The 114,606-nt window shown below is 39.3% G+C and overlaps 8 protein-coding genes, 2 long non-coding RNA genes and 2 other non-coding genes across 24 annotated transcripts; 5 read left to right on the top strand and 7 right to left on the bottom strand.

The window, feature by feature from the left end:
- Positions 1 to 479: 479 nt before the first annotated feature.
- LOC143465653 (eukaryotic translation initiation factor 5A-2-like) lies at positions 480 to 5,753 on the bottom strand. Its single transcript, XM_076964055.1, has 4 exons — positions 5,515 to 5,753; positions 2,955 to 3,059; positions 1,408 to 1,536; positions 480 to 1,111 (listed from the first exon to the last, which is right to left on the bottom strand). The coding sequence occupies exons 1-4, from the start codon at positions 5,674 to 5,676 to the stop codon at positions 1,049 to 1,051; spliced, it is 459 nt and encodes a 152-aa protein (XP_076820170.1). The 5' UTR covers positions 5,677 to 5,753; the 3' UTR covers positions 480 to 1,048.
- A 3,857-nt stretch (positions 5,754 to 9,610) lies between these two features.
- Positions 9,611 to 26,659, bottom strand: LOC143464813 (uncharacterized). 6 transcript variants are annotated; one of them, XM_076962813.1, is made up of 38 exons: positions 26,505 to 26,659; positions 24,993 to 25,123; positions 24,319 to 24,420; positions 24,059 to 24,113; positions 21,523 to 21,684; positions 21,290 to 21,446; positions 21,098 to 21,230; positions 20,841 to 21,016; positions 20,692 to 20,766; positions 20,447 to 20,573; positions 20,088 to 20,252; positions 19,950 to 20,028; positions 19,679 to 19,848; positions 19,471 to 19,544; positions 19,126 to 19,342; positions 18,936 to 19,063; positions 18,644 to 18,864; positions 18,387 to 18,559; positions 18,250 to 18,329; positions 18,032 to 18,146; positions 16,343 to 16,420; positions 16,008 to 16,080; positions 15,848 to 15,943; positions 15,628 to 15,759; positions 15,120 to 15,250; positions 14,865 to 14,946; positions 14,022 to 14,109; positions 13,117 to 13,264; positions 12,429 to 12,962; positions 11,989 to 12,104; positions 11,834 to 11,925; positions 11,610 to 11,721; positions 11,449 to 11,553; positions 11,190 to 11,377; positions 10,618 to 10,805; positions 10,395 to 10,533; positions 10,188 to 10,324; positions 9,611 to 10,128 (listed from the first exon to the last, which is right to left on the bottom strand). In XM_076962813.1, exons 2-38 carry the CDS (start codon positions 25,083 to 25,085, stop codon positions 10,108 to 10,110), a joined length of 4,962 nt encoding a protein of 1,653 aa, XP_076818928.1. In that variant the 5' UTR covers positions 25,086 to 25,123; positions 26,505 to 26,659; the 3' UTR covers positions 9,611 to 10,107. The 6 variants fall into 6 exon arrangements, with proteins under 6 accessions (XP_076818928.1, XP_076818929.1, XP_076818932.1 ...); XM_076962814.1 differs by having other exon boundaries at positions 14,022 to 14,103; XM_076962817.1 differs by lacking the exon at positions 15,628 to 15,759.
- A 1,014-nt stretch (positions 26,660 to 27,673) lies between these two features.
- LOC143465143 (chordin-like) lies at positions 27,674 to 32,689 on the bottom strand. The gene is made up of 24 exons (XM_076963315.1): positions 32,579 to 32,689; positions 32,432 to 32,507; positions 32,221 to 32,324; positions 31,997 to 32,141; positions 31,749 to 31,871; positions 31,560 to 31,653; positions 31,385 to 31,496; positions 31,164 to 31,314; positions 30,965 to 31,085; positions 30,782 to 30,890; positions 30,577 to 30,721; positions 30,395 to 30,501; positions 30,168 to 30,317; positions 29,997 to 30,108; positions 29,829 to 29,939; positions 29,650 to 29,756; positions 29,504 to 29,575; positions 29,342 to 29,426; positions 29,069 to 29,277; positions 28,846 to 28,987; positions 28,691 to 28,771; positions 28,413 to 28,616; positions 28,093 to 28,256; positions 27,674 to 28,013 (listed from the first exon to the last, which is right to left on the bottom strand). Exons 1-24 carry the CDS (start codon positions 32,585 to 32,587, stop codon positions 27,900 to 27,902), a joined length of 2,847 nt encoding a protein of 948 aa, XP_076819430.1. The 5' UTR covers positions 32,588 to 32,689; the 3' UTR covers positions 27,674 to 27,899.
- Positions 32,690 to 34,814: 2,125 nt separating this feature from the next.
- On the bottom strand, positions 34,815 to 44,058 carry LOC143465414 (trafficking protein particle complex subunit 10-like). Of its 2 annotated transcripts, XM_076963669.1 has the most exons (27): positions 43,847 to 44,058; positions 43,182 to 43,298; positions 42,882 to 43,102; positions 42,473 to 42,675; positions 42,000 to 42,195; positions 41,797 to 41,908; positions 41,432 to 41,679; positions 41,170 to 41,361; positions 40,902 to 41,039; positions 40,685 to 40,827; positions 40,480 to 40,620; positions 40,274 to 40,420; positions 39,983 to 40,184; positions 39,471 to 39,543; positions 39,290 to 39,390; positions 39,120 to 39,215; positions 38,864 to 39,058; positions 38,398 to 38,540; positions 38,159 to 38,313; positions 37,943 to 38,089; positions 37,334 to 37,887; positions 37,160 to 37,276; positions 36,857 to 37,081; positions 36,629 to 36,799; positions 36,056 to 36,203; positions 35,786 to 35,989; positions 34,815 to 35,270 (listed from the first exon to the last, which is right to left on the bottom strand). In XM_076963669.1, exons 3-27 carry the CDS (start codon positions 43,059 to 43,061, stop codon positions 35,116 to 35,118), a joined length of 4,386 nt encoding a protein of 1,461 aa, XP_076819784.1. In that variant the 5' UTR covers positions 43,062 to 43,102; positions 43,182 to 43,298; positions 43,847 to 44,058; the 3' UTR covers positions 34,815 to 35,115. The 2 variants fall into 2 exon arrangements, with proteins under 2 accessions (XP_076819784.1, XP_076819783.1); XM_076963668.1 differs by lacking the exon at positions 43,182 to 43,298.
- Positions 44,059 to 46,603: 2,545 nt separating this feature from the next.
- Positions 46,604 to 52,060, bottom strand: LOC143465571 (alkylglycerol monooxygenase-like). Its single transcript, XM_076963941.1, has 10 exons — positions 51,833 to 52,060; positions 50,990 to 51,117; positions 50,579 to 50,733; positions 49,946 to 50,049; positions 49,705 to 49,816; positions 49,268 to 49,384; positions 48,697 to 48,782; positions 48,156 to 48,290; positions 47,633 to 47,832; positions 46,604 to 47,005 (listed from the first exon to the last, which is right to left on the bottom strand). The coding sequence occupies exons 1-10, from the start codon at positions 52,028 to 52,030 to the stop codon at positions 46,807 to 46,809; spliced, it is 1,434 nt and encodes a 477-aa protein (XP_076820056.1). The 5' UTR covers positions 52,031 to 52,060; the 3' UTR covers positions 46,604 to 46,806.
- Positions 52,061 to 54,638: 2,578 nt separating this feature from the next.
- On the bottom strand, positions 54,639 to 57,227 carry LOC143465932 (carbohydrate sulfotransferase 1-like). 2 transcript variants are annotated; one of them, XM_076964465.1, is made up of 6 exons: positions 56,869 to 57,227; positions 56,453 to 56,726; positions 56,185 to 56,383; positions 55,761 to 55,936; positions 55,497 to 55,605; positions 54,639 to 55,361 (listed from the first exon to the last, which is right to left on the bottom strand). In XM_076964465.1, exons 1-6 carry the CDS (start codon positions 57,146 to 57,148, stop codon positions 55,002 to 55,004), a joined length of 1,398 nt encoding a protein of 465 aa, XP_076820580.1. In that variant the 5' UTR covers positions 57,149 to 57,227; the 3' UTR covers positions 54,639 to 55,001. The 2 variants fall into 2 exon arrangements, with proteins under 2 accessions (XP_076820580.1, XP_076820581.1); XM_076964466.1 differs by having other exon boundaries at positions 55,213 to 55,356.
- A 9,799-nt stretch (positions 57,228 to 67,026) lies between these two features.
- LOC143466124 (uncharacterized) lies at positions 67,027 to 69,458 on the top strand. Of its 2 annotated transcripts, none has more exons than XM_076964739.1 (6): positions 67,027 to 67,362; positions 67,498 to 67,622; positions 68,084 to 68,172; positions 68,406 to 68,534; positions 68,715 to 68,816; positions 68,910 to 69,458. In XM_076964739.1, the coding sequence occupies exons 4-6, from the start codon at positions 68,472 to 68,474 to the stop codon at positions 69,087 to 69,089; spliced, it is 345 nt and encodes a 114-aa protein (XP_076820854.1). In that variant the 5' UTR covers positions 67,027 to 67,362; positions 67,498 to 67,622; positions 68,084 to 68,172; positions 68,406 to 68,471; the 3' UTR covers positions 69,090 to 69,458. The 2 variants fall into 2 exon arrangements, with proteins under 2 accessions (XP_076820854.1, XP_076820855.1); XM_076964740.1 differs by having other exon boundaries at positions 68,365 to 68,534.
- Positions 69,459 to 75,735: 6,277 nt separating this feature from the next.
- Trnas-gga (transfer RNA serine (anticodon GGA)) lies at positions 75,736 to 75,817 on the top strand. Its single transcript has one exon. It is a non-coding gene; the product is annotated as a tRNA-Ser (tRNA).
- A 390-nt stretch (positions 75,818 to 76,207) lies between these two features.
- Positions 76,208 to 76,289, top strand: Trnac-aca (transfer RNA cysteine (anticodon ACA)). The gene has a single exon. It is a non-coding gene; the product is annotated as a tRNA-Cys (tRNA).
- A 1,344-nt stretch (positions 76,290 to 77,633) lies between these two features.
- On the top strand, positions 77,634 to 78,013 carry LOC143466025 (uncharacterized). The gene is made up of 2 exons (XR_013118690.1): positions 77,634 to 77,826; positions 77,889 to 78,013. It is a non-coding gene; the product is annotated as an uncharacterized LOC143466025 (long non-coding RNA).
- Positions 78,014 to 78,731: 718 nt separating this feature from the next.
- Positions 78,732 to 79,296, top strand: LOC143466013 (uncharacterized). 2 transcript variants are annotated; one of them, XR_013118683.1, is made up of 3 exons: positions 78,732 to 78,798; positions 78,894 to 79,091; positions 79,204 to 79,296. It is a non-coding gene; the product is annotated as an uncharacterized LOC143466013 (long non-coding RNA). The 2 variants fall into 2 exon arrangements; XR_013118682.1 differs by having other exon boundaries at positions 79,162 to 79,290.
- An 890-nt stretch (positions 79,297 to 80,186) lies between these two features.
- Positions 80,187 to 83,022, bottom strand: LOC143465569 (uncharacterized). 4 transcript variants are annotated; one of them, XM_076963939.1, is made up of 6 exons: positions 82,199 to 83,022; positions 81,942 to 82,070; positions 81,410 to 81,499; positions 81,047 to 81,175; positions 80,773 to 80,874; positions 80,196 to 80,692 (listed from the first exon to the last, which is right to left on the bottom strand). In XM_076963939.1, the coding sequence occupies exons 4-6, from the start codon at positions 81,107 to 81,109 to the stop codon at positions 80,441 to 80,443; spliced, it is 417 nt and encodes a 138-aa protein (XP_076820054.1). In that variant the 5' UTR covers positions 81,110 to 81,175; positions 81,410 to 81,499; positions 81,942 to 82,070; positions 82,199 to 83,022; the 3' UTR covers positions 80,196 to 80,440. The 4 variants fall into 4 exon arrangements, 3 of the variants coding, with proteins under 3 accessions (XP_076820053.1, XP_076820054.1, XP_076820055.1); XM_076963940.1 differs by having other exon boundaries at positions 81,942 to 82,057; XM_076963938.1 differs by lacking the exons at positions 81,047 to 81,175; positions 81,410 to 81,499 and having other exon boundaries at positions 80,187 to 80,692; positions 81,942 to 82,057.
- Positions 83,023 to 114,606: the final 31,584 nt, after the last annotated feature.

Raw genomic sequence — 114,606 nt, 5'->3', positions numbered from 1 at the left:
GACTATAGAATATATATATCAATTAATTATCTGAAATCATTGTCCCATTGGCGAAGTGCTTCATCAATTGACCCGCGTCACATCTACCAAAGTACTCGAGTTTTATGACTTGGTGACGACTTTTAGACCTTTTTGTCCATTCTAGACGTTGTGGCATTTATCCGGCTTCCGATGACGAAATTAAACGGTCAACTAAGTCGCGTTCTACACCTGGCGCTTGGGATTTAGTGGTGCAGCAATCATATATAAGTTGCTTTGATGTCTATGTGCGCTTCGTGGGTATTCCCAGAGAGGCAGCGACCTGTGATCACAGCCAAGACGTAAAATCCAACCCGAAACTCGCCAGCGTGGTATTTGTGACGTTCATCACTAGTCACTACTTGTTTCATGAGTTAACCTTGGATTTGATTTTCTCCCAACCGCAAATCGCACGAGATATCACGTGATCAGGTACAGCCTCCATGAAAGCGAGTCATCACTAAACCTTTAACACTATCCTTTATTAAACCACCAACACGAGTCATTCCCATTTGACCTAAAACTTCATCAGACGATCTCCAAAACGCAACGAACTCATAGATCATCAAGCAAAGCGTACAAAGCAAATTAGTAAGTGGGCTAAGTTACGTAATAAAGTGATAGACAGATATAAACCGGGTCTTGGTTTGATAAAAAAAGCTGCATTTGCATTGAGATTCGTCTCCAGCACACAATCGAATGATGGCAGCGACTTGGAAAGCTCTAAACACGTGTTCGATGCTTGGCATTGTGACGCAATTAACGAGGCAAAAATTTGAAAATCAAAGATGGTGTATATAGAAGCAATTATTGGGAAACTTGGAGCTTATATTCGTTTTTGCAGAGTAATGAGTGGAAAATTGGTTATGAGCGGAATTTTAAAAGTCGGCCACAAACAACGAAAAAATCTTTCACGAGCTGCAAAGTTGCAATTTGAACATGGGTGTTGTGCGCCCAAGGAGAAGCAACACAAAGCATATTGATAATTTCATAAATGTAGTGGTTTTGTTCTCTCCGGATGGGGGTCAGCTTATTTGCTGCCCTTCTTCACAGTCATAATCTGTTCCTTACCCATCGCTTTCAAAACGGAAACCTGAAAAATAATCAAGTTCATGTTAAAATCAACTTTTATGGCTGCTATATTTACCGTTATGGAAGGATTAAAACTCTTGTAGGTGTTGGAGATTTTCCCTGCTGGACAGTGACCAACTTTTTTAACCGACTACCCAAATTTGCTGGCAATGTTTTACGTCACATAAAAATAAGCTTGCTACAGCTTTTGCAGTCGCTTTATATTCTTTGATTTTTGTGCTGCAACATTTTAGCTTTCTAGTGACCATTAGCGGGGAGGCCCACCAGCTGGGAAGTGGGTAAAAGCTCGTCACTTACCAGGCAATCATCATCTGCATCCAAGATGGCCTGTATTTCACCAATCTGGGTGGGGGTCGCTTTAAGATCTTCGCGTGTGTCGCCCCCTTCGTCCATGAGAGTAACGTAATCCTCCTCTATGCCGATGCACTAAACACCGATTCCGTTAATAACTCTTCACTACAGATTGCAAACATCGGTAGAGGCAATATGATAACACCACACAAAGTGCATTTTCATGGGGGCGGTGGTGGGTACACAACAGCAGACCGGATGCATTCAACCCGCCACTAGGAGTGTGGCAGAGCATGTGATACTTGACTGCTCCTTTTTGCCTCACCCAGAGCCAACATACATATAACCCTATCACTCAACGACAACAAATTTTATTGTTGGTCAAACCATCGCGTTGAAACTAAATTGCCTTTTTTACATTCATTCAAAAACATTTTTATTGGCTCAACATTATTGCAGAAGCGTCTACTTCTCATTTACCAATTTGGATTTACTAGAAGTAACGAAATTTTTGAAACTTCATGTTCATATTTTTCAACCGGCATAGCCAGATTTCTTTTATTTCATTCCTGAAGTAAAAATACCTGATGCACAAAACAGATCGCAAGTTAAGACTAAGAACAAAAATGTGCAAGAATTTTCAGGGAAATAATGAAATACAGAAGTTCTCTGACCTCAGTAAGTTATACGTGCAAGTTTATTAACAAAAATTATTACAAATATATAAATGTAGGCAACCACCTGGATTGCTTTGCCTTCATAAAAACTGTTTAAAATCTTAAAAAAAACTTGCAATTACTGTTTTAAGTAAAATATTAATTTGTTACAAGAATATCAAGTTACCAAGATCTTTTAACTTTAAAAAAAATGCTTTTACTTACGTTCAAAAACCAAAAAAGGTATTAGAAGCTAAACAACTAAACCCAACCTTACCCCTATAATAGGGTAAGAATTAAAATTGCATATATGCAATAAAACTGCTTTGTTAGATATGGAAACCGCCTAAAGCCCGTTTAGAAAAATTCGAAGTTTATAAAACTATGGTTTTGCGCATGCCTTCATTAACATGTTGACCGAGGCAATTTAGTTTCAACACAACCAGATTATTAATGAGAAGACGCCACTTGCGATACTTTGCATTGAGATTTCAATGGCAAGTGTCATGGAAAATCTTCCCCATCCATGTGCCTGGCTTTGAAAGTGAAATGAAAGCATCCACTGTAGGGGAATACCCATTGCTACTTCAAGCTGATCTCATGCCAATAAAAATTGCAATATTCAAGATATGTTCAGTTTTCTTATGTTTTGCATAAATGAGAGCAATCCAAAAGTTTTTTAAGTTTCAGGCAAAAATCGTCCAACATGTTATAACAATATGATCTTCCTCAATAGCCAATGATTTAGATGGGCTATTGTCAGGCCATTGTTAAAGTGAACGGTGCGCAATGAAGTTTGAACAGCTCTGATCATGGGCTTAGAATGAAGAGCAGATGCGAGATCACAGCAATCTTCGGCTTTCAACTCCATGCAAAATGTCACCAATTAACACTCACCTGATATTCTTTGCGATCAACATTTGGGCAACTCATGTTGTGGGTTGAAGGACAAATGTCCTCGTACTTTTTCGTGTCGAATATGTCAAGACCAACCAAATGAACCTGGAACAAAAATATTTTAAAGTATGACGTACAATATATAGTCAGACCTCGTTAATCCAGACCATTTTGTTTCGTCATAAAATGTCGGTTTAGCGAGGTATCAGGATTATCAGAAAGCGAAAAATCAATCAATCTTGCAAATGCCGCACCGTATTCAAAAAGCAGTATGCACCTTACTCCAATTCAAAGTATGTGTAGAACTTTAAAGAGTGAAACTGCAATGTTATTATGCGTAGATAATCGGCCATTGTATTCGTCAACTAACTACTGTATCTAGGACAATCGTGAATCATTTTCGCTTCACTCTTAATAATCCGGTTTATCGGATTTTATTGCTATTTATTTAGCTCATTTGTTCCAAAACTTTTCTATCAGAGCTGGACAGCGGGGTTTCCAGATTGAAGGAGTAAAATGCATAGAAAGAAATCCGATCCCGGCAGTTTTGTGTCGGATAACGGGGATTTCAGTTGTTTGGAATTCAGATTAACACGTTAATTCCAGCCGAGATATGTTTTGTTACCAAATCTAACTAGGAACTTTTATGATTAAAAAATGAATTGGATTTTCAGGAAAACCTTGATTAAGAGTGCAAAGTTCAAAGCTTAGCTTTCAAAAGCATGAATTGGTCAATTTCAATTAAACTAGAAAAGCTAAAGTTAGAACAACCGACAAAAGCGTTAATTGTGATTCTGTTGTTCTCAATTTTACTTTATTATGAAGTGAGATGCGTTTGTAAGTGTACGATGATGATGCACTGCCAGGACAATGATAACACCCACGACTTTAAAGTGAGCTGCAAGTCAAAAAACAATTTGACCTTACATGAAAGATCACTATTAACTATTATTTATTATTATTATCAACTATATTTTGAAAAATAGTTCGTGGTTACGTCATTATCGGCAAAAAATCGCAAAAATCCTTAGTTTTAGGCCTTCATTGTAACGTAGACGAAGTTTCTTGTTATGACATAGATTGCTAGGTAGTCAACAGAAGTCAGAAGTGAAGGTCGTCAGAGTTTAACCTATGGTCAATTAGGCGTCATGTGAAGCACTGTAATTTGTAATTAATAAATAAGTTATAATTGCTTTAAACATAAAAAATCCGGTGGCCCAATCATTTACGTCCGTAAAGTTACGATATCCTCTGGACCGCAAAGGCTACCCGTCAAACTGGTTGTCGTGGTTGGGCTGTAGGCTGTTACCTATTAAGCTATTGGTAGTTTGAGCAATCTATACAGCTGTAACAAATGCCCACAAGTCATACAGTACCATATTCAGTAGATATTGCTATATTTGTGAATTTGCAAATGTTGTCTGTGATTACTTATGACATCACAAGAGCCTTGATGTATGTCACAATTAAGGCCAACTTTGTTTTTTTTGTTTGTTTATTATTGCCTAACCAAGAATTATTTTTCAAAACTATATATTTTAGCAACACATTCAGTGCGTAGTGTTCTTTCACATATTATGTACTTCTTTGGAAAATTTTCCATTATAACGATTCCCAAACATGTACGTTCATACACACTGTTTTGTACATGGGGTAAGTTACATGACGTCATGACGAATATTATGACATCATACCGCACAGCAAGTTATTTTGTCAAACTGGAGCCAATGATCATGGTACAAGGAACTTAGATGATGAACGAATTACAAAATGAAGCAACCAGATAAAACCTTCTCAGCGTAAAAGCTGCCATAGCTTGTGATGCAAACTGAGCAAGTTGAAACAAAAGTTCAAATATATAATAAATAAAGATTTCAGCATTGTTAACAACAGCCGATAATCACAAAAGTCGCCAGACTATTTATGTACCTTTAACCTTTGACCTCTAGCCACGCTGGCATCTAAGGCACAGGCTTCTTTGCATTATGCGAGAATTTCAGAAATTATTTGTATGACCCAAGGTTAAAGCTTCCCTGTGCAAGCAGGACAGCCAGCTGTACCGTAAGTAATTAGCCACCTAAATTGGAGCGAAAATTGGCGACCTGGAAAAATGAGGTTTTTTCAGGTGGGTGCACAAGCATTGAGTCCATGAAGTATCTTAATAAAGTTTCCAGAAGAATGGCAATAAGTTGGTGTGAATGAAATTTAAAACTTTTGAGTTTCCTTATTATGATTAGCGGGGATTCTCCTTTTCCTCCAAACATAACTGCGCCTGCTAATAACCAACATGGCTGAACTAAAATGGGGTCAATAATATTTTCTTAATCATTTTGTTTTTTCAATAACTTTCTAAACATTATTCTTGAAACAAAGCGATTTGTTTTGTGATTACGTCATATTACAAGCAAATACTTGGACACTTTGTGTGAAATTTTGTTGCTTGGTTCTAATAGAAAAAGATTTGAGATCCGTTTGTGTTAACGCACTCGATGTTCCAGTTCGTCTAATGGCTCAACTGTCAAACTGACACCTGATAATGAAGTGATTAAATTGTACATACCTTTGCATGACCATGCTTGCCAGTTTTCGAAGTGGACATGTCGACGATCTTGCAAGGCTTTCCTTTCAACAGGACAAATTCGTTCTTTCTCAAAGAAGAACATTGTTTGGGATAAGTTTCAGCTGCACCAGAACTGCCACCTCCAAAATCTTCTTCAGACATTGTTGGTAATGGATTAATTAACGATTTACTGAAAAATTTTAAATAAACCTGGGAAAATCTTTTCAAGAAAACAAACAAGGGGTAAAACAAAGGAATCATTGTTGCTTCTTAAATGTGCATAAACAGAAAACCCATCCGGACCTCAGCATTGTTTTATAGGATATTAGACCGGACTGGAGAGCACAGTTTAAAAAATCTCAAGGGTGCAGTTGCCATGCTTTCCACTATGGGTGCTAAAAATATCTATGGCTGCAAGTGTTGTAACTGGAGAAATATTGAAAAAGTTCACACTCGCAGGTTACCAGTGACCTTGGTTATTCAATAGTGGTTTCAATACAAGATATTTCTCCCCTCCTTTGCTCTCGTTTCTCGTTCTATCTTTCTCCTCACATACCGTGTATTTCTTTGTTTTCACTGACAACATAGAAAAAGTCTGTAAAAAATTTCGTTATTATAATAAACGATGGACTTCGAAACGTCTCAATATAAAAAAGTCCGTAAAAAATTTCGTTATTATAATAAACGATGGACTTCGAAACGTCTCAATATGAAAAAGTCCGTAAAAAATTTCGTTATTATAATAAACAATGGACTTCGAAGTGAATGTCTCAATATGAAAAAGTCCGTAGCTAAACTAAATCAAATTTGTCACTGTATAGAAATATTCCATACACAATTTGGCCGTTACAGTAAGCAATGCAGATCAATCATATCTTATCACAGCAATCTTACACAGTTAACTTGATTGCCAATGGTGGACAGCTAGAAAAAATGCAATTCCTATTAAGCAGACAAATTTGATTGGCTTTTAATTGACAATTAACATCAAATTCATCATTTACATCATCAACATTAAACATCAATGTTTAAGTCAGTAAAAGTTCGCCTTCTACCCTCCCCCATGACGTTGCATTTGCAACAAGCCTGTCATAATAAGCTTAGGCATGCTATCCGTCTGATTTAACTGGACCAGTTGGGTATTTTGGAGCCTGTCCAAATTATAACGGATTACGATTTCTTTGTTGTTGCGATGTTAATGTTTTTGTTGCGATTATCATAACTGCATTAGATATGATTTTTTCCGGTTACCGAAGTTGTGTTTTCGTGTTTCTATATTTAACCGAATCTTCGTAAATTGATCTTGCATAACCAAAAAGTCTTTAAAACTGCATTTTTTCAATCACGCGACTTTCAAAACTGCTGTTTTGTGAAAATTTTCTGGTTGGATAGTGGTGGCCTTATAAATATGTGATTTAAATCTGTATATAAAGATCTTTTTTAGCATATCTGGTTACGTAGTTTACTTTTCTGTACACATCGAATAATGTTAATTTGCTATCAGTAACAATGCATTTTGCCATAGTAGATCTTTTTTGTGCACTGGTTTTGCCACAAAATTCATATCCAAGCAAAAAAGGTACCTAAAAAATAAATCTACAAAAAAGATAGCTCCATGAAAACTTAAAGAAACATACAGAAGGAAATAATGCACAAGTTTTCGAAAAATGGTTTTTAAACTCATTTCTTTCGTGAAATATGACAGTTTTTGCGCTGGACATCGAAATTCGTTTTAGACTTGAAAATAATTTAAGTTAGGTGTAGAGTTGAAAGAGGAATTTTGCTACCTGCAAAACTCCATTATGTTGAACCAAAAATTACTATAAAAAGAGAGTTTTTGGTAAAATTCGGACAATTGGTGCTTTCATAAACTGGTTATCAGGAGTGCTGATAACAGCACACCCAGGAATGTTTGGTCAAAAGAGTATTGCACACCAGGAGAAACGGGTGTGACCACTGATTTTTCTCTGATTTCTGTTTTAAAAGGACGTTCCCAATCAGAAACTCGATGCAGCCTTAGGCGACCAGTCGCAGTGCACACTAGAGATCTCGACGAAAACTGCAATACTAGGCTGCTTGATGCTATTGCCAGAATTTAGTACTGCCCTCCAGATGTCTGTTATACCTTCACTTTAACTCATATGGGAGTTGTTAGAAATTTCTACGTCATAACTTCTCCTTTAGCACCGGTACCTTATAATTCTTTTACTGTTACAGTTCTGGACTTCGGCTTAGACGCCCAGGCCTATACCACACCATACTATTTACTTTCATCAGTTAAGGCTTTCAGTGAAAGTAATTCAGCAAACCTTGTTTAACAAAGTTTTGACGGCACTACGCAAATTGCGCAATGGCGTGCAATGGGGGAAAACTTCACCAAACATTTTCCGACTTCATGTCTCGCAAAGAAATCAGAGACAATTGCGTTGCCCACATGGAATTGGGCTACTGGTTAAAGTAAATTGGATGAGATGTAAGTATGTTAGAAGGAAGTAAAGTTATATACAACAAGTAATCCAAAATGATAAATTTGAGTTTTTGCTAAGATTAAATAAAAAATTTTGTTGCAAGTTCAAAACCAATTTGTTTAAAAAAATTAAACTTAAAAGTTTATGCAACATAAAATCCTTTTCATCATGTAAAATATTTTCTAAAAGAACTGTCGTGGTTATGTCATATCCAGGGCGTGACGTGTTATAATAAAGATCTTATTGTCCAAAGTGAAGATTTACGTTAGCAATGAGCAAAAGACAAAGAACAGACCAGTCGTGGAAGGATAAGTTCCATATCTAAGGAAATCATTAAAATAAATTACAAGGAGCAAAGTCTGCAAGTGGTCAATTTGTTTTTGATTGTTTGGCACATAAAGCCCTTCGCTACGCGGTAGCATCAAAATTCACTTAGTAGACATTCGCTACTATTAGGTAGAGTAGGTATTTATTGTTGTTACCAATCCCTATACCCTCAGGCTGATGTCCAAGGGTAAATTATGTACATTTTGGTATACACACAGGCTTAGGGAACATAAAGAAAGGTAGCTACTTTGTAACAAATATAAATTGCACGCAGTAAAAGGTGAAGTAAAATCATGCACTCTGAACCTTGCTATTTAGCGAATGGTTTATTCCTTTTTTTAAAACTTGCTCATTGCTTGTTAGCTCCAAGATAGTTTCTTGTTTCCTTAATACGTCTGATGCAATTACCATTGGTGTTCAAAAGTTACCAAACATGGTCATAAACCATTTAAGTCTGACGTCATTTTAAGGTAGGGCGAAAGCCATGCATAGAAATAAGCTTACAAAAACGGGTCAAAAGCTTGCACAATAAAATCACATTATCATCTGACGTCATTTCTATGATACGCGCGAAACAGTGGCTATCAATAGTTTAAGACAAAATATTTCAAAAGTAGAGGAACAAAGATGATCTTACAGAAATCACAATGATATTGCGTCATGTGCGACCAAGCTCTAACTTATAAATGCACGTGTTACACTTGCAAGCATGCAACATCGTATTTCGAATGCTTCATACATTTTTTTCACAAAGACAAGCAGTAGCTTTGGCAAAATCTTTAACGCTGCTCGCTTTCTTGTTACTGAGCAACACTCTGCCTGATTTTTGAAGGGTTGGTTGGACATTGCAAATGTGAAGAGCGGAAACTCGGCCAGCCTAGCTCGTGTGCTGCTCGCTTGACGTCAACTGTAGGCCTAGCAACTAAGTGACGACCACGTTGGTAGATCGTATCAAGCAAACGTCAATATGACAACCAGCTAAATTTCTCCAGATTACTTGAAATGTATAGGCCTATTTTTCATTGCTTGTACACTTGAGTCATGTATGGTAAGCTCTATTTCTCTTCAGTGCACACGTACTCACTCGCCTTTTCATGGTAATTGTTAACTACGAATGCTGTATTCCACAGTGGTGACAAATATCACTCTAATACCGACACGGTGGCAGTCTGAAGCTTCTGAAAGCCAATAAGCGTAAATTCAGAAAATACAACTGATAAATGACACACATGCGCGTAGTCCTGTACCGTTGGTCTATCCTATGAGCCGCGGTCGCCTGCGTAATAAGAACAGTCGTCGTGTATCGGCATAATAACATCTATTTGTCGATCTCTTGGTGTTTTAAACTTACTGTGCAGATGTCTTACTTGCAATTGTGTTTAGTTTAAAAAAATAGAATGTTTTTGACAATTCAACATCCGAGCAGACATAATAGAAATTGACAACCTTCATATGAAATCACACAGTGAACAAGAAATGTGACAGGCATTTTGAGGGTTTCTGTCAGGATTGAAACAAAAGAATACTCCGAGCGCAGAAATGTCTAGGCAAGTACTTATAAGCATTGATACTTTGCTCAAGTAACTTTTCTCTGGCAGTGAATACAATAAAATACGTCATCATTAATGTTTGTGACGTGTTACGACATCACCATGGATATGGATTGGAAGTTAACATTTTACAGACAAGGTTATCACAGTGAGCATCAACCTCAATGACGTCAGGAATGACGTATGTATCTGGATTGATTACTTCATTGACGTAATCATGACGTATGCTGGTAACTACAACGACGTCATCATCTCTTCTTATTTTGACCCTGAAATATTGAAACTCGGTTAGAAGTGACGTCACTCGCTTTCAAAGTGAGATCAGTACCTGCTTGGCGCTGAGGTACCGTAGAAGAGGAGGGACGGGCCTGCTGGCCAGGGCGGGGGTGGACACGCAGTTCCGCTCCTCCGTCTCCGGGTCCATGTTGAGACTGACCGCTGATAATGTGTGCTTGTCCCCTTTGCCTGGACGCAAGTTCAATTGAAACTATTCTGCAGGGATCGACACAAAACAAAACGCAAATAAAAGTTTCACCAGAAGCGCTCAGTGTCTCTTGTCGTTGTTTGATGTCTATGGCGTGCTGACTTATTCGCGATCTGTGCTCAGTGTTGCGTGACCCGATTCTTATCTTCGTCACGGAAGTGTCAGACCTTTTCTCGATTGTTGCGTTACCCTGAGCGCATAAACACGATTATGACGTCGGTGGATAGTAAATTGTCTGAGTTAACTTCGAGTTGAGTGACTTCACTCGGCTCACTTGAGTGTAACTTCGATTTGCTGTTTCACTCCTGCTCGTTATTGCGACATCATCGTCATAAACGCCATCGTTATGACGTAATCGGACGACCATATCGCTTCTTCGAGATATGGGCGGAGGGGAACCGCCATCAATGAGCTCGTCAATAACGTTGAAGTTTTTGAAATGTCCGTCAAAAGAAGAAGAGCCTACACGCAAAAACAAGACTTATGACGTCACCAATACTTGAATTGGTGGCGGTCAAGGCCGCACAAAGTATCCCGAGTTTATGAAAAAGAACTTTTATCATTTTTTTGAAGCATTTTGCTTTAATTTACTTTACGTTTTCGCTTATCCTCGCCATGTTGTTCGCCTCACTTTGATTAGCACGTGCTCAAGTGAGGGCGCTCTTTACGTCATGAGTTATATTTTTGTTCAGTTTACACCAAACTTTTGAAATGGAAGGTTTTATTGAGTTTCTCATATCAAAGTGCTCGCTGGGAAGGAAACTCAACTTTTCGAGCAATCACAACCTCCAGTTGTTACACTTTGATTTTGTCTTGTGCGTCACAGTACTGTGACGTCACCACTACCTGAATTGATCTTTGTTCTTTTCAGGTCTCTCGGGATTCTTTCGAATCTGGTCGAGTCCGGATGTTGCTCATCGATGAAGCTCTGAGTTCGCTTCACTGCTGGTTGTTCTTCGTTGGACTCAAAATCGGTGAAACCCCGACCCCACTGGCGAGGTCGCGCGTTGCTCCGACGAGCTCGTTGGCTGAACCTGGAGTTGTTTCCACATTCTTCACCAAATAACCTTCTTCTACACCACGATTTTTGCATTTGAAAACTTACGGTATGACGTCGTCTGCGTGATTTATGACGTCATCGTTGTTCCTGTGCGAGGGAAGTTGCGAAATAATTCTTCGCGGTTGGTCGGGTTTGCTGTCCAGTTTCTCGCTGCAAAATCATTGCAGTCACTTCGAAGATGTTAAAAATTTAAACAGCCGGCTCACCTCTCTCTGCCCTGGCCCATGAGCGACCTCCTCAACTCAGCGATGTTGGCCACCACTGGAGGCACTCTACCCTGGCGTGGCATCACGCTCAGCCCGATCCTGTCCGACATTCCTGTGGCGAGGACAGTGGCAGGTGAATATACGCAACAGATTCAAACCAATACCTACAGGGTCTATCTTGAAATGATTATGTGACATCTGGTCAGGTGATTGAATCAACTCACCGAAGAAAGAATCGTCTGCAGCCTGGAATAGTTTTGCCTGAGTTTTCCGACCATGGGATTCCGTGTCAGCTCTAGGATTCTTGAACAAGTACCTGTAATGACGTCATAATAAGAAGAATGAAGCAAAAACGGCATTGTGCTGTCATGGAAACCACCTGTTGCTATGCACAGTGAGCGAGTCAGGATCTGTCTCCACGATTAACGAGGTTGTCTTCTTTATCCCAGGAGGAATAGTTGTTGCATCTTGGGCTTTTGGAAGAGCCAATTCCCCCTGGAAATCGACGATGGATGAAATTAAAATAAATGACGTATGCAGCAAACCCATCATCGAATAACGAATTTATAAAATAATACAATTCAAATTTACATTTATTTTCCACAGGAGCAAACAATGGTGCCTTAGATAAAAACCTCACAACACACCATTGTTCACCATTAAAAACCATTCATAATCTTAAAACACCATTGTTCACCATTCATAATCTTAAAACACCATTGTTCACCATTCATCATCTTAAAACACCATTGTTCACCATTAAAAACCATTCATAATCTTAAAACACCATTGTTCATCTTAAAAAAAACCATTCATCACCTTTACAAATCCTTTCATGGTTGTTTGGTTGATGGTTCGGCTTCTTGGGACTCTAGTTAGTAGAGTGTTGGAAGGAATGTCATTTGATTGGACAGATAGAGGTGTCAGGGGAGGGTCGGTGACAAACTTTCTCTCCTTGTGAAAGTGTTGGGCTGTCTCTAAAATATTAGACGGGTGATCCTTCCTGGAACTCCACAGAGAGTCCGATAAAGTTGACGACTTTTTATCCTTGCCAGGAAGAGAGTCACGTGGCGATTCCTTTCTCATGGCATCATTAACAACATGCCACGGCATGTTTGGAGCCACATTTTGTCCACTGTCGACTTCAGATTTGTGAAAGTTTAGCGGATCAGGAACAGATAATTCTGACTCCTCATTGGTTTGTTTGGACGTGTTCAAATTCATGTGAATGCTTTCAGTGGAAGAAATTGCTGGTTTTGTGTTTTCACTGAGATTGTTTTGTTTGATGTCGGGCATGACCCCATCAACGGCCTTCACAGAAATTTTGGAACGTGTTGGAACCAGGGTTTGTTTCTTTACATGAAAATAAATGAGTGGTTGTTTCTTTCTGTAAAACTCATTAAAAAACATTTTCTGCTTCATAGAACAAAATTTAGCTGATCAAGTTAGTTGCAAGCAATGTTCTAATACAAAACTCGTTAGATGTTGTCGTGGTGTTGCAACTGACTTTGTGGAGTGGGTTCGAAGCTCCACTGATTGGCCTTTTGCTTCTATCGGGGGAAGATGCTTTGGCATTTGGTCCCTCTCTTGCTGGGGTCTCATCTGAGTTTCTGACGTCAGTGGAGGAAGGAATGCTTCTGTCAGGAGGCACCTCACTGGGGAATTTTAACACCAGTTCATGCCAAATTTGTTTTAAGCCTTGTGATATAAAAGAGCCACACAAGGGAGCATAAGTTTTCTGATAAAATCTTCATTTTCATGGTAAATTTTTAAGTTTTGTTTCTTACTTCTAAGTTAAGTTTCTGACTAAGTTGCAAGTTTTTTGTAATTTCCAAAATTTTTCAGGGGAAAACTTATGCTGAGTCATGCAATATCTCCATGTCACAATGCAATATCTCCATGTCACAATGCGATAACTCCATGTCACAATGCGATAACTCCATGTCACAATGCCCGAAACAAATGTGGCACAACATTGGTTCATTTAAAATTAACCAGTGTGATTTGAAAGAGAGCTTTAACACAAAATATTGTGACACAAGAATCATAACAATATTTTAAAGAATATGTCCGTGGAAGAGTAAAAAACTCTTTCGCCATTGGCAGGGCAAACATGTGCATGTTAGTAGCTCATTAAACTTGACACTGCAAAAGCAGAAATTGTTGATAAATCAGGCAACACAGCAGCCACAGTATATTAAGCACTAAAACTACAAAAGCATCAACAACTGCAAACTAAAAATCAGCAAATAATCTCTGGTGGGCGACGACATAATCGACAAAACACACGAGTGCTCAAAGCAAATGGTAATCACATAAAAGTTGAAATCATATGTCGGCCAAACACGAGTAAAGTTTGTGTTATTGAAAATTAAAGTGAGATGTCTATGGAGCAGCCAAATGCAAGCCTACCTCACATTTGGTGCGCCGGACACAGCGGACGGAGCGTGAGAGTTTGACCGAATAGAACCTTTTGTGACCAACATTAGTGGATCTGCAGCTGACAATGATGTAATAATGAGCATATTTGCAACTAGGCATTGCTACCACTATGACTAGGCAATTTGGGATGCTTGGCTACATCACAGATAATATACCACTTGTAGATCTAACCAGGTAAGCCGTTTAAAATGCTACTTTGCACGATAAAATAATAATTTTACAATTTAATTAAATAACCAGCACAAAATCACTAAAGAAATTGTTGCAGGGGAGAGGTTTAAGCCGAAGAAATCTATCAAGAAGCAAGAATTCTCATGAAGAAATGTTTTCTATACGCTTTTGCCAGGGAAATACCCTAAATTACGCAAAGTTTGACCAATGACCAAGTATTGGTTTGAAACATTGTCTTGACTCTTCCAGGCAATAATCACAACGTGAAAGAGGAAACAAGGTCATAAATAAAACTTATACTCAAAATATTTGCAATCTGTTTTAAATATACAGGATTAGGCATAAAAAGTTGAACAAAGGGAAATAATGAATCATTGACACTAATGTCAACCAATACTTATCTATAGCAGCAGTAGTAACTAAAGTTTACTCAAATATCCATGTGCTCTACACTATAGCAACTCATAGAGAGTATAAAGTCCATGAAGCATGTAATTTAAGAAGCATAGACATCACAACCTCTGTGGATAATCTCAACTACTTTAGCAAATAAATCTTAAAAATGCAATCCGTCAACAGATGATCGTACAAGCATTTGTGAGTTTTGCTTTATGAAGAATTTTCGATTGAACTTTCACTCACCGCCCTCATTTTCTCCATGCTGGCTTGAAAGGGCTTTCTTCAATTTCGATGAAAGTTGGCCACTTAATGCTGAGGAGACTCTCTGCAAAATCATTCAGCTAAAATTTTTATCTTCCATAAAACATATGATGCCTTGGCAAAAAAGTGGAGTCAAAAGTTGCCACAAAACCGGAAATTCAGCAGTGATTGCGAGTGGTTTATGCATCGGATTGCAGGAGCAATGTGACGACAAACTCATGGTCAAAGTTCTCGTACCTGTTTGTCTTCCTGACGTTGTTGCATCGCAGCAACCGCAATCAAATGTTTTTGAGCGAGGAGTCTTTGTTGTCCTGCACTCAATTGGCGTCGAAGAGCAGATTGTCGTAATATTTCATATTGCTCCTCCGCTAAATAAAACAACCCCAGTTAATATTTCATATTGCTCCTCCGCTAAACAAAACAAACCCAGTTAATATTTCATATTGCTCCTCCGCTAAACAAAACAAACCCAGTTAATATTTCATATTGCTCCTCCGCTAAACAAAACAACCCCAGTTAATATTTCATATTGCTCCGCTAAACAAAACAACCCCAGTTAATATTTCATATTGCTCCTCATGAAAGAAACATTTCTGGTTAATAGAAATCACAAAGAAACAAAAGCCAGGCACAAACGGCATAGTCGACACACGTTCAATGTAAGACATGCATAAAAGCAAGCCTGTTAATTGGTCAATGCATGAGTCGTATCATTCCACGGCAGCACCACTGGATCCATGCACACCTATTATCGCCTCTTTGTTCAGATCTTCCTCATCACTGCCCGACTCTGGTGAGGGCTCGGGCTGAGGGGACCACTGACACGACGCATTTCGCATCTCTGGTGAGCTCACTTTTGACTCAACCTCGCGCTCAGCTGCATTGTCATTGCTCAGGTGGTTAAAATTGGGAGTCATATTCTGAGAGGAAGGTTACGTAACAATGGTAATTATGACATACAGCACCTGACAATGCTCCAAGATGATTGGCCAGATATTGCACGGTGAAGTTGCCGTCTTGTGTCGCGCCGCCGCTGCTGTTTGTGTACCTCAGTGGATAGTCTACAATGCGGGTGAAGAATTAATTCAATTTATATGAACATTTGTCGCAACAACGGGCGCTCACCTTTAACTTGGTCTGGCACCATGAGGACACCGCTTCGGAGATAGGCAGATGTCAAGGCGTCCAGGTATTCCGACTATAAGTTAAAGTTTTCCATGAAAACTGTCCCGCTATGACTTGATAATTATATTTCTAATTTTAATTAACAGATTTTATCGCATCGCTGGAGGTACTTCGGGTTTCTATTGACAGGTTGATTAAGATTCTTTACCTTCTAAAATTCTCATAAAATTAATAAAAAACGCAGCAGTTTAGTATCGTGTTACTAGCATGCAGACACTTCATAATTTGAAATTGAAAGAGCAAAACAAACTACAGGAAGAGAGTTTGTACTCAACTCTTCTACCAGAGCGTCCAGTCGACGAAACAAGCACGGCAAACCTGGGGTCAAGGTAGGTCAGTGAGACGGTGGGCAGCTGTTAGACACCAAACTGGGTTAGAACACATCACAACATTCCAATGATTTGCAGGTTCAACGACTACCACTCGGTTTGAATGCAACCCAACAAACTTACTAAATTCACAATTAACTATGACAGGTGGTAGTTACTTTGGTCTATTGTGTAACAAAAGTTTAACGTAGAGTATGTCTATGTGATAATAATATGATTTTATTGCAAACACTGAAAATGATGAAATGAACCGTTTTAAGGAGTCATGTCATCTACAACATTCCAACAGATTTAATACAACAAACAATGGTTTTGTTAACTGCACCAAGTCACTGCAAACAACAGATCAAACAAGTTAAACTGCACTAAGTGACTACTTCAACCATTAAAAATGTCTTTCCAAATGTTTTATAAATCTATTGTGTCATTGCTGGCTGCGTACAAAACATAGACATCTGCTTAAACAAAGACTGATCTATTTGTAAGAGCAAAACTGGACATGAAGTTGACAATAATAGAAGCTGAAGCCATGAAGTAGTCTCTGTGTCCATGGACATGCCTGGCCGTGCTGTTGCCTCGTCTGACTGCTCTCTCCTGATCTAAGTTGAGATCAACGACGGGTGAAAACGTTTAAAGATTTCGACCCGGCTCTAGTTTTCCTGTGCTGGGAAGTGCGAGTTGGCTGTGTCGGATGCAGGACGGAGGAAGACGTGTAATGAAGTTCATCCCATAACTTCCCCTTGGAAGAAGGATTGGCCGTCGTGGTGCTTTTTGTGAGTCGAGGTGCTACGACCTTGACTGAACCTGTTCTTACATCCGGGTATTTCTCATCAGACTTATTGGTCACCGAAGAAATCTTCCTGCCTGTCACTCTGTTCTGAGCTATGATGACACTCTTGGCGATCTTTGAAATATCCGGAAGATTCTCAAACTGATCCTGGCTCCCATCTGGGCTTTGAGTCAAGCTGACCTTCTCGTCGGCTTTTGACAGTGGTAAGCAGCCTGCCCCTGAGAGTAGGCCACCTGGTGTTGGTAGTGGAGTGTTGAAGTACAACATATCCCCGATGTGTGCCTGGGCTAACCCGATCACCTTTTCCTGTCTGGAGCCCTGCATGGCCACGTTGTAGCGAAGGTAGCTTGGTTGTACGCCTGCACTCACATCATCCTTGCCCAGGGTGGGACTATATTTAGTTGAAGCTGTTCTTTTTTCTTGTACATTTGTGACGTCACTGACTGCTGCGGAACTCTCATTGGACGGTTTTGAAGCTGCCTGAGTAGAGTTTTCTATCCTAAAAGTTGAGCAATCGCCCGTCCTCATTCTAATGCAAGTCGGAGCGGACCCAAGTGACCCATAACTGGCAGGGTTCCTCTGATTGATCACGACATTGGCCTTCTTATATGACGAGTTCAGGCTCGTGATAAGCTGACTGGGCGGTGAAAAGTGGACGAACGTGGCCTTGTTTGTGTGGAGCGGAAGCGCTGATCTCTTGCCCTGCTGAATTATATTAATAAGACTTCCTCTCTGGTCATGTTGTTCCTATAACTCACTGACACTAACTACCAGACCACTTTCTTCTGCCTCCACTCATTTGTGTTTATTTTCCTCCGTTTGCAGCTGAGTGCGAGTCAACTTACCTTTTTCGCTGATCTGTCACCGCCTCGTTCGTCTGCTGAGCACGTATTGGGGGTGGTTGAGCCCCTTGTGTGGTCATCTCTGCGCCTGCTGCTGGTCGACGAAGCTTGCGAATACCTGTCATAAGCAGAGATTCTTCGCTTGATGAGTGAATTAACCAAGAAAACTCACGGATGGTAGGTGGCAGGTATAAGGACAAAACAAACAAATCGTTGCTCACCGAAGTGACTTTGACTTTTCACTTGGAAGCTTCGCGCTGTGAGTAGTCGGTGGTTTACTCTCTTGTCCGGACGATAACAACTAAACAGAAAGTCCCGATAAAATGTGAAGCAGCTGAGAATCAACGACTGGTCTTACTTTGCTCGTCATCTTTCCCTTCTCTCGCCTGGCTCTCAACTTCTTCTTTCGTTGCAGCTTGGGTGCGATCGCGAGTAGATGCACGGGAAGTCCATCGTCACATGATGAGTCAGATCCAGATGTGTCAGACTCGAGCTCGCTGATGTAGTCGTCCAAATTTAAATCATCAGAAACTTGTAAAAAGTCAAAAACGGAGTTGACATCGCTTCAACTTAACACAAGGTGCATTGTGTTGCCAACACACGCCATGAACTCACTGTTCCTATTCTGGAGTTGGAGTCTCCTCAGGATCTGCCGCCTCATCTTATCCTGAAGCTCTCTCATGCATGCCTCCACTTTTGATGAGTCCGGGTCACAATAGTCAAGGAGGGTGTCGCAGAAGTGGTAACCCATTTTCTCCAGGTCCTTCGTGCTCAGGTGGGTGTCCTTCCTCTCCCCGGCCAATGACGTCCCACCAAATGTCGCCTCCATCGTGTAGCTGCCAAATATTTTTAGATCACGACCTGATAAAAGACTCTGAAGCCAAGATTCTAGTTTTACGAAAGTCACCTGTTCATGACGCCCATGTACCAGACCACAATCCTGCCTGTGCCCTCCTTGCTCTTCTGCACTTTGTACTTGCAACTCTCGTAGGAAAACGTTTCTAATGCGTTCTTAGACAGCATCAGGGGAAAGATCTGCGACAATAAATCGGATGAGTTAACAGCTGTTGGCGATTGCCCGTTGAATAAGGCCTCACCCTTTCTCTCAGTCTCCTCTGTGGGTTATGTTTGTTCTCGCAGCCGTAAATAAAAATGTTGTTTTTCCTCGAGTGTCCGTGCAAGTCGCAGTACACGACCACCTGTCGCTCAGCGTTCAATCGCTTGATCATCATCTTTGTGTGCCAGATCGACGGGAACGAGTCCTTCAACACCGACTTGTAATTTCGATTTAGATCACGACCAGCCAATGAACACCTACGACAAAGACATCACATAAACTCTACTATGACACAAGAGCAAAACGATCAATGTCATACATACAATGACCGAATTGCATTTATGAAATAATAATAGGAATATCAAGCAACGATGACGCCGGTCACCTGTAATTGCCAACAATGACTCCATCGGGGTTGAGCATGGGCACGATCTTGAAAATGAACGAGTCCCGCAAAAGCTAGAAATGAAGAAAATAGAGTCATGAGCAACCATGACTGGGCGATATGAGTCCGACAGAGCTTATCCTGGTTAATAACTCGTAAATGAAAAAGCAGTACGCCTAAATCACGACCAAAACTTTTATCAACAAACTTTGGCATCGGCAGAGTTTCCGGTTAAATAATCGAGAAATCCTTTCATCATCCACGAGGCGTTGGTCTCGCCTGGGTGCACACGAGCAGTGAGAACGACAGCACGTTTAGCGCGAGAGATCTCAGGGTTGCGGGAAGGCGACGTAATTGTTAAAATATATACCAGATTCCCTGCACATAAGGAATCAGTTAGAAGCAAGCGGGCCGATAACAGTTTATTGACAGAAGAGATGAGCTTTTATGCAACTGATCATTTATTAGAGATGATTTACCTGCCAGAGTCCGGCAAAGAACTCTTTGCTTACAGAACCTCGACCTCACGGGGTCATTTGCAAGTTGCAGCAGATATTCCTGCAACGAGACATGGATTGAGTGAAACGATGATGTCAGTAACGACGCTGATGTGTTACCTGTAAGTCGCTGTAGGTGTACGGGTAGCAGTGGGCAAAGTAGCAGCAGTCATCCTTATAAGGGAACTCGCACGTCCACGTCAATGAGTAGTATGTCCGCCCATCCCTGCCCGTCATGTTGTTTCTATAGTAACGAATATTTGACCCCATTCGAACCCATCCAATCTGAAAAACCAAACCAGGAGTAACCCCAACGAAAAGTTTAACTCCGCAAATTGAGCTTTAATGTGCTGAAACAAAGCCAATTAGCCACAAATCTCTTCCACTGATTATAGCTGAGTTGAATCGAGTGTACGTTACTGCTGGCATTACATGGCAATGATATTCAGCCATAAAAGATTAAGGTGTAAGAGACATGCCTGATTTTTCTTGGCATTTATCTCTGAATACCAGACAGGTCGCATCCCCTGGTTGTATAAGCTGGATGGCTTCATCAGGTTGATGATGGTGAACCGATAACTCCTGCCTGGTCTCATGTTGCGCACTCTGCCAGGAAATAAGACGATTTTAGGATGAACGACCAATCCCGTTGCAATATATTTTAAACCATGGCCGGGTTTATATAGAGAGTTAAAAAATAGTACGCTGCCTTATGTTGTTTTACCTGAAGAAGAACCACTGTGTGTGTTTGTTTGTGTAAAGATCAGTGCGAAGGGTCAGTTCATAATCGAAGTCATTTCTGTGAAAGATAAAATTGCATATCTGCAAAAACACTTGAATATAGAATGTAGACTGTAAAATATAAAGACTCACATTTTGTCGACTTTGAGTAGATTTCCGCTCTCGAATCTTGACTCAAACTCAAGTGTGCAATTGCTCTCCTCAAAATCACACGGTGTCAGTAGCGTGTTTCTCATTGCTAGTCTGCATCCAGCAACCCTTGACCTCATAAAATAGAGGTCGCGACCTGGGTCATTGTAATAAATCATCTGTAAAATCAAAAAGATAACGTTTCAATCTCAACGACAGCATTATGTTATGGATCCAAGTTGTGCAAGATGCTGACTTACCTCCCCAGAGTGGGGCCCTCTCACAGATGGGGTCGATTCCTTTCCAGTGAGTTTATAGAGAGGGTCCGGCACAGGGGGGTTGTAGTCGATAAATGCGATAGCGGGGGACACTACCTGCATATGGGACGGCCACCTACGCACAAGCAATCGTGGTTAATTGGGCGTAACAACTATTTTGCACAAATCATGAACCTTGTGGCCTGCTGTGGTCCGGCTTCCTTGGTCAGAGCGTATAAGTTTCTCGGCTCCCGCAGTTTGGGAATTTTTCGCCCTGCTTGGTATTGAAAGACGAGCTGGGTGGTTCGGTGGAGCAAGTCATCAGGGAGTTGGCCCTCGGCGGAGAACACGGCTGGTTTGAGAGAAAGATATTACGTCATCTTTGAGATTCGACACGTTCATGACTCATAACATCTCTGTGGACCTACATGGAGCTTCAATCATCTTGTGTTGGAGGGATCCTGGCTTGAAGGATCTTCCGAGCTGCTCTTCCACAATTGAGAGGTTGTGGTGGCCGCTCAATCGAGCGTCGTAGTTCCGCCGCCATTCCTGCAAGCTGCGAAAGTTGTCACGAAAGGAAGCATTGCGCCCTGCAGTTTAAATTTAACATTTGAATGTTTCAGCAAGAAAAGCTGATTTGTGATTTTTATGGATTTGTTACCACTATCCATTCATTGCTCAACTTTTGGCATCAAATAGTTTTAAAGCTTACTAACACTGATACGAATTATACCAGCTTAAATACAAGTGCACTTCACTGTCTACAACTGCACCAAAGGAATGACTTAACCTGTCAAAATGTTTACAAACATACAAAAAACTACAAGCAGTAACATTTGCCCATATAATTATGTGATATAATTTTATTACAAAATCAAGAAATTCATCTTTTAAAAAGTAATCACCTTCTTTCTCAACTGCCACTGATTTCATTGCAAGCAAATTTCTAACGTTAAGACTTAAACTTAAACACAACAACAACTATGAACAACTACGAATAGAATGAACCATCCAAGCCTACATACAAGTGGCCAGATGATTAGTCATTCACTGAATGGTGACACTAACAATGGACGACCATCAACAATCCTATTGTATTGACAGATAACAATGAAGAAAGGATTTTTACCGGTCGTTGAATGGAAAGCCATTGAAAGCGCTGAGACAAGCGGTCGACACGCATGGACTAAATAGCTCTTAAGTGGAACATTATTGTAGCGTTAACATTCCAGCTAAGATGTTTATTAGAAAAGTTATTTGGAAGGTTTAGAAAATTGCCAAAGTTGTTGATGAAGCGAAAAGAACAAAAGTTAATGTTTCTTTGAAATCTTTATGTTATTGGAATAACTGATTGTTTATTGTTTAAACAAATTTGCAACAGAAATAACATTGTCATTCATTTTATCTTTTGACATCATTGCCATCATCAAAACAATACCAGTTGCTATGGCGATGGCATTGTGCTAGTTCACGACAAAAAAATACAAAGCTAAAAGGAATTAAGAAATAATAGAATATGCAAAAATAATAACTCATGGTTTGAAGTGAAAACAACAGCACAAAGCACCAGTTGAATAGAAACAAAGTGTGCAGGACAAGAATAATACAAGTAGGACATAAACATCCTAAATTGCGTGATGGTATTAGAAGTAAGTTGGTAAACTAAAAATAGGATGTAGACATCCATTGGAAGAGAAATTTCCAATGATTATGTTAGTGAAGAAATAACAAATGTGTGGGTGGGAAAAATTTAATATGTCGTATTGCTGGAAAGCGACCTAACCAGGAGAGTGGAAATCGCCTCTAGGGATATTTCGAGTATGCTGACACGTTTTACAATGTCCCGTTTGTGAACCATATATTTAACATAGACACGACTTCGCCTGTAGTGGCTTTGTGTATAAGAACACTTTCAATACTGTGACATCACAATTCTGTCCGTTGAGCTCAAACGGCACAAGAACGACCACAAGTTATAAGCGAGGGGAAATGAGAGCACCTTGTATTATCTCATGCGTGAGCAAGACGACACAAAAGACTTTTGAGCAGGCTTCGTTTTTGTGAAGCAACAGAAGTGTGTCGTGATGGTTGCTGCAAGCTAGGCTAATTCTAAGGGCAAGCTGCTGCAATTTTGTGATGTCGCTGTGGTACGGGATAAGAACAAGAAGTCTTGTATAAGTCAAAACCTTGGATGACATTGTCCAAGAGCATGAAAGCAGGTGTCAAACTTAAAAGACAAAGAATGTAGAATATTGAAAACTATTTCAAAGCCTTTGCATTGTAGTAGAAGATGCAATAATAATTGCTATGTAGGGCGGCCATTTATAGCCTTGGTTTTGCCTAAATTGACATTTGCTTATAATGATACAATTTCAGACGTCACTACAGGCAATATATTCCCAAACACAAGACGTCGATGGCATTTGTAAAGTCACATTTCATTAGTTTACACCGGGGGCCACCCACTCACAGTGTGCAAGGTTATGTTGAGTCTAACCAACTCCACAGGAAGAGTTGGAGAATAGACAATGTAGATAAGACAAGCAGAGATAGTTACACAAGTTGTATTAATAGACGGTGAAATCACATCACGGAATTGTAATGTTCAGGTACTTTCCCCTCTACTCATTGTTTTAGTTATTGTTGAGGTTGTTTTTATCATTATGTCATCTATTATTATTCCTTCAATTTGAGTTCATAGCAAGAACACTTTTGCATTTGCATTTTGCTAACTTTAGTAAATATTTCATTATTTTTCATAATAAGACGTTCTAACACTAAGTTTTACTGATCTAGTATGGAAAGAAAGTCCATTTCCCTGGAAAATTGAAAAAAATTTTTAATTTTATTTACGAATCTTCGAAGAACCAAGATGACGACACTCTGTCCAGGATATGTCGCTTGTATAAAAATTTGCCTCAGTTTTATTTGCTTAGTTCTGTCCAACATGTAAAGTGACCGTACCTGTGTAGTAGCCATAATGCTGGAGGTGTCTCCTCATGAAGTTGTCGTACGGATCCTGCAGATGAACAAGCGGATGGGTGAAGCAACAATACAAAGTGTATTTAAGTTACTTGCATTCATAATTGCATAAGTTCATTTTTAACATTAAGTTACAACGAAAGATACCAAGCACACTCCAGCCATGACATCACTATGACATCACGCAACTTTTAGGCTCTAACTTTGCATAAACATCAACTTGGATATGAACTTGAACTCACACTTTTCAACCAATTCTCGTCGTACGCTTTTGCGTCCGAGTTTGACTCCCTGGCAGAGGGCAGGTACCAACCGAAGCGTGGACCAAGCAGCAATATCTTATTCTGTATAAATCTCATCATCACTTTTAGTATAACTTCCCAACCAATAAGCTCTCATATAAACTCAAACTATAGTGTTGCAGTCATATCTACAAACAATCTATCTTTGTCATAAACACGTTCTTAAATCTAATTGGACCGGCAAGCTATCAAAACTAAACCAAGTCTATGAAAACAGAGGTTCTTAATTGTCACTGTATTTCCTTACATTATACATTTATTTTCACATTTTTTTGGGTAAACTTGCTTCAAAAAGTACAAAAAACCGTTGTTATGAAGAGAACCGAATTTTATAGAGACCGACGGCACCTAACAAACAATGCGATTCAAACAACAGTTGAAAACGAGCGCAACACTTTGAGTTTCTCAGTGATCTGCGCTTGCTCTGAATTGCTTAATGAATGGCTGCCATGCTGAGTGCTGCTCAATTTAATCATTTTCACTCACACTGCAAACTTTTTAAAATCTGCTTCTAAAGATAGAAATGATTTGCTATTGCATAAGAGATGGCTGCAATGTGAAAGATCCGGTCTTTAGACAGGTTTTGTGGTGACAAAGCTGTAGGAAGTAGATACCTGAGATTCACTGTTTTCATTTTGATTTGCAAGGTGGTCTCCCACTCCGAGGACATCTTCTTCATCAAGGTCCGGATGTAAAATCTCATCCATCTTACCGCATCTTGCTCAGAAGTTCAATTAAGTACGACCTGTATGTAGGGATAGAAATACCTGTTGTAATACCACAGCCTACTACAAGCTTGTATCAAACCAGCACATAGATATTTTCTTTCAAGTAATTTAGAAAGACATTATATCAATTTATATGTCCAACGGGTCATACACAGTTAAACATAAATTAATTATAAAGAAAAGCACCAAGTTTGGCAACAAACCCATTATATAAAATAAATTTTTTCATCAATAAAGCATTTTTTCATCAAAGTATCAGCAATGGACAGAAAAAGGCCGAGCAATGATTTAAAGAGTTTGGAAAGCGAGACGATGACGGCCTAAGATGCTAAGTTAGTAGAACTCTGGCATAAAAATCTTGTAATTTGCATCAACACAAACATATATCGTCGTGACACAAACAAATCTTGCTCTATTTGTGTCAGCAGAAAGTGAAATTTTAATCCACACACAGCTTTGTTTTAATAGCAACATTCATGATCACTTAACGATTATGTCTTTTTAATGCTAAATCATTAGTTCTTGACAGTGTGAATGACATTCCTGGAATATAACTCAACACCATAGACTAAAAAGTTTGTAAGTGAACAACTCATAATGTAAAGCTTTTTCCAAAAAAATGTGCAAATGCGGCCAAATTTTTGTGGGTTACTTTTTGTTGAGATTTGCATAGGCTAGAGCTGCTACTTGTGTCCTTCCAAACATCATTTTTGCTAGAGATTGGTTCTCTCGAATTCATGTCATGTTTTGGATTACATTGTTGTATCTATCCCTATGCAATAGGCATAACATACCGGTGTAGGCCTACAACCACGATAAAATTATAGTTAAACGTGATTGTATAGGTAAGAAAGGGGTTCCATAGAGGAAAGCGTAGCAAGCAAAAGATTATTCTATATGCACCCTAAGCTTTTTTATCGTCAAGTCAATTTATAATAAATAAACGAAGAATTGAACCTTCAGTGCATGGCATTAAACTAAAATAAGCGGCTTTGCAAGCACGATATCTCATCCAACAACTGCCGCACATTCCAGTCGGGGTGATTTACAAATGGCTTTATTTATCTAAGAATATGATCATTTAATAGGTGCTGATATTTCTGGTGATTTAAAATATGATAAGTATGACGTCACGGAGCAAAAATAAGTGCTAGAGTGTGGGGTAGGTTTTCAAGAATCCCCATTCAAATTCGAAAACTTAAGCATATGAAATACTTTATCCTTGAAAAATACCGTACACCAACACAGTTATTCTATGGTAGGTATTATAGGTCACTAGACGAATGGAATAATTACCAGAATTAAATTACCGAGTACCGTGCTGACAGACAGACCGGTAATCTCGGAAAGTATAAGAAAAAAGGTGGCCTAACTACAAAACTACAGGTTAGCACCTACCCAATTTTCAGAAATTCTTAGTTTCTTTTAGCGTGGAAGCGATCAAATATCCACTGTTTCTTTCATTTAAAGCATTGTAACATGTTGTCTCCAATAGGCTGTTATTTATACACAACAACACGCAAAGCGATTTTTCTGTTGCTTGAAAAAAAAGGAAATTGAAACCAGGCCGATGTTTTCAACGACTGCTTCGAGACTTCTGCGTGCGTCGTTTCCTGGCAACAAGGGTCTCCTGTAGTTTCTTTTAGTTCGTAAAAGAAATTCTTTGCAGGCTTTTGTGGGTGCTTGTTATTTTCTTGGATGGCTTTTTACAGCAATAAAAGTAAACCGTGGTACTTTGGCTGGTACGGAAATAGATTAAAACGTGAAAAATGTAAACCCAACCTGTGTATCAGCAAAAGTAAGGAAGCAAATTGCCATCCCGAAGTTGTTTGGGTCTCAAAATCGCATGATCCGTTGGATCTAAGAAGCACTGCTCCAGTCGCAAGGGAAAAATTCGTCGAAAGTGGCGACCTTAAAATTCTAAAAAAGTCCTATCACGAACCATCGATTACTCTGCAGAAGTGGGGCAATAAGTGGTCGAAACCCACAATTCCTTCAATGCCAAGCACGCGTTGCGAAGAATGGTCAACATTGCGCAGCATGCTGCCCTCCGAAGGCTATCCGGTCAACATAACTCCTCCGAACTGGGGAACCGGAATGTCTCCTGCGCCCCGGATGGTAAAAAAACAGCCTACAAGGTTTCCCATTATCAACAGCCCAATGACAAGATACGTTGATGCGATGCATAAAACTAACGGCCTCTTCAAATTGCATTAACTAGCACATTGTGTGTTGTATTTCGTGATAAACAATTGTTTGAAATCCCGAGTTCTTCTTAAACGAGTGAAAATATTTTTATAGCACAAAGGTTTAGAACACTTTTTCTTTATATCTGTAGCCCACAGCTATTGCCTGAATAGAAATTGTCTTTCACACAGATCAAATTTTGTGGTTGAGGCATCCCATAAGCACCGACTGTTCTTCAAGCTACGTTGAAGTTTCCGTTCGACTGTGAGAGGATTTTTCGATATAATGTTTTTCCCAAACCTAGTTGCGTTAAACCTGTTTTTCCTAAAACTAGTTATAAGTTATGTTCAGTGTCACCGAACATTTAACATAACTTGCTATAAGCTTAGTAGCTTATTAAGTTTTCTAGGTGAAGCGTTTTATGAAAATTTATTCGCTTATAAACACAAGAGATTAGGTCTGAGTAATGCTTAAAACAAATATTTAATAAAGTTACAAGACGCCATAGACCGAATGTTGAATGAATAAGAATTCGCTGAACATCAATGACATCACTAATATGAACATACGTCGTCATATACGACTGACTTTAAGTGCTTCTGGCTTCTACCTCGAATGGCAACGCCACGGGCAGCAGCTATTTGAGCTTCTTTTTCCGCCATGGCAGTCATCTTCGATCGGAGGGCATTTCCTCTCACATCGAACTTTCACTCCATGAACCTGATAATGAAGAAAGGACGCGTTTCATACAGAGTTGACCCGCGTAATAGTTTATTACTTTGAAGCAACAACGACCAACCGGGCATTTGCATTCAATGCACTTCATATTTTCCAAGCCAGGTATCACCGGGTGCCAACTTTCGCCAGGCCTCTTCAAATCGCCGCCAAACTCGCACATGCGCACTGCGCTGTCTTCCTGCATACCTTGATCACGTGTTCGCTTCAGGAGGTTTAGGTTGTGGACTAAAATTTAGAAACCCAAAAAAAAAGAATTGAGCCAGAAAGAAATTAGATTGACTTTGAGTTGAAGTGCAATAATGGGTGAAAAAATATGCGAAAACTGTCAGACTTTTTTCGTCGAACAAAATAAGAAAAGTTTGACAATTTTACGAGAATCACCTGGACAAGTCTCGCAGCAGTCGGTCGGGTTCATCTTAACCGGATGGTCACAAGCGGATAGTGGGCACGTGATCTTACCGCAGACAATCTCCCCGTTGTGGCGGCAGGTGCAGTTCACGCAGGGCACGAAGCCGAATTGAGGGAAGAAAGGCTTCCAGGATGAGCCGAAAGGACGAATCTCTCCTCCATTCCCGTCCTGGCAACCTTCGAGTGAAAAAATTGTTTCCCTGGTACCCAATATATTTTATGACGCAATATTTAACGATGTAATAATTCACCTTCTTTTACGTTTTTTAACGGTTTGTTTGTTCCAAACCCTATGACATCATATTTGTTGAAAGAAGCACCCAACAATGAACCTAGAAGAGAAAGAACAATGGAGGAGTGAAGTTGAGAAGGAAATGTAGGACGCAGGAACTTTTGGGCCACCTACCTAGTGATAAATCGCCCCCTTCCTTGGTGGGCACACCTCCGAAGCCGTCGCTGCAGACAGGACAACACTCGGTGTCCAGGGCCACTGGTCTCTGACAGGCTAAACGTGGGCAGAGGATCGGGTCACATAAAACACCACCTCCCTGGTTAAAGTGGGCGATTGTTAATGACGGCATCATTCACTGACAAATGAAAAGCAATTGTGTCGTCCAACCAATTATGACCTCACAGACGCAGGTTGTACATTTCCTGTCGTAGGATGGCGCCCAAGTGCTTCCAGCGGGCCACCACCTCCCCTCAGCGAAGCATGACAATGGATGAAGCTCTAGACGCCGATGCATGATCTGTCGGTGAGCCGCGTCGTGGGCCACTCTATGACGGGGGTGACTTGATCTTGTGGGAGGAATATCTTCTTCCTCATCGTCGGAAACATCTAGAATATTTCGATCCAATTCAACAATGTCCCCATGTTTAAGAATGCGTTTATTACGTCATACCTTGGTAAAAGTGACTTGACGAGCAGGAATTTGGAATGTGAACCGAACCCCCGATCTCGCCCGTTGGGTGGCGCTTAGTAGTTATCTGTTATCAAGAGAATACCGACTGTGAAGTGAAAAAGTGAGTTCGTTTCAAAAAAAAGAATAATAATCTAAAATCACTTGAACATAAGCGGTCCCTTTGTTGAGAAGGTCATACGTCACAGAGCTCAATTCCCTGAAAACTCCTCTCGCCTGCGCACGTAATAAAAGAAGAAATTTATAATAAATATGTTCACGAGGAATGATCGCGAGGTGGCCTCACTCACCTCGCTGCCGTGGAATCCTTTCAGACGTCTCCCTCCACCACCATCCGCTAGACTGCGCAAGAGAGCAGAGAGTGAAACGTCAGACTCTTTACTCAGTCCGGAAAGAGCTGACAGTATGAAACAAATTACGTCATGATTTGCATGACGTCTATAGACATTACCGAACTATCTAAACTTACTTATAACGTAATAGAAGCGACATTTATCGTCCAAATTAAACCAAGCGTGACCGGCTGCCTCAGTGAACACTGGGGGTCGCATGAGAGCGCCCGCTAAAAGCATCGGTTGTTCTGCAACAGACAAGGATCATGAGGTCATAGAAAAATGATTTTTCCTCACATACGCACCTTCTAGCATCGCTTGATGAAAGGATGGCCTCAGATGACCCGACAACTCCCCGCTACTGCTTTGTTCGGTTTCCACGGCAACTCGCACTCTACCGCTCATGAGGAGGTGAAGCTGACACGTCACAATGAGCATTAATTAAGGCCATTTTACGTCAAAGATGCAGTCGTTACCTCTCTACCGCCGAGTTTAGGTAAAGTCCCTTCAGCGATGCCCGCCTTGTAGTGGGATGTGACGTCATCAATTACTCTAGAACGCTTCTTTCTGAAGTCCCCGAATATCGCTAGTGACGTCAGAGTACTGGAAAGTCCAACCAAGTTTACCTGGTGAAAGAGGTCAAAGGTGAAAGTTGAAGAGAATTAAAAAAGAAATTATTTTGAGAGAGAAATATTCTTCTCACCTTAAACTTGACCGAGCTGTCGGGTTTTATTGTGAAAATCGCCGACCCGGCTGCTCCCGTGCTTGCAGGTTGCACACATCCACTGCCACTAAGAACCGCTTCAAGACCTACGTCGCCGTGTAACCGATTGTGATGTCATAATAACTCATATTACAACATTGGTTATCTACGTCACAACTTACCCCCACACATCGTTCGGGTCGTAATATTTCCAACGTATGACGTCACAACACCGGTCTTGATAACAAGTTCAAGTTTAAGCGATCCGGCACCGAGATGACGTAATATTTTTGAATCGGTCGACCACACATCCGTTATTTCGTCATTCTGGAGTAAGAATAATCGATTAAACAAAGTTGAGATATAAAAAATGTTTAAAGAATTTACCTGCTGGACAAATTTTTTATCCGACGATTTAAGAACTTCTTTCTTCTCGTTCAACAGACGAAGTGTCATGACGTCATTTTCACTTGCGTCATGGATCGGGAATTCACTTCTGCAAAAGAAAGCAATGGACATCAGACAAGCATCTCCTGCAAGGCATACAAGCGTCGATATGAGTGAACCCACTTAAAGATAAGAACAAAGTGCAGTTTGTTGAAGCGATGTCGTCCCAAAGTCACCATCACAACCGCCCCTGCGCTGCCATCTTGCGGCGATGATTTAAGAGATAAAATGGAGCTGAAAGTCTCTGTGAATATGTTAACCATTAGAGTATTAGACAGTCACTATGACGGCACGCCTTCAACCTTTGAACTTTAATCTTTACCTCGGCCTAACGCGCGATGGCGCCTAATTCTTCCTGATGACGTCACAATGTGTTGATTGAGTACATCACTAGAAGTGTTGAAGGAAAGACGGACGATGAGGGAATTCTTCTCCAGCAAATTGACGACGTACTTCGGAAGATTCTTCCACACCTGGAAGATGTCGTAAAAATTTAAAAACGCTAGCGCCTAAGTATTTATTGAAAAGTGACGTCATAATTACCGCGCAGATGGTCGTTTTTTCACTCTGGTGACGTAGTTGGATTGGGTGGCGGTACAAGCTCTTGCTGCGGTTGTTCATCATCAGCTCTAGCAAGTGTGGCGGAGCATGGGACCTGGGTGGAGAAATATTTGCCTGAATCGGACGAAGTCAGTTGAGCAAAGCAGGAAGAACTCACGGTGAGATGATGAAATGGAGGTCGATCCTCTGCAGGGTGAAAGTGACCCGGACGAGAGGTCCGTCATCGCCGCTTGTCAGGAGAGAAAGAAAATCTGGGAAATCAAAGATGGAAAGTTTTTGACAGAAAATTTAAGTAAGAGACTAAGGTGATAAAATTTATCAAAAACAGCTCTCTCAAACAATTTACGTTTTGTTTTCCCGTCTACGCTCGTTGTTTTCCTACTGTCGTCATTGGCGACGTTTTCCACGTCATAGTGTCTCAGATTTGGCGGGAAATGTTCCCCAGTCAGGGACGACCCCGGTCGACTTCCTGCAATCAATAGAAACTTACCCTGATATATAACACAAACTGCCTGGCCTTTGAACCTACGTCTTCCCCGCATTATGACGTGTGTTATTACGTAAAGTCAAAGGTCACAATTTAGCGATTCTCACCTTCAGGGCAAACTTTGCAACATTCTCCCCTCGGCGTTCGCGCCCCCACACATCGGGCCGGGGGGCAATGCTTTCTGACGTCATGACATGTTACCTTTGTCGGCTGTCTTCGGCGACCTCTAGCGGTTTGAAGACCGTCAGTTGCCTGGAATTGTACCGGTGTGAAAATAGATGCTTTACAATTTAGTTTTATAGAAAATTGAGATGTCATATTAGGTAGTTACCCTGACGCAGTGGCATGTTACGCAATACATGACCCCGAACGGCCTCCCCAGGTTAGGGTGCCATGACGAACCAATCACGTGACTTTCTCCGCCGAACCTGCAAGCTTTGATTGGTGGAAAAGAAAAGGGTTAGGGATCGAATCAGACAATAAGTTGACAACTGAAGTCAAAAACAACACAATATGGCATAGAATTCTTAAATCTGACCCACTTCTTGGTAAGCTGTTCATGGGTTGACCTTCTGCTACAAACATAGACATCATAATCAGGAAAAGAAATCTGATCATCTGTAAAATATTCGATTTGACAAAAGCTCGGCTGCTTCCTAACACGAAGATTATCAGTCGAGCTCTCATACCTTGGTCATTAGCTCTTCCACACAAAGCTCTTCTCAGCTCGTTTTCCTTCAACGAAGCTCACGCGCTCGATCGACCGCTTTTATATCTCACAACATAATACATTTTTTCGCCGTTTATTATGACGTCATAATTCCAGCTAGTAACCGCACTAGTTGCAGGGGCGATGGCAGCATCGCGCGGGGGTAATTCAAACAACAGCACTTGCTTTACAGGTATTATGACGTAACACATAAGGAATTTCGACTTTTTTGTCAATTATTTTGCTGGTTTATGACGTCACTATTTGCAATAGAAACCCGATGTTTCTTTTAACACCGCAAGTTGAACTTGAAGAAGTTTGAGTGGATAATATAAACCCGCCAACACGCAAATAAAACTCGACTGCGCCAAGATCAATCGATTTTAACACAAAGCAGCATAGGTGGTGTCGCACTTTATTACTCGATGATTTTAGAATGTGGCTGATATGATTATGACGAAAACATTATGCAACGTGCACTGCATGTTGAATCTCCACAATATGGACCAATAAGCTGCCGTCTTATTTTGACTCACAAACAAAACTGTGCATTTGAAATTTTGTAAAATTCTACGAACCGGACTCTCTTCAAACAAACGTTGTTTATAAGTTAATTTTCAACCAGGTCGGCTTTTTCTTCAAAATTACATTTAAAATTTCCAACATACATATTTGCTTATTCAGAGTGAACTGCAGTCTTCAATTTCCCACGACACTTTAATTTTCGGTTGATTTAATTTTTACTGCTTGTAACAATTGTTATCTCTATGACGTCACAAAAGATATTTGATAATTTTCCAGCCGGTCATAAACACGGGATTGTCCAGCAGCAGACAAAGCAAGTCTGTGCGTTGACATCGGCGAAGGTAATTATCCATTCATGTGACTTGCCAGACACGTATAAATCTCAGCATTGTATTAATAAGAAAGTTAACGCGATAAAGTGCGTGACAGTTCTGTCCAGGCCATCTGCTCACGAACATTACGCGAACCATTTCACAAATTCTCGATTCATTCACCAGCATTAGTCACGCCCAGTCTGCTGCTGTGAAAACAATTTTCAGCTCCATTTCCATTATTTTGTTAATTTGAATGCTAATAGGGTTGAGCGCTTTGCTTGCTATCACTCTTATTTCGTATTTTTATCAACAAAGGCGGCTCAGTAGATTATCGCTTTATGCGGTCACAGCCAGCTGGCGTTGTAACCCGATTACCTGTAGTTTGGTGTAATTTTTGAAGACCAGTCGCGTCGAACTTTTATATTTATTGATTGTTACCGCGCTATTGCGAGTACAGACGCAGACATTTTCCTTTTACCTCGGTCGTTTTTTAAGTAACTTGTAAAATCAAAAAGTTTATAAGATTTGGGGCGAAGCATAATTCCCTCGTTTACGTCACGTTCAATTGTTTCAAGTTATATGAGATGGTGTCGGCAAGTAAAGAAGTCAGTTTAATAAAAATCGTCGTCTGTAGAATTTAATCCCACTCAAATGACAAAACAAAAGTTGATACTTTCGTCCGAATTAAAACAGAAAACCGGCAAACTTGACTTTGCTGCTTTTACAATTGCTCCAGGGTGGAGTTGATGAGAGATTTTTGAATTTCTAGGCCAGGGATGTCAAACTCAATCGCACCAGGGGTCAAACCTCAAAACTTATTTAACGCCGCGGACCGTAAGGATAAAACTTGATTGAACATTTCATGACACGAAACATGAATTGGAACAGGCAGCGAAACAACACCAAATTTTTGATGTTTTTGGCCGGGTTATTTTTGATTATTCTTCTTTTACGTCATTATATTTCATTTATCTGCTTGCAAAAGCATTAACAAACAATAAAGAAAAAAAGCAGCCCAGATTACAAGCGTTAGAATAACTCGATTTATTCTATTGTATGATGGGGCAGCTGCTGTATTGTGCGATTTGGTTATAATCTTGTTTCTTTGGAAAAGTAAGTTACACTATACAATGATCTCGCGGGCCGGAAATAGGTCAACGTATAAAATAGCATCGCGGGCCATGGCCGCACGCCACATGGTTAAGTGGGCCGGGAGTTTGTCATGTACGTTCTAGGCAAATATTTTGGTATATCTGTAGTTCTATCTATACGCTTCCGCATGCAACGCAAATGAAACGTATTTTCTATTGCTTAGGTCGCCAGCTGCAGATAAATTCCTCAACTTTCAATATTTCTTGGAGCACCTTGGCAGCAAAATTTCTCATAAAACTGAACAAGCCTTGAATTGATTGTTACGTAATACATAGGCGAGAAAATTTTTAATTCATCTCAGAAAGTGAAAGATGAAATATTTCCTGCTCTTTATAAATAATTCGCACCCGAAGAGTGAAAGTTTCAAAGTGGAGAAGCCACGAGCGCATGTGTGTTGTCATGGTGATATCTGGCAGTTAAACCGGAGGCATTGCAATATTAAAACGTCATAATAGGCCTTTACTATACATTGCACTTAAGACACTGCTATGGCGGATAACCGGGAAATCCCCCAGTGACGTTATCGTCATAATTCGGTGATCTTGCGAGTGTTGTCTACGTCATCGGGTTTAGAAACGTGAAGTTGTTTGGCTTGTTGTCTGTAGAAGACCTCGCCACGCTCGAAAGGTTTCAGTTGCGGCGGCTTCAGAACCGGGCTCTCGGTCGAACTTAGTTCCTCGTCTGTGACAATAATTACGTCACAGTAAACTTTAGTGTATTATAGATATATAAATAGATTTCAAATATGTAAAAGGGGTGATCTGAGACTCTTTTTATCAAATATTGAACCTAATATACTTAAGTTGGCAAGTTCTCACCAGGCCCAAGGTAGCCATTAAATACATTTTCCTGCTTTATTATTGTGTATTTTTGTGTATCAACCATTCTCTTATTATTTCTGTTTATTAAATAATATCGCTTCTCTCAAATACAAGGCAACCGGATTTGTGATTAAGCCGGTCTTTTCGCTAAACATTTATAATTTTTAACACAGCCCTTTCATTATGGTGGGCGGCAGACTATGGAAACCTCTGAAAAGGGGCGCTGGGGGAAAAAAGGTTAAGAACCACTGCACTAAAGCGTCTGTAAGCACATGCTGAGTCATAGTGACTCGACAGACTAGTGATTAATATCTATGAGTCACAAAGCCCTATCGTAAGCATTACAATATGGATTTCTTCACAGCTGGAACTCACCGAACTCGCTGGAACGTCGCTTCATGTATCGATGCAACATGACGTATGGCAGGTGAAGGAAGCCACCGCTGAGTGGCATCAGCTCAAGTGTGGCCGATAAAACTGGCGTCGTGTCTGTGGCGTTGCTTGCCATGCCTCGGGCGTTAAAGCAAAGAATTCCGTTACTTTTCCCGCACACCGCCCACCTGCCACGTGTGTCGACCACTGCGGCAAATTGAAACTTAGCTCTTTGTTGCGTAATAAAGCATAATGTGGCTAATCACGACTCACCTTGGAACATGACCAGTTGTTGACCGGTGCTGGTGGGTTCGTGTTCGGGGTCGTGCCTCAGCTTCTCAACTTCAACTTTCAAATTTGTCATTACACCACACACCAATTCTGATTGGTCTTCTATCGAACACGTGACCGTGTAAATGGGCTGCGTAATAAACCAAAAATGATGTCATGAACAGAAGTGGAAGGTCAATTAATCCGAGAATTTTAAAATTACTTATTGAAAATATTATTCACGAGCAGATAGCTAGGCCGGGACTTTCACGTTGGTCAAAATCAAAACACTTTCATGTACAATCTCGTTTACGTAAGTTTTTGGTATTATTACATCATAATTGAACAAGGAACAGAAGCGAGTTTTCATGCGGTGTGTGGCAGTTTTGAATTTTATGACGAGCAACAATATTTAACTCTTATTCTAAGGTTAGGTCTGTTTTGGGCCAAACTATAGAATGGACACGACGAAGTGCTTGCCCTGCCGGCTGTAAAAATCATTGCACATTTATTTCATATCGACAAAATGTCTGAACTTGTCGTTCTGCATACTATGATTTTACGTCTGGCAATTACCTTAACATTTTCGAGTTCAAATTTATATGATGCGTAGGATAAGACTTCATCTCCGAGATGAGGATGCGAGGAGGAGAGAGCAACTTCGAACTGAGCAGAGAGTTGCACCGGGGATGGAGAAGGGATGAGGACCTTCCATGAGAACGTGCAACATCCAGCTCTCTTCAGCATCTGCACAATCACATCATCACCAGCTGATGCGGAGTTGCCACCTGATGAAGGACTCACCACCGGATGCTGGCATCCCATGTAGATCATCTCTGCAGCAGAGGAGGAGCAAAACCTGACTCCTGGGTTCTTGAGAGTGAGAGTCTTGGAAGTGAGGTTAAAGACGGAGACAGAGAGGAACCGGGATGAGGAGTAACTCCATGAGTGGGAGAAGTCAAGAGGGCGAGAGGTTGAAAACAAGATCATCTGCTCCTCCACTTCATCCCATGGCATCCTCATCCGCATCTGTTCAGATGTCCATTATGACGTAACAAATTATCTTCAAACCGTCTCATGAGGTGACGTCACTATGACGTCACTCACCTGGTATCCAGACGGGGGAACCACCTGCTTCTGTTTGTAGGATTTCTTGGGAGGAAGAGAGAGTGACAAAGGGCCGACATATGAGTGAGTGGGAAGATGATTTATCTTTGACGGGATCTGCACAGAAGACGTAGATAATTTGAAGCGGAGAAGATTTTATTTCACTCGGCTTACTTTGTCTACTAGTGGGTGCTGTTTCTCATCAGGCGAGCTTTCACTGGAGCTGTAGCAGAAGCTTCGAAGTGAATTGTTCTCTGTCGTGTTCATCGAGTAGCTGGAGTTGGATATGATGTCATCATGGTTGCCGTCATCACTTAAAGTTACTTCGATGAGGTCATCATTGATCTTCAAACTGGGGACTTCCCTGGGACTATTCTTGTTCGTTTTATTAAAACTCGGCCAAGAGTTGAAAGACAGGCTGAAGCTTTTACTGGTCACATGATTCGGGGTTTTTGATCGGAACATTCTAAAGCTTGGCACTTTCGGCCTCAGAGCAGATTTTTTATCTTTTTTATCATCGTCTGATTTCGATGTGAGTTCAAATGAAACGTTGGTCGGCTTTTCATCTTCAACACTCTTGACTCTGCCATTCTTGATGAGGTCAGGACTATCAATTTGCAGAGTCAAGTTTCTTTCGACGATCGCGTCATGCCTTGGGGTGATTTTAGGGGAACGCAAGAAAGTGGCCGGCGGGGCACTGTGGGTTCTTCGATGACGCTTTCGGTTTTCTGGAAAAAGCATGAAATGTAAAAAAAACTTCCACAAAGTCCACATTCCACTCACCTAGTGTCACCACCGTGGGCGCAATGCAACACACGATGACCAGCTGAAACACAATAGAGCATTGTGACGTCACAGATGGTATCTTTAACTTGAGATGAGGTCCATCACGTGAAAATGAGCACGGACTAGAGGACTGAGCTTCTTTATCTAACAGAAGCACAATGTTACGAATCTATAACTGGCAAAGTCAACATGTAGCAAATGTGGTCCATTGACCTTGTACTGAGAAGACGGAGCAATGGACAGGACACAAAATTTGAATGCCATCTGAGATATCTATGTGTACGGTTGCGTCGTTTTCATCCAAAAAAATTTCATAGTCGCCCATTTTTATGATGAGTTCTATTTCCTCTGTGACACCACACACCAGCCTGTACATCAATGACACAAAAGTCTCCTTTCAACGACTATGTCATCATAATCGAATAAAACATTCACAATGCGATGAGCCTCACCCGTTTGTTGGCCTGACATGGAAAGTTGGAATCTTGTTGGTGACTTTGTAGCTTATTAGCGGGAAAATCCGAGGAAGGACGAAAAAAGTTTTTGACAAAATCATTCGAAGTTGTTGGAGTTGAAAACAACCGACCACGTCAGTCTGAAAAGAATTGGCAGTTAGGCTGATAAGATGCAGAAATACAAGAGAATCGGTAGTTAGGCTGATAAGATGCAGAAATACAAGAGAATCGGTAGTTAGGCTGATAAGATGCAAAAATACAAGAGGATTGGTAGTTAGGCTGATAAGACGCAAAACTACAAGAGGATTGGTAGTTAGGCTGATAAGATGCAAAAATACAAGAGGATTGGTAGTTAGGCTGATAAGATGAAAAACTACAAGAGGATTGGTAGTTAGGCTGATAAGATGCAAAACTACAAGAGGATTGGTAGATCATATTCCAATGGGGCCTAGCCATGTCTTACTTTAAGGGGAATTTGCAACAAATTATCTCCTGGGTGCAAAGTGACCTCAGATGCGCTTAAACAACAGCTGTACGTTTCCATGGTAACTGAGCTAACAATCGAATGCTTGCCAAAGTGAGAATGACTCGAATCCTGACGCCGCAGAACCTCGTGTGCTCGTTTACAAGTCAGTCCAGACCAGACAATAGCGCCTTCCTGTGAGAAGATGGGGATGATTTTGCGAAATGACCGACGTTAATGATGTTTTACCTTCTACCTTGTCTTCTTCTTTATGTTCACCAAGATTGAGGAGAGTAGTTGACGGGTTGGATCGCGATTTCATTGAATTCTCGGCATAGCTCAGAGTAAGCAACTGCTCCAACAAGTGATTCGGATGAAAACAGAGCACGAGCAACCATACCTGGTCAGTGCTACGTCGCATCTTACCTTGATCAAACCATTCGAGTCGATTGATGCAAACTGCTGAGTCATGAAGTCCCTGCTACTAAGAGATGAAGGATGACGTCGACGCTTCCGCGGTTGATTCACTGAAGAGGATAAAATAAACACGAAGATAACTCACCTATGAACTGACCACATAGAACCAATGTTGGCAAATACACGCCACCTGTGGCCATTCTGCTCGGACCGACTTGACCGCTAGATGCTGCCGTGTCATCATCATCACTTTCAATCTGAACCTATACAGTATGATATATTGATATCAACAGACATCACATAACCCAACCACGCATGTATATGAGTTGGTCGTTAGTCAAGGTGGGCAGATGTTTAAGCTTTTTATGAAACTATTTTCGTGATCTGTCTGAATTGTAAGTGTCAACACCCATCGAGTGAGCTCAGCACATTAACACCGGAACAAAGATGGAAAACAAGCTTTTTAATTATTTCTATGAAGGTTGAGACAAAAATCTGAAACGAAATTGGTTGTTCAGAAGGTGGCCACCTCAATTTTTATCAATAGATAGCTGAACAACTAATTTCAAGTTTCCTCAACAACAGTTTGTGATAAAACACATTCCTTTCATGTTGTGATGTCACAACCATCAAAATTCCGAGTTATACTCTATGCTCTATCTTACACACCACTACTGATCAATTGTGCACTCTTCAACTTACCTTGAATAAGGATGAAGTACTTGCCGTGTCCACATCAAATGCACTTGGCCTTGATACGTCATCATCAAGGTCGTCACGGTCAAGACTGATCTGAACGTTGTCAAAGTTGATGGAGGCGGTCGCGAAACATTTTATCAAAACTTCAATTTTGTGCTCTGAGTGCTTTTTGAACCTGGTCCTTGCCGGAATAAAACGAATTGACCTACATGTACAAAGTTAACAGGTAAAATATTGGACCAATGCCTCTCCCAGGGGCCAAATTTACAAAGTTTAATTCCATAAACATCTCACGTTACGGTGGCGAGTGGCCAGATGTTGATAGAGAGGTTTCGATCAACCAAACGTGGAGTCACTGACTGCAACTCGCTGCAATAAAATGATCTTTCATCGGAGCTCAAACTGGAGTCACACATCAGCGCATAGCAGAGTCGGATATATCTGAATGAAGGAAGCAAGTAAGCAATTCCTCAGCACATCTGCCATCTACGGCAACTTACTTTCGGACGTTATTCATTTCTTTGTAACATCTTGCAAGGATCTGATTGGCTCTCGAGTACAAGACCATCCAGCCATCGTTGGCAAAAATACGAACTGCATCGACGAGATAACTCTCAGCTTTCGATGGATCACCCATCATTCTAGAATGGTGTAAGTGATGTCATAAGATGATCAACCTCCAAGTCCATATGCAGAGCTACCTACAAATAGAAGCTTGCCAAATCGCTTCCAATGCTTCGTGCGGCTCGATAGCGCCCCATGTGTTTAAAAGTTCCCATGGAAAGTTCAGAGAGATCAAAGTAGTGACGCTGAAAGTTGTTTGCGGATGACAAAGCCTCCCTCAAAATCTGAAATGTTGTGAAATTTTTCATATAAATGTGGTCGGCAAATGAACAAAAGCTCCATGGAAGGACGGACCCACCAATGATGGGGAGTTATCAAACTCTCCACACTCCCTCCCATCACTCATGCCAGCAAGAAGATCCACGACCATCTGGAGTTGCTCCGATGTTGGCGACATCCCTGGGAGCAGGCCACAGGAATTTCCAAGGGAATACAACTGAAACACATGTCAGGCATTTTCGATTCCTAATTTGCTGGGAAGCTTTTAGTATGATGCCTCCATCACAGAGCTACGACCGATGTGTGTCGAGCATCAAAATCCCAAGATGAGATGCTCATGATCTAACCTTCATCCTCGCGATGTTCCACAAACTCGCGTTTTCCAAGATCAGCATCTCGCTTGTCATGTCGGATGTTTCCACACTGCCACCATCTTTTGCCTCGTCATTTTGCAAATCCACTCGTCGCTTCAGCGCTTCAACAAGCTCCAAGCAGCACATAAACACCCAGCATGCCACTGCACCTCTAGGTATCTCTATCTGGATGTGACGAACATTAAATTACGTGAAGAGCTGGTCCAAATACCCACAAAAACGTGAGGTTGCCCACCTCTAATATCGAGATCTCGTTCACTATCGAGTGCAGGAAGAAATGCATTCGTTGTGTCACTTCACTTGATCTCCCCATTTCAAAGAGAAGATGGCAGAGACGTGAGAAGAGGTAGTTTCGGATGTCAATCAACGAGGCACGACCTTCCACGATAGTTTTCCTTGCTTCGTTGTCGACACTCTTCCAGAGCAGCAGAGGATGCCATCGCACAATCGGTCGGCTGAATTGTGACAGCCAGTGCGCGACGTCTTGACAAGGAGTCAAAGAAAGTTTTGTAGACACCCACTTACTCGTACAATGAACACAAATTATTTTCTCCATCACTAATTCTCACACCAAGTGACACAAAAACATACTTCACTTACCTCCAGCATCAGCGTTCAAGACGTACTGAGTAAACATGGCATCGAGCTCATCGTACTGCACCAAGGCCGAGCTCAACATCCCCAGCATCTCGTACATGAAGGCGAGCTCCTCCTGGACACAAACTCACTGTAAATGTTATTCTGACGGATCAGATGAAAAATATGACAGGATGTCTGGAACAGGAGATGATTTGGGATTGCACCTGCAGGATGAAGTAAACACAGAAGTCCCAAGACTTCTCATTTCTCCTCTCTCTCTCCGATCGAACATGATCCTCGTATTTTGAAACGACACTCTCCATGCATCGCACCGTGATGTTACTGACTTTCATCACCAGTGATGACCACGACTCTATGCTCTTGCCCGAGTCATTTGTCGGGTCGTGCAACACGTGAAACCTGTTCGACGACGAAATAAGTAACTCTGTTCATACCGGTAACTAACTCTAAGCAATATTAACTATCTGAAACATTTGTGACATCATAACTAATCATTTATAACATTTGTGACATCATAGCTAATCATTTATAACATTTGTGACATCATAGCTAATCATTTATAACATTTGTGACATCATAGCTAATCATTTATAACATTTGTGACATCATAGCTAATCATTTATAACATTTGTGACATCATAGCTAATCATTTACAACATTGTGGCAAATGAAAAACCTCTCTGGCTGTTTAGAGCAGAAGTCGGTCTTCACTTTGTCTGTGATTGACATCCGAGGCAGCTGGAGTTTTGCTTTGCTCAACCTGGACAAGACGTCTCCCATGATGACCACAATCATCCACTCCGAGTTCTCTTTAGTCGAGAGAAGATTCAACCAGGACACAATCTCTGCCTTCACAGAGGAGCGATAGATATCCAAGTCCTGAAAATAATAATTTATGGAAATTTAGATCTTAACGGAGTTCTATCAAGCTCATTGTTGCGAGAACCACGCATATGACAATGGAACCACCAACACAATATAACAAGAAAGCAACAAAAATATTTGGCCTTGTGTTAATAGTTATCTGCAGAAAAGCTTATTTATTATATTAATTACAAACACCAGCTCACAGTAGTTGCACCTACACTGCAATCAGTCCAGAAAATATGGCAATAAGGCCTTGTAACGAGGTCTGTTCGATTGAGCAGGGTCGGGGTCAGAGGCAATATTTTGACTCGAAGCTGCAACGAGTGGTTGTTACGTCCGTAGGTGTGGCGCCACTCCACCGTGTGGTTGGAAAGCAAGTCGGCCAACCTGGATGACATCGTAAGGGACACGTTCTCATCACTGCAATCAGAATATGAATCTGTGGAAAAGATGGAAAAGATTTAAGATACATTCCACCAACTGGACACTACTGACGGTGGCCATATTCTGAATATCACCTCAATATGTGGGCAGCAAGTAACAGGCCTTGGATCGAACCACAGGAAACTGAGGCAAGGTGGGTTTGCCCGAATGAATAAGAACCTAATTAGGTCATTTCATTCGTTTGCAATCAGCTTCAAAAAGAGTTTTAGACATAATCGTCACTTCTGTGCAACTGTCACGGCATTAAACACGGGAAATCAACTGATTCAAAACAGCTTTGAAACATAACAGACAATCTTATTTGAAACTTTTCGCGAGATGTGTATCCTCATTGACATTGCACAAATTAACAAGTGTGTCATGTAACACTCATAAATATAAATTGTCTAATTGTCATGATTTGTCTCATCTTAACCGTTGCTTCATCAATTACATGTCACCACTGTCCAGTCTTTTGATATGACATTTAACCAATAATTATAAATAGCTTAAATGCAAGGGTTGGTCGAAATCCGTTTAGTTTGAAACGTGCTCATCTGGTTAATACCTTACACCGTGCATCATTCAAATTATAGGCTGTCAGATAATTTAAACGTTAACCAAATGGCTAACTTTGTGGAACTCACTTTTCTATTATAAGAGATCTTTATAATTTATGCAAAAGAAACTAATTTTTCGACAATTCTGACAGTTCATTTAAAACTCCTCAAGCTATAAACCACACCCAAAAAATACTTACAAGATAGCGTGGTTTTGTTGTCCATTTTATGACTTTATTCTTGAGTTCGCCAATAAATTTTTTTAAATGAAGACGAAAACTTTCTGCAGTGGAACAGCCTCATATCCAGCCTCACATCACAGGAAGTTACTTCGTTTACTTCCTTGGACAATTCTCGTTTTTTATTGCACGATACATTTGGGCAGTTTATTCAACAGAACCTATACAACTCAGCCCCTGCAAATATTGATTAGAAAAAGTTTCTTATAATTATAAAATGTATATCATAGAGTAATCATGATTAATTGTGAAAAAGTGCATCGTAATCTCTGTCACACATAGAATCAACATGACCCAGACCGGAAAGTTTTACGCAGTTTTCGAGGAGAAATTGTGTGTGTTAAGACACAAAATATGACCTAGTGCACTAAAACTTCAATTCTTTGCTAATGTACCACAAATTGGCATTGAAATAACAAACTTTCCTTGGATTAAAAATCGTCATGAACATGTTTAGAAACATTCTGCTTGTTGATGAGTTTCGTGCATGCAGAGTCAAGGTGATGGATTTTGACGTAACATGTAAATTTTTAGTTGACATTCTGATATGTGGTCAGTAAAGCACGTGATGTAAAATGTTTCAAACTTTACATGTTGTTTAAAAATTGGTGGAATTTTGCTTCTGCACCCCCGATATTCCGGACTGCAGAGAATAGTTGATTTCAGCAAGATCTTGGATGCGCCAAATCACAAAAAATGACAAGCGTTGTGCAGAAAAATACGCCGATGCAATGGAAGTGCCCACTTTGTGCACAATTACACAACAATGTACACAGTTTGATTTACTCAAACTTTAAATCAGTTGAAAATTGAGTGCACAGAAGTTCCGTCTAAGTCATAAAGTGCAGAATAACGCAACTTAAGTGCGGCACTGAAGCTCATGAAAAGTAATATTGAGTGAGCCTATGCCAAACTCTGCAGCCTGGAATTAAGCTGAGTGCACATAATTGTGCTAATTAATGCACCTAAAGTGCACTACTGAATATAATTTTAACCACACTTGAGTCTTCAACCAACTTGAGCAGATTGGCTGAGATCTCAGAGAAAACTTCCATATCTTCCAGTTGGGACGGCCCGAACAGCTAAAGCTTTAACACTTTATTATAGTTTGGCGCTCAATCAATCTTCTGTGACTTGTTTGTTTATTAGAAGTCGGTGTGAAGATGAAAAATTGGCATCTAAGTCTTGAGCGTAGGCTCAGGCTGCCGAGTTTGGCATCAATGGCACTCAATGTTGCTTTTCATGAGCTTCAGTGCCGCACTTAAGATGTGTTATTTTAAATTTAACGACTTGGACAAAATTTCTGTGCATCCAATTTTCAACTGATTTAAAGTTTGAGTAAATCAAACTGTGTACATTGTTGTGAAATTGTGCACTTAACTTCCATTGCATCTGAACATTTTTACGCACCGCACTTGTCATTTTTGGTTGTTTGGCGAACCCAAGATCTTGCTGAAAACGGCCATACTCTGCAGTCCGGGCGTATAGGCTATAGGCTAGCTGCCGAACTTTCCACTGTCAGCCAACAGACTGACTACAGACTGATGTGTAACGTATTAATATTTTTCCCGACCATGGCAAACTACCCAGTCACCGGGACAACTAGGAGTTACGAAGATCTGCCTTAAGCCTACTTGTATGCATAAGCTTTCTTCCCCAGGTCCAACCGGCAACCAAGTCCAAAACACTCAGAAATACATGACTCAGATTCAGGGGATTCCCGAAATATTGGCGTCAAATTGAAGCCATTTTTCATTACAGAAATTCTTGAGTTAAAATTGTGTTCGAGCCAGTATCGCAAAACTATAGCTCAGAGAGTACAATTCCGTCTCCAAATTTGAATGTTGTGGTGGCCGCTCAACGTCACATTAATGAGAAATATCTATCCCAAGTCCAAAAAGTTGTTTATCATCTGAAGGATCCACGTTTAAAATCCCGCCGCTTTGTCTTGCGGTACTTTGTGGAAGCAACACTTGTTGTTTTTTGTTCATATCAGTGAACGATATCATGAAGACCTACTAATTTGGAAACGAAGCTCATTGTGGTTTGTGAAGCGACTATATCATCCATAATGGATGTGTTATAATATATTCACACAAAAATTAGATAATATTTTGCAGCAGTTGGAAACGCATTTTCGTGCATTTACCAAGAGTAGAAAGATCCCGCCATTGTTTATGTGATTTATCATTCTATAATTAGTCTTAGTTCTTTTATCTCAGCAGTGAAACGGTTCTGGGGCTAAATTATCATTTGTCTAAAATTGCTCCTAATGGCGTGCCACTCAAATAGCCTATTATAACCAAAGTTCATCTCTTGGCCTGCTCGTGCGGCTTAGTCTTAAAAGTTAAAATCTGACAGAAGTGTTTTTACAAACAGAAGATTGGAATCTGGCACCTTAAGACCATATGCTTTCTGGCTTGTCAACGTAATAAGGGAGCCTGTATAGGGGAAGGTTACGTCATAAGCCTATTGCCGGCGGATTTAATTAGACGATTGTTGATCAAATACCTCTGACCTAACCTATAATAGCGCATCTCGACGAAATTTGTGACCATAAAGGAACCTGCGGTTCACACTTAAAGTTTCAGGTCCTGGCTTCAGATTCAAACCGAATTGAATTTCGTGGAAATAACGTAACGCTGTAATGTGCTCCTTACTGCTTGCATCTGACAAAATTCATCTCCAGGTTTAGTTTACATCAAGTTAAGAAGCTGGTTCGGCAAAACACTGATTTATTGCGATGCTCATTGAAGTAAAGTGCGATTAAGTATAAATCAGACCATGATTGCACCAAATTAATTATTAAAAGAAAATAGAAAAGTTAGGAAATATCACAGAGATTACTAGAAGAGGCAAAAACGTGGTTTCTGAATCAGATTCAAAGCAATTATCTTCACAATTGTCAACCCACGGGAAGTCTAATCAAGTTTTCCTTTATCCCTGTCGCCCATGACAAGCACCAGGAACCAGATGAAGGCAGAGAGCAGATAAAGCTGTTGCAGTCCCTGCACAACTATGCCAGGTAACTCGTGACTCTCCTCCAGATCGGTTTGTTGCGTCACAAAGAAGGTAGCTATCAGAAGGCAACGAACTAGCTCCGAGAAGTAAGCATACGGCCTGCAAGTAATTTCTGCTCAGATTACTCGTTCGTCATAACTTTATTACAAAACAATGTACGCATTAAGTGTCTTTCTCCATGACGTCAATTGAATAATTCCATTTGAAATGCAAGACAAGGACACCATGTGTTACACCATGGTACAATTTGGCTACCGCTGGGTTGCAATTAAAATGTTATAAACAGCAATTCGTGTATAATCAAAACATTGGAATATTCTTAACCCTATTCTAACTGGGCTTGGCTTCTCCCGCACACTGTCATATCAAAACGTGGCGTACAGTTGCATTGTTTGCTGTAGAAACTTGAAATTTGGTGACTTTTCCTAAAAAATGTTCAGCTATCTGTCCATGCTTGTTTGATAAAGTTGGATTTTGTAATTTTTAAGATATTGCGATATTTTCATAATTTTCCTCTGCTTTTCTCTGCTCTCCGCATTGAAGCGTATTACTCATTTACGCACCAATAACTCGACTAACTATTCTCTTTCGTTCTCTTCTCGCGGTCAGCTGGTTTTCCGCACAGCGGGGACGGCCACACCTAGTTTTTTAGTAAACTCGCGAGCCTGGTTAGGATAGGGTTAAGGAAACTGTAAACAAAATGTGATTATGAGCTATTAATCTCACTTCTTATCAAACAGAAAACCCATACACATAGCCGTGCTCATCTGTATGGTGACGTCAAGTGCTTGGCTGGGAGCACTCAGCGTGTGACGTAGGAGCATTAGTTTGTCGTATAACGGCACCAAGCCCACATAATGGACCAAGGCATAAGCTGATATCCAGTTGGAAACATTTGGATCGTGTTTGATGATCGGTTTCTCGACCTGGAATTAATAGACTTGTGAGTCATGCTTCAAAATCCTTAAATATTAAAAAGTACTTGGGCAGGTCAGGAAAAAATAAGCCTCATATCAAGGATAAAAAGAAACTTCACCATCACTGGCCTTATATGGCGCTAGTGGGGACTTCATCGAACAATTGTTCAATTTAAGTGAATTTTCGTTCATTGATTCCGGAAAGCCCCAAGTAAACATTTTCACTATTTTACCCCGACAATATAACAAGAGTAATCGAAAGCACAAAGTATTAGGGCCAGGTGGAGTGTCACCCACACAGTGAAGCCACTGCACCGTGCTATGCTGTTCACCTGCGGGAGGTCATTGAAGTCTCCACAACGGGGCTTCCCCGGACTCCATCCAGGTCCTTTGACGAGAACAGAAATCTTATTCCAAAAACCTTCCGTGTTCCAGAAGCGCACGCACAAGCTCTGCAGTGAGCCAAGCTGCACAGGGAAATATGATTTAGATATTCAATGATTGTTGCAAGTGTCTGGTTTGAAGTAAAACTTTGTAGTTCTTTTAACGGAAACACTATTACAAAGATCACTATTAACTGAACATTTTGGTAAAATATTTTTAAAAAAAACAATTCATGGTCAGGTAATTTCAAACAAAATACAATCGTGAAAAGTCTCAGTTTTTGGCCTTCATTGAATAGTCTATGACATCACAAGAGCCTTCATATACGTCACAATAATTTTGCAATTTTCCTTTGCTTGTAATTGCCTAACCAAGAATTAATTTTCAAAACCATTTTACGAGAATATTCAGTGAGTAGTGTTCATTCATATAAGATCAACTTGTTTTTGGACTTGCCCCTCACTTTAAGGGGTAGTTCCATTTGCTTACCTGGACATAGATGGGGTCAAATGAGTTCAGAGGGTGGACAAGGCCATAAGCTAAATCTTCTTCCTTGCGCTCCGCAGCGAAAGTTCCTGGAAATACAAAAACTTATGTCATCAACACTTTATTGACCATCACTGGAGTGATTGTGGCTGCAATTATATCAGCAGTAGTGCCTAAACATAATTTTTATTATCTTCATGCAATGATCAACTTACTCAAATTATCTTCATGCAGTCACTGACTTACATAAGTAATCTTCATGCAATCACCGACTTACTCAAATTGTCTTCATGCAATCACCGACTTACTCAAATTGTCTTCATGCAATCACCGACTTACTCAAATTGTCTTCATACAATCACCGACTTACTCAAATTGTCTTCATGCAATCACCGACTTACTCAAATTGTCTTCATGCAATCACCGACTTACTCAAATTGTCAAAATTACTGCACAATTGGCCAAAGTCACTACATGATTACACACAAGTCCATCAAACTGCATTTGCCTGCAAGAGGTATCTTTTACTCAGAGCAATCTATTGCCCAAGACTTGTTATTGAGTCGTATCTCACCAAACATGCGATCCCAGATGATCAATGCTCCAGCATAGTTCTTGTCAATACAGTATGGGTTCCTTCCGTGGTGGACTCTGTGGTGGCTTGGCGTGTTCAGAATGTACTCCAAAGGACCTGTGAAATATAAGCCGAGGTTTATCACAGTGTCTCTGGGATTTTATTTGAAGGCACATGGACATATTACAACTGCATTCATCAACTCATCATAAACAGTTTGAGACAAAGCGAGAAACACTTTTTCTGGTAACAAAGTTCAGACTGCAGTGCCAGAATTAAGTTCAGACCAACGAAAATTATGCACAAAGATTGTTGTTGTACTGACAAAAACAACAGCGGGTCTAACAACAAGAATAATTTCTGTGGCTTTTACCTCGGCAATGCATTTGATACAAATTATTACGCAGCTACGATTATTATGACACAATAGAACATACCTAAATTGTCTATCAGCTCGGTGTGGATCCAGAATTGAAATAAGATGTTGACCTGGCTGTGCACCAGATGGACGGATGGTGGAATGAACAAGGCATTGGGCAAATAAATGAACTACAAAAACATATTTTTGATAAAAATACAAAATTTCATGGAATTATCAACATATTATCCACTTGATTGAAATTTTGTTTGAAAATTTAAAACCTATAGAAAAGAGCAAAATAGAAATCAAAATCCTACCATTGATACAAAACCTTGCAGTGAAGACTGCCGGAGTGCGGTTGCGAGATTATAATCCTCTGAACTGTGATGTGTCTGATGACTTATCCAGAAAATGTTCACTTCTGAGGTGGAAAAATGAGGAATTGTAAATGAAGACAAAATGATGAAAGCACCAAATGTTACAAAGTTGCGAGTTTAGGTTTTCCCGAGTCAAGTTAAATTGGTGTCTGAAAGTCAAGTCCGCTTTATTGATATATAATTTGTTGCCAAATGTCACAGCACACTCTAGTTTGACTCAATAAAAAATTTGTTCAAAACAAATATGAAATAGTTTTTTTTGGATACGTCCTTTCTTCGGGCATAGTAATATTTTGGGGAAATCACCTTAACTGGACTAGGGTCAAGTCACGTTAACAAAAATAAGTAGGTCAAGCCAATAACTGGAATATTTGCAACAATGCAGACAATATTCTGCAATGTGTTATACGAGGCAGACTGTCGTTGATATCTGTGAAAAATAAATCTTCTGGTGCGACAACAAGAATGCATAAAAATTCTATCCATTCCCCAACAATCACTAGCACAGGTACAGTGAATACATTCATGGCTACACAAGCAAATACACAAAATAGAATAGTACGGAGCACCTACCATGCGCCAGCCTATGGAACCAGTAATAAGCAAAATCCATCCCGATAAATGAGAGGATCCAGGTGTAGTTGGAGTCCCAGGGCAAGTCAAAGAGTCGGAAGCGATCATAGACGTTGATGTAGAGGACAAGTTCAATTGAACGCTTACTGACCAGCCTGTTAGGTCAGATTAAAAACAACTTTAAGCAAATAACACGACATGCACAGTGAGAAGACATAGCCAAGTCTTCTACTGTTGTTGAGGGCGAGAGAGTGGAACTGTCTTTTAAAAATAGTTATTTGTGATCATGACCGACATTTAATGTTGTTAGAAGTGAAAAACTATTCTAGTTAGCTCTGTGTAGCAATCAGTGGCATTATCAGGCCATCATTTGCTTTATATGTTAATGTACGAAGAAGTGAAGATGGTTACCGAATTAATCTGGAAGCCACTCCTGCGTTTAGACTGGTGATGGTGTCATTGACTCGAAGGGTTCTCCTCCCCTTCAGGAGACAAACAATCAGCTCGAGAATGATGAGAGAAAAAAACGCAGGAACCGCCTAAAACAATATCCCCAAAAAAGCCTTAAGCATGTTCACATATAAAGATCAAATGATGAAATATGGCAACAGAAGGTCAAGTTACTTTGCTTGATTATCAGCATTTTGATGAAACAAGAATAAAAAATATAACAGATTCCAATATGCACAAATATCAAAATCTATTAATCGAATTCTCACAAACCCAACCTGTTTCAATTTGGCTCAACCCTATAATTGCCTTTGTTTGGCTTTAATTTAGCAGAGTTACCCGTACAATTCTTTATGTTGTGCAGCATGGTAGCTGAAGTTGATCAGTTGATCAATTGATCGCATTTCGCAAGCGTCTTATTACTATCGTTATGACATCTAAACCCTAATGCTTTGTGGAAGCATTGTGTTTCGTTTTTATTTTTCGATTAAAATTACCGAGTATTCCGACATGAGATCATCACGTTTCATTCATCGAAGTCTAACTTTATTCAAAAATATTGTTTCGATGCAGAGTGAAGCCGTTTAATTTTGCACCAACAAAGAGAAGATTTTGTGCAGGAAAATTACAACCATTAAGTTTCTTATTCATCGTAATTTCTCTAAAAGTGCTGACACTTTCACTTTAAAAGGTGGAGACATCAAAATTTTCACATGCAGTGCCCAACACAAACCAGCACACGTTAACATGAACAACGTCAAACACGGAGAAGCCACACCAGTGACCAGTGGCCAGGTCACTCACCGCACTGGTGTAGTCAGGTACGTGGCTCACATCTCGGAAAGATGATTCGCTTGGCAAGATGAAATAGAAGAGAGACCTCAAACTTTCAAAAAATCCTGGTTTGTAAGCCTCAAGATGGGGCACCAGAGTTATCTGAGACACATTCATTGACTCTACTTCAAAACACACCTGAAATGGAAACTGACTCCACAGTGTCATAAATTTTAAGTAAGGGCTTTGACTGGACTTGGTTATAAGCCGTAGCAGATGACAAGGCAACAGTACCCTCGACATTTTTCAAGACTGTGCTTGCTGTGCCCAAACATTTCACATTTATTTCTGGAAAATGAAGCCAACAAGCTCGGTGTTTTGCCTGCTAGACTGCAAATTGCACCTGGTTCACCAATTCTCACCCATATATTAGGTGTCCCACACTCAGTAGCCCCGAGTTTGGCCGTTCCGCACCCCTGAAATCTCATCGAGAAATACCATAATTTCCAATCTGGTTACAACCCTGGTTACTAGTGATATTACACTAATACAGTATTAAAATAATGAAATTATAGTCGTAATGTTGCAGGAGTGTGACTGAATGCCATATGAACGTATTACTAGACATATGAATGTGCTAGAAGAAATCTCACATGCTCCCTCGAACTGATTTGTAATTAACCAGGTGAATTTTTGGTTGTTTAACTTAATACGATGCTTAAGTTTGTATGATCGGACAAATCCGGCAAACAAAGTTGGCTTATGTCCCAATTTTCTAGCACAGAATTGACCCCTATGTTGCATCATGCAATTGTTTTTATTTTAATTGTGATAATGTTCGAATGAAATTGTTATTATATTCATGAAATTGTTGACCAATGAAACTATTATTTCATTCATGTTATTTTATTTGATTTCCTTCTTTCCTAACTGGCACACAACCTAATGGGGAAACAGCATGCTTAACTTTAGTTTCCATTAATTGCTAGTATTTAATTTAATCACTATTCCCTTCAAGTTTGTGTCGTACCGATGTCATTCGGATTACGTTACGAGGTCATTCGATTGTGCTAGCCATCGTGTGTGCACGCTCTGTGTGAACGGATGTTGAATTCCATCAATCTGTTACAGTAATCATCTATTCATTGAGCATTTATTACCATGTCAATGTAGTAATTATAAAATACAATTATAAGTGTCCAAGATTTAATCTTAATCCAGTACAGTTTGTTTCATTTCACCTCGACAAAGCCAATTAGGAAATATTTAGCGCCAGATCAATTCAAGAAATAATCCTATAGAGCTCTGGTGACTTATCCTGGTATATTTCTGGAGCATCGTCTGATAAATGTTAGTGGTGTGGCATTCTATGCCTCTAAAGTGATTGTTTGGATATAACCAGTGTGCGAGTTGGCAATTGCAGGTTCAAATCATAGTAAATGGTGCGTCGTTTGGCAACAGCCAAAAGTGAGAGGATAGATACGGCCACCTGGGCCCATTCAGATCTTTACAATAGTAGGCTGCCCATATGGAAAGAAAGTAGTTATCTGGTGCACTGAATGGTTCAAAAAACCGACATTGTAAGCCAAGTAATACCCAAACAGCGGTATTTAGTGCACAGCAGCATTAAAATTACGCTGTCCGGTGCACAAAAACCTTACAAGGCATATGGGGTGGTTGAGAAATATTTTCCAAAATGAATATAAAATGGCAAGAATTTAACTGCCTGCCAGTCTAGTGCAAAAATGCACAAGAGCACGAACATCTCAAAGTTCCGAGTTAACAGTTACATAATCACAGTCGTATACGATGCCATCTTATTTTGACGTATCCATAAATAAGTAACGTCACAAAAATTCACCATTTGCAACCCATAACTCATAAGTATCTGGTAAAATCCCCTTTCAGAAGTCAAAAGTCCAAAATACACTTTTTTCGAGCTTTTGTTTCACTACTTTCCCTTAATAAACCGAACAATTTTTAGCGGGTGAAATGATTTTACGACCCTTAAATCTAATCTTCTAAAAACATATAATTATAATATAGAATTAGCTAACAGTAAAATCGAGTAATCAACGAAGGGGAATCCCAATCAGTTGGCGTCTATCAGATGCCACATAAAATATCCGAACAATGATCTCTACAAACAGTGTTTTTAGAGATCAATGCATACGAATCGATTTGTAGTTTTCATAAAAATTTAATACAGTATCTCTATAAATAGTCAGAAAAACAGCTCTAAAATCGGCAAACATGCATAGAATGGCCCCATCCGGCTTTCTGCTGAAACCCGACTTCACTTGTGCCACCAAGTGACGAATTATTCAGTCACGCCTTTATGACAAGTTCAGCCATTGAGTTGGCGCTGTGTCTGATCCTCGCTAAAATCACCGCTATAGGCGCTATTGGCATTCTTCCCGATCCCAACTTTGTGGAAATTGATAAAAGCTGGAACCGATTGGCAAGATTGGGGCAACTTGCAACAATATTGGGGTGAACTAGTTTGTGCTGCGCAAGAAATGTTGACTACAGATGGAAGAAAAATTGGCGGCTGAGTCATTGGTATTGTGACGGTTACGTCACGAGTCATGAGTTGCGTTCATTATGACGGATGTGTTTGTTGTGTAATACTTCACACAAGTAATACACAAACGAATAAAATTAATTTGCCATAGTGTCATCGCCAGGAATAATGCTGAGTCATTTATATCGGGTTGGTTTGAGCAAAATGAATAATTTCGCCGGAGACGAATTTATTGTATTATCTTTTCACCGACAATCATCTGGGTCTTTAGCCTTCATACTTAGAAATTTGATCGACGAAATATCTAAATACTAAGTTATTGAAAATGGATTAGAATTTATTGCAAAAACTTCACCGTTTTCAAAACAAATAAAAATATTGATAAAACAGCAAAATGCTTTAAAGAAATTCAAAATTATGGTGCCGTTATTGAGAGGTGTAAACGAACACAAACATTTTGTGAAAAAGTGCAAATTTAACTTTGTAAGTTAAACCGAAAACATTACAGATATACGATATATGAAAACGTTACAGACATTTGCTAACCTTTAAAAAGCTAAATCCATCACAGGCAAAATAAACAGCGTAATATCACAACAAAACGCAGCATATGTCGCAGAAACCAAACGTTTAATTTAAAAAAATAGTTAAAAATGTAAAAACTTATAAAATAGTTCAACATAAATTAAAATTGGAAGGGGAACACAGAGTTCGAATGAAAGGTGGAGTACGTTCAGTAAATTGTGTCTCGTTTACAGACAGATAACGGAGCTCATTCATTACGTCACTGCATTTCGCTTGAACATACGAAATTTGATTAAAATTTAACTTCGCTATCCACTGCCGCCAGGTGGCGCTAGAATTTCTAGTTGTAGTGTACGGATCGTGCAAGATGGCTTGCTTGAGAGCTTTCCGCTTGACGTGTTCGACGCTATGCTGCGCGCGCGGAAGCCTTTTAAGAGCTTTCTTCTCTTTCCTGATCAGCGTTTTAAAAACTCTGAAGCCGCGAATGTCTCCCATATTACGCAAACTGCCCTGGAAAAAGTCATAAGTTGTTTTTGTGTGAACTTTTCCAGCGCAAAATAGCTTCCTTTGTGGCAATGGCTGGTTCAAACACATTTATAAATAATAACCAGGTATGTTACGGAGAAACTTTCAAAGCAATTTCACCTTCGTGTTTGCGTAGATCCAACGTTTCATGGTGGAGGTCATACCGACGCCGACAAACTTGTAGATTTTTTCAGCGAATTTTAGTGGAAATTGACAAATGTCTTCATATCTGCTTAAAATTAAATTGTTATAAATAAGAAAATTAGTAACAAAATACCAAAGAAAATCTCAATTATTATTGTGAAACAAGATGTAGGTTTGATGATTGACGTCATATGATTGATAGAATCTAGTTTTCTTGACGTCACCATCTCAAGCACCCACCTCATTATTTTGTATTTGTTTCTCAGCCAATCAGGTTGACCGCGTGCGAACTTCACATTTTCTAGATTTCGATCGCACATTTTCACGACCCCTTGCAACGTCATACGGGAAGTCCCCTCTTGAACCCTCAACCTTGAACTCAGGACGCCACGTGGGTCTCGCATTAGGTGAATCACCTACAAGTTGGTCATGGATGGTTAAAAGCGCTTTAATGGGAACAGTAGCGCAGTTTTTCTATTTTAGCCACGCTAGGTCCCCTTGCTTTTGGCTGGAGTTATATGGGTGGCGCTAGTGGGTAAAATGGTACTTATGGCACCTTTGTGAATGATTGATGTGTTCTTACACAAGCTAGGTGCTAACGTCACGTAATAATTTGGTTCTAACGTCACAAGAAATGCAATTGATTCGTCATAAGCAAATTAACCTTTACGTCAATATTCGAATCTTCCAGAATCGATTTTAGATTGTTTACATGGCACAAACGAATCACTTTGATCACGACCAGCGACGATTCCGCGCATTTACTTGACGCCATTGTCGAGTTCACTGGACCGCATCTAGAGCACGTGACGTTGTTTCCGGTTGTGCAGAACTGTCCTGCGCAGAGCGCTTTGCTCTTCTCTCTGCAATGACACAAATGACTCCTTGAACATTTCGAGATGCTTTGAATGGTCTCGGAACAAGTTTTTTACCTGAAGCAGAAGTTGTTCGGGATACATTTCTGGCCAAGACCTTTTATTTTCTCCTGATCGATCGGTCTTCCGGCCTCAGCGAAGACGAGAGGTTGATCTCTGATGTTGCACTTGAGCAGGTCATGGAGGTGTCTGGTCTTCTTCTTCTCACTGTAGGAGCATTTCTCATCAAATGTGACGAGAGGTTCGAAGATGTAGAAGACGTCGGATCTTTGGTTGAAGAACTGACCGAGGAAAGTTGACCCCGACCTATGGTTGGTTACTATGATCAATCCTGCGAGTTGGATAAGTTTATGATGCAGGATGACGTCAGAAGATTTTAGTGAACCACAGTCTTATTTTATTTTATATTGTTTTGAGATAGCTGCCCAGTCATTAACTTCAAACAAAACGATTTCTGCTGAGGCAAAACGCACCTTTCTTCTTGGAGCTCTTAATCTGGTTGGCATGGCTACCACCATGGTCCAAGGTATCCAAGGTGACGTAGTTGGGCGTCGGATGCCAAACTCCAGTGATGTAGACGTAAGCTATGGTGATTCCCCCACAGAACAGGGTTAAGAGCAAGATTAACTTACGGATGAACTTACTATATGACGTCATGCGATAGTCGGGGATTGCGGGAAGTCCAATTCTAGAAACGACTTTTTTCAAACTTGTACTTCTAAGGTCGGCGATCCAGGGGTCATGTGGACGCATACTAGGCGCGGGTCTTATCCCCGAAACATGTTCCTACCAAGCATCTGCAAGGAACCAAGCACTGGTTTAACGTGGTCGCAGAAATACAGCGACTTGCAAATACAAGACCGTTCTTTGCGAAGGCACAAACGAATGTAGGCCTAAACATAATTTCCGGCGCGATTAACCCAGATATTCACTTAAGTTCCTGCTCAAGCGCACATTAGTCTCAACGTGACAACGAATGAGTAAAAATTCTAAACCTTTTCTATTGGCAAATCATGAACCGGTGTGAGTGGCAATGAAAGTTTAAAATCTACAAAATATGGCGGTTATGTTGGGAGAAAGCGCGCGGCTAAGCTGGTTCCGTTTTTTTAGGAAATATTATACTTAGATTACAAACAAGATTTAGTTCATACATTTAGGTCACTTAAACTCACACAAATTCTTGAAAAAATAGTTTTAATCATTCAATTTAAGTCGGTCTCAGAAGATGACGGCTTAAAAGAGTGACAACGCAGGTGATTTATTAGCGAAGAATTGCTTGGTCACGCTCTAGCTACCAAGAACAGATCTCGAAGTCAAACAGTTGCGCTTGGTTGCGGTTTAGCGCAAACGTTGAGACTCTAGTAAGCAACTTATGGTCGTTCCAAGCCAAGTGCTTGGATATACGTCATCATACGTCATCTGCCCTTGGCAAAACCACAACTTTTACTTGGATGGGTCGGTGTACAACTGGCTGGTTCCATCTTTAACTTTCGATCTCATTCACGTTCACTTCACACTTTTACTTTATGATCAAACACTTTAAACTTTTCCAATTAAACTCTGTTAAATCATTACACTTCGATGACATCATAATTACATTAGACCTGTCGTGTGATGTCCGCAAAAACCGTCTATTATGTAATCCCTACGTCATTCCAAGTAAAGCGCAGTCAAACATGACAAAAGTGTGAGTAATATTGAACTTCAATGCACCTCGGCATAGACAACTATGAAATTCAACACCAAGCTTTGACTTTAGGATATAATCTGCACTCAGCAGTGACTCAATCCTGCCAGACCTCACTAATACAACAACCCACCCTTCAATCCACCATCTTTCACCAGACAAAGCGTTATTGTGAGCTCACACAGCGGTTTCACGCTTCAATGACCACCATTCTCGCGTGTTGAAGCACGCGAGCGACCTTCGCCCATTTCGCTGCCGGGCTAGCAGCGGTTTCCTGCGAGCAAAAGAGCTCAAGAAGCTCCCAAGCCCGCGCTGTTTATTGTGGGCGTTTCCATCGAACAATTATTTTGTTTTTTCGGTATTTTGGCGATGGGGCCCGAACCCAGAAGACGTAAAACGCGCATGAAAATAACGATAGTGTAAAACCCCAAAACAGAAAAAACAATCAAGAATTTAGTTTAAATCCAGGTTTTTGAAAAATTTGAAACTTTTTTTCCGACTCAAATAGTATTTTTATTTGTGCATGTTGCGTAAATTTAGAAACCATTTATTTGATTTGACCGGGGTCTTACTTTCCAGTTGACTCGAAACACTTCTAAAAGATTTTACTTGTCGTTTAGAAGGTAAAGGCCTTCACTTGACTGTTAAAAACCGGTTTAAGTTTGACCACAGCGAGGCCAGCGACGCAATCTAAGTATTTGCCAACCATGAGCTTTAACGCACACGTCAGCTAAATCAATATGCTCTAGGACGAGGTCGAAGAGTGGAGCTGATGCACTGGCGTTATAGCAAATAAAGACATTATTTTGTTCGTAAATGTGTATATGTACATTGCTGGCCCATAAGTGAGACTAACTTGAACATGTGCCGATGTATAGACATCACTTGGCGTGTAGAGACGTTGCCAAAGTGCGTCTGTGGTTGAAATGTGGTGCTTTGCCGCTACCTAGCGGTCATGATTTATAGTACCACAACCCAACTGAGCATTCGATAAAAATATACGGCTACAATTATTTCTTATACGGTTCATTGCGAATTCTTATTTGGTCGGAAATCTCTCAAATTTTCGAGCTGTAACTCGTCCAATTTTAAAGCAAAACCGCTCAAATCTAGTCATGGGTAAGATCGTGACAGTGTGCCACGGCAACCGGAATTTGCATGAATTTCTTTGAATAGAATTTGCGATAGAGCACTTTATGTTTCAAAAATACTTCGAGTTCAAAATCTTCAATGATTTCGATATATGTCGACCCTAATTCGACAAACAGGGACATCGGAATTTAAAATAGAATTTTTTACAGCTTTCTGTCCTAAAGCTTGGCTTAAACAATTACTATAAAAGATGGAAATATTCCTTTCAGTCCATACGAATGGCTAAATCCGTGCATTCTTTTCCCCTTTCCTATGGGCTAATCCTTGACGAATGGGGTGCAGTTTACGACGTATAGTTTTCGAGTAATTAACGATTGAAAATGTGTGTGTACTGTCGGACACACCTATTTAAAATCGTAAAGTCGCGAGCCCGGTGTGGATAGGGTTAAGCGTGAAGCGAGTCTTTTTTGGGAGAGTTAAGCATTCTAATAAATAACATTTCGATTTCATTCTCAACCTTCTAATTCTCGGCGTTACGAAAACACAAAAGCCGTGTGTTTACCATAAAATTACATTAACTATCCGACTTGGATAAAACGAAAGCACCCGAAGAGCCAAAAAGACGTCTTCTTACGCTGTCAATTTGAGGAGACACAGACTTCCAAATCATCAGGGTTCGGCATTTTTATGAGGGAATGTCGCATTGTTTTGCCAATGCAACGGCCTAATTTAAAGTCCTGGGTAGGGTCAGTTCGGATATCAATAATTTTTACTATCCGGATAACGGATATATCCGTATATTTGGAATTTATCTAACCGGTTAACCGAATAATAACTGCTAGGTGAGACAATCGATTTCACGAGGTTTGCATGAAAAATGGATTGTAAAATCATTACTAAGTTTTATTGTAGATCTACGTACACGCGCAGTACGAGCGAATACGAGAAAAATCACGCAAATTTAATGTTCACTGCTTCTGCAACCCCCTCCTTATAAAGCACGATGCATCAATTGTGAAATCCGGTAGACGGGACCGGAGTTTTTTAGTAGCCCCAAACTGGATTATCAGTTTTCAAACGTTTAAATTTCATCTCTTAAATTTACTCACTTCAAACTAGGTTGTAGTCAACTGACACTTCACAGACTTTACCTTGCCATGAGAATGCAGTCTTCTATTAAAAGAATCATTCATTATGCTTTCTTTGTGACCTGATAGTAAATTTCACTCGTGCATTTTACGAGTACCGTAGTTGAAAGTATAAGACAATAGAAGTGTGAACAAAGGTTTAATTGCGCTCAGCGGGAGTCAGCCTCTACGTAACAAAGAATGTTCAAACTTACTAAAAAGTGTAAAACGCATTAGCAACGATACTCTTCCTAAACAACCTGCGGTTAATCGGTTAACCGTTATCCCTACTAAACCGAGGAATTGTTCAGGGGAAACTTGAAAAATGAACGTGGCAAGTAACTTTTTCAAGAAGCCAGGTATTTTTTTCAGACGTCAGTTTCCGGAAATTCTGGAATATTGTCCCCTAAAAAAACGACAGCCTCACTGGCAGGTACTTTGTTCTGAAAATTGAGCTGAAAAAGTGAATTTCTCAACACTCTATCCACTTGGGCCGGGTTCAACTTCAATGCATTCCTGTGTGATCCCGAAATCTTTTGAAGTCGTTTATAACCTCGTCCCAGTTAAAGCAGTTAGTTCTTTGCTGTAAAAAGTAGCGAGGATTTGTGTGAATCATTGCATAAGTTGTTTCAACTGCACAGTCAGTTTGTACTGTATGTATTTAGCCAAACTTACGATTGGGACGCTTTTCCGGCGGCGGTCCAAAGATGCAGCCATCTCCATTGCCTCGGGTCGACCTGCGTGACACTTGCCACGTAAGTGTCTCACGAGGCCATTCCAAGAAGTCAGCCTTTTTTTGCAAAGTCTGCACTCGAAATCACCTTCCCCGTGATACGGTTTCTTGTGCATCTCTTGGCAGTGGCGCGATATGTTGGAGTTCATGACACCACAGTATCTACAACAATTACTAACACCATTATGTCATTGGTCTTGGACATGTTTGGCTTTTGTTTTCTTTTACACATAATAATCAAACACAGTATTGAAAAGTTGAAATATTTCAAATTCTCTTCCTTTCATACTTGAAAGCTGGTCGAAATTATAGTAGAACTTACGGACACTTTTTCTTCGGTATAATCCGTTTCTTTTTCTCCGGTTTTACATCACTTTGTTCTCTTGATCTGGAAAGAGTTTAAAAAAATTTTGACTGTTTTTGGCAATTAGTTGAGAGGCCACAAGAAAAGACAGGAGTTAAAATTACTCTCTCAAGAGATTTTTGCGTGAAAGAAACTCTTTATTTGCTTATCTGCAGTTATTTTATGTAAGAATTTTTAAATCAAACGCTTTCAAAGTGTACGTGTTAATTATGGTTTTCACAAAAGCTTTATACCCAGTAGGATTAATGGCCTCGTTTGCCATTTCCTGCACAAACTCTCTTAAAAAGTACAACCGTTAGTTATTTTCTGTTGCAATCTGTCACACAAAATTTGGCATACCTGGCACCCGTTTGAGTCGCAAACTTTTCGGCTTCGGCTATGCCACTTGTTGACGGGATATCGTCAAGTTGGTTCGCACAACTCTCTTCCCCTAGAAACGAATAGCAGACTATTTAACACACGTACCTGGCTACATAAGTACGCACTAGGTTACACAAGCTAGTGTACATTACCTGATCTCACAAAGTCAGCGATCTCGAAGTCAGTCATTTCGCTCAAATTCATTGTCGTTAATTTGTTTACTGATAATACCTGTGCAAATTAACTGATAAATTTACTTTGGCCACTTTTTAGCGAATTAGGAAACATTATACTCTACATGTTTTTGCGCTCTATCTGATCAACGACTATGGCTAACTTGAAAATAGCTAAAAAGACTGTAAAACTTTCGGGCCAAGCTACGTGTGTTCTTTCAGCCGCTTGGCAAGCTGAACGGCAGTACATAAAACTGATCTTCAAAACCTGAAGCCTTATGTAGCCAGTTCTCACTTGATAATACGCTGCAGGAGATGAGAAGAAAAAATGACCCAATAAGGTCATATATGCTGCTGGGTTTGACAAAAGCATAAAATTTACAAAAGAAATGAGAAAATGGACGTCGCCAGCAAAGTCGCAACGGGATACAAGAAGAATTAATGATCCAGAACATTATCAATTTTACGGTCGTGAGTTTAGAACTGAAGAACCTAACAAAGGCGCCCTATAAAGAGATTGATTGAGTAAAATAATCGATTTTTCCTCGGGTAATTAAAAAGTGTGGAAAAAAGATACTGTAATAAGCAAACAATCAGAGACCCATGTTTTAAGGTTTTAATTAACTAAAAATAGGATACACATCTAAAAGCAAACAAAAAGGTTAACAGCTAGGTTACAAAATAACACACGCCTTAATGTGATGTTTAGTTTATGTCACCCTAAACTCATTCATTCGTTATTCACCCTGGAAATGTTTTATTTATGCCCGGGCCACCAGCATTAGGTCTTATGCGACTACCCCCAGGTACAACAACTGTTTGTTGTTGCCTTCACTAAGCGCCTTATACTTTTTATGAGTCGACCCGAACTCGATATAATCTATTATCGACCATTAGGCCGAATTAGGCCTGTGAAGTTACTGCAAAATTCTCAAGGTGCATTGACTTTAAGGATTAAATCACGACGAACGTAATCGCCTTTCCGCCCTTTTCATTTAGGCGTAAAAAGGTGTTTCAATTTTGCCAGTTTAGTTGAGATTCGTTTATCGATAAATTTAACCAACAAGGCGTCTCCTAAAACTGATGCCAGATCGGTCATACACCTGTGCATTGTATGTAAAGTGCACGCTTTTGTTAATAAAAATGGCCGACATAATAGCGAGCACAATTATGTTGCGCCGCCGAACTTCATCGATCTCGAACCCGGGGGACTGTAGCGTTTTTATCGGGGTACTACCAGGCATTCCTTGTGTCAGAAGCATTGTGAAATCATTTCATCACAAATATATATAACAATGCTTTAAAGCGCATTATTAGACTTGATTACAAACTTGTGTAGACTATTTGCGTTGTTAAATTTACGCTTTCTTAATTCAAAGTGGAAAGATTATAAGTGTTTGTCCACGGTACCTAACAAATTTGCTTTGGCCCTTTCCTAGCCACTTAAGAAATATTAATCCAATATGTTGTTGAGCGGTTCTCGATCAACGGCTGCGGTTATTTGTAAAATAAATAAAACCTAATCAAAACATCTTCCCCTCACCCTACCTACCATGAAACATGGCTAATGCAAATTAAACGCTTTTCGTCTTCAAACAGTATAAAATTTGGCAGCTATTCATCAGTAGATGGCTAAAGGGTCATGGGAATAGAGCTTAACATAATAAAAAAGAGACGGGTCACACGGTTTGACAAAAGAATACGATAACAAAATGCAGGAATCAAAAGTGTAAAATTGATAAAAACCACAGCGGGAGACAGGAAAAGGCAATGATCCAGAACGTTATCGATTTTACTGTGTCGCTTATGGAATTTTAATTTAATTTTAACGGTAGCGATTTGAGGACTGAAGGACCGGGAACAACAAAGGCGCCGACAGCACAATTCGAACGCATGCGTAAATGTTTCAATGTTTCGGCTGTGCTTTCTGAATATATGTTTTAAAATGTTGTTCACTTGATAAACGTCCAGGCTGTCACCGTGTTCAACTTAGTCATATTTATTACTATTGATTTGATTTCTATTTATCACATGTAGGCTACGTTACTTTGTTTAGTTTCTTTGATTTATTTTGGCTAACGTAATAAAAAAGTTTATCAAATCAACAAAGGTTCTATTGCGTAGCAACACTTAATCATTATAAGTTTATAACGTCTTTTTATCAAACAAAGCTTAGGCTTCGTGTATGGCATCAAATGTATGACTAATTAGGTCGCGGCCGATTTGCCGTATTCTACTTCCCCTAGGGAATGAAGAGAAAGCTTACCTTTGACATTACCAATGTGGCTAACTGGCTATGTATCCAAACATTTTCTTAACCAGGAAACTTTCCGCTTGACAGCTGGTCAATTAGCACTAATACCTCACTAACTTTTAATTTCATTTTCTTAAACACCCATCTTACTTCTATAAAACCCAAACATAACTGAAAATATCAACACTCGCCCAGCACTTCTCAGCTTAGCACAACACCGCACCAAAACAAATTCCACGCAATAAGACAATCAACGTGGGACGCTAAACACCAATTAAGCTCTCGGGGTAGCGATGCTTGACGTCACAAGAGATCGAATAAAAACATATATACATACAGTGTCGGCAAAAAATCTTTGCATTGATTTGGCAAAAAAAAACTTTTCATGAAAAACCCACGTGTGTGTTTAACTTACTGTTCTCGCCAAAAGCATTGCGTCACAAAAACGCCTGTATTTACGTCATAAGCCTGTATTTAGTATGTGGCTATACTTCACCGCAAAGCCATTGCTCTGCGTGCCTCGTGTTGTGTTTCAGCTTCGTGAATAGTAGGATGGGTGGAATCGGTCAGTATTTTCATTTTCTTGAAATTTTGAGGACTTGGAAAATTTATTGCAAAAACAAAAATGGGTCGAAAGAAGATGCAAATGGCAGAAAAGTCTCGTGCGTGGACTTTGTTAGAGAAGAGAGATTCTGTGATTGCTTTAGCCAGAGATATTGGGGTCTCAAAAGAGGCCATTTATCAGTTAAAAAGATCGGCGGCGTCATTTCCACCCGCGATGATATTGAAGAGGAAATGGATTTAATATTTTTGCAAAGATCATTCAAATGCAGTGATTGAGGCACCGAAATATTCACTTTTAAAAGTTTCTATTCGTTTGGCATCTCAAGGTCCGCTATACGAGAAACTTGTGGCTTATTGTAACAATTTTTTCGCCAACAGAAACTGCAGTAATTCTTTTACGTTAGGGCCTATCAAAACAAGAAGTGCACCGACGTTGCTTGCGCAACACTTGCGCTTTGTGTCGTATGTTGCATCTTTTCCATGTTTATCCCACCCTTGTTAATCGCTTTCCCATTATCCTTATTTATTTCAGTACCTGATAAAATGTCTTTATGATTTCTGTCTACCTGTGTTTGAATAACACTTAAAAACATTTTTCAACGCGCAGAGAATGATTTTATACTCATCTTAACCAAAAGATTTGGTAGTGATAACTAACTCATACTACACTGTCATTCATGTGTTTAAAATTTAAACACAATTTTACTTCTTTAAACATGTTAAAGTGTTTAATTATGTGTTTAAGTGTATAGATTTTGTTAATTTGACAAAATTTAAACACTTTATGGGTTAAACACCACAATCCATGACACGTTTAATAATGATTTATACCTATTCTACACTTTTTCCACGCTTTAGGCGTTTAAATGTTAAACACATAACACAAAGATTACAAAATGTGTCAAACAAAAAGGTGTTTAGGAGGAATGTGTTTATTTTGATGAGTTTTATTGAATTATATCTTATACTTTAAGTTGCTTTAGAAAGAATCTATCAAAAACAGTTCGGTACTATATGCTTTAGACTTGTTCGCATTACCCAATTACACGAGCTATTGTTCAGTATAAATTTGTATGTCGGACTCAATTCTTAGGTTTAAAGTTGGCAACTTGAAGTCGTTTTAAAAATTTTCCTGTATGGAGTGGCTGAACACTAAATTGTATTGTTCAGGCTTTACTGTAGGCTATATTTCAAAGGGGTGAAAGGGGCCTTGGCCACCCCACCCCCATATTTTGTGTCTATAGGTTTCTACATCGGGTGGCGGTGTCTTAAAACTAACAATTTGTATAGTTCTCTTTATAATCTCATGAAATATTTGACCTCCCCCCCAATTTTTTTTCGGCTACGCCACTGGCTGTGATTGGTTTTCAAGTAAAGCCATTCACCCAGGAATGGAGGGTGAAAAACCAATTACCATACTTTGCCCATCAAAGTTTAAAATTACTCGGGCATGGCCTAACGTGGTCGTTCTCTTCTCGTCGTTTGATTGAAAGGTAAATGACAAGCGTTCATCATCAGTTAGTGCATACGTGTCAAACTCCCGGCCCGCGGGCCACATCCGGCCCGCTTTACAATAAAACTTGGCCCGCAATGTTATTTTATACATTGAACTATTTCCGGCCCGCGAGACCATAGTACATTATAACTTACTTTTTTAAACAAGATTATAACAAATCGCACAATACCGCAGCACAACAGTTGCCCCACCATACGATAGAATAAATAGATTTATTCAAACGCTTGGAAATTGGGCTGCTTTTTTCTTTATTGTTTGTTAATTCTTTAATGCTTTTGCAAGGAGATGAATGAAACATAATGACGAAAGAGAAAAATAATCAAATATCGTCAAAAACATCAAAAATTTGGTGTTGTTTCATTGCCTGTTTCAATTCATGTACTCGTGTCACGAAACGTTCAATCAAGTTTTATCCTTACGGCCCGCAGCGTTAAAGAAGTTTTGAGTTTTGGCCCCTGGTGAGATTGAGTTTGACACCCCTGAGTTAGTGGAACGTCTGAATAACGTTTGTTCATATAATGTAGAATGTGTATCTGAAAATAGTAGGTTATAACTATTTATTCCATGTTTAAATAACTCAAAATCTAAAATATTGAAATAAAAAAAAACTTTCATAACATTACATTAAACGTATTTTTTTTACATTAGAACAAGCATTTGTTGTTTTTATTTGTTTTTTATTCAGCAAGTTTACCATTTCAAAATTATTTTAAGTTCTATGAAATAATATGTTAAATCTACCATTGTCAAAAATGTGGGCGCGCATTTCCTCCTTCAGGCAGCTACAAGCTATCTCTAAAATCTGAATCCTCTTTTCAGCTAATCAGCTTACATAAAGACAGCGAATTGTTTTATGACGTTTCGTAGGGCGGTAGCTTATTGTCACAGTTTATTTTCTGTAGCCTATATAGGTAGCCTGGTGTAACGTATTTCGCTGTATGGTTCATGTTTGTTACTGCAAGCTAGGCCTATATTCCATGCAGGCAGAAAGGTTTACAGAGTTACAGACAATAACAAATAGGCCTACTTATAGCATGTTTTCGATACCCGGTGGTGCCATACCGTTTTAATGCTCTTGGGCAAGGCATTGGCCTTCGGTAAGCATTTGATTTTGATAATTTAGTAGTAGGCTAAGAAGATTGTTGTAATAATTGTAATGATAAATTTCTTACATTATAAAATATTTTTGTACGCAGTAGGCTATAACAGTCTATACTAAGCTGTTTCTTCAGGCGTTTTCTGTAGAAAGTTATTGGAAAAGCTTAGAAACTTATGTTGAAGAGAAGCCATCCACCTGTGCCATCACATAGTAAACAACCCTCATCATTAGGTTTCCTTCAGCTACAAAGACTGGCAGGTGATGCAGAATTATATATTTTTGATCCACATGAAATTTATATTATTAACAATATTGAGTTAATTTTAAAATATACTGTGCATGCCAAAAAGTGTTGCTTCAGTGGTGGATTGGCTTAGCACCAGGTTCAAACAATGCGGATTTATTGCAAATGTCCAATGTTACTACTTTTGTAATGTTCTTGGGTAAGGCATTATTAACCTTTACTCTTCTGGTCCTGGTAAGCAGTGTCAGGGTTGGTCAATACGTTATAAAATTCAATTTATAAACAAATAAAAATTGAGTTTTTGTGGAAAACTGCAGAGAGTGGAGGAATCATTGCCGAGTCCGAGTCTTCTAAAGATGTTCCTCAGGCCAAGAAGAAAGATTCTGGTACCTTATCAAAAAGCTTAAATAATAATTACATCTCACTACTGTTTTAAAAGCTATATTGTTTAGTTTTATATTTGTAATCACTGTAGATTCAGAATGGACAAAAAACGCTACTGAAGTTATTAGACAACATTTAGAAAAGGAAGAATCAGAATGGGAATACGGTCTACTAAAACAGGTATTTGAGACCAATGTCTGTCTTTCACCAAGAAGCAATTAGTTTAATGTAAAGATGGATGCATTAGTGGAATCATTGAAAATTTTTCATTATTAGGACAAATGCCTTTTGTCAGTGTTTGAAAGAAACTATGATAAGGTGTTTTAGATTTTGATGTATTTTTAAGAGAATACAGTTGTAGATCATGTTTAGAGGCTGCAACATGGTTATTGATATGATGATAACTTATGCAGATTGAGGAAAAATTCAGAAACGTTTATCAATTTGATTACAATACGATTTAAGAGGCTTGCGTAAGCATGCTAACCACACTAGACAACAAATGTAACAGCAATGTTGAGCGGCAATGCCATGAGACTGAGGTGAGCAATCTGAGCATTCATCCAGCAATTAACAAAAATCTAATTTGGTTGTTTGTGTATTAGTTTATTGCTTTGTTGAGGAATAATGTGTTCAGATCTTGAGACACTTAATATATATTGAGGGAAAAATAGAGTCATTATTATTAATAGTGTAAAAATCTAACAAAACTTTTGACATAGGATCCGTCATCAGAGAAAAAACTTAATCTCTTTTTGAGGTCACAAAAACAACTTTGGCCGACCCGCAAAACAAATCTTTTTCATGCAATGCAGACTGTTAATGTGAGTTGTAGTTGCTTTACAGAACAATTGAACAGAACATGTGGCTTTACAGAACAATTTGTATACATTGACATTTTTGTTTTAATTTTTTAGGCATTACGGATTACTTTAAACTCCAGAAAGAAAACACCGCCAAGTTTGCTTGTTTCTTACAACGAAGCCAGAATCATGAAAACATTCATTGTTGCTGATTCAATCCACGTCAGATGTAACAACGATTCGAGGGTGGTGTTAGGTTATTTAATGCAACTTATCGGTTGTTATTATGCTTAGCAATTGCAATACCCAAAGGTTTACCCTATTTTGGGTTTTTTACAAACTCATCTCTTGAAGAATAGTCTGTCTGGTTATCATAAGTCCTCCAAATACGTCTTCTTTGAGAAGTATGTGAACAATATGAACATGGAACATTATGAGTAATGATTTTATACTAAACTTATTGCAGCAATTATTATTACTCACGGGTGCCGGAAGAGGAAGGGCAGAGAGGCCATCGCCCCCTTTTCTTTCTTTATTTTCCAAAATGACATTCAAAAAGTGTCCTTTTTTCGAATTTTGCCCCCTGCCAAAAATAATTCCGGCGCCCGTGATTGTACCTGCCTTGTTTCTGTTGCGCTGCTGTAATAAACGCTATTTTGGAAATTTTGACTGCCAAGTGACAATACGCATAAAATAGTAAACACCTAGTTAGTAAACACATACAACATTTAAACATAAACACCAAAGATAATAAACACCTAGTTAGTAAACACGTACAACATTTAAACACAAAACAGAATAAACATGTGCGATTTAAACATGTAACCATTTTAGGCGTTTCTTTTTGGCCTCACTTTTCGTGTTTAATTAAAGTGTTTAACAAAATAACAGTGTAGTATTTAGTTTGATTAAATTTTCTTCAAACTTGCCTTTTTTATTTACTGTAGCTTTATAGCGAAACTCCTTTAAAGACGCGGTCAGTAGATGATTAACTACGATCTATTTGACGAATGTCTACATCCATGGTCCAAGTCTCACAGAAAGGGGGGGTGTCAGAAAAAATTTGAAATAATTCATTTGAAAAAGTTTATGTTAGGAAGGCAAAAACTTTGCATAGACCAACCAAAAGATCTTTTGTGCCAGGTTTCAGGCTAATGATGTAACAATTACCAATTTTATTGCAAGGTGGAAGGGGGAATTAATTCGACAAATTTTCTATATTTCCAGACATTTTGATGAAATTATAGTGCACCATGTTAATGTGCGACCTTTTGGTTGATGGAAAGCCGTTTCGGTGCCTTTCCAAACGTTACAGCGTTAACTACAACCTTCCAACAAATTGACATTTTTTCTGCTCCACCGCGCCATCCCTGGTGGTTGAACGTAGCCATCTGACAAATAGGTAGTAATTTGTTAACTCTCACTGACAAAAAATTGCTTAACTTACAAATGTCTACGAAGTTACACAACGTCAAATATATTTACCAATGCGCACGGGTAGCAATTTGTCAAAAGGTATGGTCTCTAACATGCTGCTACACATTTTGTAGCCATTTGTGTAATACAAGTAGCCATTTGGAAGACTAATTATCAAATCACTATTCCAACTTAGAAATTCGGCAGGGTAATTCACAAAAGGCTACATAACTGACAAAGTGCTACCGTAGCACATTTTAAAAGATCCTAGCCAACTATACTGGTCTTAACCCTAACCCTAAGTAACATTTTCCAACTTCTCCGACTCCAATAGTCTTAACCCTAACCCTAAGTAACTTATAAATGAATGCGGTTGAAATGTTGTTCTTTTAACAGTCGATTCGATCAACTGTTGGTTCGTTAAGCTGTCTTTCGATTAACTGTCGAGTTACGGGTTGAAAAATGGACAGCGACCCAGATTTGCTTTCCTCATTTACTGTAGTACGTGGCACAATTCTTTATACCTTGCTTGGTGTTTGCAGTATGAGGATGCTCATATTATTTTGCAGATCTGCGCAAGAAAGCCGCAACAAAGGGAAATGGTGGCGGCTCACATGACACACCTGCTTTCCGTTACCGGCCTTTTTCTAGTGCTGGTTCGAAGGGACCTGCAGTTAACTATAGGACTGTATTTTCAAAAATAGTAAAAAGTAGGCACGTCTTCACAGCAGTACAGGCATCGGTAGAATGACACGTTCGACAACGGGCAAGGCGTAATCACAATTATTAGTGCTTCTAGCGGAAGACAGAAAATACAAAGGCACGTCAAACCGAGCAGAAAACAACGTAACACTCCTCCCCCTCCAATAAATTTGTCTTCGACATTGCTTGAACATCAATTAGCATAACTGGCTATAAGCTAAATATATGGAAAGTAAAACGACAAATTACAATATAATCACGAAGCAACCGCTAGTACTTCTGTTACCCAGATGAATGTGTTAATCTTGAAGAAAATTGCCGACCACGCATGCCACAGTGGGCCACATAAAAAAAGGTTTACAGAAACGATTCCCAAAACATAGCAAAATGGTGCACTAGCGAAAAAAATTATGATTATCACACCAATAAAAACAAACGGAAGTAAAGGTACAGCATTTCTATGTAAATAATGTAAATACAAACATTACATTGAAAACCACAGCAAAATTTTAAATAACTTGTTATAAAAGAAATTCAAACATTCGTTGACTATACCAAAACAATAGTAGGCCTACAACACCATAAACATGGGTTACAAATATAATGCTTTATGCCAATAACACAACAAAAGGTATAAAAACGTGAGATTGATAGTTAAAATAGACAATATATAAGCGGATCCGAAATGAAATACCATCATACTTGGTATATGTGAAACTGTGGTTTATAAAACACAAATCATAGGAAAGTAGTCAACAACATAGTATCAAGCATCACACAAATAAACAATTAATACGTTTCTACGTCTGGGTAACGAATAGGGCGACGTGGGCTTCGGCGAAATCGACCGTTATTTCGAGAGTTACGAACGTTATTAAAATTGTTACTCTCGTGACGATTTGCATTTGATCGGTTATTTAAAAAGTAAGCTCCAGTCAAGGGCATGTCCAATATTTGGGGACATCTTCTGAGCGACTAGCTTAACTATAGGAAGGCATCCCTGTATGATGGTCACCTCTGCTTAGCTTTAGTCTGTTAAAATGTACCCTTAACGTCCGTTCGTGATTGCGAATCAGATAATTTACTGGTGGAAAAGTCTCAACAACTTCGTAGGGGCCTGAATAAGGGAGGTGAAACTTTCGCTTTTCATCTTTTGATATAACAGTGTTTCGCAGCATGACCTTGTCTCCTACTTGAAACTCAGCTTGTCTCGATACCGACTTGTCGTAACGTTCTTTCATGGATTACCGACGTTGGTCGAGTCTCGTTTTCACAACTTCGTGGACAAGTCGCATACGGTCTTGTAAATCGAACATTGCCGACGATGACGGATGACTTGAAGGCTGTCCTGTCATCAATTCTCGTCGAGTCAGAAGGAAATGTGGAGAAACACCTATCTCTTCGTGTCGACTGGCGTTATTGGTTGCAAAAATTGAGAAGAGAGTTTTATCCAAGGATAGTGGATCGCGCTGTGCATAATTCTTCGTGATGGAAGGATGGTTCTGTTGGCCCTTTCAGCTGCGCCGTTCCCAGAAGGGTGGTATGCTGTGGTTCTTGATTTTTTGCAGCCGAGAAGACCAATAAGCTCTTTAAGCATCTGGCTCTCAAAGTTTCCTCTTCGGTCGCTGTGAATCCGCTCCGGAACACCATGAATCGTCATCCAGTTATGATAGAGAACAAATGCTGTTTCTTGGGCTGTCTGTGATGGCATTGACCAAGCCTGCATCTATTTAGTGTACATATCAGTGGCTACGGGTATGCAACGGTTTCCTGAATGTGTCACAGGAAGTCCTTCAAGGACGTCAATCTCTATTCCTTGCATTCGCTCCAACTCATCGGAAGGTACCAAGGGCGCTCTTGGTTTTCTAGGAGCTTTACGTAAATCACAGAGTGTGCAACGCTCACAACACTCACGGACATCCGTTTTCCAGCGGGGCCAGTAAAAACTGACTACGCCAGACTACGTCCGACTACGCCCGACCACGCCTGACCACGCCCGACCACGCCCGACCACGCACGGCCACGCACGGCCACGCACGGCTACGCACGGCTACGCACGGCTACGCACGGCTACGCACGGCTACGCACGGCTACGCACGGCTACGCACGGCTACGCACGGCTACGCACGGCTACGCACGGCTACGCACGGCTACGCACGGCTACGCACGGCTACGCACGGCTACGCACGGCTACGCACGGCTACGCACGGCTACGCACGGCTACGCACGGCTACGCACGGCTACGCACGGCTACGCACGGCTACGCACGGCTACGTACGGCTACGCACGGCTACGCTAGACAAGACAATAGATTTTGTCCATTTGCATTGCACATTAAGCAAAATTGTCGTGGCCGAGTGGTTAAAGCAACAGACATGAAATCTGTCGGGCCTTAACCGCGTATGTTCGAATCCTGCCGACAACGCGTAATTTAAATCATGTTTTCATAAGTGATTTGCGAAAAATGCCATTTGATCCATTTGCATTGAACATTTAGCACAGTTGTCGTGGCCGAGTGGTTAAGGCGAAAGACTGCAAAAACGCTGGCCTCTGCCCGCGTACGTTCGAATCCTGCCGACAACGCGGAATTGAAATCATGCTTCCATAAGTGATTTGCGGAAACTGCGATTTTATCTAATTGCATTGAACAATAAGCACAGTTGTCGTGGCCGAGTGGTTAAGGCGACAGATCCGAAATCTGCTGGGCTCTGCCCACTTACGTTCGAATCCTGCCGACAATGTGGAATTGGAATCATGCTTCCATAAGTGATTTGCGAAAAGTGCTGTTTCGTCTCCATGACGACGCTCGACTTCACTTCACGACTAATCTTCAACCATTGTGGATGTGCCAGCAAGTGCACCGAACAAAAACCAATCAATAGTATATAGTGAAGCAGTTAAGCAGTCGCAAAACTCGTTAATTTACCCACATTGTGACACAGTTCATTAAAATTATGAGGTAAAATTGTAAAATTCTTATCTGAGACGGCTGGTATTTAATCTATTTTCCTAAACCTTAAATCTAAGAAATTCTGTAACGTATTTTGTCTGGTTTACACGCTCGTACGTTGCTATTGAGTTGCTTTTTAGCCGTTGACTGGGTGTATCTGTCTCACTCTGGCGAGGGGCTATTTCACAGACAGACGAGGACATGACACTAATAAGTAATTAGATGCCTCGGGCGTGAATAAACGCGATGAAATCAGCAACTCAAGCGTAGCACCTATGGGCAGCAAGCGATTTACCAATTAACCTGTAATCGCCGCAGTGCTTGTCGAACATACCCAATGAAATAGAATAGAGCAGTAGAAAGAAATGAGAAAGTTTGGTCATAGCTGCTTCGGCCAGATTGTGAATGAAAATAGCGGTTACACAAAGTTCAAACAGGTTCACATTTCCAACTTTAATAAACGGCTTTGACCTGATCTCTGATTACGTCAAAATAACTGTTTAAATCCTGAATTCGTTTCTCTTGGTATAGTTTCTTATGTTTTACACATAATAAAGTGGGTTCAGACGGATCTAGAAGAGCCACGATAATTTTCGGCATCTTTCCGCCAACATAAACAAAAATGACGCTCCTCAATGTTGAAGCTAGTTTTGAAAAATCTTTGTGGACTTCCGCAAAGAGCATCATCATGTAACTGCTTGAGAACGTTATTTCACAAAGAGGCTTCGGTACCTAGTCGATAAATTACCTGGCCAGTGCGGGAAGATACCTGGAAAATGACCTAATCCCGTTTTGATAAACCTTTAAAATTAAACGTGTATGGTGGACGCACTCCATTTTCCTTCTTTTCCAAACAGGATCAACTTCTTGTTCCATGCGAGATTCATCGATGGATCCTCATTGATGATCATCGATCGATGGTGTCATCATCCTATTTGATCACTTGTGGTCCTTTATATCATTTTTATCAAGTTTAATATACACATAACACACGTTATAATTTATTTCCCACAACTCATCCCCACGGCATGTTACACTGCCAGAAATTTCATGTCTCGCCAAATAATTGTAATTGATTGCACGGGGTTTGGGGTGACAAGAATTGACTTTTATTTTACGTTTTGTTTTTACTGAGGACGGTTGTGTTTACTGACTTTGATGCTGATACCTATGCTTTGATTCTTTAGATAAGAGATTGAATGATATTAAAAAGCTTGAAGAGTTATATTTGACCAGCCGTTAAAGCGAGATATACTGAAGGAAAAGGAATTTGTTGTAACAAGATCATATCTTGTGCTTTGGCAAGTAACTGATTTCTCTTTTTTGTGTAGAGTATTACCTAATGGATACCCTATTTGACACATATAGTTTAGATTTTTTCTAGTTAATATTTAAACGCGATAGATAAACGATAAACGCAATTTAGTGATTAATTATAATGCTTTAATTATAATGATTAATTATAAACTTGCGGACAATGCGGAATTTAAATCAAGTTTTCATAAGTGATTCGAGCAAAGTGCGATTTTATCTATTTGCATTGCACATTAATCACAGTTGTCGTGGCCGAGTGGTTAAGACGACAGAATCGAAATCTGCTGGGCTCTGCCCGCGTAGGTTCGAATCTTGCCGACAATGCGGAATTGAAATCATGTTTTCATAAGTGATTCGAGAAAAGTGCGATTTTATCTATTTGCATTGCACATTAAGCACAGTTGTCGTGGCCGAGTGGTTAAGACGACAGAATCGAAATCTGCTGGGCTTAGCCCGCGTAGGTTCGAATCTTGCCGACAATGCGGAATTGAAATCATGTTTTCATAAGTGATTCGAGAAAAGTGCGATTTTATCTATTTGCATTGCACATTAAGCACAGTTGTTGTGGCCGAGTGGTTAAGGCGACAGATTGGAAATCTGCTGGGCTTAGCCCGCGTAGGTTCGAATTTTGCCGACAATGCGGAATTGAAATCATGTTTTCATAAGTGATTTGCGAAAGTGCGATTTTATCTATTTGCATTGAACATTAAGCACAGTTGTCGTGGCCGAGTGGTTAAGACGACAGACTAGAAGTCTGCTGGGCTCTGCCCACTTTGGTTCGAATCTTGCCGACAATGCGGAATTGAAATCATGTTTTCATAAGTGATTCGAGAAAAGTGCGATTTTATCCATTTGCATTGCACATTAAGCACAATTGTCGTGGCCGAGTGGTTAAGGCGACAGAATTGAAATTTGTTGGGCCTCGCCGGCGTAGGTTCGAATCCCGCCGACAATGTAGAACTAAAATCACGCTTCCATTAGTGATTTGCAAAAGTGCGATTTTATCTATTTGCATTGAACATTAAGCACAGTTGTCGTGGCCGAGTGGTTAAGACGACAGATTACAAATCTGTTGGGCTCTGCCCGCGTATGTTCGATTCTTGCCGACAATGCTAGATTGTGTTCGAATCCTGCCGACAATGCGGAATTGTAATCTTGTTTTCATAAGTGATTTGCGAAAGTGCGATTTTATCTATTTGCATTGAACATTAAACACAGTTGTTGTGGCCGAGTGGTTAAGACGACAGACTAAAAGTGTGCTGGGATCTGCCCACTTTGGTTGAATCTTGCCGACAATGCGGAATTGCAATCATGTTTTCATAAGTGATTCGAGAAAAATGCGATTATATCTATTTGCATTGCACATTAAGCACAGTTGTTGTGGCCGAGTGGTTAAGGCAACAGATTCGAAATCTGCTGGGCTCAGCCCGCGTAGGTTCGAATCATGCCGACAATGCGGAATTGAAATCATGCTTCCATAAGTGATTCGAGAAAAGTGCGATTTTATCTATTTGCATTGCACATTAAGCACAGTTGTTGTGGCCGAGTGGTTAAGGCGACAGATTCGAAATCTGTTGGGCTCTGCCCGCGTATGTTCGAATCTTGCCGACAACGCGGAATTAAAATCATGCTTCCATAAGTGATTTGCGAAAGTGCGATTTTATCTATTTGCATTGAACAATAAGCACAGATGTCGTGGCCGAGTGGTTAAGGCGACAGACATGAAATCTGTTGGGCCTTGCCGACGTAGGTTCAAATCTCGCCGACAACTTGGAATTAAAATCACGCTTCCATAAGTGATTCGAAAAATGTGCAATTTTATCTATTTGCATTGAACATTAAGCACAGTTGTCGTGGCCGAGTGGTTATGACGAAAGACTAGAAGTCTGCTCGGCTCTTTTTGTCCCATCTTGGATGACCGTGGTAAACCAAGAAGGGACGATAAGTATAAATCTTTTACAGTATAAATTTGCTTTAATTAAAATCGAATCTTACAAAATTTGCCTTTGAAATAAAAATGAATGATGAAATTAAAACAAAATTTAAATTGATTCGTAGAAGAAACAACGAACGATGATCTTGTAAAATTCTACGTGGCCATTTCTATCTTGCGTTTTTATCCCTGCTAAACGTAAAATTTTATTTGTTGTTTTTGGAAAATTATGGCAGGCAAGCAAATTTTAAATTTTGCATGGTATGCTGTGTAGATAATTCCCTTTCAAAATCTTAAAGATTATATAATTTCGCATGTGATCACTCAAGCATGAAATGCAATCAACCCAGTTCACTTCTCAGACTGACCTTCACTTCTCAGCAACGCACGTGGAGTGAGGCACTGTTCAGTTAGTTGCTCTGTTTTAGCATACTGTAGGCCTAGCTCCTGTTTTAAATTATCGGTTGTAGGCTGCAAGATATTAAACAAATGTAATATTGATTGTTTCATTTTTGTTTGATACAGTAACTCACTATATTCTACAAACATGCAGTTTGGGAAAACGATCCCGGAACGGAGGTGAGAAGGACCATGGGGAAATCCTCATGGCCTATCAGATAACCAAAAACTCGCAGCGGACAAGTGCGGTCCGCAACATGCTCGTGGAAGAACTTAACCATGGCTGCCGGACCAGGAAAGGACGTTGGATTATTCGGGTAAGTCACCAAATTCTCCTTTCATGTAGAAAACTATTAAAAAAGGGATGTTTTTAATGCAGGTGCAAGATCACAAAATATTCGCAAAATATGGGGATGCAACAATTGTTATGCCTGGCTGGTTGAAGGAAGGGCTGGACAATATTGTCCGGTTCAACCCAAAAGAAATTTGAAATAATTTTCCCCATAAATGAGCAAAGTAGTTTGCGGAAAAAAGGATGCAGCGAGGGTTGAAGTTGGCCGGAGGTTGCGAAAAATTTACCGCGACCTCAAACCGAAAGCATTCTGTCACACAGGTCGTCATCTGATGACGACGTGGACACGATCATCAGTCCTACAAAGTTACCAAAAAGGGTGCGTAGCTATGCTTTCTGTAAATTCTGTTGATTTACAAGTTATAAATTGTTGTCGTTTTATTTGTAGCTTATTAAATGAAGAAAAAGAAAATTCCGAAGAACTAAGGATGCAGAGCCTGGTTATACTGAAACTCGAAAGAAGAAAATGAGATCGTTAGTACAAGGTTTTGGGTAAGCGTTTTCACTTTTTCTTTCACTCTGTTCTTGACACAAATTCGTAAAGTTTCTTCGTAAAGTGTGTGCCAGTTAGTAGAAGAAAAAGGTGAAAATGTTTCTTTTGCAGCTCAGTTCAAGAGGGCCGCAATTATTCAATTAAAGATAAAGACCTACAGAGGTCTAATTTCGCCTAAAACACAATCGAAAGTATGGGCGAGGTTGGCCAGGAATTACCTCTTGATTATAAGTAAGTCACTTAATGTTAGCATTCAAATTGTTTTTTTTTATGTATAGAAACCGAATTTTAGTTGCATTTTTATTTTTTTAAATATTTTTTACATTAATTGGTATGTTGTTTCATGTCTGCTGTTTTAGGATCCTCGCCAACTCAGCGTCCGAAGTCGTGGCTGCCCAAGAAATTGTGGCGTCAGTAATGCTAGAACGCATCGACAGTTAGTCTGTGAGTAACATGGCTTGAACTTATGCGAGATTTTAAAAATTACCATGCTCTATGTAAACTGTGATGACTTAAAATGCTTTGTTTTATGATGAAAGCGAAAAGAAAAGTATCAAACGGGAATCAGAAGAAGAGATGGAAGAGGCAGCAGGGCAAGAAGTGTCGGAGAGAAAAGAAGACGAAATGGTGGTGGATGAAAGGGAATCTGACGGGTTGGAAGGTGAAGCGGAGCATAGTGGTGCAGAGGAGGTGCCGGGGAAGAAGCGTCACCACAGAAGAAAGGCAAAATACTGCAGGTATGGTTTTTATTTAGCTGCCCTGAAAACATTATTTCTTAGTTTATTTTGTGACTGTTATGTTTTTAAGCATATGCGAAAAAATGGTGATGAATGTTGGTCGTCATTGCAGAGACATTCATAAAATATCATACAATGAGCTGTCTGGTGAAGGGAAGAAAAAGTGCCCTTATGCGATAAATATGTAAAGCATCTGGTGAAACACCTGAAAGGTACGAAACATGATAAGGATGACACACAAGTGAAGGAGCTAGTAATGTCACTTGATAAACGGCGACGTGATAATACAGCAAGGGTAATTGCTTGTCTAGATATGTATGTAGCAATATTTAAAGAGAAGAAGTGCTACACGAACATGCTGCGCTTTTAGTTGTATGTGTATTGTTATAACACTTACTGTCTGTTCAGTCGCCTGAACCGAACAGTCCGTTTTTCCTGGACTGTATGCTTCAGAAATTTCTCGCTTTATTTGCAATCCGTCGATGGAGGGGGAAAACGCTTGGTCGATGCGGAAATGTATTCTGCAAAGAATAGTTTCTAACTGCAGTTTTGAGGATTTGCACGCTTTCAGCTTGGACACATACATAGAAAAGCACGTTAAAGTAAGTACCTGCGTAGAATTTGCTATATTTGTGATTTGTTGCGTTTAATACAGACTACATTGGCAGTTGCTTGAGGAAGGCAAGTGCAAGCCTTCAACCTTCATTGCGCACAATGCCGCAATAGTTGCATTCATAAAATTCTTAACTATGAGGCATGCGGCAAAGTGCAGCTTAGATTATCAACCAACCATGATACGGATCAAGCAGTGGAACGAGTTTTACCGGAGACGTCTCCAGGAGCGGTATGTTATTGGTTTGTTTAAAGTTTTGTTCAAACTTTGATGTTGCCGAAAATATTTGTAGACGCCACGAAATCAGGGAGAGCGATAGAAGGAACGCAATTCGGAACGACGATGTTAACAAAGTGCTTCATTCAAGATATGTTATGAGATGCCTTCAAGACATGCAACGTAAGTACACTGTCATTTTGTTAAACACTTTAATTAAACACGAATAGTGAGGCCTAAAAGAAACACCTAAAATGGTTACATGTTTAAATCGCACATGTTTATTCTGTTTTGTGTTTAAATGTTGTTGGTGTTTACTAACTAGGTGTTTATTATCTTTGGTGTTTACGTGTTTACTAACTAGGTGTTTACTATTTTATGCGTATTGTTACTTGGCAGTCAAAATTTCCAAAATAGCGTTTATTACAGCAGTGCAACAGAAACAAGGCAGGTACAATCACGGGCGCCGGAATTATTTTTGGCAAGGGGCAAAATTCGATAAAAGGGCACTTTTTGAATGTCATTTTGGAAAATAAAGAAAGAAAAGGGGGCAATGGCCTCTCTGCGCTTCCTCTTCCGGCATCCGTGAGTAATAATAATAATAACAACCGATAAATTGCATTACATAGCCTAACACCACCCTCGAATCGTTGTTACATCTGACGTGGATTGAATCAGCAACAATGAATGTTTTCATGGTTCCGGCTTCGTTATAAGAAACAAGCAAACTTGGCAGTGTTTTCTTTCTGAAGTTTAAACTATTCCGAAATGCCTAAAAAATTAAAACAAAAATGTCAATGTATACAAATTGTTCTGTAAAGCCACCAGTTAAATAAAGCAACTACAACTCACATTAACAGTCTGCATTGCATCATAAAGATTTGTTTTGTGGATTGGCCAAAGTTGTTTTTGTGACCTCAAAATGAGATTAAGTTCTTTCTCTGATGATGGATCCTATGTCAAAAGTTGCGTTAGGTTTTTACACTGTTAATAATAATGACTTTATTTTTCCCTTAATATATATCAAGCATCCGAACACATTATCCTTCAACAAAGCAATAAACTAATACAAAAACAACCAAATTTGATTTTTGTTAATTGCTGGATGAATGCTCAGATTGCTCACCTCATTCTTACGGCATTGCCGCTCAACATTGCTGTTACATTTGTTGTCTAGTGTGGTTAGCATGCTTACGCAAGCCTCTTAAATCGTATTGTAATCAAATTGATAAACATTTCTGAATTTTTCCTCAATCTGCAAAATTTATCATTATATCAATAACCGTGTTGCAGCCTCTAAACATGATCTACAACTGTATTCTCTTACAAAAGTATGAAAATCTAAAACACCTTATAATAAGTTTCTTTCAAACACTAACAAAAGGCATTTGTCCTAATAATGAAAACTTTTCAATGATTCCACTAATGCATCCATCTTTACATTAAACTAATTGCTTCTTGGTGAAAGACAGACATTGGTCTTAAATACCTGTTTTAGTAGACCGTATTCCCATTCTGATTCTTCCTTTTCTAAATGTTGTCTAATAGCTTCAGTAGCCCTTTTTTGTCCATTCTGAATCTACAGTGATTAAAAATATAAAACTAAACAATATAGCTTTTAAAACAGTAGTGAGATGTAATGAAGGTTTTTGATAAGGTGTCAGAATCTTTCTTCTCGAACGTCTTTGGAAGACTCGGACTCGGCAATTATTCCTCCACTCTCTGCAGTTTTCCACAAAAACTCAATTTTCATTTGTTTATTGAATTTTATAACATATTGACCAACCCTGACACTGCTCACCAGGACCAGAAGAGTAAAGATTAATAATGCCTTACCCAAGAACATTACAAAAGTAGTAACACTGGACATTTTCAATAAGTTCGCATTGTTTGAACCTGGTGCTAAGCAAATCCACCACTGAAGCAACACTTTTTGGCATGCACAGTATATTTTAAAATTAACTCAATATTGTTAATAATAAAAATGTCATGTGGATCATAAATATATAATTCTGCATCACCTGCCAGTGTAGCTGAAGGAAACCTAATGATGAGGGTTGTTTACTATACCATAAGTGATGGCACAGGTGGATGGCTTCTCTTCCAACATAAGTTTCTAAGTTTTTCCAATAACTTTCTACAGAAAACGCCTGTAAAGAAACAGCTTAGTATAAACTGAGTACAAAATATTTTATATTGTAGGCTAGGACATTTATCATTACAGTTATTACAACAATTTTCTTTCTACAGTAATAAATTATCAACATCAAATGCTTACCGAAGGCCATTGCCTTTCCCAAGAGCATTACAACGGTTTGGCACCATCGGGTATCGAAAACATGCTATAAGTATTTGTTATCGTCTGTAACTCTGTAAACCTTTATGCCTGGAATATAGCCTAGGCCTTGCAGTAACAAACCTGAACCATACAGCGAAATATGCTACACCAGGCTACCTATATAGGCTACAGAAAACAAACTGTGACAATAAGCTACAGCCCTACGAAACGTCATAAAACAATTCGCTGTCTTTATGTAAGCTGAAAAGAGGATTCAGAATTCAGATTTTAGAGATATCTTGTAGCCGTCTGAAGGTGGTAAATGCGCGCCCACATTTTTGACAATGGTAGAACTTAACATATTATTTCATAGAACTTAAAATAATTTTGAAATAGCAAACTTGCTGGATAAAAAGCAAATAAAAACAACAATTACTTGTTCTAATGTAAAACATAAAGTTTAATGTAATGTTATGAAAGTTTTTTTATTTTAATATTTTAGGTTTTGAGTTATTTAAACATGGAATAAATAGTTATAACTTACTATTTTCAGATACACAATCTACATTATATGAACAAACGTTATTCAGACGTTCCACTAACTCAGGGGCGGGCAACTTCTTCGGTCGGCGGGCCTGATATGAGAAAATGAAGTACTTGGCGGGCCGGATTCCTGAATAGATTGGAACACAGCTTTGTCTTATTAATGTTCATGGTCGAAAATGTTTGCTCATAAATGTAGGCTATGTAGACCCGAACAGAACAAGTAGATTTATGGCCATCTTTCTCAGGTTGGCAAACTTGGACTTATTCAGTGACGCAATACAGGGATTGTGGCAGAATGTGGCCACATTATTATGTAAGACCGGAAACTGTCTGCGGGCCGCGCAAAATCCCGTCGCGGGCCGTATGTTGCCCACCCTTGCACTAACTGATAGTGAACGCTTATCATTTACCTTTCAATCAAACGACGAGAAGAGAACGCCCACGTTAGGCTATGCCCGAGTAATTTCAAACTTTGATGGGCAAAGTATGGTAATTGGTTTTTCACCCTCCATTCCTGGGTGAATGGCTTTACTTGAAAACCAATCATAGCCAGTGGCGTAGCCAGAAAAAAATTGGGGGGGGTCAAATATTTCATGAAATTACAAAGAGAACTATACAAATTGTTGGTTTTAAGACACCACCACCCGATGTAGAAACCTATAGACACAAAATATGGGGGCGGGGTGGCCAAGGCCCCTTTCACCCCTTTGAAATATAGCCTACAGTAAGGCCTGAACAATACAATTTAGTGTTCAGCCACTCCATACAGGAAAATTTTTAAAACGACTACAAGTTGCCAACTTTAAACCTAAGAATTGAGTCCGAGATACAAATTTATACTGAACAATAGCTCGTGTAATTGGGTAATGCGAACAATTCTAAAGCATATAGTACCGAACTGTTTTTGATAGATTCTTTCTAAAGCAACTTAAAGTATAAGATATAATTCAATAAAACTAATCAAAATAAACACATTCCTCCCAAACACCTTTTTGTTTGACACATTTTGTAATCTTTGTGTTATGTGTTTAACATTTAAACGCCTAAAGCGTGGAAAAAGTGTACAATAGGCTTAAATCATTATTAAACGTGTAATGGATTGTGGTGTTTAACCCATAAAGTGTTTAAATTTTGTCAAATTAACAAAATTTATACACTTAAACACATAATTAAACACTTTAACATGTTTAAAGAAGTAAAATTGTGTTTAAATTTTAAACACATGAATGACAGTGTAGTTGGACGCAAAACCCGTAAAGCAGGTTTACAGTAAAGCCTTTTTCCTCTTGGGTTAGCATCGTAGGAAATGGTGTCTGGACAAGTTCTCTATGGTGGAATTGTTCTATACAAAATAAATTTAATACAATACCGGTTTGTAAATCTTCAGGGTTAGGACTTATTGACCAGCGGCATCTGGAAATATGACTGCATTTAATTGATGGGTTAGGGTTAGGGTGAAAGCGCGCATTAAAGTTGAGGTTTTGCATCGCAATAAGGAGCGTATGGAAAAGTTGTTCATCGTGGAGCTGTTCTTTACGATCTAAAATAAATACAGTACCGGTTTCTAAATTTGTAGTGTTAGAACCTAATGTCCAATCGAGTCTGGCAAAATGATTCCAATTAATTGAGGGGCTAGGGTTAGAAGTGAAAGCGCCCTTAAAATTGAGGGTTAGTATCGTAGGAAATGGTGTCTGGACAAGTTCTGTATGTTGGAATTGTTCTCTACCAACTAAATTAAATACAATACCGGTTGCCAAATGTTCAGGGTTAGGACTTAATGACCGGTTGCATCTGGAAAAATGACTCCATTTAATTGAGGGATTAGGGTTAGGGGTGAAAGCGTTTTTATAATTGAGGGTTAGCATCGTAGGAAATGGTGTCTGGACAAGTTTTTTTTATGGTGGAATTGTTCTTTACCAAATAAATTAAATAAATTACCGGTTCCTAAATGATCAGGGTTAGGACTTATTGACCAGCAGCATCTGGCAAAATGAATCCATTTCTAAGAGGGGTTAGGGTTAGGGGTGAAAGCGCCCTTAAAAATGAGGGTTAGTATCGTAGGAAATGGTGTCTGGATAAGTTCTCCATCATGAAACTGTATTTTTGGTTATTAGCAATGCCATATCGACCGAAATGGTACGCGAACATTTTTAATGGTGCTCGGATTTTTCTGATCGTCTGAGCTGTCGATTTGCATGACCAAGCTGAAAGATGACATCTGAACGCTCCACCACAGTAGACTACGCTAGACTACGCTTAACTATGTTTAACTACGCTTAACTACGCTCTACTACGTTCTACTACGCTCTACTACGCTCTACTACGCTCTACTACGCTAGACTACGCACGACTACGCACGACTACGCACGACTACGCACGACTACGCACGACTACAAACATTATCTGCACTAAATTACCTAATATCAAGGTTTACTTTTTCGATGTATAATTTCTACGTATAATCTGCAGAAACAGCAAAGTATAGCCATAGAATTCTTTTATATAATAATAATATTTGTTATATATAATAATATATCTAAGTGTCTTGAGGTACCAAAGCAAAACATTAATTTCATTCGCATTGCGTTCGTAATTTTTGTAAGTTATAATTCGCACGGGTACAAATATGCACGAAGTAACAATTACCAAATGTATCTCGCAACGTATACGGGTATTAAGTTGCACGATATAAACATTACCAAATGTATCTCGCAACTTATACTGGTATCAAATTGCACGAAGTAACAATTACCAAATGTATCTCGCAACTTATACGGGTATCAAATTGCGCACGAAGTAACAATTACCAAATGTATCTCGCAACTTATACGGGTATCAAATTGCACGAAGTAACAATTACCAAATGTATCTCGCAACTTATACGGGTATTAAGTTGCACGATATAAACATTACCAAATGTATCTTGCAACTTATACGGGTATTAAATTGCACGAAGTAACAATTACCAAATGTATCTCGCAACTTATACGGGTATCAAATTGCACGAAGTAACAATTACCAAATGTATCTCGCAACTTATACGGGTATCAAATTGCACGAAGTAACAATTAGCAAATGTATTTCGCAACGTATACTGGTTTTAAGTTGCACGATGTAAAAATTACCAAATGTATCTCGCAACTTATACGGGTATCAAATTGCACGAAGTAACAATTACCAAATGTATCTCGCAACTTATACGGGTATCAAATTGCACGAAGTAACAATTACCAAATGTATCTCGCAACTTATACGGGTATCAAATTGCACGAAGTAACAATTACCAAATGTATCTCGCAACCTATACGGGTATCAAATTGCACGAAGTAACAATTACCAAATGTATCTTGCAACTTATACGGGTATCAAATTGCACGAAGTAACAATTACCAAATGTATCTCGCAACTTATACGGGTATCAAATTGCACGAAGTAACAATTACCAAATGTATCTCGCAACGTATACTTGTATTAAGTTGCACGATGTAAAAATTACCAAATGTATCTCGCAACTTATACGGGTATCAAATTGCACGAAGTAACAATTACCAAATGTATCACGCAACGTATACGGGTATCAAATTTCACGAAGTAAAAATTACCAAATGTAACTCGCAACTTATACGGGTATCAAATTGCACGAAGTAACAATTACCAAATGCATCTTGCAACTTATACGGGTATCAAATTGCACGAAGTAACAACTACCAAATGTATCTCGCAATCTATACGGGTATCAAATTGCACGAAGTAACAATTACCAAATGTATCTCGCAACTTATACGGGTATCAAATTGCACGAAGTAACAATTACCAAATGTATCTCGCAACTTATACAGGTATTAAATTGCACGAAGTAACTAGTACCAAATGTATCTCGCAACGTATACGGGTATTAAATTGCACGAAGTAACAATTACCAAATGTATCTCGCAACTTATACGGGTATCAAATTGCACGAAGTAACAATTAGCAAATGTATCTTGCAACTTATACGGGTATCAAATTGCACGAAGTAACAATTACCAAATGTATCTCGCAACTTTTACGGGTATCAAATTGCACGAAGTAACAATTACCAAATGTATCTCGCAACGTATATGGGTATCAAATTGCAACATAAAATCTTCGTCGGACCGAGGTTGGCGCGCTAACTACAATCTTACACGATTCGACGTTGGGCCTACCAACAATCACTAACACACAGCCTTTTTACGCGTTAAGAATTTGAAACAATAAACACAATATTTTACTGCAATAAAACGCTTTCACCACTTGACGCAGATGAATCGAAATTCAAAAAATAGACTTGTCTGGCTTCATCTTGCTGTTCTTTACCTAAAACACTTTTTTAATCAAAATTATTGCAATTTGTTTCTTTACTATCCACAAAATTAAAATTGCAAAAGTTAAACGCTGTGCAATACAATAGCCTTTTGCGAGTTGTCCAGTTAAATTTCTAATTTGGAGTAGTGATTTGCAAGTTAATCTGGAAATGGCTACAAAATGCGTAGCCATTTTCCAGATACCATACTTTTTGGCAATTTGATACCCGTATACGATGCGAGATATATTTGGTAATAGTTACTTCTTGCCTAACACTGAACACAGTCGATCACAGGCTAATGTGTCACAAACATATGTTGCCTAAATGGAACAATGCAATGAAGTTTTTATGCTTGTCAAGGGTAAAGCACACAGTGAAAAGCCAATATGTCTCGTCGAAACCAATATTTCATCTGTGCTTTCTGAATTTATAGTTTAAAAAGTTGATCGCTTGAAAACGACCAGGCTGTAATTGACATTTATTTTACACCATTGTCGAAAATGGTTAATTTGTAACATAGTTAACGGGTGTTTCTGCTTTGCTGTATTGTCAAGAAAACGTTCCTCAATGAGCTTGATTGAGGCGCGAGTACCAGGATGCGCGATATTACTGGTGTGATAGCTCTGGACAAGAAATCTGCTGCTTGATTGTCCTGCGTAGAAAGTAGGATCAGTTTTGGGTTATATTGCGATATATAAAGCAAATGTCAATATTGACGCGGCGACAAATGTGTTTGTTTGCCCGATACAATTGCATTGTAAAGAGGTAAGTTTTCCACTCTTAAGGTAAAATTACGACCTTCCTAAAAATAAATAAAAATGTTTGTGTCAATCCAAACAAGCACACCGTCTAGCTCAGTAATCATCGCTCGAGAGGTGAACAACGACGGCCGATTTGATAATAAAAAAAATATTAATAATAAATTTGTATATTCCTTACGTTTCAGGCATAGTCTTGTCTTGTAAATGGACTTTTTCACTCACTTCGATACGAGAAAAAAGTCTTCCAAGGGGTTGTGTAAGTTACAAAGACAGTCTTTCACATCAAACATTCTAATCAAAAAATGTCAACACTTTCCGCATTTTAAGATTAACTTAAATCAGTTTACTGAAAACAATCTAAAACCAAAAAAATTTAGCAACTTAAAAATGCTATTTATGGAGTTCCCGCCGCCAAGCAAACTTTTTTTTTTTGCTATGGATGTGTTCTCTTCTCACAGTCAGCTGATTTTACAGGCAATTAAGCATAGCAGGAAGGCGGCGTAACAAAGAAAAACTTCTAGAAATGTATCACTTGAAGAAATACTTAATTTACACGAAATGCACTTTTTTTAGTATTACAATTATGATGTACACAGGAAGCTAATTGATTTTTCTACTAACCTGTAAAAATCCGATCAGTTTACGACGCATAGTTTTCTAGTAATTTACGATTGAAAATGTGTGTACGGGGTCCTAGTTTCTTAGCCTAGTTTTTTAGTAAATTTTAGTAAACTCGAGTCTGGTTAGGATAAGGTTAATTGAAGAGAAAACTTAGAGTGGGGCATAAATTAACTAACTAACTCACAACTAACTCAGCCAAGACAAGTTTTCAAACTGAAAAAAAATTTCGAGTTTCTCCGTTTTGAAAGTGCAACTGTTCCACGTACTGCGACCGTGGCCAATCACGCCTTCCCCGCTCAATATAACTGCAATATTCGCGTCTTCTTTGTGACTTCATTGTGGTCTGTCATGCGTGATGCCGCACGTGGTCTGTCATGCCGCACAATGGAGTTGGCGACGTGTGACGACCTCACCACCTCAGCGCAGTTGGAAAGTAACAAGTCAATAGTTACCTTTATACTGTTTCCAGAATGGACGCGAAGCTACAGAATCAATGGAAACATCCGAATCGGCAACGGCTGCATTATGGGTCCGCGAAGGTTTACCCTTCGCGCGTTTCCAGATTTATGTCGAATTTTCCCACCAAACACGCGAGCGATCGTTTTCGCGCCCAGGGATAACTTCGCTGCTCCTTGAGGTCGTGGGAAAAGAGCTATTACGGGGAGATTGCTTAAATTAAGTAATAAAGTGCACCAGCACGCGATTTCTGTAAGAGAACATGCGACGTTTCGTTCTCGAAATAAAATCGTCACATCCGGCGCGTCCCCGAACGAAATGAGCTGGTAAGAACTTAAGAAGTGGGTGGCCGTCGTAAAATTTCACTAAAATTTCAACTCTGCTACTGACGTCATCCCACATACAACTGAGCGGACCTATTAAAATGGGTTCTAATTCGTGGTATTCAGTGATTTTTAAACAAATGATGAGTTTATCTACAACCAGCATGTTTTCTCACGACTTTGTAACAAAGACAAAAGCTTTAGTTTTGTCTTAATTTAATACACTTATGCGTAATGTGCCTTATCAGTTATCAGTAACAGTTAGCTCAAATTTATTGAGTGGCAAAAACTTGTATTGAACACATTTACTCGTGATGCGTTTTATTAAAAGACTCCTACTAATTAATCTTTTAACTCTGCGGCTCGCAATTTTAAGAGCTTAGTTACCTCTGCTCTAAATATTTTCAGAGAATTTCACTGGAAGTTTAGAAAAAAAATTGACCAAACCTGCTCAAAAGCATTGCATTATATATTTTTTCTAACTTTAAATGTTTTAACCATTAAGTTTCAATCATGAATGGCTAAAGCTATATTAATGGTTTCATATTCTGTTATGATCAGAGATTAGGAAAATTATCATGCAAGACTATGAAGCCAATGGAATAAAGGGGGGGAATAGGGGAGTCCATTAATAGTTTTCTGCAAATTTACGGCCTAATGGTTCAATGCCGGAATATATCAGAGTTGTAACGAAACTAAATTGTTGAATTTTTAGTGTTTTACTTCATCTGAGTAAAACTTCGACAAAATGAAGTTCACAAATGTATTGTACTTCATCCTACATTGAGTTCAATAAACTTTTGCTTAAATGTTGCAGTTTGTTAAACTTTCATATAAACCAGGTTGAAATTGGCTTAGAACGAAACTTAACTTTTGCACTGCTTCGAAGACAATTTTAATTTTTCGTTCTGGCAGCGCACACGCAATGCGTAAGCTTTGTGACTTGTACTGCGCTTTGTTACGAAACAATGAAACCAACCATTCTCAATTTAAGCATTAACAAGTGGCTGTCAATACACAGACATTAACATTTGCACTGTTTTAGTTTCATTTAAGGCTAAGCGTTGCGTTAAGATGATGCCGTAATATGTGAAGAAGTTTACGAAACAAACAAGTTGAAAAAGACGACAACAATAAAGAAAGCTCTGCTGACGCAATCGCTGTGACAACACCAAAAAAATAAAGAAGTTCTGCATGCACTTCATACAATTCGCCAACGACTACAGTTTGAAGGGGCGGACATGGCCACATTTGTGCGCTTAAAAACACAAATGCAAGAAAGCATGTTTTCATCTTTTGCGTGCTTGAATGAATGAATGATCGCTACACACAAAAAAAGTTAGTGTTTTGCGTGTTGACGTCTTTACACGTGACCAGCGTCGCACGTCAAGTAAGAAAATTAGTGGAATTTGCACTTTCTCATAAACGCATAATTCGTTTAATCGCATAAAAAGGCTTGGAAAATTGACTATGCAGTTGTTATGTTTTGCTTATCTCACTCTTAGAATTCCAGGCATATGTTTTATTTAAAAGCAGTTAAGTTAAGTTTGTCTTCACACAGCTCATCTCAGGACCACCGCTACAAAACTGTCAACTACTTGTCGGACACACGTCGATAAAAAGACACATGTGCTTAATTAACCATGGAAACGCGCAATCGGCCGCAAGGGACAAACGTAACAGATACAGGGCAAAACAAGTGTAGCACAATCAACCGGATTCGACTGTATATGCTTTGTTGGAAGTGTTTTCCATTCTCTGGTGTCTGTCTGTACAGACAAACATAATGACCAAAATTAACCTTGGGACGACACATACGAACCGTTTAAAGAGGATAACGACTGCAAACCTAGAAAAGGGTGCGGAAAAGCACAGACCACATACTTTACTCAACTGCATGGTTGAAAATTTTAACGTTTTTGATTAATTATTATGTGTCAAATAGAAGTATATTCAGTAATCGTTGCTGCTAATTTTGTTAGATCTATTTCGTTTTTTTGATGCAAATAAAATGAAAAACGAAAGATAAATAAAGAATAGATAATATATAATTAATGATTGAATAATGCGTATAAGAATTTCGTTCATTTTTGCCGTAAGCTTCACAGAACTAAAAGTAGGACGTATGGTGGAACAAAGAACATGCTCACAGCGATCCGTAGGCAGAAAAAAGTGGCAGAGCACTAAGTCTAAAACATGAATAGAAATACAATTGTGCTATAAGTGTTAGGTTAGCATAACCAACAAGTCTAGGATTTTTATAAAAAGCAAAAACTTGTAGCATGGCTGATGTCGCAAATAACGTTGATTAGAAGTATATTTTATCCTATTTTATGTTTTTACACGAATCCGCTTAATTCGGAAACCGGATAACCCGGAAAACAGCTTTATTCGGCCAAAATGCTCGGGAACGGAACAAAAGTAAAAATTGAACGTAAAAAACTCCCCTTAATTTGGATAATTATCCGCTTAATTCGGACAGAGATTCGCAATTCCTATCACTAGGTTATGAAACAATAAACAGTACTTCGTTCGTTTTAACCGTGCCGTGGCAGCTTCATAGTCGCTTTTACTTCTGTACAATTACGTCTATCTTGTAGAACAGAATGCTGCAGAAAAGTTTAGCAGATAAAGTGAATTGCTCACTAAAGTAAATGAAGAAAAAAATAAAGACGCTTCCATGACACAGCTATATACAATATTTGATGAATGGTTTGGTATCGAAATACTCTAAAATACAACTACCCTGAAGCTATAACTTTTGTGCGTTTTATGCGATCAGTGCCAATTACTGCAGTATAACGCAGCTGCAATTCATTTATTACGCATTGACACATTTCTAGAAATTTTTCTTGTTACACCACGCCCCCACTGTGCGGAAAACCAGCTGACGTTGAGTAGAGAACGAAAGAGATTAGTTAGTCATTTTATTAGTGCGTAAATGAGTAATATTAAATGGAGTCATTTTGCCATTTGTGAATTGCCCAGCCAAATTTCTAAGCTTGTGTAGTCATTTGATAATTAGGGCTTGTCAAATGGCAACTTGTATTTCACAATTGGCTACAAAATTCGTAGCAATTTGTTAAAGACCACACCTTTTGACAAATGACAATCTGCTACGGTACCACTTTGTCAATTCTGTAGCCATTTTTTTAATTGCCCAGCCAAGTGTCTAAGATTGTGTAGTCATTTGATAATTAGGATTTGCCAAATGGTTACTTGTATTTCACAATTGGCTACAAAATTCGTAGCCATTTGTTAAAGACCATACCTTTTGACAAATAACAATCTGCTAGGGTAGCACTTTGTCAATTATGTAGCCATTTGTGAATTGCCCAGCCAAATTTCTAAGCTTGTGTAGTCATTTGATAATTAGGGTCTGCAAATGGCTACTTGTATTTTACAATTGGCTGCAAAATTCGTAGCAATTTGCCAGAGACTATACTTTTTGACAAATGGCTACCCGTGCACATTGTCAGATACATTTTACAATTTGTAACTCCGTAGACATTTGTAAGTTATGCAATTTTTGTCAGTGAGAATTAACAATTTACTACCTAATTGTCAAATGGCTACGTTAAACCACCAGGGATGGGGTGGTGGAGCAGAAAATTTGTTGAATTTTATTGGTAGGCTGACGTTTCACCCCTAACCCTAACCCCTCAATTAAATGGAGTCATTTTGCCAGATGCAAACGGACATTAGGTTCTAACACTATAATTTTAGAAACCGTTACTTCATTTATTTTAGATCGTAGAGAACAGCTCCACGATGAACAACTTTTCCATACGCGCATTCCTACGGTGCTAAATCTCAAGTTTAAGGCGCGCTTTCACCCCTAACCCTCACCCATAAATTAAATGGAGACATTTTGCCCGATGCGACCGGTCATTAAGTTCCACCCCTGAAGATTCGGAAAACAGTATTGTATTTATATTATATCGTAGAGTACAATTGCACCATGGAGAACTTGTCCAGACACCATTTCCTACGCTTCTAACCCTCATTTTTAAAAGCGATTTCTCCCCTAACCCTAACCCATCAATTAAATGGAGTCATTTTGCCAGATGCGACCGGTTATTAAGTCCTAACCCTAAATATTTGGAAACCGGTATTGTATTTAATTTATTTGGTAGAGAACAATTCCACCATAGAGAACTTGTCCAGACACCATTTCCTACGATGCTAACCCTCAATTTTAAGGGCACTTTCACCCCTAACCCTAACCTATCAATTAAATGGAGTCATATTGCCAGATGCAAACGGAAATTAGGTTCTAACACTATAATTTTAGAAACTGTTAATGCATTTATTTTAGATCGTAGAGAACAGCTCCACGATGAACAACTTTTCCATACGTACATTCCTACGGTGCTAAACTTCAAGTTTAAGGCGCGCTTTCACCCCTAACCCTCACCCATCAATTAAATGGAGTCTTTTTGCCAGATGCGACCGGTCATTAAGTTCTACCCCTGAAGATTCGGAAACCGGTATTGTATTTAATTTATATTGTAGAAAACAACTCCACCATATAGAACTTGTCCAGACACCATTTCCTACGCTTCTAACCCTCAATTTTAAGAGGCTGTCACCCCTAACCCTCACCCCTCAATTAAATGGAGACATTTTGCCAGATGCGACCGGTCATTAAGTTCTACCCCTGAAGATTCGATAACCTGTATTGTATTTATATTAGATCGTAGAGTACAATTCCACCATGGAGAACTTGTCCAGACACCATTTCCTACGATGCTAACCCTCAAATTTAGGGGGCTTTCTCCCCTAACCCAAACCACTCAATTAAATGGAGTCATTTTGCCATATGCGACCGGTTATTAAGTCCTAACCCTAAATATTTGGAAACCGGTATTGTATTTAATTTATTTGGTAGAAAACAATTCCACTATAGAGAACTTTTCAAGACACCATTTCCTACGATGCTAACCCTCAATTTTAAAATCGATTTCACCCCTAACCCTAACCCCTCAATTAAATGGAGTCATTTTGCCAGATGCGACCGGTCATTAAGTCCTTACCCTGATAATTTGGAAACCGGTATTGTACTTGTATTATATCGTAGAGTACAATTCCACCATGGACAAATTGTCCACACACCATTTCCTACGATACTAAGCCTCAATTTTAAGGGCGCTTTCACCCCTAATCCTAACCCCTCATTTAAATGGAGTCATTTTGCCAGATGTGACCGGTCATTAAGTCCTTACCCTGAAGATTTGGAAACCGGTATTGTATTTAATTTATTTGGTAGAGAACAATTCCACCATGGAGAACTTGTCCAGATACCATTTCCTACGATGCTAACCTTCAAATTTTAAGGGCACTTTCACCCCTAACCCTAACCCCTCAATTAAATGGAGTCATTTTGCCAGATTCGACCGGTCATTAAGTCCTAATTCTGAATATTTGGAAACCGGTATTGTATTTAATTTATATGGTAGAGAACAATTCTACCATAGAAAACTTGTCCAGACACCATTTCCTACGATGCTAACACTCAATTTTAAGGGCGCTTTCACCCCTAACCCTAACCACTCAATTAAATGGAGTCATTTTGCCAGATGCGACCGGTCATTAAGTCCTTACCCTAAATATTTGGAAACCAGTATTGTATTTAATTTATTTGGTAGAGAACAATTCCACCATAGAGAACTTGTCCAGACACCATTTGCTACGATGCTAACCCTCAATTTTAAAATCGATTTCACCCCTAACCCTAACCCCTCAATTAAATGGCGTCATTTTGCCAGTTGCGACCGGTCAATAAGTCCTAACCCTGAATATTTGGAAACCGGTATTGTATTTATATTATATCGTAAAGTACAATTCCACCATGGACAAATTGTCCACACACCATTTCCTACGATACTAAGCCTCAATTTTATGGGCGCTTTCACCCCTAACCCTAACCCCACATTTAAATGGAGTCATTTTGCCTGATGCGACCGGTCATTAAGTCCTTACCCTGAAGATTTGGAAACCGGTATTGTATTTAATTTATTTGGTAGAGAACAATTCCACCATAAAGAACTTGTCCAGACACCATTTCCTACGATGCTAACCCTCAAATTTTAAAAGCGATTTCACCCCTAACCCTAACCCCTCAATTAAATAAAGTCATTTTGCCAGATGCAAACGGACATTAGGTTGTAACACTATAATTTTAGAAACCGTTATTGCATTTATTTTAGATCGTAGAGAACAGCTCTACGATGAACAACTTTTCCATACGCGCATGCCTACGGTGCTAAATCTCAAGTTTAAGGCGCGCTTTCACCCCTAACCCTCACCCATCAATTAAGTGGAGTCATTTTGCCAGATGCGACCGGTCATTAAGTTCTACCACTGAAGATTCGGAAACCGGTATTCTATTTATATTATATCGTAAAGTACAATTCCACCATGGAGAACTTGTCCAGACACCATCTCCTACGTTTCTAACCCTCAATTTTAAAAGCGATTTCACCCCTAACCTTAACCCCTCAATTAAACGGAGTAATTTTGCCAGATGCGACCGGTCATTAAGTCCTAAACCTGAATATTTGGAAACCGGTATTGTATTTAATTTATTTGGTAGAGTACAATTCCACCATAGAGAACTTGTCCAGACACCATCTCCTACGATACTAACACTCAATTTCGAAGCGTTTTTACCCCTAACCCTAACCTATCAATTAAATGGAGAAAATTTACCATTTGTGAATTGCCCAGCCAAATTTCTAAGCTTGTGTAGTCATCTGATAATTAGGACTTGTCAAATGGCAACTTGTATTTCACAATTGGCTACAAAATTCGTAGCAATTTGTTAAAGACCACACCTTTTGACAAATGACAAACTGCTTCGGTACCACTTTGTCAATTCTGTGGCCATTTTTTAATTGCCCAGCCAAGTGTCTAAGATTGTGTAGTCATTTGTTAATTAGGATTTGCCAAATGGTTACTTGTATTTCAAAATTGGCTACAAAATCCGTAGCCATTTGTTAGAGACCATACCTTTTGACAAATAACAATCTGCTAGGGTAGCACTTTGTCATTTATGTAGCCATTTGTGAATTGCCCAGCCAAATTTCTAAGCTTGTGTAGTCATTTGATAATTAGGGTCTGCCAAATGGCTACTTGTATTTTACAATTGGCTGCAAAATTCGTAGCAATTTGCCAGAGACCATACTTTTTGACAAATGGCTACCCGTGCATATTGTCAGATACATTTTACAATTTGTAACTTCGTAGACATTTGTAAGTTATGCAATTTGTTGTCAGTGAGAATTAACAAATTACTACCTAATTGTCAAATGGCTACGTTAAACCACCAGGGATGGGGTGGTGGAGCAAAAAATTTGTTGAATTTTACTGGTAGGCTGACGTTTTACCTTTAACCCTAACCCCTCAATTAAATGGAGTCATTTTGCCAGATGCAAACGGACATTAGGTTCTAAAACTATAATTTTAAAAACGGTTACTGCATTTATTTTAGATCGTAAAGAACAGCTCCACGATGAACAACTTTTCCATACGCTCCTTATTACGATGGAAAACATCAACTTTAATGCGCGCTTTCACCCTAAACCTAACCCCTTTATGAAATGAAGTCATTTTGCCAGATGCCGCTGGTCAATAATTCCTAACCCTGAAGATTTAAAAACCGGTATTGTTTTTAATTTATTTGGTAGAGAACAATTCCACCATAGAGAACTTGTCCAGACACCATTTCCTACGATGCTAACCCTCAACTTTAAAATCGATTTCACTCCTAACCCTAACCCCTCAATTAAATAGAGTCATTTTGCCAGATTCGACCGGTCATTAAGTCCTAACCCTGAAAATTTAGAAACCGGTGTTCTATTTAATTTATTTGGTAGAGAACAATTCCATCATAGAGAACTTGTCCAGACACCATTTCCTACGATGCTAAACCTCAAGTTTAACAACGATTTCACCCCTAACCCTAACCGCTCAATTAAATGGAGTCATTTTGCCAGATTCGACCGGACATTAGGTTTTAATCCTACAAATTTAGAACCGGTATTGTATTTATTTTAGATCGTAAAGAACAGCTCCACGATGAAAAACAATTCCATACGCTCCTTCCTACGATGCAAAACCTCAAATTTAATGCCCGCTTTCCCCCTAAACCTAACCCCTTAATGAAATGGGGTCATTTTGCCAAATGCCGCTGGTCAATAAGTCCTAACCCTGAAAATTTAGAAACCGGTAATGTATTTAATTTATTTGGTAGAGAACAATTCCACCATAGAGAACTTGTCCAGGCACCATTTCCTACGATGCTAATCCTCAATTTTAAAATCGATTTCACCCCTAACCCTAACCCCTCAATTAAATGGAGTCATTTTGCCAGATTCGACCGGTCATTAAGTCCTAACTCTGAATATTTGGAAACCGGTATTGTATTTAATTTATATGGTAGAGAACAATTCTACCATAGAGAACTTGTCCAGACACCATTTCCTACGATGCTAACCCTCAACTTTAAAATCGATTTCACCCCTAACCCTAACCCCTCAATTAAATGGAGTCTTTTTGCCAGATGCGACCGGTCATTAAGTCTTAACCCTGAAAATTTAAAAACCGGTATTGTATTTAATTTATTTGGTAGAGAACAATTCCACCATAGAGAACTTGTCCAGACACCATTTCCTACGATGCTAACCCTCAATTTTAAAAGCGATTTCACCCCTAACCCTAACCCCTCAATTAAATGGAGTAATTTTGCCAGATGCGACCGATCATTAATTCCTAACCCTGAAGATTTAGAAATCGGTATAGTATTTAATTTATTTGGTAGAGAACAATTCCACCATAAAGAACTTGTCCAGACACCATTTCCTACGATGCTAACCCTCAACTTTAAAATCGATTTCACCCCTAACCCTAACCCCTCAATTAAATAGAGTCATTTTGCCAGATTCGACCGGTCATTAAGTCCTAACACTAAAAATTTAGAAACCGGTGTTGTATTTAATTTATTTGGTAGAGAACAATTCCACCATAGAGAACTTGTCCAGACACCATTTCCTACGATGCTAACCCTCAACTTTAAAATCGATTTCACCCCTAACCCTAACCCTTCAATTAAATGGAGTCTTTTTGCCAGATGCGACCGGTCATTAAGTCCTAACCCTGAAAGTTTAGAAACCGGTATTGTATTTAATTTATTTGGTAGAGAACAATTCCACCATAGAGAACTTGTCTAGACACCATTTCCTACGATGCTAACCCTCAACTTTAAAATCGATTTCACCCCTAACCCCAACCCCTCAATTAAATGGAGTCTTTTTGCCAGATGCGACCGGTCATTAATTCCTAACACTGAATATTTAGAAACCGGTATAGTATTTAATTTATTTGGTAGAGAAAAATTCCACCATAGAGAACTTGTCCAGACACCATTTCCTACGATGCTAACCCTCAACTTTAAAATCGATTTCACCCCTAACCCTAACCCCTCAATTAAATAGAGTCATTTTGCCAGATTCGACCGGTCATTAAGTCCTAACACTAAAAATTTAGAAACCGGTGTTGTATTTAATTTATTTGGTAGAGAACAATTCCACCATAGAGAACTTGTCCAGACACCATTTCCTACGATGCTAACCCTCAACTTTAAAATCGATTTCACCCCTAACCCTAACCGCTCAATTAAATGGAGTCTTTTTGCCAGATGCGACCGGTCATTAAGTCCTAACCCTGAAAGTTTAGAAACCGGTATTGTATTTAATTTATTTGGTAGAGAACAATTCCACCATAGAGAACTTGTCTAGACACCATTTCCTACGATGCTAACCCTCAACTTTAAAATCGATTTCACCCCTAACCCCAACCCCTCAATTAAATGGAGTCTTTTTGCCAGATGCGACCGGTCATTAATTCCTAACACTGAATATTTAGAAACCGGTATAGTATTTAATTTATTTGGTAGAGAAAAATTCCACCATAGAGAACTTGTCCAGACACCATTTCCTACGATGCTAACCCTCAACTTTAAAATCGATTTCACCCCTAACCCTAACCCCTCATTTAAATGGAGTCATTTTGCCAGATTCGACCGGTCATTAAGTCCTAACACTGAAAGTTTAGAAACCGGTGTTGTATTTAATTTATTTGGTAGAGAAAAATTCCACCATAGAGAACTTGTCCAGACACCATTTCCTACGATGCTAACCCTCAACTTTAAAATTGATTTCACCCCTAACCCTAACCCCTCAATTAAATGGAGTCTTTTTGCCAGATGCGACCGGTCATTAAGTCCTAACCCTGAAAATTTAGAAACCGGTATTGTATTTAATTTATTTGGTAGAGAACAATTCCACCATAGAGAACTTGTCCAGAGACCATTTCCTACGATGCTAACCCTCAATTTTAAAAGCGATTTCACCCCTAACCCTAACCCCTCGAATAAATGGAGTAATTTTGCCAGATGCGACCGGTCATTAATTCCTAACCCTGAAGATTTAGAAACCGGTATAGTATTTAATTTATTTGGTAGAGAACAATTCCACCATAAAGAACTTGTCCAGACACCATTTCCTACGATGCTAACCCTCAACTTTAAAATCGATTTCACCCCTAACCCTAACCCCTCATTTAAATAGAGTCATTTTGCCAGATTCGACCGGTCAATAAGTCCTAACACTGAAAATTTAGAAACCGGTGTTGTATTTAATTTATTTAGTAGAGAACAATTCCACCATAGAAAACTTGTCCAGACACCATTTCCTACGATGCTAACCCTCAACTTTAAAATCGATTTCACCCCTAACCCTAACCCCTCAATTAAATGGAGTCTTTTTGCCAGATGCGACCGGTCATTAAGTCCTAACCCTGAAAATTTAGAAACCGGTATTGTATTTAATTTATTTGGTAGAAAACAATTCTACCATAGAGAACTTGTCCAGAGACCATTTCCTACGATGCTAACCCTCAATTTTAAAAGCGATTTCACCCCTAACCCTAACCCCTCAATTAAATGGAGTAATTTTGCCAGATGCGACCGGTCATTAATTCCTAACCCTGAAGATTTAGAAACCGGTATAGTATTTAATTTATTTGGTAAAGAACAATTCCACCTAAAAGAACTTGTCCAGACACCATTTCCTACGATGCTAACCCTCAACTTTAAAATTGATTTCACCCCTAACCCTAACCCCTCAATTAAATAGAGTCATTTTGCCAGATTCGACCGGTCATTAAGTCCTAACACTAAAAATTTAGAAACCGGTGTTGTATTTAATTTATTTGGTAGAGAACAATTCCACCATAAAGAACTTGTCCAGACACCATTTCCTACGATGCTAACCCTCAACTTTAAAATCGATTTCACCCCTAACCCTAACCGCTCAATTAAATGGAGTCTTTTTTCCAGATGCGACCGGTCATTAAGTCCTAACCCTGAAAGTTTAGAAACCGGTATTGTATTTAATTTATTTGGTAGAGAACAATTCCACCATAGAGAACTTGTCTAGACACCATTTCCTACGATGCTAACCCTCAACTTTAAAATCGATTTCACCCCTAACCCCAACCCCTCAATTAAATGGAGTCTTTTTGCCAGATGCGACCGGTCATTAATTCCTAACACTGAATATTTAGAAACCGGTATAGTATTTAATTTATTTGGTAGAGAACAATTCCACCATAGAGAACTTGTCCAGACACCATTTCCTACGATGCTAACCCTCAACTTTAAAATCGATTTCACCCCTAACCCTAACCCCTCATTTAAATGGAGTCATTTTGCCAGATTCGACCGGTCATTAAGTCCTAACACTGAAAGTTTAGAAACCGGTGTTGTATTTAATTTATTTGGTAGAGAAAAATTCCACCATAGAGAACTTGTCCAGACACCATTTCCTACGATGCTAACCCTCAACTTTAAAATTGATTTCAACCCTAACCCTAACCCCTCAATTAAATGGAGTCTTTTTGCCAGATGCGACCGGTCATTAAGTCCTAACCCTGAAAATTTAGAAACCGGTATTGTATTTAATTTATTTGGTAGAGAACAATTCCACCATAGAGAACTTGTCCAGAGACCATTTCCTACGATGCTAACCCTCAGTTTTAAAAGCGATTTCACCCCTAACCCTAACCCCTCAATTAAATGGAGTAATTTTGCCAGATGCGACCGGTCATTAATTCCTAACCCTGAAGATTTAGAAACCGGTATAGTATTTAATTTATTTGGTAGAGAACAATTCCACCATAAAGAACTTGTCCAGACACCATTTCCTACAATGCTAACCCTCAACTTTAAAATCGATTTCACCCCTAACCCTAACCCCTCAATTAAATAGAGTCATTTTGCCAGATTCGACCGGTCAATAAGTCCTAACACTGAAAATTTAGAAACCGGTGTTGTATTTAATTTATTTAGTAGAAAACAATTCCACCATAGAGAACTTGTCCAGACACCATTTCCTACGATGCTAACCCTCAACTTTAAAATCGATTTCACCCCTAACCCTAACCCCTCAATTAAATGGAGTCTTTTTGCCAGATGCGACCGGTCATTAAGTCCTAACCCTGAAAATTTAGAAACCGGTATTGTATTTAATTTATTTGGTAGAGAACAATTCTACCATAGAGAACTTGTCCAGAGACCATTTCCTACGATGCTAACCCTCAATTTTAAAAGCGATTTCACCCCTAACCCTAACCCCTCAATTAAATGGAGTAATTTTGCCAGATGCGACCGGTCATTAATACCTAACCCTGAAGATTTAGAAACCGGTATTGTATTTAATTTATTTGGTAGAGAACAATTCCACCATAAAGAACTTGTCCAGACACCATTTCCTACGATGCTAACCCTCAACTTTAAAATCGATTTCACCCCTAACCCTAACCCCTCAATTAAATAGAGTCATTTTGCCAGATTCGACCGGTCAATAAGTCCTAACACTGAAAATTTAGAAACCGGTATAGTATTTAATTTATTTGGTAGAGAACAATTCTACCATAGAGAACTTGTCCAGAGACCATTTCCTACGATGCTAACCCTCAATTTTAAAAGCGATTTCACCCCTAACCCTAACCCCTCAATTAAATGGAGTAATTTTGCCAGATGCGACCGGTCATTAATACCTAACCCTGAAGATTTAGAAACCGGTATAGTATTTAATTTATTTGGTAGAGAACAATTCCACCATAGAGAACTTGTCCAGACACCATTTCCTACGATGCTAACCCTCAACTTTAAAATCGATTTCACCCCTAACCCTAACCCTTCAATTAAATGGAGTCTTTTTGCCAGATGCGACCGGTCATTAAGTCCTAACCCTGAAAATTTAGAAACCGGTATTGTATTTAATTTATTTGGTAGAGAACAATTCCACCATAGAGAACTTGTCCAGACACCATTTCCTACGATGCTAACCCTCAACTTTAAAATCGATTTCACCCCTAACCCTAACCCCCCAATTAAATGGAGTCTTTTTGCCAGATGCGACCGGTCATTAATTCCTAACCCTGAAGATTTAGAAACCGGTATAGTATTTAATTTATTTGGTAGAGAACAATTCCACCATAGAGAACTTGTCCAGACACCATTTCCTACGATGCTAACCCTCAATTTTAAAAGCGATTTCACCCCTAACCCTAAACCCTCAATTAAATGGAGTCATTTTGCCAGATTCGGCCGGACAATAGGTTCTAACCCTACAAATTTAGAAACCGGTAATGTTTTTATTTTAGATCGTAAAGAACAGCTCCACGATGAACAACTTTTCCATAAGCTCCTTATTACGATGGAAAACCTCAACTTTAATGCGCGCTTTCACCCTAACCCTCACCCATCAATTAAATGGAGTCATTTTGCCAGATGCGACCGGTCATTTAGTTCTACCCCTGAAGATTCGGAAACCGGTATTGTATTTAATTTATATTGTAGAAAACAACTCCACCATAGAGAACTTGTCCAGACACCATTTCCTACGCTTCTAACCCTCAATTTTAAGAGGCTGTCACCCCTAACCCTCACCACTCATTTAAATGGAGACATTTTGCCAGATGCGACCGGTCATTAAGTTCTAACCCTAAATATTTGGAAACCGGTATTGTATTTAATTTATTTGGTAGAGAACAATTCCACTATATAGAACTTTTCAAGACACCATTTCCTACGATGCTAACCCTCAATTTTAAAATCGATTTCACCCCTAACCCTAACCCCTCAATTAAATGGAATCATTTTGCCAGATGCGACCGGTCATTAAGTCCTTACCCTGATAATTTGGAAACCGGTATTGTATTAAATTTATATGGTAGAGAACAATTCCACCATAGAGAACTTGTCCAGACACCATTTCCTACGATGCTAACCCTCTATTTTAAGGGCGCTTTCACCCCTAACCCTAACCCCCCAATTAAATGGAGTCATTTTGCCAGATGCGACCGGTCATTAAGTCCTAACCCCGAAGAATTGGAAACTGGTATTGTATTTATTTTATATCGTAGAGTACAGTTCCACCATGGAGAACTTGTCCAGACAACATTTTCTACGATACTAACCCTCATTTTTAAAATCGATTTCACCCATAACCCTAACCCCTCAATTAAATGGAGTCATTTTGCCAGATGCGTCCGGTCATTAAGTCCTAACCCTGAATATTTGGAAACCAGTATTGTATTTAATTTATTTGGTAGAGAACAATTCCACTATGGAGAAATTGTCGAGACACCATTTCCTACGATGCTAACCTTCAGTTTTAAAAGCGATTTCACCCCTTACCCTAACCCCTCAATTAAATGGAGTCATTTGACAGATTCGACCGGTCATTAATTCCTAACCTTGAAGATTTAGAAACCGGTATAGTATTTAATTTATTTGGTAGAGAACAATTCCACCATAAAGAACTTGTCCAGACACCATTTCCTACGATGCTAACCCTCAACTTTAAAATCGATTTCACCCCTAACCCTAACCCCTCAATTAAATAGAGTCATTTTGCCAGATTCGACCGGTCAATAAGTCCTAACACTGAAAATTTAGAAACCGGTGTTGTATTTAATATATTTAGTAGAGAACAATTCCACCATAGAGAACTTGTCCAGACACCATTTCCTACGATGCTAACCCTCAACTTTAAAATCGATTTCACCCCTTACCCTAACCCCTCAATTAAATGGAGTCTTTTTGCCAGATGCGACCGGTCATTAAGTCCTAACCCTGAAAATTTAGAAACCGGTATTGTATTTAATTTATTTGGTAGAGAACAATTCTACCATAGAGAACTTGTCCAGACACCATTTCCTACGATGCTAACCCTCAATTTTAAAAGCGATTTCACCCCTAACCCTAACCCCTCAATTAAATGGAGTAATTTTGCCAGATGCGACCGGTCATTAATTCCTAACCCTGAAGATTTAGAAACCGGTATAGTATTTAATTTATTTGGTAGAGAACAATTCCACCATAAAGAACTTGTCCAGACACCATTTCCTACGATGCTAACCCTCAACTTTAAAATCGATTTCACCCCTAACCCTAACCCCTCAATTAAATAGAGTCATTTTGCCAGATTCGACCGGTCAATAAGTCCTAACACTGAAAATTTAGAAACCGGTGTTGTATTTAATTTATTTGGTAGAGAACAATTCCACCATAGAGAACTTGTCCAGACACCATTTCCTACGATGCTAACCCTCAACTTTAAAATCGATTTCACCCCTAACCCTAACCCTTCAATTAAATGGAGTCTTTTTGCCAGATGCGACCGGTCATTAAGTCCTAACCCTGAAAATTTAGAAACCGGTATTGTATTTAATTTATTTGGTAGAGAACAATTCCACCATAGAGAACTTGTCCAGACACCATTTCCTACGATGCTAACCCTCAACTTTAAAATCGATTTCACCCCTAACCCTAACCCCTCAATTAAATGGAGTCTTTTTGCCAGATGCGACCGGTCATTAATTCCTAACCCTGAAGATTTAGAAACCGGTATAGTATTTAATTTATTTGGTAGAGAACAATTCCACCATAGAGAACTTGTCCAGACACCATTTCCTACGATGCTAACCCTCAATTTTAAAAGCGATTTCACCCCTAACCCTAAACCCTCAATTAAATGGAGTCATTTTGCCAGATTCGGCCGGACAATAGGTTCTAACCCTACAAATTTAGAAACCGGTAATGTTTTTATTTTAGATCGTAAAGAACAGCTCCACGATGAACAACTTTTCCATAAGCTCCTTATTACGATGGAAAACCTCAACTTTAATGCGCGCTTTCACCCTAACCCTCACCCATCAATTAAATGGAGTCATTTTGCCAGATGCGACCGGTCATTAAGTTCTACCCCTGAAGATTCGGAAACCGGTATTGTATTTAATTTATATTGTAGAAAACAACTCCACCATAGAGAACTTGTCCAGACACCATTTCCTACGCTTCTAACCCTCAATTTTAAGAGGCTGTCACCCCTAACCCTCACCACTCAATTAAATGGAGTCATTTTGCCAGATGCGACCGGTCATTAAGTCCTTACCCTGATAATTTGGAAACCGGTATTGTATTAAATTTATATGGTAGAGAACAATTCCACCATAGAGAACTTGTCCAGACACCATTTCCTACGATGCTAACCCTCTATTTTAAGGGCGCTTTCACCCCTAACCCTAACCCCCCAATTAAATGGAGTCATTTTGCCCGATGCTACCGGTCATTAAGTCCTAACCCCGAAGAATTGGAAACTGGTATTGTATTTATTTTATATCGTAGAGTACAGTTCCACCATGGAGAACTTGTCCAGACAACATTTTCTACGATACTAACCCTCATTTTTAAAATCGATTTCACCCATAACCCTAACCCCTCAATTAAATGGAGTCATTTTGACAGATTCGACCGGTCATTAAGTCCTAACCCCGAAGATTTGGAAACCGGTATTGTATTTGTATTATATCGTAGAGTACAATTCCACCATGGAGAACTTGTCCAGACACCATTTCCTACGATACTAAGCCTCAATTTTAAGGGCGCTTTCACCCCTAATCCTAACCCCTCATTTAAATGGAGTCATTTTGCCAGATGTGACCGGTCATTAAGTCCTTACCCTGAAGATTTGGAAACCGGTATTGTATTTAATTTATTTGGTAGAGAACAATTCCACCATAGAGAACTTGTCCAGATACCATTTCCTACGATGCTAACCCTCAAATTTTAGGGGCACTTTCACCCCTAACCCTAACCCCTCAATTAAATGGAGTCATTTTGCCAGATTCGACCGGTCATTAAGTCCTAACTCTGAATATTTGGAAACCGGTATTGTATTTAATTTATATGGTAGAAAACAATTCTACCATAGAGAACTTGTCCAGACACCATTTCCTACGATGCTAACACTCAATTTTAAGGGCGCTTTCACCCCTAACCCTAACCCCTCAATTAAATGGAGTCATTTTGCCAGATGCGACCGGTCATTAAGTCCTAACCACGAAGATTTGGAAACTGGTATTGTATTTATCTTATATCGTAGAGTACAATTCCACCATGGAGAACTTGTCCAGACACCATTTCCTACGATAATAACCCTCATTTTTAAAATCGATTTCACCCATAACCCTAACCCCTCGATTAAATGGAGTCATTTTGCCAGATGCGACCGGTCATTATGTCCTAACCCTGAATATTTGGAAACCGGTATTGTATTTTATTTATTGGGTAGAGAACAATTCCACCATAGAGAACTTGTCCAGACACCATTTCCTACGATGCTAACCCTCAACTTTAAAATCGATTTCACCCCTAACCCTAACCCCTCAATTAAATGGAGTCTTTTTGCCAGATGCGACCGGTCATTAATTCCTAACCCTGAAGATTTAGAAACCGGTATAGTATTTAATTTATTTGGTAGAGAACAATTCCACCATAGAGAACTTGTCCAGACACCATTTCCTACGATGCTAACCGTCAATTTTAAAAGCGATTTCACCCCTAACCCTAACCCCTCAATTAAATGAAGTCATTTTGCCAGATTCGGCCGGACAATAGGTTCTAACCCTACAAATTTAGAAACCGGTAATGTATTTATTTTAGATCGTAAAGAACAGCTCCACGATGAACAACTTTTCCATAAGCTCCTTATTACGATGGAAAACCTCAACTTTAATGCGCGCTTTCACCCTAACCCTCACCCATCAATTAAATGGAGTCATTTTGCCAGATGCGACCGGTCATTAAGTTCTACCCCTGAAGATTCGGAAACCGGTATTGTATTTAATTTATATTGTAGAAAACAACTCCACCATAGAGAACTTGTCCAGACACCATTTCCTACGCTTCTAACCCTCAATTTTAAGAGGCTGTCACCCCTAACCCTCACCACTCAATTAAATGGAGACATTTTGCCAGATGCGACCGGTCATTAATTCCTACCCCTGAAGATTCGATAACCTGTATTGTATTTATATTAGATCGTAGAGTACAATTCCACCATGGAGAACTTGTCCAGACACCATTTCCTACGATGCTAACCCTCAAATTTAGGGGGTTTTCTCCCCTAACCCAAACCACTCAATTAAATGGAGTCATTTTGCCATATGCGACCGGTTATTAAGTCCTAACCCTAAATATTTGGAAACCGGTATTGTATTTAATTTATTTGGTAGAGAACAATTCCACTATAGAGAACTTTTCAAGACACCATTTCCTACGATGCTAACCCTCAATTTTAAAATCGATTTCACCCCTAACCCTAACCCCTCAATTAAATGGAGTCATTTTGCCAGATGCGACCGGTCATTAAGTCCTTACCCTGATAATTTGGAAACCGGTATTGTATTAAATTTATATGGTAGAGAACAATTCCACCATAGAGAACTTGTCCAGACACCATTTCCTACGATGCTAACCCTCTATTTTAAGGGCGCTTTCACCCCTAACCCTAACCCCCCCCAATTAAATGGAGTCATTTTGCCAGATGCGACCGGTCATTAAGTCCTAACCCCGAAGAATTGGAAACTGGTAATGTATTTATTTTATATCGTAGAGCAGGGGTGTGCAACCTTTTGTACAAGAGGGCCAGATCCCAACAACTGGTTGAAACCGCGGGCCACACCTTTAATTAACATACACGTAGTTAAAAGCACAAAATCAATAACAGTGGTGGTTAAGACTGTTACAAGGTGCTAGTTAAGACTGTTACAAGGTGCTAGTTAAGACTGTTACATACTTTAGCTACTGTATCTCTCAGACTATTTACTAATTGCTTAACCTTCAATTGCCCTTTCTTACTTATTTAACAGCGTTTACATTTTCCTTGAAATGCTAACTGCTCAGCAATTGACATCTTTGTGAATTGCGTTCTTGCTTTGCACAAGCTCGCCGTTAGGCCCTAATCGTCTGTGTGTGACGCAACAATACCCTAACCGTTAGGGTATTGTTGCGTCACAGACATTCAGCCAAGGTTTGATTCAGCACTGCAAGGGGATTGGAATTGATTGCACATAGCAGACTAAACTAAATTAAAACTCGTTTCGCGGGCCGCACACCGTTCAAAATTTTCACTTCTCCGCGGGCCGCATATTTTTCCTTTGCGGGCCGCATTTGGCCCGCGGGCCGCGGGTTGCACACCCCTGTCGTAGAGTACAGTTCCACCATGGAGAACTTGTCCAGACAACATTTTCTACGATACTAACCCTCATTTTTAAAATCGATTTCACCCATAACCCTAACCCCTCAATTAAATGGAGTCATTTTGCCAGATGCGACCGGTCATTAAGTCCTAACCCTGAATATTTGGAAACCAGTATTGTATTTAATTTATTTGGTAGAGAACAATTCCACCTTGGAGAAATTGTCGAGACACCATTTCCTACGATGCTAACCTTCAGTTTTAAAAGCGATTTCACCCCTTACCCTAACCCCTCAATTAAATGGAGTCATTTTGACAGATTCGACCGGTCATTAAGTCCTAACCCCGAAGATTTGGAAACCGGTATTGTATTTGTATTATATCGTAGAGTACAATTCCACCATGGAGAACTTGTCCAGACACCATTTCCTACGATACTAAGCCTCAATTTTAAGGGCGCTTTCACCCCTAATCCTAACCCCTCATTTAAATGGAGTCATTTTGCCAGATGTGACCGGTCATTAAGTCCTTACCCTGAAGATTTGGAAACCGGTATTGTATTTAATTTATTTGGTAGAGAACAATTCCACCATAGAGAACTTGTCCAGATACCATTTCCTACGATGCTAACCCTCAAATTTTAAGGGCACTTTCACCCCTAACCCTAACCCCTCAATTAAATGGAGTCATTTTGCCAGATTCGACCGGTCATTAATTCCTAACTCTGAATATTTGGAAACCGGTATTGTATTTAATTTATATGGTAGAGAACAATTCTACCATAGAGAACTTGTCCAGACACCATTTCCTACGATGCTAACCCTCAACTTTAAAATCGATTTCACCCCTAACCCTAACCCCTCAATTAAATGGAGTCATTTTGCCAGATGCGACCGGTCATTAAGACTTAACCCTGAAAATTTAAAAACCAGTATTGTATTTAATTTATTTGGTAGAGAACAATTCCACCATAGAGAACTTGTCCAGAGACCATTTCCTACGATGCTAACCCTCAATTTTAAAAGCGATTTCACCCCTAACCCTAACCCCTCAATTAAATGGAGTAATTTTGCCAGATGCGACAGATCATTAATTCCTAACCCTGAAAATTTAGAAACCGGTATAGTATTTAATTTATTTGGTAGAGAACAATTCCACCATAAAGAACTTGTCCAGACACCATTTCCTACGATGCTAACCCTCAACTTTAAAATCGATTTCACCCCTAACCCCTCAATTAAATAGAGTCATTTTGCCAGATTCGACCGGTCATTAAGTCCTAACACTAAAAATTTAGAAACCGGTGTTGTATTTAATTTATTTGGTAGAGAACAATTCCACCATAGAGAACTTGTCCAGACACCATTTCCTACGATGCTAACCCTCAACTTTAAAATCGATTTCACCCCTAACCCTAACCGCTCAATTAAATGGAGTCTTTTTGCCAGATGCGACCGGTCATTAAGTCCTAACCCTGAAAGTTTAGAAACCGGTATTGTATTTAATTTATTTGGTAGAGAACAATTCCACCATAGAGAACTTGTCTAAACACCATTTCCTACGATGCTAACCCTCAACTTTAAAATCGATTTAACCCCTAACCCTAACCCCTCAATTAAATGGAGTCTTTTTGCCAGATGCGACCGGTCATTAATTCCTAACACTGAATATTTAGAAACCGGTATAGTATTTAATTTATTTGGTAGAGAACAATTCCACCATAGAGAACTTGTCCAGACACCATTTCCTACGATGCTAACCCTCAACTTTAAAATCGATTTCACCCCTAACCCTAACCCCTCATTTAAATAGAATCATTTTGCCAGATTCGACCGGTCATTAAGTCCTAACACTGAAAGTTTAGAAACCGGTGTTGTATTTAATTTATTTGGTAGAGAACAATTCCACCATAGAGAACTTGTCCAGACACCATTTCCTACGATGCTAACCCTCAACTTTAAAATCGATTTCACCCCTAACCCTAACCCCTCAATTAAATGGAGTCTTTTTGCCAGATGCGACCGGTCATTAAGTCCTAACCCTGAAAATTTAGAAACCGGTATTGTATTTAATTTATTTGGTAGAGAACAATTCCACCATAGAGAACTTGTCCAGAGACCATTTCCTACGATGCTAACCCTCAATTTTAAAAGCGATTTCACCCCTAACCCCAACCCCTCAATTAAATGGAGTAATTTTGCCAGATGCGACCGGTCATTAATTCCTAACCTTGAAGATTTAGAAACCGGTATAGTATTTAATTTATTTGGTAGAGAACAATTCCACCATAAAGAACTTGTCCAGACACCATTTCCTACGATGCTAACCCTCAACTTTAAAATCGATTTCACCCCTAACCCTAACCCCTCAATTAAATAGAGTCATTTTGCCAGATTCGACCGGTCAATAAGTCCTAACACTGAAAATTTAGAAACCGGTGTTGTATTTAATATATTTAGTAGAGAACAATTCCACCATAGAGAACTTGTCCAGACACCATTTCCTACGATGCTAACCCTCAACTTTAAAATCGATTTCACCCCTAACCCTAACCCCTCAATTAAATAGAGTCATTTTGCCAGATTCGACCGGTCATTAAGTCCTAACACTAAAAATTTAGAAACCGGTGTTGTATTTAATTTATTTGGTAGAGAACAATTCCACCATAGAGAACTTGTCCAGACACCATTTCCTACGATGCTAACCCTCAACTTTAAAATCGATTTCACCCCTAACCCTAACCGCTCAATTAAATGGAGTCTTTTTGCCAGATGCGACCGGTCATTAAGTCCTAACCCTGAAAGTTTAGAAACCGGTATTGTATTTAATTTATTTGGTAGAGAACAATTCCACCATAGAGAACTTGTCTAAACACCATTTCCTACGATGCTAACCCTCAACTTTAAAATCGATTTAACCCCTAACCCTAACCCCTCAATTAAATGGAGTCTTTTTGCCAGATGCGACCGGTCATTAATTCCTAACACTGAATATTTAGAAACCGGTATAGTATTTAATTTATTTGGTAGAGAACAATTCCACCATAGAGAACTTGTCCAGACACCATTTCCTACGATGCTAACCCTCAACTTTAAAATCGATTTCACCCCTAACCCTAACCCCTCATTTAAATAGAATCATTTTGCCAGATTCGACCGGTCATTAAGTCCTAACACTGAAAGTTTAGAAACCGGTGTTGTATTTAATTTATTTGGTAGAGAAAAATTCCACCATAGAGAACTTGTCCAGACACCATTTCCTACGATGCTAACCCTCAACTTTAAAATCGATTTCACCCCTAACCCTAACCCCTCAATTAAATGGAGTCTTTTTGCCAGATGCGACCGGTCATTAAGTCCTAACCCTGAAAATTTAGAAACCGGTATTGTATTTAATTTATTTGGTAGAGAACAATTCCACCATAGAGAACTTGTCCAGAGACCATTTCCTACGATGCTAACCCTCAATTTTAAAAGCGATTTCACCCCTAACCCCAACCCCTCAATTAAATGGAGTAATTTTGCCAGATGCGACCGGTCATTAATTCCTAACCTTGAAGATTTAGAAACCGGTATAGTATTTAATTTATTTGGTAGAGAACAATTCCACCATAAAGAACTTGTCCAGACACCATTTCCTACGATGCTAACCCTCAACTTTAAAATCGATTTCACCCCTAACCCTAACCCCTCAATTAAATAGAGTCATTTTGCCAGATTCGACCGGTCAATAAGTCCTAACACTGAAAATTTAGAAACCGGTGTTTTATTTAATATATTTAGTAGAGAACAATTCCACAATAGAGAACTTGTCCAGACACCATTTCCTACGATGCTAACCCTCAACTTTAAAATCGATTTCACCCCTTACCCTAACCCCTCAATTAAATGGAGTCTTTTTGCCAGATGCGACCGGTCATTAAGTCCTAACCCTGAAAATTTAGAAACCGGTATTGTATTTAATTTATTTGGTAGAGAACAATTCTACCATAGAGAACTTGTCCAGACACCATTTCCTACGATGCTAACCCTCAATTTTAAAAGCGATTTCACCCCTAACCCTAACCCCTCAATTAAATGGAGTAATTTTGCCAGATGCGACCGGTCATTAATTCCTAACCCTGAAGATTTAGAAACCGGTATAGTATTTAATTTATTTGGTAGAGAACAATTCCACCATAAAGAACTTGTCCAGACACCATTTCCTACGATGCTAACCCTCAACTTTAAAATCGATTTCACCCCTAACCCTAACCCCTCAATTAAATAGAGTCATTTTGCCAGATTCGACCGGTCAATAAGTCCTAACACTGAAAATTTAGAAACCGGTGTTGTATTTAATTTATTTGGTAGAGAACAATTCCACCATAGAGAACTTGTCCAGACACCATTTCCTACGATGCTAACCCTCAACTTTAAAATCGATTTCACCCCTAACCCTAACCCTTCAATTAAATGGAGTCTTTTTGCCAGATGCGACCGGTCATTAAGTCCTAACCCTGAAAATTTAGAAACCGGTATTGTATTTAATTTATTTGGTAGAGAACAATTCCACCATAGAGAACTTGTCCAGACACCATTTCCTACGATGCTAACCCTCAACTTTAAAATCGATTTCACCCCTAACCCTAACCCCTCAATTAAATGGAGTCATTTTGCCAGATGCGACCGGTCATTAAGTCCTAACCCTGAATATTTGGAAACCAGTATTGTATTTAATTTATTTGGTAGAGAACAATTCCACCATGGAGAAATTGTCGAGACACCATTTCCTACGATGCTAACTTTCAGTTTTAAAAGCGATTTCACCCCTTACCTTAACCCCTCAATTAAATGGAGTCATTTTGACAGATTCGACCGGTCATTAAGTCCTAACCCCGAAGATTTGGAAACCGGTATTGTATTTGTATTATATCGTAGAGTACAATTCCACCATGGAGAACTTGTCCAGACACCATTTCCTACGATACTAAGCCTCAATTTTAAGGGCGCTTTCACCCCTAATCCTAACCCCTCATTTAAATGGAGTCATTTTGCCAGATGTGACCGGTCATTAAGTCCTTACCCTGAAGATTTGGAAACCGGTATTGTATTTAATTTATTTGGTAGAGAACAATTCCACCATAGAGAACTTGTCCAGATACCATTTCCTACGATGCTAACCCTCAAATTTTAAGGGCACTTTCACCCCTAACCCTAACCCCTCAATTAAATGGAGTCATTTTGCCAGATTCGACCGGTCATTAAGTCCTAACTCTGAATATTTGGAAACCGGTATTGTATTTAATTTATATGGTAGAAAACAATTCTACCATAGAGAACTTGTCCAGACACCATTTCCTACGATGCTAACACTCAATTTTAAGGGCGCTTTCACCCCTAACCCTAACCCCTCAATTAAATGGAGTCATTTTGCCAGATGCGACCGGTCATTAAGTCCTAACCACGAAGATTTGGAAACTGGTATTGTATTTATCTTATATCGTAGAGTACAATTCCACCATGGAGAACTTGTCCAGACACCATTTCCTACGATAATAACCCTCATTTTTAAAATCGATTTCACCCATAACCCTAACCCCTCGATTAAATGGAGTCATTTTGCCAGATGCGACCGGTCATTATGTCCTAACCCTGAATATTTGGAAACCGGTATTGTATTTTATTTATTGGGTAGAGAACAATTCCACCATAGAGAACTTGTCCAGACACCATTTCCTACGATGCTAACCCTCAACTTTAAAATCGATTTCACCCCTAACCCT

The sequence above is a fragment of the Clavelina lepadiformis genome, chromosome 7, assembly GCF_947623445.1.
Source record: "Clavelina lepadiformis chromosome 7, kaClaLepa1.1, whole genome shotgun sequence".
In the NCBI taxonomy this organism is placed as follows: domain Eukaryota; kingdom Metazoa; phylum Chordata; class Ascidiacea; order Aplousobranchia; family Clavelinidae; genus Clavelina; species Clavelina lepadiformis.
The sequence above is the reverse complement of the archived record's forward strand: the minus strand, read 5'-3'. Positions and strand labels throughout refer to the sequence as shown.

Bases quoted from the DNA above. Each gene is read 5' to 3' on its own strand.
- LOC143465653 (XM_076964055.1), bottom strand. From the start codon at position 5,676: ATGTCTGAAGAAGATTTTGGAGGTGGCAGTTCTGGTGCAGCTGAAACT. The intron at 1,537-2,954 runs GTGAGTGTTAAT...ATCGGTGTTTAG, and splicing joins TTGATCGCAAAGAATATCAG to TGCATCGGCATAGAGGAGGA. The intron at 1,112-1,407 runs GTAAGTGACGAG...ATTATTTTTCAG, and splicing joins ATGCAGATGATGATTGCCTG to GTTTCCGTTTTGAAAGCGAT.
- LOC143464813 (XM_076962813.1), bottom strand. From the start codon at position 25,085: ATGGATGAGATTTTACATCCGGACCTTGATGAAGAAGATGTCCTCGGA. The intron at 18,330-18,386 runs GTAAGACCAGTC...CTTTCTGTTTAG, and splicing joins AGGGAAAGATGACGAGCAAA to TTGTTATCGTCCGGACAAGA. The intron at 14,110-14,864 runs GTGAGTGAAAGT...CATCATTGTCAG, and splicing joins GCATGGAGAAAATGAGGGCG to CTGCAGATCCACTAATGTTG.
- LOC143465143 (XM_076963315.1), bottom strand. The intron at 31,315-31,384 runs GTAATTATGACG...GACATCTTCCAG, and splicing joins AAAAAACGACCATCTGCGCG to GTGTGGAAGAATCTTCCGAA. The intron at 31,086-31,163 runs GTAAAGATTAAA...ACATATTCACAG, and splicing joins CCATCGCGCGTTAGGCCGAG to AGACTTTCAGCTCCATTTTA.
- LOC143465414 (XM_076963668.1), bottom strand. From the start codon at position 43,871: ATGGACAACAAAACCACGCTATCTT. The intron at 40,828-40,901 runs GTGGGTCCGTCC...ACAACATTTCAG, and splicing joins TTGATAACTCCCCATCATTG to ATTTTGAGGGAGGCTTTGTC. The intron at 36,204-36,628 runs GTAATTGCCAGA...TTTATTACGCAG, and splicing joins TTGAACTCGAAAATGTTAAG to CCCATTTACACGGTCACGTG.
- LOC143465571 (XM_076963941.1), bottom strand. From the start codon at position 52,030: ATGACACTGTGGAGTCAGTTTCCATTTCAGGTGTGTTTTGAAGTAGAG. The intron at 51,118-51,832 runs GTGAGTGACCTG...ATATTGTTTTAG, and splicing joins TACCTGACTACACCAGTGCG to GCGGTTCCTGCGTTTTTTTC. The intron at 47,833-48,155 runs GTGAACAGCATA...TATTAATTCCAG, and splicing joins ACTTCAATGACCTCCCGCAG to GTCGAGAAACCGATCATCAA.
- LOC143465932 (XM_076964465.1), bottom strand. From the start codon at position 57,148: ATGCGTCCACATGACCCCTGGATCGCCGACCTTAGAAGTACAAGTTTG. The intron at 56,384-56,452 runs GTAAAAAACTTG...GTGTCATTGCAG, and splicing joins CCGAACAACTTCTGCTTCAG to AGAGAAGAGCAAAGCGCTCT. The intron at 55,937-56,184 runs GTTAATTTGCTT...ACCAACTTGTAG, and splicing joins ATTCGAATATTGACGTAAAG to GTGATTCACCTAATGCGAGA.
- LOC143466124 (XM_076964739.1), top strand. From the start codon at position 68,472: ATGCTAACCACACTAGACAACAAATGTAACAGCAATGTTGAGCGGCAA. The intron at 68,535-68,714 runs GTGAGCAATCTG...CTTTTGACATAG, and splicing joins GGCAATGCCATGAGACTGAG to GATCCGTCATCAGAGAAAAA. The intron at 68,817-68,909 runs GTGAGTTGTAGT...TTAATTTTTTAG, and splicing joins ATGCAATGCAGACTGTTAAT to GCATTACGGATTACTTTAAA.
- LOC143465569 (XM_076963938.1), bottom strand. From the start codon at position 82,226: ATGCTCTTGGGAAAGGCAATGGCCTTCG. The intron at 80,875-81,941 runs GTGATGCAGAAT...CTTTTGACATAG, and splicing joins TCCTTCAGCTACACTGGCAG to GATCCATCATCAGAGAAAGA. The intron at 80,693-80,772 runs GTGAGTTGTAGT...TTAATTTTTTAG, and splicing joins ATGCAATGCAGACTGTTAAT to GCATTTCGGAATAGTTTAAA.